Source organism: Vicugna pacos, chromosome 16, assembly GCF_048564905.1.
Source record: "Vicugna pacos chromosome 16, VicPac4, whole genome shotgun sequence".
Classification (NCBI taxonomy): domain Eukaryota; kingdom Metazoa; phylum Chordata; class Mammalia; order Artiodactyla; family Camelidae; genus Vicugna; species Vicugna pacos.
The window spans coordinates 26,289,296-26,392,957 of record NC_133002.1 but is presented as its reverse complement, the minus strand read 5'-3'; the positions used below and the strand labels follow the sequence as shown (position 1 = coordinate 26,392,957).

The 103,662-nt window shown below is 42.4% G+C and overlaps 2 long non-coding RNA genes across 2 annotated transcripts; both read left to right on the top strand.

Moving 5' to 3' along the window:
- Window positions 1–1,577: 1,577 nt before the first annotated feature.
- On the top strand, window positions 1,578–5,146 carry LOC140686246 (uncharacterized). The gene is made up of 3 exons (XR_012059953.1): window positions 1,578–1,795; window positions 1,943–2,150; window positions 4,917–5,146. It is a non-coding gene; the product is annotated as an uncharacterized lncRNA (long non-coding RNA).
- Window positions 5,147–25,666: 20,520 nt separating this feature from the next.
- Window positions 25,667–73,177, top strand: LOC140686245 (uncharacterized). The gene is made up of 3 exons (XR_012059952.1): window positions 25,667–25,880; window positions 66,261–66,358; window positions 72,945–73,177. It is a non-coding gene; the product is annotated as an uncharacterized lncRNA (long non-coding RNA).
- The last annotated feature ends 30,485 nt before the right edge of the window (window positions 73,178–103,662 follow it).

Below are 103,662 nucleotides of genomic sequence, written 5' to 3'. Positions count from 1 at the left end.
CTTCTGGGGCAGGCAGCGGGCTCCGGAAGTGTGCAGCTGCCCGGGACCATGGCGGTGTTTGCTGCTGGGGATGGCGGCTTGCTTGGCCGGGCCACTAGTTCTGGCCGCGTCAGTCGGCGGCCGACATCCTTTCTGGGGCGGCGTCTCACAGACGGTAAACGTACGGCAGCGCCGTTGGCGGGGCCAGTGGACATGGACCGGGGTGGGATCCGGGTTGGTGTGGCGGCCGGGGAGGGCTGTGGTGCCGGGGAGCGGGTTGGGGCGGGGGGGACAGGGCTGGGGCACAGCCTCCGGCTTTCCTCCCCCTCGGGCTCTGGGGCTTGGACCGCGAGTCCGGGTAGCCCTGCGTGGCCGCGGCCTCCCAGAACCCCTGGGAAGGGCAGGTGGAGGACCCGTCTTTTATGAAGCGGGGCCTTACCCGCGTTTTGAAGAGCCCCAGAATCAGATGTTGGAATAGGGTGGTTTATCAGCCTTGTATATCAGCAGGGAAATTTCAGTTCCATCCAGATGTTGGCTCCTTCGCTAAAACTCAGGAATAAGACAAGGGTCAGTGTCAATTAGCAGTTATCTAGGGCTTGACTCAAAATAGACTGTGCGGGGTGTAGAGATGGTAGATGGGCCCTCCCTTTCAAGGTTGGTAGTCTTCTGGGATTAGAGGCCTCAGTTGAGGATTACATCCTCATCTGCAGTAATGGAGGTTGTGGGAAACATTAACACAGAGAAGGGAGTGGTGTTGCTGCGGTAACTCATTAAAGAAGCCAGGACACTTGCCTGGCTCTTGTGTAGGAGAGTCTCGCCTAGGGTAGGGCAGCAGTTATCAAAGTAAGTCCGAGGCCCCTGAGATGCAAGACTATTTTCGTAGGAACGCCGGGAAGTCACCTGCCTTTTGCACACTCTTGCACTCCCGAGTTTCCTGTGGGGTTTTCCAGGGAAAACCTAGTCTGTGATATCACAAAACAGGTAATGTAGAGGCAGATAGAATTAAGCTCTCACCAGTCCAAAAGAGATTCTCAGAAATTAAAATCACTGCTATTACTCTCATTAATGATTTTTGTTTAGAAAAATATACTTATTTTTTGCTTAAGAGTATTAATGGTATCATGTAGTAGGTTGTTATTATTTTTAAGTGAACTCATAAGCATTTTTTAAAGTTCTTATTTAACTTCTAACACAGGAACTATTGATAGATTTAACCCACATAAACAGCAGCCTTTTGAAGTCCTCAGTATTTAAGAGTGTACAGGGGTCTTTAGGCCAAGAAGTTTGAGATCCCCTGGAGAACGGGTGCTCAGGTACTAGTCAGGTGCTTAGCGTTGATAGACAGATGCCAAGATGTCTTCTGCATGTGCTCCCGGACTCGAAATAATTGGCCACACAGAGATCGGTGGGCAGTGCCTCCTCTATACAAACCAGAAGCTGCTGAACGTGTCTTGAGTCTAGGCCATGTGCTGTGCAGAGATTCCCATTGTATCTGTTCTATCTAAGCTGGGATTCCTGTGCAGAGACCTGGCTCTGAAGACCCGCTCTCCTTTGCTCCCTGCCAGGTACCTTCTGTGTTATGTCAACCCTCCGGAGGGCTTCAGCCTCCGTAGGGGCGTCTGTATCCACATCGCCTTCCTCCTGAAGACCCTGCTGAAAATGGAAGAGTCGGTGCTGGTGATACCCCCTTGGGGCCGCCTCTACCATTAGCAGAGCCTGGACATCCACCAGGTCCGGATTCCCTGGTCTGACTTTTTTGATCTCTCAAGTCTCAACAGAAACATCCCTGACAATGAGTATGAACAGTTCATTGCAGGTGAGATGGTGATCGTTTAACTGGGGCCAGACGGTTTTTGTTCTGGTTCCGATGTGAACATCGGGCCGTCTTGCTTCGGGTTTGTCAGTCTGCTTAGGGGCCATGCTCATGTTTCCTGCACTGCAGGTGAATTTGGTCTTTCCACAGTTTTTCTCAGGAAATATATCTGAAGTGTATGAGCTCTGTGTTCCCTCCCCTCTGAAAACCCTGGCCTTCTGGTGAGATGGAGCGGTGACAAGGAGGCCACTGCCACAGAGGCCTTGTCCCAGCAGGACTCGCTCCCTGGGCAGTAAGGGCCATTCTTACCTGAAGGAAAACACGATGTATGTGTACCATGGGCCACGTGCTGGAGAAGGTATGTAACCTCTCATTCAGTATAATTTGGTCCTGCTCAAGCTTCCCATTTTACTTTTTGTAGGAGGTAAGATTTGAAGATTTTCTTTGAATACAGCTATTTAGAGCTTATCTTTTTTTTTAATTGAAATGTGGTTGATTTACAATGTTTAGTTAGTTTCAGATATACAGCTGTTTTGTTAGTTTCAGGTATACAGCATAGTGATTCAGTTGTACATATACATAGTCTATTCTTTTTCAGGTTCTTTTCCATTATAGGTTGCAAGATACTGAACATTTTCCCCTGTGTTCTACAGTGAATCCTTGCTGTTTGTCTGTTTTACATATAGTAGTTTGTAATTGTTAATCCCAAACTCCTAAGTTTGTTTCCTAAGTCTGTGAGTCTGTTTTTGTTTTGTAAATAAGTTTATTTGTATCTTTTTTAAAAATTCCACATATAAGTGGTATCATATGTTACTTGTCTTTCTCTGTCTGAGTTATTTCACTTTAGTGTGATAATCTCCAAGTCCATCCATGTTGCTGTAAATGGCATTATTTCCTTCTTTGTTACAACTGTGTAATATTCTTTTATATCTAAATACTACATCTTTATCCAGTCATTTGTCAGTGGGCGTTTAGGTTGCTTCTATGTCTTGGTCATTGAAAACAATGCTGCTGTGAACATTGGGGTGCAGGTATATTTTGAAATTAAGGTTCCCTCTGGATATATGCCCAGGAGTGGGATTGCTGGATCAAATGATGTCTTTTTTTAGTCTTTTGAGGTATCTCCATATTGTTTTCCACATTGGCTTCACCAAACTACATTCCCAGCAATAATGTAGGAGGGTTCCCTTTTCTCCAAGCCTCTCCAGCATCTATGGTGAGTGGATGTTTGAATGGTGGCCATTCTGAGTAGTGTGAGATGATAACTTATTGTAGTTTTGATTTGCATTTCTAAGATAATTAGCGATATTGTGCCTTTTTTTCATATGCCTATTGGCCATTTGTATATCTTCATTGGAGAATTGCTTGTTCAGTTGTTCTGCCCATTTTTGGATTGGGTTGTTTATTTTTTTTTCTTATTAAGTTGTATGAACTATTTTTATAGTCTACAAGTTAAGCCATGTTCAGTCTCATCTTTTGCAAATATTTTCTCACATTCCATAGGTTGTCTTTTCATTTTGCTTATGGTTTCTATTGCTTTGAAATAGCTGATAGGTGTAACTAGGTCCCATTTGTTTATTTTGGCTTTTATTTTCTGTTGCTTGGGTGGATTGCCCTAGGAAAACACTGCTGAGATATATGTCAAATAATGTTTTGCCTATGTTTTCTTCTGAGAGTTTTTTAGCGTCTTGTCTAATGTTTAAGTCTTTAAGCCATTTAGAGTTTGTTTCTTTTTTGTTTTTTTTTTTCAACTCTATTATATGCTTTCGATTTGTGGTTACCCTATTTTTCAAGTATATCAACCCATTATCATATCTATTTCCTTTAGACTGATAATCACGTAGGCTCCAACACATCCTAAGAATAATGAGAAAAAGGAAAAAGAAAGAGAAAAAAATCTATCTTTTCTTGCTACCGTCTCCCTTTCCCACCTTTTTGTATTTTGATATACATTTTCTTTTTTACATCTTCATGTTTATTGTCTTGTAACTCGTTATTTCATTTCCAATGATGGTTTTCCCATTTCTATAGCATCCTGCTTCCTTTCTGTTTAGAGTAGAACCTTTTAATGTCTCTGTTTGGTTCCATAATGCTGAATTATCTCCCTAACCCCCTCCACCCTGAGCCTCTGAATACTCAGTACAGGGAAGCCAAACCATCCTAGCCTTCATCAGTCTTGGGATGCAATCTTCAGAGTGGGAAAGAAGAATCATTGAAAAATAATATTCTGTTTGTTGCTTTCTACCCTTGCCCAGAGAGTGAGAATCACCTCTGAAGGCGGAGGAAGAAAGATGGGGGCATGGGGCACAAAGCCTTTTCTCCTTTTGCTACTGAAAAAATGATTTCTTTTGTAATTAGTGATGATGCCCTTTAAATTGGTAAGATCGAGATTCCACAGCTTCAGCGCCTGTGAATAACCAGCTGGGAGAAAGCTCTCCAGGGCCCCTGCAGTGGTAAAGGCAGCCCCTCTGAGCACCTGTTGTTCTGTATTCTTCCGGCCTCCACACAGTTTCTCTAGGCACTGTGCAGGACGATGCAGTTCCCCAAGGTGGAGGACTGGGAGACCCCTGCTTGGTGGCAAGCCACAGGAGCCCACACTTGAAGGACAAAATGAAGAGTAGTGGGGCGGGCATAGGAACAGAGGATGGTTGAGACCCAGGATAGTTTCCTTGAGGCCAGCAGGTGAGACTGGCGGGGCAGATGGGGCCCTGGTGCATGGGCAGTCCTTGAGGGATCTGAAGCAAAGATATGAACCAAGATACTGGATTCGTGTGGGGGTAAATCGCCCCCTGGAGGCCACGTGGCAGTGCAGCGAGCCCAGGAGGAGAGGGCATTTCCCCAAAGTTGGGTTGACAGATCACAACCAACTCACTGGGAACCGAGAGGTACAGAGATATTGTTAACTTTTTGTCCCTCTTCCCGGAAAAAAAATTGCTTCCTGTTGAATAGCCTGTGTAGTTAGTGAGAATTAAATACATGAAGTAACATTTCCTCAAAAGTCATCCATTGTGCAGTTGTTAATAATGGTCAAATGCAAACTTGAATAGATTAAATCAAACAGTCATCATCGTATTTTAAAATCTTTTAAAATAAAATATCTTGCTGTCTTTGTTCTTCATTTCAGGGTTCACTTGGTGATAATAGTAACAAAAGCAACAGCAAACCTTTAAAGAATTCTGTCCTGCTGTTCAAGGAACTCTGTGTTCATGACAAACAAATGAGGTGGCACTTTACAGGAAGGACAGTCATTAATCACACAGCTAGTAAATGGCAGGGGTGGGACTTGAACCCAAGCTGTCTGACCCCAGAGCCCCCTCTCAGGCCCTTCAGTGCAGCTCATCACTTGGTATGCCCAACAGAGGCCAGCATTAAAGAGCAGCATGACCTTGGCTGCTTGGCCTCTGTTTCTTCATCTGTAGAATGGGGGTGTGGGCAGTGAACTCTGTGAGCTCAGTGGTCACTTCCTCCAGCTCTGCTATTCTACTGCTTTGAGTTAATTTAAGAAGTATCCGAGCCCCTGAATGGCCCACCCATAGGCTGGCGCTTTGCTAGGCCGTGGGTTACGGAGAAAAATAAGATCAGCCTGCTTCTCCAAGGAGTCTGTGTCCCTCCACGGCAAACGGCTTTGAGGCCCAGGCTCCCTCGCTGGCAGTCGGGGACTGGGCAGGAATGTCTGATAGAAGATGGAGGCAGAGCCCTTCCGGGAACAGTGGTGGCCACAGAGCTATCAGGAGCGGGAGCATCTGTCCAGGCTGCTGAGAGGGGGGCCCTCATGAGGCCAGTAGCCCCCCCAAACTAAGCCCTCAGGACAAAGATCCAGCCATTCCTGCAGTGTCACAACAGAGCCAGTCCATCCTCATCACTGTGCCCCTGTGCTCCTTTGTCCTGGGGCCTCTCTTCCCCCTACACCCAGAGGACTCATCTCTCTCTCTTCTCTGAGTGTCCCCTCACTTCACCCATGGTCCCTGCTTCCTTGGCCACCATCTCTGGAGTTGACGATTTGCCCCCTCACACTCTCCGTTTGATCAGGAGCCTGGGTTGACCTCCTTGTGCTCACTTTCCCCCATGAGGTGATTTCTCCTCCTCTCTTGGGAACACCTGGAAAACCCAGTCCATTCCTAGCAGTGCCTGCCACCCTGGCCTCCCTGCTCATCTGCCTCAGTCAGGAGCAGCTGGACCACCAACTCTGTATTGCCTCACCGCCTACCATCAAGACGTCAATGTTGATTCTCCCTCCACCACCCAGTATGGTCATTGTAGGGTCTTCTTCTCCGTCAGCCTGAGCCAGACACCTCCCATTCACCCTACCCCCGGGCTCATACCCGAGCGTGTCTCCACCCCAGGTCCAGCCTCTCTCCTTTATGTGCCCAACTCTAGCCATCCAGCTGCTTCTCCACCAGCCTCGTTGGCCCTCCTTCACCCTCACTGGGGCATCATGCACTGACTCCTCTGCTTTCCTACCTGTCCACGTTCCTCTTACTTCCACTTCCCCACCTTCCAGCTCTGCATCCACAGTCAGCACTCTCTTTATGACAAACAAAACTCCCTTGACCCTTGATCTTTTCATTTCCTCACCAGGATGACTTCCATCTCGGTTCACCCAGCTCTATTTGTTCTGAGCCTGCAGGCAGCAGGCTCTCCCAGCACAGATTTCTAAGACTACAAATCAATGCCCAGCATATTGCCACTGCCAGGCAATCCTCCAGGATTTCTCTAGTGAGCACATTTCCCCACTTGCCACACAGTGGTGTCAACATTCTATGCTCTCTGCACACCTCTAAGCTTCCCTCTGTCTCTTCCCTGACTCCCAGCAGATGGCCTTGCCTCCTGCTTCAGAGAGAATGACATGTTACTTGAAGGGAACTCGCTCACCTGCAGCAAATCTGCTCACCTCACCTTTTATCTGTCCCTCTCCCACCTGGACTCTAGCTGTAGTTGTTCTTAATTTAGTGAGTTTAGTTGACATATATATACACAGTTAAAAGCTTAGCACACTATAGGCTACCTTCTTGGGCTTACTTTTTCAATTTAACATAGGGTGTATGATGCATCCACTTCGTTGCATGTACCTGCAGTTCATTTGTTTTAACTGATCTTAAATGTTGTGTGTGTGAAAGTAACACAAGGCAAGTGTAAGCCAGGATTCAGGATGCTGGTTACTTCCTGTGAGAAGAGGCCTAGGGCAGGTTAGGACACAGTATGTCACTGTCAATAGTCCTGTTCTGGTGCTGGGTGACAGGTTCACAACTGTTTCTTATAATATTAATTTTAATACATAAATACTTCTGACAGGCACCTAAGGTGAGAATGTGTCATGAGCCAAGATATACAATGGATAATATTACATCATTATTGTTATGTAATCTTGTTATAAAATATAATATTCATAATCCTACATTGTTATGTGTTATATATTATATAGATGCATGAATTATATATTATGTATATAAATAACTACATATGTATTATATACTATCTGATAATAAATAAACAGAACATAACATGCTAGTATATCTACTATTATGTATTATTTAATAAATAATATACTATATCCTGTTATATGACATGGCACCTAATCTTTAATCAAATAAAAATATGTCACTATATGTAATGGTAATTAATAAAATTAAATGAAAATGCCCGCAGCTTTTAACGCCAACACCGCTCCAGCTGTCACTGTCTATCTTCTTCCCTTTCATGGTCGAGGTCCTCACGGTGCTATCTGTTCCCCTTTTCATCTCGTTATCCTGAACCTTCCTCCCCCTCCCATCCCATGCTGCCTTCTTCCCCGTGGTCCCTCTAGTCACCAGCGGCCTCTGGGGCACTGATTTCAGGGCAGTGTCTCAGGCCCAAGCTCACCCGCCTGTCCTCCACCTCTGCCACTGCTGGTGGGGACGGGGCGGGGGGCAGAGTGCACCTGTTTTCCTGGAAGAGAATACAGCACAGACTCCGTGACCAGCAGGAGGTGTGGCCGGAACCTGCAGGACTGGGGGGAGAGCCAGACTGTCTGCATCCAGACCGGGGGCACTTGGAGTGTGAAGAAGCCCAGTCCTCACTGCCCCTGAAGTGAGGAAAACAGCCTCAGGTGAGTTAAAGTGCTTATGACCTAGGTCTGTTGGCTGCAAAGGACAAAGGGGTCCCTAAGGGGAGGTTAGTTGATGTTCCAGGCCCCACAAAGGCCCTAAGGGCTGGCGGGGAAGCAGGCTGGACGCTCCACTGGACCCAGTGTCCCCTCGGGGGTGGGGCCTTCCGGAACAAGCAGAAAGCCCTCAGTCTCTGGGGGAACGCGGCAGTGTGGGAGCATCCCTGCAGTGAGTCAAGTGACGTCAGGGCCTGTGGGATCCGTTTTTATGGCCACATTGAGCCACAGCAGAAGCCACAGCAGGAGTGGATTCCTGTCTCTCCAGCTGACATCCTCGTGTCTGAGTGCCAGGCTTCAGACCCGATCCCCTGGGGTGCTAGGACAGTTATACACAGAGGCGGCTCGGGGAGGCCTCAAGAGGGCTGTACTGGCCTTGCTGTCGACATGATTACACAAAGATCAAACAATCCATCGATGGGAAGAAAATAAGAACCATGGTCACATCTGGACCGCAAGCTTAGATGTGGTATATGGGTGATATTTATCGACAATCTGGCGAGGATCTGGTCAAAGCTAGAGGCCAAGGCAGCAAACCGGTAGTGACACTAAGGAACATCGTGGTGCAGAGGCTGGATTGGGGGTCTGAAGGCTCCTCCCAGGAGGAGCCTCAGTGTTTGGGAGGTGGCTAATGTGCCTGCTTCATGTCACTAGCAGTGATGCCACCTGCGGAAAATCAGCTATAATCCTGAGCCGGGTCAGCCCTGGGTGATGTGATAAAGGCTCCTACAAGAGGAGGCGCCAGACGGATAGTGAACCAACCAACAGGCTGATGAGTTTCTGGCCTGTGTTTATCGTGCTTTCGCAGCCAAGAATGAGGAGAGAGTTGAATGGTTCACCATGAAGATTTTAACAACTTAAGAGAGTTCCGTGTCTCACTGCATTTCAGTGTCACCCGGAGGAATTCAAGAGGTGTTTAGACCCAGAAGGGACTAACAGCCTCTTGGTTCCTCATCAACCTGACAAACCCACCAGCCCTCTATGGCCAGACCTTGGCAAGTGCCTTCCCTTGTTCTAACAAATCCCTTTCCACTCACGCCTGTGGTATGCTTTTATTTTTGTTTAATTAATGGGAATGAAGATACCTTACAGCCTCTTCAGACCTTTCCTTAGGCCTGCTGCTCTTAGACCCCGGCAAGGGGGCCCGCTGCCCTGGGTCCTGCACTGCAGAGGGTCACTCTGGCCCTGACACTTCCTCTGGCCACGCCCTCCATGGGGTGGAGTCAGCAGGGCCAAGGGGGCAGGGTCATTGGCTCCATCCCATGCTCTAGAAGCCCAGGACCCCAGATGCCCTGTCTCAGCAGCCCCTGACCCATTCCTAGTGCCTGCACCGGCTCTCCCGGAAGCTCAGATTCCCAGGACTCACAGAGAGGCCAAAGGGCAGCTGTATGTATGGAGGGTATGAGCAGATCCCGAATGTGAGTTTTGAGTGTCCCCCTGTGAACATCCAAGGCCACTTGTGGCAAGGGATGGACCCAGCATTGGGAAGAAAAGGATCAGGCTAGTGGTCAGAGACTGGGAATCAGCTCTCCCCACACGCTCACTTTCTTTGCCGGACTCCCCTGTGTCTTGGAATTCTAAATTTGAACCTGGTCTTCCCCCTTATAATGAACGTATATTTGTAAAGGCAGGACTTTAGAACCTACTGCACTTAACATGTTTACATGTACAGGATGTGAGCTCCCAGGTATGCTCTGGCCTGCACTTCCAAAGGTCCAGAGCCGTTATGTTGGCTCTACTGAGACTGTAATTGGTAAAGACCATCTCCAGAGAGGAGAGCTCCTGCTTCACGCTCCAAAGTCAGGACCTTCTGAGTGGATAAAACAATGGACACTGTGACCCTCAATTGTAAATTGATTTAGAATAACGCCAAAGTGTGTAAGACGTGTGTGTGTGCACGCGCGCACCTGGGGACGTGTGTTGTACATGACTGTGTGTTTGTGTGTGCTCACGTGCACCTGGGGATGTATGTGGTTCTGTATGTTATGTGTGTGTGTGCGCCTGAGGATGTGTGTGGTTGTGCGTATGTTATGGGTGTGTGGGTGGTACATGACTCCATGTGTGTGTGCCCGTTTGGATGTATGTGGACTAGAGCCAGTGTATCTGCACGTGTGTTTGTGTGTACGTGCATGCATTACTTTTAATAGTAGAAGCTGTCCTTTAGAAATACGATGTAGTAAAAATTGTATGATGTCCTTTGCTGTATAAATCAAAATTAAAATTATCTTCAATCACCAGAAATTTAGTCCCCCTCAGATTCTGTTTTTTTTCCATATTGATTATGTCCTCATTTTACTGATGAGGAAACTGTAGCTTAGAGATGTTGACTGACTCAACCAAGGGCATGGAGCTCGCGCGCCCAGGGCCAGGACCCAGTCCAAGCCGCACTGCTCCAGAGGCCTGGAGCCCTGCTCATGATCATGCGTGGCCTCTTGGCGGGGGAACAGATTCTGATGGGCTGTGGCCAGCGTGCAGGCTGCCCGTGCCAGGGACTCGGGAAGCCGGGTGGAGAGTACCAGACAGCAGACAAGAGTGAAGGGCTGCTCAGAAGTCAGATAGTTTCCTAGGTCTTGGATGAGGAAGGAGGCTCACTGCTCATCCTTGATCCCTTTGCTGGTGGCCAAAAGGGACCAAGGCCCACGAGAGCACTTCTGGGAGCTGCCTGCCAACACCTGGAAAAGGACTGCTCAGGACTGGCTCTGCAGTAGGAGCAGAGGAAGGAAATGTCGCCTCCTGGTGGACATCCTTTGTGATGGCAGTAGGAGGCCTAGGAGCCTTGGTATCGAGGTGGCAAGGCAAGGTCCTAGTGGATGATCGTTTCCACGTGTCTTAAAAATCATTGCTTCATATATTTTATCCATTTTGTGGTTTATTTTAGGGTGGTAAATATGGTCAGTGTTACTCCATATTACCTAGATTAATTAATTTTTTTATTGTTAATTTTCTCTTCAGTGATTTGGAAGCATATTGCCTCTTAAAGAAAATTCTCTCTAAATCTTTATAAATCATCTCTAAGTTCATAAATTTTTATGCAATTGGACCAGTATTCCTATAAGAGTCTCAAAAATGAAATAATCTATTAGATCCTGTTCCTCAATAATGATAAATTTAGCATATTTTACCTCTCTGTTGTTCTAAATTGTGTGTGTGTGTGTTTGTGTGCTCCAGTTACTACTTTTTAGACAGTTGCTTTAAGTTTGTTACATTAACAAAGAAAATATAGGTATATACATCTTGGATTTCATTGCTCACTACCACTATTTAATCCCATGTCTTTCCCACTTTTGAGTTATTTACTTATTGGGATTTCCCAATCAACTGGACACATGATTGACTAATTGTTTTTGAGTGGTGGACTTGGAACACTTACATATCTATATGCAGATTTATGTTCTCCTCGTCAACAATTCTCAGAGTGTTGTTGATGGCCCAAGCCTTGTTTTAAATTAAGGCATTGTTTTTCATCACCAAAAAAAAAAAAATATTAATTTAAGGTGTTGTCTTTTTATGGCTGGCTAGTCTTTTATGGTGAATGGATATTAATAGAGATTTCCTTAACCTTCCTCCTTCTTTTTGCCATAACTCGAATTCATTGAGAAACATGTTTTTACCATTTCTCAGATGGGCTTCAACTTTGACTTCTGCTTTAAACCATCACCCCACTCTTTTTCTCCATGCTTATTCCTGAAAAAGTGAGCTCTCTATTGGTTTATAGGTGGTTCCCGTCAAAGATTTGTGACTCCCTGTCCAAAGTTCCAAAGGAAGAGAAAAGGAAAGATTCCTGTTTCTGGTGGTTACATTTTGTCAGGTTAGAGATCTAGTTATCCATGTGGCTGCAGTGGAATCTGCAATATCTTGGCTCAGAGTTTCGTTTTTCTGGCTTACTAGGGGAACCGCATTAGCTGGGGTCACGTCGCTGTGGCCATTGTCAGGATCCTGGGACTGAGGCAGCCCCTTTGCCTCCTTGTTATTTTGATCTTGCAAACTGGGTCCCAGTTATGTGAACCCTGCACCTGGTGGCCAGGATCGCCCCACACGTGACGTGTACCCAGTTCCTTGGCGTCCCTCACTGCTGTCAGCTAGTTCCAGTAAGAGTACGTGATGGCTTCCACTACTGTCCTTCCTCCATCCTCTCCAGGCAGGCCCTCCTTTCCCACTAGTTGGCCCTAAACCTTCTCTCCTGCTCTACATACGCTGACGGAATTCCTCAGGGTTTCCAGCAGGTAGATGGGTCTCTTCTATGTTTGGACCCCTTCAGTGCTTGCAGTGAAAATATAGGATGTGGGAAGGAGGAGCTTGGGGATTCTCCATATCTAGGGCCTCCCTATCCAGCAGATTCAACTAACGGTGGATTGAAAATATTGTTGCAAAAACAGAAAGTTTCAAAAAGCAACACTTGAATTTGCCATACACTGGCAACTACTTACATAACATTCATGTTGTATAAGATACCATGAGTAATCTAGAGATAACTTAAAGTACACAGGAGGACACAGTGAAAGAGAAAGTGACAACAAATATATGTGTATACTCATGTATAACTGAAAACTTGTGCTGTATGCTGGAATTTGATACAACTTTGCAAAATGACTATAACTCAATAAAAAAAGTTTGTATATATGTATAAAAGTAGATGGGGGGATGTACATGAGTCCCATGCAAGTCCTATGTCATTTTATACAAGAGGCGTCAGCATCCATGGATGTTGACTTCAGGGTGAGTCCTGGAACCAGTGCCCCATGGTTACCAAGGGATTACTGGAAGTCCAGGCTCCTTATCCCAGCCTGCCATGTCCCCACATGGTCTGACCCCTACCTGTACCACACTTCCCTTGTCACTCTCCTCCAGCCCTGGCAGACTGCCCTCTGATTCTTGAACAGGCCACACTCACTGCACTTCATGTCTGGCCCTTAGAAATACCCATTACTTTCTGAGCATGGCTCTGCTTTCACAAGATGGGCTGCATTGTCACTAGAGAAGTCAGTGTGGAGGTTCCTTTAAAAACTGAAAATGGACTTAACTCATGATCCAGCCTTCCCATTCCCGGGCATATGTCAGAAGAAAACTCTAATTCAAAAAGTCACATGCACCTCAATGCTCACAGCAGCAGTATTTATAATAGCCAGGACATGGCAACAACCCAAATGTCCATTGACAGGTGACTGGATAAAGAAGTAGTAGTATATTTATACAATGGAATACTACTCAGCCATGAAAAAACAAATAATGTCATTTGCAGCAACATGGATGGACGTAGAGATAGTCATTCTAAGTGAAGTAAACCAGAAAAAGAGAAAAATGCCATATGATATCACTTATATGTGGAATCAAAAAAAGAAACATATGAACTTAAATACAGAAGATAAACAGACCCACAGACATAGAGAAACAAACTTACGGTTCACAGGGAGAGAAGGGGATGGGAAGGGATAAATATGGGGATTCGAAAAGTGCCCCTCTTGGGGAGTGATGGAAATGTTAGCTATCTTGATCGTGATTATGGTTTTCTGGGTGTAGACATTTATCAAATTCACCAAGTAGTACATGTGAAATATGTGTATTTTATTGTACAGGTATCATACCACAATAAACGTGCCCTTAAAAAAAAAAACAGGAAAACACTGGCAGCATTTTGTCCTACGTTTTTATGTGTCTTAAGTGAGTGGGTCTTCAAGATTCTGGTCTGCCATATTTTCTGAACCAGAAGTGCCCTCCTTCCCTTTTCTTTGGTAAACTGTCAGTGGGTGGCATTTATTCCCGTGGCTTCAACTGCTCTCTGTCCAATGATTAACTGTCAAATCTTTTCCAGCATGGACATCTCAGTTCAGTCCCAGAAATATATTTCTAATTGACAAGTAGACATTCACATTTGGTTAGCACATAAAAATCTCAAGCTCTGTTTGTCTGGATTTACACTCGCCCAGAACTAGTTTTACTTTTTCAAACAATGGCATCACTGTCCCATCTCTTTTCTGTGCCAAACATCTGGGAGTTTTCCTTTACTTTTCCACTCCCTCACCCCCATCAGTACTACAATTCTATTCCTTAATGTCCCCCAACTAAGTCCCTGCTCCTCGCTCCCCACTGCATTAATTCCCACCCCTTTCTAGTCTCCCCAGTGCTGTACTTTAGAGTGAACAATCCACTTTGCTCACTTTTAATGACTAATCTATGTCACTCTCTTCCTTAAAACCGCAAAGAACTCCACGCTGCGTGTGTGAGGAAGTCCACGCTCTCTGATTTAACGTCACACCTTCTCATCACCTCGTTGCTGCTTTTTTTCAGCCTCAGCTTCCGTTAGTTCCTCACAGCCTCTAGCCTCACTGACCTTCCTTCCCTAAGTGCAAAGTGCTCTTAGACATGACCAGGGGTCTGCACAAGACACGCAAGCTGCTGAGAATCCCGTCCCCACCACGCACTCTCCTGGTCTAGAGATTTGCTGGAATCCGTCAGATGTCAGTACAGAAAGCATTTCCTCTCTGACACCTTCCCTACCTTCTAGAACACAGCCCCAGGCAGTGCAAGAGCCCCTCTGAACATATAGTATATATGATGCAAAGTGACTCTTACCAAATTGTTTTGAAAACCTATTTAAATTTTTCCCTTCCACGACACACTGTGATCTCCTTGAGGGATGGGGGGCTGTGTGGTATTTGTCTAGACAGCTAATGTCTGACATAGGCCCCGGGCCATCGGAAACAGTCTGCTGACTCATCAAGAAGACTTGTCGTCTTTGCGATGTACGAAAGACTACATGCTCTCTGATCTTACACCATCCGGCAAGGGTCAAAATAATTTCACATAGAACTACAGAGGCAAAATATGTGTATTCTTTTCCTCTTTGTGAGCCCTAGATCATAGGCATCCTGGAACGGAGGTGTCACTCAAAGCTGTCTGTCCCCTAGGCTGTTACGCCCAGCTTCAACATATTTTTTGAAGTTGTAGGGATACGTGTACATCACCCCGTCTTAGAGCAAATGGTGCTTCAGCCTGACCAAGTTTAATGTCCATATAAAAATCAGAAATCTTCCAAACTGAAGCCTGAAGAAACATTTCCCTTTTCTCCTTCCAGTCTGTGTGTCATCTGCACCCCACATCCCCACTGCTCATCTGCGTCAGGCCACGTTCTATCTAGAAACATTTCCGGTGGGACACTTGGACAAGAACTAATTACAGCAGTAATGAAACTGGTCCCATGAACGTAGGCTCTGCACAACAAGGATGTTTGACGGGAGGCCTCAGCCGCGGCCTGCAGGGTCTGTTCACGTTTTCTGCCTGGCTTCCCTGCAGATGTTGTGCAGAAAATGAAGCCTGCAGTTAAAGTCATAGAAGGCCCAAGAAATCCAGAAAAATGGAGTGAGATTCATCTCCTTGGGAATATTTTTGAAAACCATCCACTAATAAGAAGAAATTTAAGAGGTTCGTTTCAGAGCAGATGATGTCCAACTGCAGGTGGGTCAGTTTTGTCATTGTTGCTCGCTAGTTGGCTTTCTGCTGCTTCTAACACGCCGCTTTTAAGAGAAGTGGCCTGAGTCGGCCCTCAGAGCAGAAAGGTGAGCTGGGCCTGGAGACAGCCAAGCTCCTCTGCTGTGTAGTGACCCGCTGAGAAGGAAGGGTTGGCCCAGGGCTTCCTCTGACTCTCTCCCTCAGTTATAAACTCTATGAAGGGAAAATGGAACAAAAATCTTAATTCAATATGGTATTGTCAAAGTATAAAAATAATTGTCTTTGGAGGGGATGGTATAGTTCAAGGGGTAGAGTACATGCTGGATTCAATTTGCGGAACCTCAATGTAAAAAAATAATAAGAAAAAATCTTTAAAAAAAGAAAAATAATGAAGAAGAAAAGAGATCTCAAACAACCCCAGTTTAAAAAGAAAAAAAGTTCCTTTAAAAATAGTAGTCAGCTAGGTCTTTTGCTAGATTAGGAGTTTGGGATTAACAGGTACACACTACTATGTATAAAATAAATAAACAACTCTCAGGTCCTTAATAAATTATTTCAACCTGAATCCTTTTTCTTTTTTCCCCTAAGCAACCCGTGGAAGCCTCTGAAATTCTCATCTTATAAAAGAATTCATTTAAAGGTGGTTTGAAAGTTACTGGTTAAAACAGTTATTTGTGGTTCCATGAATATAGGTCTAGTAAGAAAGACAGACAGTAAACCAGTAAGCAAATAAATATATGATGTACTACCAGGTACTAATAATTGCCACAAAGAAACATAAAGCATTTTAGGAGGGAAAATGTTTGAATAGGAAATATGTGCATGCTATTCTAAATAATCTGGTCAGATAAGTCCTCTCTGAGGGTAAATAATTTGAACAAAGTCCTGAATAAAGCAAAAGAATAAGCCACGTATGTAACAGACAAGAAAAGCCTCCCAGGCCGGAAGAAGTGTAAGTACTAGACTTGGAGTTAGAAACGCAGCTGTCCTGGTGGGGACCATCGGGGCGGTGAAGATGGGCTGGAGCAGAACGGTGAGAGCTGAGGCTGCAGAGATCGGTGAGGGCCCGGATCACATAGGGCCTTGGTAGGGACTCTGGATATCCTTCTGAATACAATGGAAAATCACGAAAGTATTTTGCAATGCGGAACAACTTGATCTGATTCATACTTTAATAAGACCCTTGTGGGTAACGTATGGGGAATAAGCAATGGAAGCAGGGCAAGGTAAGCTGATGGGAAGCCAGTGGGAAGAGTACTGCTGACCTGGAGAGAGACACCGAGGTTGGACTGGGATGATGGCGGGAGACGGGCAGAAAGGGGGACACGAATTAACAGTAACGGTCACAGGCCTTAATGCTCGAGTTGGACACAGACACAGAGTGGTACAGGGTGATGGGTATGTGATATTTGGGGATGAGCCACAGTTTTTGTGCAGAGACCTGACAGGAGAATAAAGTGGGGATGTTGACGTCGGTAAGAAAGGTTGGTGGGTTTTGAATTCCCCCTAGAGTCGCGTCTGTTTCTCTGTACATGACGTCAGCCGAGCAGGGATGGGTGTTCCTACTTCTGCAGAGAATTGCGTGTCCTCCTCATCGACTAATTCGAGAGGCCGACCTGCCCATCCAATTGCAACATCTTGAATCTGCTTCTTTCTATCCAGGAGGAGATTTCCAACTAAGATGCTAATCAAAAATTCCCGTGTCCAGAGTTAGAGATGTGTGCCTTTGGGAGGATCTCAGAGATGCCTCCACAGAGGCTCGGTGTGCTCTCTCTCCCTCAGAGAACACAGTTCCCTTCAGCCCACTGGGTCTCAGCAGAGAAGATTTCACACATAGCCCCTCTCAGGCCCTGGGGACCAACCTCCCGCTTGGCCGAGCTCTGAAAATGAGCACGAGTTCCGGGCAAAGGGCCTTCTCCAGGGGGCCATCTGGCAGATTACATGAGGACAGTGTACAAAAGGGTGGGAGGGTTGATGGTATAAATGCATTTTAATTTTTGCTCTGAAACTGATTCTGTCCTTCTGTTTTGTTAAGCAAGTGTTCTTAGGCCAGACATGATTCTCCTTTTTTCTTTATATTTGATCATCCAAGAGGTTTAGATAGGGGATTTGTTTTAGGGTAAGAATCTTTAAAAAAAAAAAAACCTTGCAAATAGCGTCTTGTTAGGCATTTTGACAAGTGAATTCTCCAGGCAGTATTGAACCCCCTTGTTCCTCCAGGGGGTCTCCAAAGGTATACATGTTCCAAATCTGACCCAAAACCAATGAGACTTTTCTTTTTTTTAAGAACTTCACCATGGGCAAAAGATGTCACTAAAGAAGGTGAGAAAAGAGCAGGTCCCCATAATCCAGAGTCCCTCCCAAAGAGCCCACAGAAGTAAAGAGGAGATGAACGAGAGAAACGTTTTATTTATACACACGCAGGAGCCAACCAGAAAAGTACCTACCATGTTAAATGGTGAAAGTTAAAGGCTTTTTTATCAACCTAACTTAATAGGGAAAAGGGAAAGGAGAGAATTGGCTTCCATGACAGGTTTTCTTCTGCATCTTTTGAATCTCAGTTATTTTCAGCTTAAAGAGGTTTTGTATTAACCGTGGGTTCCATCTGACTTTCCATTCCTCGAACTTTGTTCTTCTTTTTCAAGATTCACTCATGTATTCTGACCCCCTGGATTTTCCACGTGAATTTTAGATTGATTGTCAATTCCTGCAAAATACCACCTGGGATTTGGGTAGGCATTCTTTGAATCCTTAGATCTATTCATGGACCTTTGTCATCTTAGTAGAATGAAGCCTTCTGCTCCATGAATATGGGATTATTCTCTTTGAATTTAGGTCTTAATTTCTCTCAACAGACTCTCTCATCTATTGTAGTCTTCAGTGTCCAAGTCGGGTACTTCTTGCTCACCTGTATTGGATGCTGATTCAGAAGAGACACAACCTCCTGGAGAACCTCTGCTTCCACTGAGCTGAAATGGAACTGAGTCCTGAGAAGGCTTTAAATTCTTTTAAAAATAGGATTAATGTACTTTAATTACTCCATAGATGAGTAATGAATGGGTCACATTAGCATAGGATTTTAATCCTTTTAGAATTAGTAGAGTAATACAGACACAGTACAAAAAATTGAAATATTGCCTAAAAAAGAAGTGATTTGTAATTCCCACCCACAGCGGTGTCTGTCATGAATGATTTGGTGCTTATGTCTCAGTCTCTGTGTCTCTCAGTATGTCTCTCTCCATCTCTGTCTCTCACACACTCACAATCAGATCAATTTCCATCTATACTGATTTCACACACATGTGGTTGTGCAGATGGGACCCTGGATGCAGAGAGTGGGTCTGCATACTTCCACCCTGAGGCCTCCCTTGACATTGGGTTGAGACCAGGCACCCACTTTTCCAACTGAACAGCATTCATTCATCCACATGAACCAGAACGAATGGACCCCATCCCCTCTCCATCAATATTATTGTTGCTTTAATTCCGACTGTTTCAACCAGTACTGTGATGAACACCCTTGAAAAGGCATCTTTGAATAGGTGTGTAAGGATTTTAGCGGGATGAACTGTAAGTATCAGATCTTCTGAGGAAGAGATGCATCTGTCGCCCTTTGATGCGTCCTGCACCCTGTTCTCCTGAAGAGGAGCGTCCCTTCACTCTTCCCTCCAGGGGATCTGCTGGAGCCTCTGCCTGCTTACATTGTCACCAGGGCTGGTTGTCACCTGACTAAAGAACCGCCAGTGTGATGGTGACCAATGCTGTCTCTGCAGTGTTTCCGTCTGCCTCTGTTCTCACCTGAGAGGTCAAGCATCTCTAACACACACTGGCCACCTGCATTGCCTCTCATTGGAACTGCCCATGCCTGTTCTGTTACTGTTTAGAACACTGGGTTTCGAAAGGATTTTGGACTACAGGGATGGGAAAAATTTCTCCAACCTTGCGTTATGAGGAATGCATTTTCCAGGTTGTGGTTTGTCTTCCAAGCAATTTTTCTGGGCTTTTACTAATTTTTTTGATTCGTTTGGTTTTGTTTTTGCCACAGGAAGAGCTAAGCATCTCCCTTGTGTCTTCTGGCTGTGGTGTCACAGGGGGAACAGCAGTTTCTACCATGAGATTATGCACAGAGTTACTAAAAGGGCTTCATTTTGTGCATCACATCTTTAATCCCCCTGGATAACCCTTGAAAATAATAAAAATGCTGTTTCAAGTGAAAACAAACAAAAGTCCTCAGCCCCAGCTTAAAACATGTGGGCAGGGAGTAAAAAACCCTTTTTTAAAATTTCATTGGCATGGAACAACCAGTAGAGGTAAAGACACGCAAAGAGAAAGAGGACTTGGGTTTGTCAGGGGCTGGGTGAGGAGGAAGGGGAGTGCGTGCTCTGGATCCAAGGTTTCACTTTGAGGAAAGAAATAGTGTGAAACTAGATGGTAGTGATGGTCGCACAACATTGTGAGTGCCCCTAATGCTCCTGAATTGCACAATTTAAAAGGGGAAAAGTCTATATTTTATTACATGAAACTCTGAAAAGAAAAATAAAGGATGTCATAAATCATGTGAAAGAAGCAAAGGAAACTAAAGAAAATGAAACAAAAACATCTCCAGCGGAAGTGACGTGAAGTTTGAGAGGGGGAGGGGACTGATGATGGGATTTTGGAGATCATTTTGGAGAAGAAGTTGTGGGTGGGTGCAGAGGTGGCTCTGCCCCAAGTGGTGGTGTTTCCTGAACTGGTTCTCCGTTACCCAGCAGTTCAGCTGCAGATTAAGGTTCAGGAGGAGCTGCAGGAGAGGCAGGAGGGAGCTCGGTGTCTCCTGCTGGATCCAGATCGTCTTTTTCTGGCCTCTGACATCTTCCCTTGCCCCTGCCTCCTCTGTAACTATTGGATTTGGAGACAGTATTAAGTCTTGTGGAAGAGCTCATGCTGTGAAAGAGGAAAAATTTACGCACCTACCTCCCTTTCCATGTGCCTCTTCAAGGACAGAAAACTTCCCAGAGCTTTCCAGACAACTCCCACCCAGAAAGTGCCCACAGGATGTGTTCTGTGACTGAATTTTTCCAGACAGGTGGTCTGAGGCCATTCTTTTTTCTGGTCCCAACAGTAGCCTCTAGGGACACTTCCCTGTGTGGCCCAGCCCTCGCCCCTCCCTCACCTACACTCATACACCAGTCCTGCCTTTCTGACCTTTGGTCTCTGCTTCAGGGGCTCCTGGTCCTCCACCTGACTTGCAGCGAGGTGGGCACGGTGTTCCAGGTCAGACCCGGGTGTGCTGAGCTACCCGTCAGCCCCGGGTAGGTCCCTGGGAGAGCCCTGGGTGATGTCTTGGTCGGAGGCCTGCCCCACTGATTTGTGGGCCATGTTGGTGAGGACCGCTCCATATCCAGACCCACCAGGAGTCTGCGCTGGCCCTCAGAAGAGTGGCACACCAGCCCTTCACTTGGGGAGGGGGCGTTGGTGTTCTTATTCATCAGCTTCTGTTCAATATGTGGTATCTGGCTCTGCAATGATAGTGACCAGCAGCTGACCCAGCATGGAAGTCTCAGAGTCCTTCCCGACCAGGAACACTCCTGATTCTGTCGACTCTACCCTCTGCTGCTAGATCAGACCGGAACCTTGTTCAGCTCAGACATCCGGGAGGGAAAATACATACCCAGAGAGCATGGGCTCCACCTCGGGCGGCAGGACCCTTCCCCGGCTCTCCACATCCCAGCCAGCCAGCTTTGTCCTGGGCTGTCTATGTGACCGGGCCCCCCAGGCCTCTGTCCTGCTCTTTCTGGAGGCAGAAACCCATCCCCAACATGACTGCTCCACCTCCACCAGCCAGGACGGGGCCGTGTGACTACCTGGGTGGGATCTGAGTGGTGGCCCAGCCTGGGCGGGCCTGCCCTGGGCCTCCCTGTGTTACCTTTGGGTCTCTCTTGCCAAAAGGCCAGAGGTGCCTTGGGTGAGACCTGACCCAGTGCCGGCAGCATTGGTAGAGACCCTTGCTGCGGGCTTTCCGGGGGCTGCGGCCTCGGGATATTGGGTTGCAGCAGAACATGCCTCTGTCTCCAACCAGGTGAGCTGAGTAGGGACTTCTCTACTGAGTGGGTGCCTGGTGACTTCGGTTCCAAGTTTTGTTGGGCTCTATTGCCAGGGAAGTGAGGTCACTTCCTGGGATCCACTTATCCAAGCTTCCTCCTGACACAAAGCTCCTCAAGGGCCTTTCTGGGCTGCCAATCTCTCATTTCTCTCTCCATGTCATGTCCACACACAGTGACACCAACTCAGCCCCTCCATAGCCCTGGGGAGGCCTGGATGCAACCAGTGCCGCAGCTCTGAAGACACAGCTGGGTTCAGACATGGCTCCCCCTACTCAGCAGTGTTATCATCCTAGACAAGCCACGTGACTCTCAGGGTCTCCCCAATCCCCCATCGGCACAGTGGGGATCATTCTGGCCCCTGCTTCCTAGAGAAGCCATCCTGTCTCTAGACCTAGAAACACTTACTGCATCTGCCACCCCCACGGGCTGGCATCAAAGGGAGCTCGTGCACAGACTCAGCAAAGGAAGGACCCCACAGAGGGCTGGCGGAGCGCAGAGCACATGCCACACAGGCCGGGGTCTCCCCTGGTGTCTGGAGAAAGTCACTTTCCTTGCTGCTTGCTTCCCCACTCCCAGTCGTGAGACTGAAATTAAATGCAACTCTGACATAGTCGGCTCTGGAATACAACCTCCTAGGTCATTCTGTCATGTTGACATACAGGCCCAGTGTCCCATCTCGGCCTCTGTGCTGCCCTCGGCTGCCCGTCAATGGCTTCCTATTTTTTGCCTTCTGTTCCCACACCCTTGTGTGATCCCCACACCCTCACCTGGAGGGTGGATGGACTTTGGGACCAGGTTCTGACACGTAGACTTACTTGTGAAAATGTATGTGAGTTCCACTCATTACCAGCTCCAGTGTTCCTTCTCTCTGTCTCTGTCCCTCAGTGCCTCTCTCTCTGACTTGTCTCTCTGTCTGTTTCTCTGTCTCCCCCTGCTTCTCTGTGTTTCAGTCTGTCTGTCTCTTTTCCTGTATGTATGTGTGTATATATTTATGTGTATATGTGTGTATTTATGTGTGTGTATTGTTCGGGTCCTGGGCAGGTCACTTCTGAAAATCCCTTGATGACATATTGATTATTTTGAATTCATGTTACTGAAGAAACATTATCTTTGAAAATTGTGCAAGCACTTTGGAGGGATCTTCTCTAAGGCTCAGCACTGCTAGGGAAGGAATGCACCTGTGGAATTTTGATGTATCCTGCACCTTGTTCTGCTGGAGAGGAGCGTCCATTTGCTCTTCCTTCCAGAGTACCTCCTGGGGCCTCTGCCTGCTCACGTTGTCACCAGGGCTGGTTGTCAACGGGCTAAAGACCTGCCAGGGTGATGGTGGCCAATGCTGTCTCTGCAGTCTGTCTTTCTACCTGTGTCCTCACCTGAGAGTTCGAGCATCTCTAGCAGACACTGGCCACATGTACCGCCTCTCGTTGGAACTGACTCTGTGTGTTTTGTTTCTTTTCAGAACACTGGGCTTTAAGAGGGTTTTGGACCACAGGGATGTGAAGCTTTTCTCCGACCTTGGGTCATGAGGAAAGGTTTTTCCAGGCTGTGGTTTGTCTTTCCAGCTGTCTTTCCTGGCCTTTGTTTTCTGCTTTTGTTTGGTTTTATTTTGCCACAAGAAGAGCTAAGCATCTCCCTTCTGGCTCTGATTTCACACTTAGAACAGCAGTGCCTACCCCGAGATTATACACAGAGTTACTAAAAGGGCTTCATATGGTACGTCTCATCTTTAATCCATCTGGACTTTCCTCTCAAAATACAAAAATGCTAATTCACGTGAAAACAAACAAGCTAAAATTTCACCCATCCCTACTTAAGATATGTGGGCAGACAAACAAAAAAAAAGCCAACTTTTATATGATTTCATTGATAGGGAACCTCCAGGATAGGTAAAGACATAGAGAGAGAAAGGGGATTAGGGCTTGTCATGGGCTGGGGGACGTAGGACGTGGGGTGCACTTTGTATACAGGATTTTACTTTGACGAAGGAAATAGTCTGAAACCAGTGGTGTTGGTCTCACAGCACTGTGAATGCAATTAATGCTCCTTAAAGTTGCACAATTTAAAATGGGAAAAGGCTAAACTTTATTCTTATATACTTAAAACAAAAATAGAATATAGTATAATAGAAAAGAAAAAAATCTGACTCCATAGAAGATCTGTCCTTTTGGCTTTAACCCTTTGCCCTCTTTTCTAGGCTTAGTTTTACTAGCTCTGCACCTTTTGTAAAACAATGTTGCCTTTAGCCTTAAATATACAGGAGAGCCTACTTTCAAGGCTCTGATCTTTAAGGATATTAACACTTTTGCACTTGTATAAAGACAACAGGTTGTAGAATAGAAAACTACTTTTGTTTTGTTAGAGGATTTACAGAGGCACTATGACCTGGTCTACGTAAACAGCTGCAAAACAAGATAATGGCGGACTAATATCTTGGAGAACCATCTTCCCCATGTCAACTTCAGGCTCCTTTTCTACTAAAAAGGGGAGGGGCTGTGGTTGGTTGTTGCAAACTTGTTGGTGTAGAAATTCTTTGTTCTTGGAATCCTTTGCAGCTGTCCACGTGGGTCAGATCATGGTGTTTCTGCAAAACCTGCAACAAAACAAACTTTTTCTATTCTGCCACTTGTTATCTTTATAGGAGTGCAAAGTATTTATATCCTTAAAGCTCAGAGTTTTGGGAATAGGCTCTCCTGTTTATTTCAGGCTAAAGGCAACATTGTTTTACAAAAGGTGCATAACTAGCAAGTCTAAGCCTAGAAAGCACGGCAGAGTGTTAAAGGAAAAGGAACAGATCCAATATGGAGTCAGATTTGTTCTTCTCTATTACAGTGACTTTTGGTGAGAGCTAAGTGGATGATTCCTGGGTGGGTCCTCCACTGTCCAAGGCTGGAGTTCAGGCAGGATCCCTGCCAGATTCACCATGACTTTGGACCAAATCTACTGCAGAGAAAGTGACAATTATTGGATTAAAATTACCTCTCAAAATCCCTTCAATTGCCTGTAAACTATACCACAGCAGGGGATGTCTCATTGGCCAGTCAACTGCCAGTCTCCCCTGATGCAAGGGACCAGCGTCTCGGTGAGATCCATGGTGGCCTGGCCAGTGCACCTTCCTACTTTGCTCTAAAACTTTGGCTTCCTCACTTTGATGCCTTGACAGCTTCCTTCCCTCTTCCCTCTGGCCTGGTGTGAATGAACAAGGTCCCTGCACCCACCTGGGCTGAGACCAGGCCATGCACACAGCCCCATGCACACAGCCCACCATCTGCTGTCTACCCCTGGGCTCAAGTGCAAACTCTGAACTCCCCCACCCCAAAGGTCCGCGTGCCCAATGCCTCCGCCTTAGGGGTCCAGATCACCATCAGTACCATCAACCACCCAAATCCCAAGGCCAGTGCCTGGCAGCCTGGGATCAACCTGACCCATCAGGTCAGTTGAGGCACAGGCTGTGGGAATCAGGGTGCCAAGGCGGGAATTGGAACCACCTTCAGCCCAGCCTGCCTCACCCTGTAGCCTCAGACATTAACTATGAATGTGCACACTAGGCTGGATCCCCCACTGGTGGCAGTAGTAATCATTACTGGAGCACGGATTTCCCCACCTCAACCACAGGGTGAGGGGTGGGGGAGTGAGCTCAGGGTAGGGGTGCACTCAGAATGAAGGGGATCCCATGGTGAGGGGGTACAGGTTGAGAGGTGTGGGGCCCGATCAGATTGGAACTGACCTGGTTGAGAGGTGAGGGGGACAATTTCAGGATGTTGGGTGTCCTGTGCTGAGATATGAGGGGTAAGCTTGTGGGTGTAGGGGCCATAGGTTAGGACCTAGCAGGATGGAGTGTCAGGGCAGGGACCTTGGTGTGAGGAGAAGGAGCAGTGTCTTCAAGGTCTGGTGGGAGACTGGGCCTGGCCAGGGGTGGGAAGGTAGTAACAGGGAGGAAAAGGTGTGCAGGGGAAGTGGGGCTGGCGGGGTGTGGCCTGGCCCAGGGCAGTCGTGGTTCTAGTTCAGTGCCAGGACCCAGTCAGTGGCTGGGTGAAGGCTCTGGGGATGGAGACCCGGCGGGACAAGCAGGAGGGGCCCCACCTGGCTCCTCCCGGCCCCAGCGGCCAGGGCCGGTAAAGCAGGAGACCCACCCGAGCAGTTTGCGCTGCGGGCGGGAGGAGGAGGGGCGCGCACGCGCAGACGGACAGACGCGCGGACGCCGGAACCCACCCAGAGCGCGTGGAAGCTGGCGGCAGCCGGTTGCTCCTGGACCAGCTCCTGGAAGAGGAACACAGCCTGGGGCCTGGGCCGCCACTTGCCCGCGGCTCGGCTGCCGCTGCCGGACAGTTAAGAGGGCGCTGGTGGGGGCGCGCTGCTCGGGGAGCCGGCGGGTGATGCCTGGGCTGTGCGGCTGAAGAGACGCCCAGGGAGGGGTGCGGAGGTGAGGTCCCGGCTGCGCGTCCCGTTAGGACCCTGAGGCGGGTCCCAGCCGCCGCTGTGGTTCGTGGTAACCCCGCTATTAGTAGTTCCTGGACCTCGCGTTTGTGCCGCAGCTTAAACCCGGGTTTAGGAGATCAGGTACAGCCCCGGGAGGTGGGAGGGCGCCGGACGGCTCCGGAGCATCTCCTATTGGCCCTCAGATCATGGCCTGCTCCTGGGAGGCGGGTGCGGTGCGGTCGCGGGTCCTCGGATGGAATGGGGGCTGCCCCATGAGAGCCCCTGGATTTGCTCCCATCTTAACCCGCGGCCTGACCTTGGGGGCGGCCTCTAAAGACCCAGGTTCGTGGGACTCAGGTTACAGGTCAGTCTGCTCCTGGGAGATGGGCTCGGTGTGATCAGTGTGCTGGGATGGCTGCAGCGGCAGCGGGAAATGGTCGCAAACCCCGCGCTCTCATAGGGCAGCCCCAATCCCGCCATAGCAGCCGCCACCTTTCCCTGACAGCACAGCACCCGCCTTCCAGGAGCAGGCTGACCTGTAACCTGAGTTCCACGAACCTGAGGCAGCAGAGGCCAAGCTCAGGCCATGCGCTGGGGAGTTTGAAGCAAATCCACGGGCCCCCATGGTCAGACTCCATAACCCGCCACTCCCTTCGACCACACCGCGCCCTCTTCCCGGGAGCAGGCTGACCTGGGGACCGTGCCTGGAGCAGCAGAGGCCGAGCCCTTGACAGGCCGTGGGGAAGATGGGGGCAGCTTGCCAGGTCGCTGCCCATCTCCCTGCCGCTGCCCCAGGTTCGTGGATCACTTGTTTTCAAGCCAGTGGTTTCCTGAGAGGCAGGCGCGGTGCAGTCAGGTGGCGGAGGCTGCGGGGAGGGATGCTGCCCCAAGGGAAGCAGGTGGACTTGCTCCCATCTCCCCCAGGGCCAGACCTGTGGACGGCCTCTGCTGCCCCAGGTTTGCAGGACACATGTCATGTCAGCCTGTCCCTGGGAGGAAGGCTCAGTGTACTCGGGGCAGCATCAGTGGCTGAAAAGAATTTTAGAAGTGGGCTCTAGCCCAGCGTAACTAACTCTCCTTTCTTCTCTTGCTTCCTCAGTTGGTGGCTGTATCGGCTTTTTCATTATAGGTTATTGCTGGATAATGAACATAGGTTTCTGTGCTATATAGAAGAAACTTTATTTAAAATCTCTTTTTATATGTAGTGGCTAACATTTGTAAATCTCGAACTCCCCTTTCCCTAGTAACCTTAAGATTGTTTACTAAGTCTGCAAGTCTGTTTCTGTTCTGCAGATGAGTTTACATTGTCTTTTTCTCTCTTTTTTTAGATTGCACATATGAGTTGTATCATTTGGTATTTTTCTGTTTCTGGCTGATTTCACTTAGAATGACCATCTCTAGCTCCATCCATGTTGCTGCAAATGGTTTTATTTTGTCCTATTCATGGTAGAGTAGTATTCCAGTGTATAAATATGCAGCAACTTCTTTACCCAGTCATCTGTTACTACATTTAACTTGCCTCCATGTCTCGGCTATTGTATACAGTGGTGCTGTGAATACTGGTGAGCAGGTATCTTTTCACATTGGAGTTATTTCCAGTTATGTACACAGATGTGGAATTGCTGGGTCATAGGGTAAGTCTACTTTTAGTTTTATCAGGGATTTCCATGCTTTCCATAATGACTACACCAAACTAGATTTCTACCAGCAGTGTAAGAGGGTACCCTTCCCTCTACAGCCTCTCTAGCATTTATCATTCATGAACTTCTGAGCGATGGCCATTCTGACTAGTGTGAGCTGATTCTTCATTGTAGTTTTGATTTGAATTCCTCGGTTTATTAGTGATATCGAGCATTTTTTCCTGTGCCTATTGGTCAATTGTGTCTTCATTGGAGAAATGCTTGTTTAGGTCTTCTGCCTATTTTAGGATTGAGCTGTTTGTTTTTTTTGTTATTAAGTTGTATGAGCTGTTTATATATTCTGAAAATTAAGCCTTTGTTAGTCGTATAATTTGCAAATATTTTCTCCCATTCGTAGGTTGTTGTTTACTTTTGTTTTACTTATGGTTGTCTTTGTTGTGAAGAAATTTATGAGTTTAATTACGTCCCTTTTGTTTATTTTTTTCTCTTATTTCCATTGCCTTGGTAGATTACCCTAGGAGAATGTTGCTAAGATTTATGTCAGATAATGTTTTGCCTATGTTTCCTTTTAGGAGATTTATCATGTCTTGTCCATCTGCATCTTTAAGCCTGTACTCTACATCTGTGCTTCAGTTTTGAATTTTGAGCTTCTTAGAGAAAACCTACTCTTAGCTCATACGTTAGATTCAACATGTCTAAAGCTGATTTCATAATCTTTCTTCTTGCAGCGTCTCCACTTATTCAGTGGGATAATCATTCTTCCGGTCTTAAATACCCAAAGGCTTGGAGTGGTCTTTGATTTATCTTTTTCTCACCACCCTCCATATTTTGTCAGCTTCTTGAACTGTATGTTTTTGGTTTCAAGTGTCTATTCTGATTGCTGATACTCTGATGAAGAGCTTTCATCCCTGATACGTTATTGTTTCCTTCTGCTGAATTCTTGGATATTCTCTCCCCCCCTTTCAGTCAACCTACAGTTTTGGCTCTCCAACATCTAGAGTCAAGTCAAAGAGTTAACACAACCAGATCTCAGTCAGGTAGTCTCGACCCATCATCATTTTGTACTTAGCTTATGTGTTCCAATTATTATGTAACTTAGCCTCCTATGGTAACATGTGCCTTATTAAAAACCAGGAGTCACCAGCCTTTTCCTATCCAGTCCTCAGTTAAAACAGATTACAATTGCCCTGAGAACTAGTTGGAGCCCCATCCCCTTCATAGAGTCTTCCCTATTTACTCCAAATACTTCTAGCTCCTCTTTGTATTCCTGCACTGTTTATGATCAGTAGCCTGTAATCTTGGCTTTGAGTACTGACTTGGTACCATCCCTGGGTGGTTTCCAATGTTTTTCCTCACTTAGCTGGTAACTGGAGAAGACTACCTTGTTCAGCCTCCTTTATACCCCTCACCCTGCTTAGCATCGGACAAAACATGCATCCAGGCAGTGCTTACCTACTTTATTTATTTGCAGGGTGGTGGTGTGGATTATAGCTAATAACTATTAATTCAGTGTTGCAATTAAAAAAGAAAGGCAAGAAAATCCATAAAACTTTATCTCCATGTTCAGTTTAGCGCTTTACCTCAATAGTTTTCTTAAGTCTGTATTTACATTCACATAGTGTTCAGTGCTTGTACAGTTTCCTGAGGCAAGCAGGTGAATTGTCATTATGTTTGACTTTCACGTTACATTTCATATTGGATATATTTGTGCAATGACAAAACCTTCTTTTATAAGTAAACAGCCGGAAGCCCAGAGAGACTAAGAGCCTAACCCAGGGTCACCTGGTTAGTGTTTGGCACAGGCCAGGACCACAGTTCACATCATCCAGCTGATCGTCTTCCAGTGCCTTTTCATTCCAGTGCTGGGAAATGTAGCCCCATCAGCCAAACGGCCAAGTCACATTGCTGCCCCTTTACCTGCCAGTGATGGAAGTGCTACAAATAGTGGCAAAGGAAAGGTCAGAAATAGGAGTGATAAAACACATTTAAGTGCTGGAAATGGATCCTCAACCTCCTCCTCCCTACTTGAGCGCCTCACAAGTGTCCCACTCTGACAGTTCTGATCATTGTTTATAACATAGCCTTAAAATCAGACATCTTTTATAAGACATGCTTTTATCTTGGTCCCTTTCCTGCTAGTAGTCACCATCATGGGCAGAAAGTGCTTGGTTATGTTCTGTTTGTCACATAGGTGGGAGGGAAAGTGGGAAAGGGAGTGGGTTGTACTGAAGCCGAGCATTTTACAGCTCTGTTGTTCTAGGCCCAGAGCAGTTCCACTCTTGCTTTCATCACCTCTCCACCTCCGAGTCCCAGCCACCCATTCATGCCTGCTTCCCCACATGCCACGTCCTGGGGAAGGACAGAGTGGTGGGCAATACCCCCTCCGCCCTCTGCTCTGGGAGGTGTAGGAGTCTGCATTAACTTTTGAGCTGTTTTAGTAATTGGGCTTTTCCAGCTTTTCTAGACATCTCCTTTCCATCTCTGAGAAATTGGATTTGTAACTTAACCATACATGGACTATACTAATGTATTCAGTGACATTAGTGTGATGTTGCCTCTAAGGTGTTCTGTGACTGGATAGGAGGTTTTTATTTCACAGGATGCTTCACATCCAATTCCAAAGGCCTACAGGCTGCAGGTGTAATCCAAGTTCTTACATGTCTGTAAGGTAGACATGAACATTATTTGATAATATGACCATATGTTCATAGATTACGGTTAGTCCTCCGGCTCTGTATCTAATGAAAGTTTAAATTCCAAACACTTGAAGAAATTTTGTGGACCATGTCTTTTTGCCTGTAACCAGTTGCAAAAACTGAAATCACAACTCTACCACAAGCCACAGTGTTTCCCAGTAGAGAAAGCCCTCTAATTTTACAACCTCTAAGTAGTGCAATGGTTGTTTGGGTGAGATGAGGGATGCCAGAGTATTTTTTGGGACACTAGAGTGGCATGACAAGTATTCTGGGACTGGTTACAGTTGAATCTCTACTTCCTATATCCTGGATTGATTACAGAGGCAATGTTAGTGCAGTAACCATCTTGTGTATGCAAGTGTAGGTAGGAAGACAAGAGAGAAAATAGAAGGGATATAAAGTAATGGAGGGACTTCATAGCAGTACAAATAGTGACTTTGACACCACCAGCTGATGACATGAACTTGGCAAGAATTTGTGAGAATTGGTGGGTGTCATTGCAAGCAGGAGAGTCCTGCAGCTCTTGGGGTGAACAGGCAAAGGGGAGAGCAGATATGGTGGCTATCCGGGGGCTATTTTTGTCCTGAATGTGAAAATGTCCAGTCCCCTGTTCAATTTGGCAGCCACAACTTCACATGACTCAGGGCATTATTTCCACCAGAAATCCATAAAAATATAAACAACCTCTGTTTCCCAAAGTGTTTGTTCTCGATCTGAGATGATTGTCCTGTGGTGGGAGGTAAGTGGGCGATGGGCCCTGTTACATCACCCCCTTTCACTAGAAGTCTACCTCGATGCTTTTCATCCTACTCCTAGAGGTGCTCTCATTCTGTTACACCTAGGCCTGTAAGACGGGCTTGCCTGAATCCTCACGTGAAGAGGGATAGTTATGTGCAGTTTTAAAAAATTGCTTGGGTCATGTGGTCCTTTGTTCCTTCCATTGGAAATCACTATTCCAGAGCAAATAGTATGCCTCCATAGAAAGTATATTGTTTGTAAGATGTCTTCAGAGGTTTTGCAGTTGGTTTAAATATTTGCTTGGTGATGGCATCTTGATTGATTGAAGGAGGCAACCCTCACTAGGGGCATTGTGTGCTTTCGGTCTGAGAGTTCCTTTCCTGGCAGTAGAGTGTTCGTAGGCAGAGTTAGAAAGTTACCTGGTCTGAGAAGCCGAATTTGCCCGCAGCTGGGAATTGGCAGAAGAGTCTGTTATGGAAGGAAAGCTTTAGGATTATCTGGTAGCAGAGTTCTGGGATCCAAACCCTGGGAAACCTCAGCTTTTGTAGAGTATGTTCTGTAACAATAGGCTATAGGATAATTTTTACACTTGTTATGGGATGTAGAGTTGGGGAAAGACTTAAAAATGAAAGAACTTTAAAAGAGAATCTTCGAATATTTTAAAGAAGACAGTTCTCAGAATGAGAGCTTTTCTAGAAAAGACTAGTTCTTCACTTCACAGGGGAAGCAGGGAGCAGGTGTAACTGCACTTACGGTAACTTAAAAGGTAAACCTTACCCTCCCACTTAGCTGTTTCCTGGTGTAAGTTCATCTCGCACATCTGTAGTTATAGACCTGATGTGTCATTTTCTGGTACTCCATTCTGCTTCTTAGTGAGAGACTGACACAAAGCCACATAGCAATTGAAAAATTGTGCAAACGACTTTATTGTTAAAAATGTAGACCTGTGGCTGGGTGCTTCATTTGCAAGTGTCTTTCAGTACATAGAACACTGAAAAGAATGCAGTGTTATTTCTTTTTTTATTCCTTTAAGCCTTTGAAAAGAAGGTTTTCTTTGCAGAGTGTCTGGAGTACATCAGAACAAGCAGAAACTAAAAATAGCTTTAAGAAAGCTCCAGTATAGACGTTGCTTATAGTATGGTATCTGTCTTAAAGTTAATTCTTTAAAGCAGGAAGCTGTAACTCTCAATTTCTTAAGCAAATATAAACATTCTTGACACTTAATGACATTCTTTGTGGGGTGAAGCTGATTTTGCTTCCATTCTGAGCGTTGAAAGTCCTTCTATGATACTCCTACCAGTCCTCAATATTTTATTTTCCCTCTGTTGTGAACTTGTTATTAAACTTGAAGCAGATATAAATATCATTAACTTGCTACATATGTAGATGTTCAGTGTTACATAGTCAGAAAGTTTGTGTACATCACACGTATCTACATAATTCCCCCCTTTCCAACTGTGTTCCTGATAGGATGGTGGGAAATGGCAGTATGGGGATATGTCTTTCAGTACACAGTGTTTCCCCTCTTCCCTGTACCAGATCTGGATTTTCTTTCATCTTTCGGCTTCTAGACTTACTAGCTCTTTTTCTTAAGCTAGGTATGTCTCATCCCCCTGTGCACACAAACATGCGTACACACACACACACACACACACACATATATTCTGCCATAAGGAGTAGCGTGCAGCATCCCATTCTCCCACTCCTTCTCTGGATCCACCCACTGGAGGCAGTGTCTTGCACGAATTCATTTGTAAGTTCCTTTATAAAATTCGAGTGGTTGGGAAATAGGACTGATATCCACACCTAGTAGGCAGGCCCTCAAGGACAACTTCTATGGTTAATGCCAGGTTATCTTAATGTTTGAGTATCTGGGTTTCATGTCTTCCTCTACCACCTGTGTGACCCATGATTCCCACATTTCTGCCTCCCTCTAGAATTTTTCTCTCCAACTCTGAACTCTTACAATGTTCTGCTGATTTGACATCTTCACTTGGAACTCTGATATCTTAAAATCAACATGTGTAAAAACTGAGCTCTTTGTCGTCCAACCCCCCAAACTGGTCCTTTCTGCAACATCCCCCATTCAGTTAGTGGAAACTTAATCCTTCCAGCTGCTTGGGTCAAAAAACTTGGAGTTATTCTGATTTTCACTGACATACCACATGAATTCTGTCAATAGATCTGGTTTAACACTGCCTTTAAAACAGATCCAGAACCCAGCCACTTCTCACCATGGCTCCTGCCTCCACTGCTGCTTCCCTGCCCTGAGCCACTGTCCTCTCCTCCTGCACAGCCCTTCTCAGAGGCTTCCCTCCTTTCATCTCTGACCCGTTTTGACTATTCTCACCCGGCAGTCAAGTGAGCCTTGAAAACCTAAGTTAGATTGTGTCGTCATTCTGCAGTGCCTCCCAATTTCACTCCGGGTAAAAGCCACAGTCCTTGCAACGTCCTCCAAGGCCATACAGGATCTGCACTGACCCTTCTCCGCAGCTCCAGCAGTGCCCCCATTCTGGAACATGCGAGGTGCACGCTGGCCTCGGTGATGGTTATTCCGTCTACCTGGGACTTCTCACCTCCTAGTCTTATTTCTAACCTCAGTCCTCAGTGTGGCCTGCTCTGGTATTTAATACAACATCACCATAATCCCATACCCCAAACTCTCTTTACCTTGCCCTTTTTTTATTTTTTCCATGGTTCCTCTTTCTTAACATGCCACTTCCTCTGCCTCTCTGTCGTGTGAATTGTCATCTCCACCCCCCACCCCAGCTAGACTCCAACCCAGCTCCGTGAGGACAGGAATTTTGTTTTGTTTATTGATCTATTCCAAGTGCCTAGATTAGTCCTGGGTACATAGTAGCCTGTCAAAAATTATTTGCTAAATAATTTAAAATATTATAAAATGAGTCATCCTTTTAGGAACGGGTGAGGAAAGGAAGATGCATGAAAGAATGGTGCAGTAAATAATGATATTTGCCTGTTGTTCTTTGTGTGATATATATATATGTGTTTTAGTCTTAATTTGGTATCCAGTTTCTTAATTTAATATCTGTATTAAGGTGTAATTTACAGGCCATAAAATTCACAAATTATAATTGCACAAATCAGCCATTTTAGATATTTCTAGAGTTGTGCAACTGTGTCCTCACAAAGTCCCCTTTTTTCCATCCATATGCAGTTCACCCTCCACTCAGTGGCACCCTGATTTTATTTGTTTTTGTTTTTTTGGCAATCACATCTCAAAAGAATAATTTACACAGCAGTACTAATAGAGCTTTGGCTTTTAGAAATGACACACTTAAATATGAATTCAGCTGTCATTGCTGAATGTAGGTAGCAGTATCAGACATCGGTGAGAAGAATGGACTTGAGTGTCAGACTGGCTGCAGTCTTACCCAGCTCCACCAGTTACCAAGTTACCCAAATTATTTTCTGCCTCAAGCTCTTTATCTGTTATATGGGGGTAATAATAGCAGCTTACAGAGTTGTTGTGAGGATTAAGCAAATAGTGAAACAAAATTTAGTATAGTGGCCAGCTTATGTAATTACGTAAGAAATAGCCTTGCAGGTAGAGAGCAAAATTCAAATCAGTTTCTAAAGTATGTGTAAAATATGATCCAGTTCCTGCCTGGTTTGTAAACACGTATGCCTACTGCAGAATGTAAAAGCAGGCTAATTTCCAACAGAAAAGATCATTTCTTAGCATTTCTTTCAAAGATATATGCAAAATCATTTTTACTAAATTTCGGGTGCCCACCTCTGAAAGAGCTTTGACACCAGGGAGGTAATTATCTACTTTTTTGTTAAAATCATGCTGACCATCACAAAGTGTTCTGAATTATATTTTAGCCTTTATGTTGGGAAATACTGTGAGACTTCTTCTAAATTAATGGGGGGGCATTCACTGTAGCTCTTGTAGCTGTTTTGTTGTTTTCTTTTATGTACAGATGCACAAAGCAGGTTCATCAGAAGCCTCTCAATTCCAAAGATAATAACAGTGAAAAATATTGTACAGTGACAGTGAATCCTTGGCATATGAAGAAAGATTGTAAAGCCCTGAATGAATTAAGAAGGTATTGTTACATTAACATACATGTAACCATGGCTCTCTTACCTTTATTTTTCACTTTATAATGAAGATACTCCCCACCCGTCAAGGTTGCTTTGTTTGATATAGGGAATATCTAAAGCCTTTTCTGCAAGTTTTTAAAATAAGTAACAGAAGGTAATTTATCAGAAGTGTGAATGGTGTAATCTGCTCTGTCTAGTATAGTAGCCACTAGCCACATGTGGCTATTTTGAATTGAGATGTTCTATAAGTGGAAAATACATAATAGATTTTTAAGACTTCATACAACAAAACTAATGTAAAATATTTATTAATAAGTTTTAAAAGTGTCAATCACACTTTTGAAATGATAGTATATTGGATATTTTGGGATAAATATAATTATTACTGAAATTAATTTTACTTGTTCCTTTTTATTTTCTAAATGGTATTACTGGAAAGTTGTGACTTACACTATGTTTCTATTGACAATTCTGGCTTCTAACTTATTGCAAATAATATGAAAAGAAAACTTTGATGAAAAATTTTGTAATTGAATAGTTGATTTACATCATAATATTTTCAGGTGTGCAATACAGAGGCTCAAAATTTTTATAGATTATATTCCATTTAAAGTCACCATAAAATAATGGCTATATTTCCCTGTGCTGTATGATACAGCCCTGTAAGCTATCCAATTTATACATAGTAATTTTTACCTCTCAATACCCTACACCTTCCCTGCCTCCCCTCTCCTCCTTCTCCCCATTGGTAACCACCAGTCTGTTCTATGTACCTGTGAGTCTATTTCTGTTTTATTATAGTAATTAATTTGTTCAATTTTTTATATATACATATAAGTTAATACATAGAATATTTGTTTTTCTTCCTCTGACTTATTTCACTATGCATAATAACCTGTAGGTCCATCCATGATATTGCAAATGGCATTATTTTATTTTTTATGGCTGATCAGTATTCCATTGTGTGTGTGTGTTCATGTGTGTATATCTGTGTGTATATACATGCATATATGTATATATATATATGTGTATATATATATATATATATATATATAAAATATACCACAACTTCTTTATCCAGTCATCTGTCAGTGAACACTTGGGTTGTTTCAGTGTTTTGGCTATTGTAAATAGTGCTGCTGTGAACATTGGGGTGCATGTGTCTTTTTGAATTATATTTTTCTCCAGAAATATACGCATGAATGGGATTGCTGGATCACACGGAAGTCTATTTTCAGTTTTTTATGGAAACTCTATACTGTCCTCCAAAGTGGCTGTGCAATTTACATTCCCACCAACCGAGTAGGAGGGTTCCTTTCTCTCTTAAAAGGTCAAAAATTCTCTAAATTTATATACTTTCCTTACAGTTTAGGACACAATTTGGCAAAAGCCAGAAAGAATTTGATAGGAGTAAATACAGTATTTTTTTTAAATGTCCATGCATTACGGATAGATATGTTATTGATGAGTTGGTTCCCTACATTTGTAGATGCAGAAGTTTTTATACCTTCATAGACATTTCAGTCTAGCAGAGAGAAAAATTTCTTTGCATTTTGCTGAACTTGTCCGGGTGGCTTTATCAAATATGGTCCAGGCCTCCAGAGGTGAATACACATCCAAACCTGAAACATTTGAATGTCTGCAAGATTTTAAGAGTCCAGAATGTCAGATCTGGACTATAAATCTGGTAAATGACATCAGTGAGTGGACTCAAGAAAACTCCATTTGAGTGCAAAACCTTTCATAAGCCAAAAAAGGCATTGAAATTGTGGCAAAGCCAGAGACTTGTGTGTGACACATATGGCCACAAACCCATGGGGACAACCACAGGCGTCCTGGAGTGCCAAGGGAATTCCATGTGAGGAGTCCAGCACTCACAGGAATCCAATAAGTCCCTGCCAGCCAGAGCAACTTCATTGCTACCGTGCTGTTTTGAGCAAATGTCTTTTCAACAGGTTCAAATTGGTTTGTATTTTTTTTTACATTTTTTATTAATTCATACTCATTTTACAGTGTTGTGTCAAATTCCAGTGTTCAGCACAATTTTTCAGTCATTCATGGACATATACACACTCATTGTCACATTTTTTTCTCTGTGATTTATCATAACATTTTGTGTATATTTCCCTGTGCTATACAGTGTAATCTTGTTTATCTATTCTACAATTTTGAAATCCCAGTCTATCCCTTCCCACCCTCTACCCCCCTGGTAACCACAAGTCTCTATTCTCTGTCCATGAGTCTATTTCTGTCCTGTATTTATGCTTTGTTTTTGTTTGTTTTTTTTTTTAGATTCCACATATGAGTGATCTCATATGGTATTTTTCTTTCTCTTTCTGGCTTACTTCACTTAGAATGACATTCTCTAGGATCATCCATGTTGCTGCAAATGGCATTATGTTGTCGGTTTTTATGGCTGAGTAGTATTCCATTGTATAAATATACCACATCTTCTTTATCCAGTCACCTGTTGATGGACATTTAGGTTGTTTCCATGTTTTTGCTATTGTAAATAGTGCTGCTATGAACATTGGGGTGCAGGTGGCACCCTGAAGTAGATTTCCTTCTGGGTACAAGCCCAGGAGTGGGATTCCTGGGTCATATGGTAAGTCTATTCCTAGTCTTTTGAGGAATCTCCACACTGTTTTCCATAGTGGCTGCACCAAACTGCATTCCCACCAGCAGTGTAGGAGGGTTCCCCTTTCTCCACAGCCTGTCCAGCATTTGTCATTTGTGGATTTTTGAATGACGGCCATTCTGACTGGTGTGAGGTGATACCTCATTGTAGTTTTGATTTGCATTTCTCTGATAATTAGTGATATTGAACATTTTTTCATGTGCTTTTTGATCATTTGTATGTCTTCCTTGGAGAGTTTCTTATTTAGGTCCTCTGCCCATTTTTGGATTGGGTTGTTTATTTTTTTCTCATTGAGTCATATGAGCTGCTTATATATTTTGGAGATCAAGCCTTTGTCGGTTTCACTTGCAAAAATTTTCTCCCATTCTATAGGTTTTCTTCTTGTTTTATTTCCAGTTTCCTTTGCTCTGCAGAAGCTTGTAAGTTTCATTAGGTCCCATTTGTTTATTCTTGCTTTTATTTCTTCTAGGAGAAAATTTTTGAAACGCATGTCAGATAATGTTTTGCCTATGTTTTCCTCTAGGAGGTTTATTGTATCTTGTCTTATGTTTAAGTATTTAATCCATTTTGAGTTGATTTTTGTATATGGTGTAAGGGTGTGTTCTAGCTTCATTGATTTACATGCTGCTGTCCAGTTTTCCCAACACCATTTGCTGAAGAGACTGTCTTTATTCCATTGTATATTCTTGCCTCCTTTGTCGAAGATGAGTTGACCAAAAGTTTGTGGGTTCATTTCTGGGTTCTCTATTCTGTTCCATTGGTCTATAGGTCTGTTTTGGTACCAATACCATGCTGTCTTGATGACTGTAGCTCTATAGTATTGTCTGAAGTCTGGGAGAGTTATTCCTCCAGCCTCTTTCTTTCTCTTCAGTAATGCTTTAGCAATTCTAGGTCTTTGATGGTTCCATATAAATTTTATTATGATTTGTTCTAGTTCTGTGAAATATGTCCTTGGTAATTAGATAGGGATTGCATTAAATCTGTAGATTGCCTTGGGCAGTGTGACCATTTTAACAATATTGAATCTTCCAATCCAAGAGCATGAAATATCTTTCCATTTTTTAAAAGTCTTCTTTAATTTCCTTCATCAATGGTTTATATTTTTCTGTGTATAATTCTTTCACCTCCTTGGTTAGATTTATTCCCAGATATTTTATTACTTTGGGTGCTATTTTAAAGGGGATTGTTTCTTTACTTTTTTTTTCTGTTGATTTATCGTTAGTGTAAAAAAATGCAACTGATTTTTGAACATTAATTTTGTAACCTGCTACCTTGCTGAATTCTTCGATCAGCTCTAGTAGCTTTTTTGTGGCCCTTTAAGGGTTTTCTATATATAGTAACATGTCATCAGCATATAATGACACTTTTACCTCTTCTTTTCCAATTTGGATCCCTTTTATTTTTTTCTCTTGCCTGATTGCTGTGGCTAGGAATTCCAGGACTATATTGAATAGGAGTGGTGATAGTGGGCATCCTTGTCTTGTCCCAGATTTTAGTGGGAAGCTTTTGGGTTTTTCACCGTTGAGAACTATGCTGGCTATAGGTTTGTCATATATAGCTTTTATGATGTTGAGATATGCTCCCTCAATACCCACTTTTGTGAGAATTTTTATCATAAATGGGTGTTGAATTTTATCAAAAACTTTTCTGCATCAATTGAGATGATCATGTGGTTTTTCTCCTTTCTCTTGTTGATGTGAAGTATTACAGTGATTGATTTGCATATGTTGAACCACCCTTGTGTCCCTGAGATGAACCCCATTTGAGCATGATGTATAATCTTTTTTTTATGTTCTGTTGGATTCTATTTGCTAGTATTTTGGTAAGGAACTTTTGCATCTGTGTTCATCAGTGATATTGGTCTGTAATTCTCTTTTTTGGTGGTGTCTTTGCCTGGTTTTTCTATCAGGATGATGGTGGCTTCATAGAAAGTGTCTGGGAATATTCCTTCTTTTCAATCTTCTGGAAGAGTTTGAGAAGGACTAGTATGAGTTCTTTTTTGTGTGTGTGTTAGAATTACCCGGTGAAGCTGTCCAGTACTGGACTTTTATTTGTAGGGATTTTTTTTTTATTGTTTATTCGATTTCATTCCTAGTGATCAAGTCGTTCAAGTGGTCAGTTTCTTCTTGATTCTGACTTGGTGGTATGTATGTTTCCAGAAACTTGTCCATCTCCTCTAGGTTATCCATTTTTTCCATGTAGTTTTTCATGATATTCTCATATGATATTCAGTATTTCTATGTTATTTGATGTAATTTCTCCATTTTCCTTTCTTATTTTGCAAATTTGTGTTCTCTCTTTTTTCTTCTTTGTGAGTTTGGCCAGAGGTTTGTCGATTTAATTTGCTCTTTCAAAAAACTAGCTTCTGGTTTGATTATTTTCTTTATCTATTTTAATCTCTATTTTATTTATTTCCTCCCTGATCTTTATTGTTTCCTTCCTTCTGCTGACTTTTGGGTGTTTTTGCTCTTCTGTTTCTAGTTCTTTTAACTGGTGGGTTAGATTGTTTATTTGATATTGTTCTTATTTGAGGAAGGCCTGTATCACCTTAAACTTTCCTCTTAGCACTGCTTTTGCTGCGTCCCAAAAGTTTTGTGTGGTTGTGTTTTCATTTTCATTTGTCTCAAGGTATTCTTTAATTTCAACTTTGATTTCATCATTGACCCATTGGTTTTTTAATAGCATGTTGTTTAATCTCTATGCTTTCCCTTTTTTCTCCTTTGTTTCTCCTTAGTTGATTTCTAGTTTCAACAGCATTGTTGTCAGTAAAGTTGCTTGAGATAATTTCTATGTTCTTAAAATTGTTGAGACTTCTTTTGTGACCAAGTACATGATCAATCCTAGAAAATGTTCCACGTGCACTTAAAAAGAATATATATCCTATTCTAGGGGGTTGTAATGCTCTGAAAATATCCACTAAATCTAATTTTTCTATTGAATCATTTAATTTCTCTGTTGTATTCTTTATTTTCTTTCTGGAAGATCTGTCTAGTGATGTTAATGTGGTGTTAAAATTTCTGACAATGATTGTATTCCCATCAATTTCCCCCTTTATCTCTGTTAGTAGTTGTTTTATGTACTTAGGTGCTCATGTTGGGTGCATATATACTAATGATTGTAATATCCTCATCTTGTGTTGCTCCCTTAATCATTATAAAATGTTTTTGTTTATCTTTCTTTATGACCCTTGTTTTAAAGTCTATTTTGTCTCAAATCAGTACTGTTACATCTGCTTTTTTGGCATTTCCAGTTGCATGGAATATCCTTTTCTGTCCATTCACTCTCAATATATATGTGCCCTTCTCCCTAAAGTGTATCTCTTGTATGCAGAATATTGAAGGTTCTTGCTTTATTATCCAGTCTGCCACTCTGTCTTTTGACTGGAGGATTTATTCCATTAACATTTACAATAATTAATGATAGATGAGTGTTTATTGCTATTTTGAACTTATTTTTGCAGTTGATTTGGTATTTCTTTTTCGTTCCTTTCTTCTTCCTTTTGTGGTATGGTAACTTTGTTTTGTATCATCTTGGATTGTATTTAGTTTTTGTGACTCACTTGTAAGTTTTTGGCTTGTGGTTACACTTTTTTGTAAGTTTGTTAACCAATTACTCTAACTGTGTGTACTAAACAGATAGAAATGTAATCTCAAACCCATTCTACCAAGAATAAAATATTTAAAAAAAAAGAAGAAAGAAAAAATACTCTATATTTTCTTGCTTCCCTCTCCCACTCAATGATTTAGATATCTTCTTTTACAGTTTCATGTTTATTCTATTTGTAATTCATGGTAGTTATCACCTTTCCATTTATGAGTTCTCATTTCTGTAGCATCCTGCTTCTTTTCTATTTAGAGTAGACCTTTCAATATTTTTTTTGCATGGGTTTAGTGTTGCTAAAGTCTTTTAGTTTTTTGCTTCTCTGTGAAATTCTTTATCTCTCCTTCTATTCTAAAGGATAGCCTTGCTGGAGAAAGTATCCTAGGCTGCATCCTTTGTTTCATTAAGAACTTTGAATATATCTTGCCACTTCCTTCTGGCCTGTAGTGCTTCTGTAGTGAAATCAGCTGAGAGCCTTCTCTTCTAACTCACTCTTTGTTTTTCTCTTGCTGCCTTTAGAATCATTTCTTTATCCTTCAGTCTGGCCATCTTGATTATGATATGTCTTTGTGTGGGTCTTTTTAGGCTCTTCCTGTTTGGGAACCTCTGAGCCTCCTGTGCTTGGGTGTCTGAATCCTTCTTTAGGTTTGGGAAGTTTTCAGTCATGATTTCTTTAAATACCTTTTCCATCCCCTTTGTTCTTTCTTCCCCTTCTGGAATCCCTATTATGCATAGATTGGCATGCTTTATATTATCCCATAGGTTCCTTACATTGCTTTCATTGTTTTATATTTGTTTTTCTCTCAGCTGTTCTGATTGGGTACTTTCTGTTGTCCTCTCTTCTAGGTCACTTATTCGTTCCTCTGCTTTATCTAGCCTGATTTTTACAGCCTTTAGGTCAGATCTCATTTCAGCCAATGAATTTAACAATTCTAATTGGCTTTTCTTTATAGCTACATATTTTGTTTTTGACATATTTTATGTCTCTAAACACTATCTCTTTTAGTTCCTTCAGTAATTTAATCACTTCTTTTTTGAAATCTTGATCTAGTAGGCCATCAATGTCTATTTCATTGATCGTTCTTTCAGGGGATTTCTCTTGCTCTTTTAATTGGGAATACTTCCTCTGCTTTTTCATACTGCTCGTATCTCTCTGGCACTGTGGCTTAAGGTATATCAGTTATCTATTGTGGTCTTTAAGGAGTTTATTCATTTATCTATCTAAAGCCTATGTGGAAATAAAACTTAAAAACGAGAGAGAGAGAGAATTTTAAAAGAATGGAGGAAAAGAAGGTTTGAAAGCAGTGTATAATCAGTAATAGAAGAGCAAGTTGAAGCAGAATAGCAGTCGAGTTGAGATGTCTTTTAAAAGCCTTAATAAAATGAAGAAAAATATCAAAACACAATATTTAAAACCTGTGAATAATCAATAACAGATCAAAACCAAGAGAATTAAAAATGAAATGAGAAGTGTAAACGTAGAGAACTGTTTAAACACTAAGGATTAATAAGGTAATAGAACATAAAACAGGTATAAAAAGATTTAAAAAACAAAGATGCATTCTCCTAGAGACTGTGCACTCTTAATGGTTTTATTGAGAGGTGTTTGTGTCTTCACCCTGTTTCACAAACTCAGCTTGCTCTGTTGGCCCCCTTGTCTGTGCTACTCACAGTGTCCGTCAGCAAGAATATCGTGCCCCTCCAACACTGGGTCAGGTGCTGCTCTCCTTCGTGGTGAGCAGGTGGGTCACTCCCCCTCCAGATGTCACAGTCAGTGATATGCCATTTGCTCCATAGGTGGGCTCAGCTTCAAGAATAACAGCTTTATGGAGATATAATTCACATACCATAAAATGCAGCATTTGAAAGTGTGCATTAGGGTTTTAAGTACATTGCAGGGCTTTGTAGCCATCACCCCCAAAAGGAACGGGTACCCTATAATAAGTCAGTCCCTAACCTTCCTTTCCCTTAGCCCCCAGCAGCCACCACTCTACTTTCTGCCTCTATGGATTTGCCTATTCTGGGCATTTCATATAAGTAGAAACATACAGTATGCCGCCTTATTTGTTTGTCATCTTTCATTTAGTGTGACGTTGTCTAGGCTCATCCATGGTGTAGCATATATCAGTACCCAAATTCCTTTTTGTGTTCAAATAATATGCCATTGTTATAAATACTCCACATTGCTTGTCCATCCATCAGTTGATGATGAATAATTCTGCTGTAAATGCTCATGGACAAGTTTTTGTGTGAACACATATTTTCAGTTCTCTTGACGATATATCAGAAAATGGAATTGCTGGGATTTATTCTACTTTTAACATTTTGAGGAATTGCTAAAGTAGTTTTTAAAGTGACTGCACCATTTTATATTTCCAGTAGTAATGTATGAGGAGTCCAGTTTCTCCACATCATCATCAACACTATTTATTACTGGGTTTATAAATACATATTTATATATCCTATATCATATATATTTGTCATCCTAGTTGGTATGAAGTGGCATGTCATTGTACTTTTGATTTCTGTTTCCCTGATGCCTACTGATGTTGAACATCTTTTTACGTGCTTATTTCCCATTCGTAGGTTTTTTGGAGAAATATGTATTCAAATTCTTTGCCCAATTTTATTGTATTTGTCTTTGTATTGTCACATTTTAAGTCTTCTTTGTCTATTCTGGATAAAAGTCCCTTATCAGGGAAAATATTGGAAATAATTTCATCCATCCTGTGGATTGTCTTCTTACTTTCTTTATGAAGTCCTTTGAAGCACAAAAGATTTTAATTTTACTGAAGTCCAGTTTACTTGATTTTTTCCTTTTGTTGTTTGTGCTTTTGGTGTCATATATTACAAGTATTTGTAATCCAAAGTCCTGAAGATTTTCTCATTGTTCATTTTCTAAAAGTTTTATAGTTTCAGGTCTGTGATTTATTTTCAGTTAACTTTCATAAATGGTGTTAAGATAAAAGTTCAGTTTTCTTTCTTTCCAGGTGTATGTGCAGGAGTCCCAGCATCATTTTTGTAAAGATTATTTTTTCCCCATTGGATTGTCATGGCACCTTTTTCAAAAATTAAATGGTTACGTGTAAGAGATTGTTTATGGACTCTCAGTTCTTTTCTCTCAATCTATTTTTCTGTCCTTTATGCAAGTACCACACTGTGTGGATGAGTTTTGTTAGTGAGTTTTGAATTTGGAAACTTCAAAACTTTGTTCTTTTTCAAGATTGTTTTGACTATTCTGGGTATCTTGCATTTCCATATTAGTTTTAGGATCAGCTTGTTCATTTCTGCCAAAAAGCCAGAGTTGCATTGCATCTATAGGTCATTTTGAGGACAATGGCCATCCTAACAATAATAAGGCTTCTGATCCATGAACACAGAAGAGCTTTCCATTTATTTAAGGTCATTTTTAACTTCTATCACTAGTATTTTATTTTTCTATATACAAGTTTCAGTATTCCACATGTTTTTCTTAATATTCCTAAGTATTTTATTCTTTTTGATGCTATTGTAAATGAAAATGTTTCCTCCATTTTATTTTTTGGTTATTCACTGCTGTTGTATAGAAATATAATTAGTTTTTTATATATTGATTTGTATCTTACAATTTTGGTCAGACTGGGTTATTAATTTTAATAGGATTTTTTTCTTTTCTCTCTTTTTTTTTCCTTTGTGGATTCCTTGTGATTTCAATATATAATATCATGTCATCTGGAATCGAAACACTTTTATTTGTTTCTTTCTAATCTAGAGGCTTTATTTTCTTTGTCTGTTTGCTTTGACTAGAACCTCTAGTACAATGTTGATTGTGGGAGGAAATAATTCAGTCTTTCAACAATATGTATGATCTTTACTCCAGGTTTTTCATAGATGTTCTCTGTCAAATTGAGGAAGTTCTCTTCTATTTCTAGTTTTTATCCATTTTTCTATTAATATGGCGTATTACATGAATTGACTATTGTTTGTTGAACTGCCTTTGCATACCTGGATGCATCCCACTTAATTGTGGTCTATTTTATATGTTACTGGATTGGATTTGCTTGTATTCTGTTGAGGATTTTTGCATTTATATTCATAAGAGATAGTCTTTAGATTTCTTGTGATGCTTTTGTCTGGTTTTGGTATCAGTGTGATACTAGTCTCATTGAATGAATTGGGAAGTGTACCCTCCTCTTTATTTTTAGACGAGTTTGTGAAGCATTGTTTTCTTTTTTTGTTTGTTTTTATTTTTGTTTTTTCTTTAAGTAGTTAATGGAATTCACCAGCAAAGCCATACAGGCCTAGCATTTCTTTGTGTGAATGTTTTGGATTGCTATTTCAGTCACTACTTACTGTAGGATTATTTGAGTTTTCTATTTCTCCTTGAATTAGCTTCAGCCATTTATGTCCTTCTAGGAATTTATCCATTTCATCTAGATTATCTCATTCATTGGCTATATAATTATCCATAATATTCCCTTATATTCCTTGTTATCTTTGTAAGGGCAGTAGTGACATCCTTCCTTTCATTTCTCATTTTAGTAATTTGAATCTTCTCTCTCTTTTTTTTAATATTAGCTAAAAATTTGTCAATTTTGTTGATCTTTTCAAAGAACCAACTTTTCTTTTTGTTGATTATTCTCTGTTGTTCATCTATTCTCTATTCCTTTTATTTCTGACTTTAGTATTTTGATTAGAATGTTTAATTCATTTACATTAATGTAATTTCTTATCAGGTTGAAGTTACATCTGCTATCTACTTTCTATATGTCTTTTTTCCCCATTCCTCTATTACTACACTTTTTTGTACAAAGTAGGCATTTTCAAGTGTGCCATTTTAATTTGTTGTTTATTTTATATTTTTCCTCCTCCTCCTCTTCCTCCTCCTTACTTCTCCTCCATTGCTCTGGAGATTATAATTAACATCTTGTTTTAAAGCAATCTAGTTCACATGAATGCCAACTTAATTTCAATAGTACACCAAAACTTTGCTTTGGTATCAATCTTTTCCCTCCCCCCCTCATGATGTCACTGTCTTACAAATTACACCTTTATGCATTTGTAAGTGCATCTACACAGTTTCATAAGTATTGTTTTATGCAGTTGTCCTTTACATCAAATAGAACAAAACATTTACATGTAATACTCAATTTATACTGTTTTATTTTTTTTACTCATGTAGTAGTGCTCTTTATTTTTCAGGTGAGTGTCCTTTCATTTACACCTGCTGGACTATCCTTAGTATTTCTTGTCGGGTAGGTCTGCTAGCAATGGATTGTTTCAGATTTTGTTTTTGTAGGAGTGTCTTAATTTCTCCTTTAATTTTTTTAAAGAATCATTTTGCTGGCTATAAAATACTTGGTGACAGTCTTTTCCTTTTATCACTTTGATGATACCATCCCACTGCCTTCTAGTCTCCATGATTTTTGATGAGAAATCAACTGTCTTACTGAGGAGCCTTTCTATATGTTGAGCCACTTTTGTCTTTCTGCTGTCAAGATCCTTTGTTCTTGTGTTTTGACACACTGAGTCTGATATGCCTATTTTAGATGTCTCTACGTTTATACCACATGGAATTTGTTGAGCTGCGGGGATGTACAAATTAAAGTTTTCATCAAATTTGGGAAGTTTTCAGCCATTATTTCTTTATATATTCTTTCTGCCCCTTTTTTTCTCTCCTTCCTTCTTGCGCTCCCATTATGTGTATATTGGTATTGTTGATGGTGTCCCATCTATCTCTGACACAGTGTTCATTTTTTTCATTCATTTTTCTTTCTGTTCCACAGAGTGGATAATCTCAGTAATTTTAAGTTTACTGACATTTTCTTCAACAAGTTCATATCTACAGAGAAACCACTCATTGAAGTTTTCATTTTAGTCATTATATTTGTATTTCTAGAATTTCTAGTTGGTTTTTAATATAAATTTTTTATTGATATTCTCTGTAAAATGAGATGTTCACATAATTTATTTCTTTAGGCATGGTTTCTGTTAGTTTTTTGAACATATGTGTAATTGCTTATTTATGTCTTTGTCTAGTAAGTCCAGTGTCTGGGCTTCCTCAGTGAGTTTCTATTGACTCCTTTTTCCCCTCTTTTATGGCCAAACGTTTCTGTTTCTTTGTACATCATGTAAATTTTCTGTTGAAACTGGACATTTAAAGTATTACAATGTGGCAGATCTGAAAGCCACATTTTCCTCATCTCAAGGGTTTATTGCTGCTTCCAATGTCATTGCTGCTGCAGCTATTTATTTAGTTACAGTCCTGAACAAATTCTGTAAAGTCTGTATTCTTTATCATGCATGGCCATGAGATAGTGTGTGTGAAGAAAGCGTAGTTGTCATCACTGTAATAATGATTTGACAGTAATTTCTTTCAATGTGTGGAGCCTATCATTTGAGCTGATGCCAGGTGGCTGTGTGTCTGCGTGCTGAGGTATGCCCTCAGCACCGGCAGGCAGTCTGTAGCTCTTCCGTGGCCTTTAGTTCTTGCTTGTGCAGAACCTAAAGTTCAGCCAGAGTTGAAGGCTTAAGGTTGTCTCAGATCTTTCCTTGCCCTGTGCCACACATGTGTACGGCCTTCTACAATTCTCAAAATTTTTTGGAGCTTTTTAACCCTACCTTCACCCCCAGAACGTCTCATTACTCAATTTTGCCATCTAAGTTTCCTAGTCAGTATCTAGTTAGCCTCTACTGGTCCCGCTGCCTCAGGCGGTTGTAATGTTAAATACTCACTGCTGATTGTTTCCCACACACACTCTGGGGACAGGCTGTTTGCACAGCATGAGTTTGTGATAGGTCAAATAGTGACAGCTTTCTGGGGGCGGATTTCTTGGGTAACTTTAAATCACTTCTGCCCCTACCTTGACTGTGAGACTATTGCTTTTAAAGGCCACCATTTAGGTTAGGATACAGGGATGGGGTAGATCAAGTTACAATGCCACAAAACTCACTATATTTATGGAGATTTAGCTTTTTTTTTCTCAAATAAACAGTCCCCAGATTGCTGGAAGTCTTGGTTTAATTTCCAGAGTTCTACAGAGGTTAATTTTGACAAATTTTGCCATTGTCATTGCTTCATAGAGAAGTAAGTTTTCCAAGATGTTTACTCAGATATTCTAGAAGTGTATCCCATTTGCATTTGTTTTTAACTGAGTTACTTGCAAGACTAACTAATTCTACAGATCCAGCCCCATTCACATAAGAGTCCACCTGCATGGCTTCTCCTACAGGGAGCAGTGTGCAACCTGTTGTCAGATTGTTGTTTTTTTTTATTAAAGTGAAGGGATTTTTAAAAATATGCTCATGAGTAGCCTTTTGTCATTTTTACAAGTTATGAACTTCCACTAGTCTGTGGCTATTTTTTCCCCTCACTTTTCGTTGCTTTAATGAAGTTCTCACTTTTAAGGATTTTCAGTATACCAGTTTGTGGATGCTGATCACACGGGTGAGGCATTTAACTACTGTCTAATCCTCAGTCTTTGCTCTGATTCACTGTCTGGAACATCTGAACACATCTACTGAACCCCGTATACCAATGGATGCTAACAGCCCTAATTAAAAGTATGCTTTTTAAGTAAAGCAAAAAATAATAACTTTGACACTGGAAAAGACAACTCTCAAATTTCCTTGCTGATCTTGCTTTCTGTGATCATGAGCTACATCATGTTTTTAGAGCCGACAGGCATATTAAGCTACTGATTTTATTTCATCGGATTTTAGAATGCAGAACACATTTCAGGCCCACTTATAGTACCATATGTGTATCTTTAAGGATATGTACATATGATGATGTCTTTATAATAAGTACCTTATTTTAAGTACCTACTGCTGTTAACCACATTAAGGAAAGCTTGAAACTGCAGTACTGAAATTTCTCATACCACCATCATCCCGTAGCTTCTCTTTTGCATTAGATGTTGTGTGACAGAGTATTTTTCTGCTCCCTAGAAATGATCAATGTTGAACGAGGAAAAAAAAACCCTCCTCAAATAAATATACTCCAAATCACACACTTATCTGAACAATGGCCACCATTTTAGTCCACACCAATCCATCTACTCATACTGACTCAGAGTCCTCAACATAGACAATCCACCCCTGAAGTCAGGATCCTCAGCACACGTTCTATCCCCTCCCCATTCCTTGTTGATTCTGACTTACTTTTGTCCAACGCGTCCTGCCGGTCTCTTCGCTGCCTGACTGCAGTTTTTAATTTTTACCTTTGAGTTCCAGGCTGCGCCTAGTGATTTCCAGAAAAACTCCAGACACCTGGCTCATCAGGAGGGGTGGGGAGGATTTCAGGAAGCTGTTAACCTAACTCACTTGCAGATAAGTGAGTGGCTATTGTGAGCATTCTTCTAGATATCTGTCATGCCGGCTGCATCCACCCCAGCAAAATAACGTAGCTCCTCCCACCACCTCTGCCTCCATTCATCTGGGTTTCTGCTTTAAGTGACACTCACATGCTGCTGATGGGCATTATATATATATACATATATATATATATTAATTGAAGTATAGTCAGTTACAATGTGTCAATTTCTGATGTACAGCACAATGTTCCAGTCCTTCATATTCACATATATATGTATGAATTCCTTTTCATATTTTTTTACTAAAGTTTATTACAAGATATTAAATATTGTTCCCTGTGCTATACAGAAGAAATTTATTTTTTAAGCTATTTTTATATATAGTAGTTAATATTTGCAAATCTCAATCTCTAATGGGCATTTTTAAAGCCACATTTGGAACCCTTGTTGCAGAAGAGTCTGAGAAATATATTTTCAACCTCATAGCCTTTTGGTTAGGAAGTTGGAATAAAGGCTGAGCTGGCTCGCCTTCCTTGTCTGCCTTTGTGAGTAAAGGGGTCTGGAGTTTCAAGGCCCAATGAAATGTCCCAGCCCTTCAGTAGCAAACTCTTAAAGCAACCAAAATGCTTCCATCTACCAGAGCATGACTTGTCCTTAGACACTGCTGGACATAACCACCGACGCTATCTAAAGCATCGTCTTCATCTGGTGCACACTTTCTTTAGATGTGTAATATCCTGATTAACAGGACAAGCTGGTTTGGATTCCCAAGGTCACAGGCAGCCTTCTGCCTGACTTTGGTGTATATATGTTCATTGAAGAGTCCTCTCTCAGATCAGCTAGAGCTGTCTGGTGTGTGGTTTGCCAGAGAATGTGGGTACAGTGCTCCCCACCAGAGTGCTGCCGGTTGTTTTATTGCAGGAAGAGAGAGAGTAAAAGAGACAGAACAGGAAGTTCTTGTCCAGCCTCAAACACAGTCACCCCCGCCCAGGGCTCTTGCTCTGGGCCACACAGCAGTGCAGGTCAGCAGTGATGTGGCCCCGGTGTACTCCAAAACATGGTGTAGTTGTACTGGGCTATCTGTGTCTTTCACGTGCCCTGCAAAGTTCTCGGCTTTGTGAAATGGGGAACTAAGGAACTCCCACCCATGGCTGTAGCTCCCAGGGTTTGCACCCTTACGGGTTTTGAGGATTTGCTGGCAACTCATTCTTTTTCACCGGGTCATTTCTCGGTTAAACGGCAGTCCTGTGACTTCCTTATCAGAACTGCTCCTTAAGTTCGGGATTTAGTGAAAGATGCCATTTTAGCCTGTAAGTTCATGTTCAGGGAGGAGGAGGAAGACAGCACAGATTAGAATTGCTGTCTTGCTTTTTTTTAATTATTGTTTTCATAAGCCGTCTCCTGTTGTCGAATAGACACTGAGTAAATGAATGACTGTTACACTTCCATTTGAAGGATGAGGAAAATGACACTCAAGGAGAGGAGGCAAACTTCCTGAGGTTCCAAAGACAAAAAGGGATGAGCACAGAATAAGATCCCTGCAAATTTCTTGGCTGTCATCAGCCTTTAGGTCAATGACAGAGTGCCGTGTGTAGTAGTAAACTTGTAGCGTGCATTTAAAAGGGTGCAGATGTTCTTGTTTTGTTGATGCAATCACACTGTTTTGTCTGGGACTCTGAAAAAGAGAAATGGGTTAGAAAATGGTGGTTTCTCATCCTTGGTCCATCCTCTCTCTCACAGATATGGACCCTTCAATCTGTAGCAGGAATAAGACAGCCCCAGCCTTCCCGTCTCATGAGATCAGTACTCATTCATTTCATTCCTGCCCACCTGTAGGAGATAAAGCACAGCGTGATTTTCATGTCCTGCTTCACTGATTCTTGTGAAATTAGGTGTTTGAAGATAGAAACTCATGAAAGGCAGCTGCTTTTCTTAATATAAAGTGCAGTAAATTTCTTAGCAGAGAAGTAAATTGAGGATTTTCTTCATTGAAAATCAAAAGAGATTTCAAGAGCATCTGTATTTCTGATGCATAGATTAAAATGACAAAATCTAGAGGGATTACAGAAATACAAGGAAGATACCAAAAGTGTCTTTAAAGAGCTTTTCTAAGACTGGGCTTGTAAAGAGAGTGTTAGTTGACAGAGACCCTCTTCTCACCCATAGTCCCTCTCCTTAGGTTGGAAAGGGCCAGCGTTTCCCCTGTGTGCAGTCCTGGTGCTTCAAGTGAGTTGTAGGTTAGGGCGGTGCACATGGTGCTGCCTTCAGTTTGTCCATCGAAAATAACCCCTGGCAGTCAGAGGGCGAGTGTGTTGCAACGACATGAACCATTCACCATGCTCTCCGGGGTGTGTGCTCATCTCAGCTCATCCCGGCTCAGGTGATGGCAGAGGAGAGAATGGTGGCAAGAGGTCAGCCATGAGTAGGAGGGAGCAACTGGAGTCAGCTTGGAGCCAAGTGGCTAGGAGTTCCAAGTTGAATTCCCAGGACTTCCCACAGTTCATTCATTCAGCTAATACTTCTCAAGCACCTGTGATGTTCTGGTGTTTCCTTTGTAAACAGAACCATATCCCTGTCCTCATGAAGGTGACGTTCTAGTGGACATAAGAAATGATAAACGCAGAAGCAGATCCAGGTCAGGACACATGAGTGCTGTCTACTTTGGAGTGCACAAGGTGAGATCCTTTGGGAAGGAATGTATGATACAGGAAAATGTGGGGGAGAGAATGGACGTATCCCAGGACTTATTTGGGTCCCTGAGATGCACCTCGTGAAATGTGGGTCCTTGGTTTGCACAGGAATGAATCCAAGAGAGAGCCACAGTTCAGTAAATGTAGATTTATTCAGAGAGATATATACTCCACAGACAGAGTGGGCTGTTTCAGAAGGCAACAGAAAGGCCATGAGGCGTGGGGGTTGGGTGCTCCAGTTTAAAGTAAAAATAGTTACACACTCCTCTGACATAGTGTGGGCTGTCTCCCTCAGCAGAGAGAGCAGCCATGAGGTGTGGTTGTTAGTTTTTAGGCACTCAGGATTTTCATATGCTAATAAGTGTGAGGATTATTCCAACCGCTTTGGGGAAGGTGTTGGGATTCCCAGGAATTGGGCCACCACTCACCCTTTGAACTTTCATGGTCAGCCTTGAACCTGTCCTGGCACCTGTGGGAGTGCCTTTTAGCATCCTGCTGTATTTCAGTGAGTGTATTGAAGCTCAAGATCTACTGGGAGTTGACTTTTCCACCGTCTAAGGTGCTAATGGCTGTGCCATCCTTTTAATGGCTGTGCCCGGCCCCCTTCCCTCCTGTCTCATGAAGGAGCTCAGGAGTGATTGCACAATTGCAGAGCAGGGGACAGAGTGGAAAGAACTTTATAAGTGGAAGGTGGAAGGCAGTGTTGGCAGTAGAATTCTCAAGTCAATTATAAAATAAGTGTCTTCTGTTTGCTGGGGGTACCTGGTCTCACATTAGGGAGCTGTGAGCCTTGGGGACTTCAGTGAGTGGGTGGCTCACTGTGTATACTGTGTTGCTTCTTAGGCGGCCCGAGGACAGTTGGCTTATAGGTGACCCATTCACTCAAGCAGGGGTCTCTTTGGGGATTTTCTGCACTTGAGGCTAACATGGGTCACATGGGGGGCAGGACCGGCCAGTCACAGCTTGGTCCACAGTCACCTAGTGCCCTCGCGGCTTTCATCCCATGGATGCGTCACCTCCCCCTCGAAGGGGACAAGGGCACAAGTGGTGGGGCAGCTTCTCAGTGGTGGAGGCATTGCTCTCCAGACCCAACACTCAACAGCATGGACCCCTGGTGTTGGCCACAGTCTTGGCTAGATGAGGCTGTTGGGGAGCTGAGCTCATGAGACGTGGGTGCCATGCTTCCACTCTCACCAAGAGCTCTATTTTGAAGATTCCGGTCAGAGAGCCACAAATACTCCCTAGCCCATAAACAAAGAACAGTCCCTTTCCCTCGGGGAAGGGCACACAGAAGGAGAACGGATCATCCCGAGAGCAGGAGAGGCCAAATCAGTCCTGCCATCAGGGGTCTGACAGATGAGCCAGCTCAGTTCCTCTTACTAGTTGTTTACTTGGAGGATCTGGGGTATTTCGGTGACCTGCAAGTGTCAGGAAATAGTACACTAGGGCTTTGTAGATTTTCTGGTCTGGTGTTAACTCACCCCATTGTAGCTGTTGTGCAAGGAAACAAAATTTGGTGGACAACAGGCCATGGCCTCTGCTCCCTGGTGGAGCCAGGAGATTACAATGTTAAGAACGACTGCGGGGGCATAATTTCTATGTTGAGAGGCCAGATGGCCTTACATATCTCTCATACTGGATGTCTAAGTTGCAAAGGGAAACTGGATTTCATCCAGCTCTCCAGCCAAGGAGGAGACCACAAGAGGCCTCCCCCACCAACTGTGAGCTCTTTGCCTCCACTGACAGCAGCATCTATAGCAAAAAGCTGGGCTGCCACCTGCGTTTCCGTGTAAACATCCGAGTAGCCTCAGCAATGGCCTCATGAGCGATGGTGTGCCCAAGGAAGCGCTGTGTGGGACAGAGGGAGGAGTGCCGGGGTCAGACACCAGGAGGGCAGGCAGGCAGTGAGGACATCTGTGCAGCGCAGGCACCGTGGAACTGAGCCAAAGGGAGAAGTGTTTTGGAGCAGGAAGCCTGGGCAGTGCCGTGTTGTTCGTAAGAAGATCCTGGGCTCTGGATCCAAGAAGTCATTGGCTTGATTCCAGATCACAACCCTCATCTTGGGCAAATGTTTGAAGCTTTCTGTGCCTCTGTTTCTTGGTGTCCCAATTGGGGACAATAGTAGCAATTACCTCTGAGAGTCAGGAGCGCCTTTATAGATGTCATTTCATTACGCTCACAGCAGCCCACGAGCAAGGTGCTAGGTCCCCCATTTTACACGTGGCAGACGAGTAACTTTTAATCAGTAATCATGCAGCTAAGTATGATCATAATCAGCATTTGAATTTGATCCCTGTGTCTAGATTATTTCTATTCTCACTCAGTATTACTGGAAAACTAGTAACGTCAGAACAAACACTGCTGGGAAGTGGGTGCTTGAAACATGTTTGTCGTCTTCACCATTGGGGAGTGTTGAGTTCACGTTCCTCGCAGCCCGTCCGAGGTCCCCTGCGTCTCCGGCTGCCCCTGGTGGGGTCTTCAGGACTCTAGGCAGGTTCTCCTTGTTCTCTACCCCCAAGACTCTCTGCTCTCTGGAGGTTGATTCTCAACCCTGACTGCTCGGTAGAGCTAATGTCTAAAAACAAAAAAAGGTGGGGAGGGTTCGGCTCAGTGTTAGAGCATGTGCTTAGCATGAAAGAGGTCCTGGGTTCAATTCCCAGTACCTCAATTAAAATAAATAAATCTAACTATCCCGCCCAAAAAGGAAAACAGTGTTTAAAAAACAATAAACAGTACAAAGGCCCCACTCCAGGCTGTGGTGCACTATTTTTTAAAGGCTCCCAGATGCTTCCCATATGCAGGAGGGTGAGAGCTATCCCTTTACACCTCTTGTGAGCTTGTCCACTCATACCCGTTAGCCTCTTGAAACAGGAAAACTACTTGGCTCGGCCTAGAAATTTCTCCCGATTTCTAGACTTTTATTTGCCTACTGCACATCTCTCCTGGAGCCCACAGGCACCCAGCCAGAACTGAATCAGTTGTCTGCTCTCATGACTTGCCCCTCTTCCTGCCCTTCTTTTTTTGTTTAACATTTTTTATTGATTTATAATCATTTTACAATGTTGTGTCAAATTCCAGTGTTCAGCACATTTTTTCAGTCATTCATGGACATATACACACTCATTGTCACATTTTTTTCTCTGTGATTTATCATAACATTTTGTGTATATTTCCCTGTGCTATACAGTGTAATCTTGTTTATCTATTCTACAATTTTGAAATCCCAGTCTATCCCTTCCCACCCTCTACCCCCCTGGTAACCACAAGTCTCTATTCTCTGTCCATGAGTCTATTTCTGTCCTGTATTTATGCTTTGTTTTTGTTTGTTTTTTTTTTTAGATTCCACATATGAGTGATCTCATATGGTATTTTTCTTTCTCTTTCTGGCTTACTTCACTTAGAATGACATTCTCTAGGATCATCCATGTTGCTGCAAATGGCATTATGTTGTCGGTTTTTATGGCTGAGTAGTATTCCATTGTATAAATATACCACATCTTCTTTATCCAGTCACCTGTTGATGGACATTTAGGTTGTTTCCATGTTTTGGCTATTGTAAATAGTGCTGCTATGAACATTGGGGTGCAGGTGGCACCCTGAAGTAGATTTCCTTCTGGGTACAAGCCCAGGAGTGGGATTCCTGGGTCATATGGTAAGTCTATTCCTAGTCTTTTGAGGAATCTCCACACTGTTTTCCATAGTGGCTGCACCAAACTGCATTCCCACCAGCAGTGTAGGAGGGTTCCCCTTTCTCCACAGCCTGTCCAGCATTTGTCATTTGTGGATTTTTGAATGACGGCCATTCTGACTGGTGTGAGGTGATACCTCATTGTAGTTTTGATTTGCATTTCTCTGATAATTAGTGATATTGAACATTTTTTCATGTGCTTTTTGATCATTTGTATGTCTTCCTTGGAGAGTTGCTTGTTTAAGTCTTCTGCCCATTTTTGGATTGGGTTGTTTATTTTTTACTTATTGAGTCATATGAGCTGCTTATATATTTTGGAGATCAAGCCTTTGTCGGTTTCACTTGCAAAAATTTTCTCCCATTCCATAGGTTTTCTTCTTGATTTATTTCTGGTTTCCTTTGCTCTGCAGAAGCTTGTAAGTTTCATTAGGTCCCATTTGTTTATTCTTGCTTTTATTTCTTCTAGGAGAAAATTTTTGAAATGTATGTCAGATAATGTTTTGCCTATGTTTTCCGCTAGGAGGTTCTTGCCCTTCTTATTTCAGGGAATGGCACTATAATTTAGACACTGCCAAAGCCATAAAGCTGGCCTGCATCTTTGACTTCTTCCTGCCCTTCCATCACACCTGTGGCCAATCCGTCCACCTGCTGAAATGTTTTCTTCTCTCTCCTCCTGAGAGGGCCTCAGCAGGCCTCCACATGAACCTGCCAATAGTCCTCCCTGCCTCTATCTTGTCTCTTTCTAGATCACTTTGCATGTCTCCTCTACCTTGGAGGCACACAGAGTCCTTTGAGATGTGCACCTGTGATCTCTCCACCTGGTTGCTCATCTGCCTCCCGCACCCTGTGCTCGCTTGTAGACTATTTGCAGTTCCTGGAAGGGACCTGGCTCTCTTTGGCCTCCCTCCTTTGCATGCGCAGCTCCCCAGGGAGAAATGGCCTTAACATTATACGTTCACCTGATCACTTCTAGGGCATCTCAGAACTCAGCACAGTGTTTCCCTCCTCTGGGAGAGCCTTGGCTACAGTTCCGGCTCTCTGCCCTGAGCACCCTCTGCTGACTGTTATCCAAGCCCTCTTAACACGCCTCCTCAGCCATCACTTCACTGAGTCCTGTGCACCTAGGAGCTCCCGGAAGCAGGGACTGTGTCTTTTTCCTCTTTATTCTCAGAGCATTGTACAGACTCAGGTACAATGGTGGAGGGCACAGTGGTTATTCTGCAATTTCTCTAGAGTTGGGGCCTAGGGGTAACAGTCTGGTGGGAAGAAGGGCTTAGGGGATTTCCCCTGAAGCTACATTTTCAATTACCATTTCATGTTGTTTTTGTCTGCTATTTAAAGTTACGATTCTTAAAACAGAATGACGATTTCTAAAAATTACTTTACCGATGATTGAGGAAAATGGCAGTTTTCCATATTTAAGAATATTATTTTAAGTTTGTGTGACTGTGGTGGTGGAAAATAGAAATGCAGGGGCTACTAAAGCATTCTCATCCCCTTCCCCACTCTCAGGTCCTTTGGACAGAAGAGACAGAGGGATGTGAGGAGAAGGCTTGGAGGGTGCACCGTGCAGTGCTTTTAAATTGTGACAGTTACTTGTGCTTTTTTTTACTTTTTTTTTAATGGAGGTAATGGGGCTTGAACCCAGGACCTTGTACATGCTTAGCACGTGCTCTACCACTGAGCTATACCCACCCTTCCCCCCGATATTTGTGTTTTTAGTGGGCATAATGTGCTGGTAGCAGGTACTTTAGCATCAGACACAGTCACCTGCCTCTGACCATCACGTTAATACCTTTCCCCTGAGCTAGAGAGCTAGTCTGTTTCCAAAAGTTCAATAAATTATCTACATTTTCTTTTTTCTTAAACAAAAGGTATTAACTCATTTTTTTAGTATCGCCTATAAATATAATGTGATTTTATTAACCATTTACCAAAGTGTTAAGTGTAATAAATATTAAGTACAGATTTCTGAAGCATCAGTCATCACTGAAGATCCACATTCTGCTGTTCTCTCGATGTTAGTCACCTTACTATTGGAGTTCTGAAAGCAGCGCCAGGCAGAACTTGAGTACAAATGGGACACGGTTGAGCAGGAAGAACAAGTCCGACCAGAATAGGAGGCGCGGTGTCCCCACGTGGAGATAGATGAGATTACCCAGGAAGAGCGGGTGCTGTTTAGATGCACTTTAGTCTGTTTACTTCTGGACTTGTCAGCCTTGGCTGCATGTTGGAATCACCAGGGGACCTTAAAAAATGTTGGTGCCTGGATTCCATCACTGCAAACTCTGATGGTACTTAGTGGCCTGGGGTGCATTCTGGCATAGGGAAGTTTTTAAAGCTCCTCTGGTTATTCTAATGTGCAGCCAAGTTGAAGGAGCACTGCCTGGAATGGTGGACACAGAAGAGAAGTGAGGCCCTTCCTTCATAATAACAGTAAAAAGGGGGAAAAGAAAAAGACTGGTATAAGTGTATAAGAGGCATTGATTTGTATCCTTTCATAACACCAAAAAAAATGCAAAATATAAATTAGCTACAATGACATAGTTGTAGAAGGAAAGACAAATTGGTTTTTATAGTTGACTCCCATTTTTTCACATGCGGCCTCGTTTTCATAGTAGACTAAGTGCCCCTTTGTCTTGAACTAAGTCCCAGTCACTGCTACCCCTTCCTGTTGGGATGTGCACAAAGAAGCATGGCTCTCATCCTAAAGTCAGAAAGGGTAGAAGAAGCAGGGAAACATTTGTTGAGGTGCCATCAGTGTTTGAGCAGTGTTTGAGCTAGTCATGTTACATAATTGGAAATGTAAATTTATTGCTGCCACTCCTGCTGCAAAATTAAAAAAAATAAAACTATATATCTTTGTATCAACATTCCAGAGCTATGAAAAGATGATTTTTGAGTCATTTGTATTATTGCTTCTTTCCATCAGCTGAGATAATTTAGAGCTGTTTGTTCTTGCAGTCAGCAGCAGCAGGACAGAAGGTTATGAGCATGAATAACACTTGGAAAAAATGCTTTTATTAGGAGCATCTGAAAATGTCTCCAAATATAGATTTAATAAATGAATCACAGATCTACATAATGTTGGCATTGAAAAGATATGGAGAAAGCAGGTCGAAATCCTCTTTTATAAATGGAAAAAAATGAGGTTCAGCTACCAATAGAAAGTGACATTTGTCTTTTACAATGTAATAAGCTTCTAATAATCCCCATTATGAATAGCTCCCATTGTTTACAACTGAAGATGGGGGTAAAAGCATATGTTGGTGAATGACTGTACATTCAGAGATGAAAGCTGAATCTTAGACAAAATTAGATGTTCATAATGCTTTTGAGTCCTGAAAAACAAAAAACTTATCATATTGGCAGCATACAAAAAATACTGAAGAAAAGTTTTTTGGTCATTTAAACTACCAAGTTTAAATTTAAAATTGCCAGCTAATTAGTTTAAATTTTCATTGGAACATGCTTGTTGAAAAATTGAAGATGAAGACTCATTTAACTTTATAGTTCTTCCTTATTTAAAAAATTGCCTTTTTTTTTTTTTAGTTTTGTATTTGAAGTATTTTACTTTACTTGTGAAAGCATGCTCCATTGTTTAGAGAGGTCAGCGTTGTGGTAGTGAGATCTTGGGAATGAAGTTGCCTAAATTCATATTTGAACACAGTAGCTTGCTTCCTGAGTGATCTTGGACAACTTAACTTCTCTGTGCCATAGTTTCCTATAAAATAAGAATAAGAGAGTTGCTTCTTCATGACAGTGGTAAGGACGGGTCGAAGTAATGTACAGAATCTACTTGGAAAGCTTCCTGGCATAGAGGAAGGGCCATGTACTTAGTTACAGCTATTATTATACTATATCTGGTTTTATAATCCAGTTAAATCTTGAGTCTAACTGATTTCATCTGTTAAAAAATTCTAAATATAAACTCTAAAATGGAAACTCTTAAACTTCATAGTTGTAGCTAATTAACACATAAAGCTCAACCAAGAAACACACAGTGGAGACCAGTTAGCTGCAGACACCTATGATACTTTCTGTCCTGCACAGACTCTAAGCTGTCACTACCTTCACTTCTGAAATCAAAGGCAAGCTAAGGAATAGAGCTTTACAGCTTGGCCTCGTCAGGTGCTCAGACCATGGCAGGGACAGTTTACTGTTCACATGTGCATTTTCAAAAAATAGTATTAAAACGAACACTGTACATATTTTGTTGTGTGTTTGACATTGTTAACAGAAAAGAAAAGGAAAAAAAAAAACAGGAAAAAAACCCATGCATTTACAAACAAGGAGGCAATGTCTGAAAATTATTATTATTCTTTTTATGTTTAGGATTTAGTGACCAGTAAGGAGAAATAGCATTTCATTGGTGTAATCCCTTGATTGACTAAATTTGTTTTTTTAATAAGGAAGAAGAGCGTGTTCCATTTACCACCTGGGGAAAGTGTATACATATAACCCTTTGTGCAAGTGCTCTTTTTCTTGGTAAGAACCTGCCACAGACTTTTAAAATCTAATGTGAAATGCTGAGAAAACTGAAAGTCAAGTTGGGAACTATGTAGTCTCATAGAGAAAACTTTTTCCAGAGAAAATCTGAGCCAACGCAGGGCGCCACTCTGGAGGTTCCACAGTCTCTTCTGCACACAGTGCTTCCCCCAATTCTTTTCACCTCATTTGTTCAAATCAGATCAGTGGTTTAGGATTCTCCAGGGTTTGATTAAGAGACCAGATGGAGGCATTAAGATTTCTAAAATTTTCCAAGTGTAACAACCTAGGTAAAATATCTAAGAGTAGCCTAACAAAAGGATAGTAGGAACTATCAAAAAATAAAAGTAAACTACTGAAAGATATAAAAGATGCTTTAATCACATGATTCTAGATTAAAAGATCATATCTCCAAAATATCAGAAGTTATAAAATTCATTTGGGTTTATTGTGAATAAAATCATATTAGCAATATAATAATTAATAAGATAATGAGAGTTTTACTAGTTCAAGAATAGCCAGATTAGAAAGTAGGGCAGGAAGTCCAGATATGGGCTCTGATATCAATAATAATTTACTATAAGAGATGGAAGGCATTACAAATCAGGGAGATAAATAAAGGTTATTCAGTGAATGGAACACTTGTTAGCTACTTGGGGGGAAAAGAAAAGATTGAAATCATACAGTGAACCATGTATTATGATAAATTCCAGAAACATTTAAAAAGTAACACAATTAGAAAAAAAACTAGAAATAAATATGGATGAGTATACAACCTCTAGATGAACAGTAAGTTTCAGAGGAAATTATACAAAGATTTTCATGCATCATAAGCATCCTAATTTTAAACAAAACACCAGAGGATGTTATTTGTTTACAAATCCGACAAGGGGCTAATTCCTTCAATACATAGAGAGTTCAGATCACTTCAAATGTAACATCAAAATATCTCAGGAGCGTAGAAGGCAGAGAAGATGAACACACATTCACAAAGGAAAAAATAGATGTCACACTTCAATGGTAATTCACTCAGTGCACATCAAAATGAAATAGTTTTCCACTTCTCAAGTGACACAGCTCTGTTTATGAGGATGAAATGTCAGTGATCACCAATCCCATGCCTAGGTTACTGGATAATTTTTGTGAAGTATGGTTGATTTACAATGCTGTGTTAATTTCTGGTGTACTCCTCAAGCCTTCTTAGAAAGCAGTCTGACAGTTGATATCAAGAGTCAAAAATATTCATATGTTTTAATCCACTAATTCAGCTTTGAAAAACTTTTAATCAGGAATTATTTCAAAATGACAGGGAAAAGTCATTATGGATGCAAGTCACAGACATATATAAAATCTCAGCCAAAATATTCTTCCAACTATTCACAAAGTAGAATAGTATGCAGCCATGAAAAAGTGTGTCCATGAAAATATTTTATGACATGTCAAAGTGTTATGCTTATGATAGATTTGAGAATAAAATTAATATATAAAATGATTTGTAATATACAAACAATGCACCGTTCTGAAGAAATTATGTCTATAGGTCAAAGCATTATTCTTATTTTTTTTTTATTCATTTTCAGATTTGGAGTCTTTTGATTGTAGGTGACAAAATCAATCTCCAATGTGTTTAAACAACAACCAAAAAATGGGGATGCATGGGATTTATTGGTTCCTGTAAATGAAAACCTCAGGTCTGAGGTCTGGCTTCAGTCAAGGAGAGATACTCTAGCCTAGATGATGTCAAGGGCTGCTTTTGTCCTGTCTTCATTCTGTGTCCAAAGATGTCTCAGCATGTTGCTTCTAGGCACGCAGCATCCCAGATCATCCATCCAAACCAAGACAGGTCTCTTTTGGCAGCTTCCTCTCTTAATAGAGGAAGCTTATGGTTCACATGGGCACCAGTAAGTATCTCCTCACATAATAGTGGCTCTTCCTGGGTTATTTGCCAATTCTCCAATCATGTGCGAGGCCAATACTATGAGGGGTATTATTTGTCTTAAACCAACTGAGATCTACTTCTGGTGCTTCAGAAAGAGTGGGTCAATCGAGGTTAAATCACAGGACTATAAACAAAATAGAGGTTACTTATCCTATAGCAAGTTCTGGGTCCTCTTCTAAGACTGGGGACAGATCCAGGACAGCAATTCTGTCCACTACTGAGTACTTTCAAATTTTCTTTAATGAGCAAATGTTAAATTTATGATCAGAAAATGTGATAAATAAGAAGAAACTTGAGGAAGGAGAATGGAAAGCTTTCCTGTTTCTTAAGAAATAGTGAACCCATTAAGTGCTTGGAAGAAAAATGGAAATGTGTCAAGTTTGTAAAAGTTCTGAAATGAATTAGAATTGATTTTACAGACCATGTAGGAGACAGTGCTATACAGTTAGTGTGTCTTTGGGCTCTTTGAGTATTTCAGTACTTTCACTGAATAGTTGCTTGATTTGGGGCAAATTGCATCATCTCCACGTGGCTCTATTTCCTCATCTGTAAAAGATATAATATTACCTTCCCCACAGGGTGATTGTGAGGATTTTGAAAAATAGATGTGTGCTGAAGCAATAGTAAGCATTTAAGGATTCTTAACTATTATGTTTACTTCATATATAATTAAAAAATTATTATGCAGACTTTTAAAAATACATACTATTTAAATGGCCTTTATGTGCTGTACAAGAGAGGAAGGCTTAATATACCTTCTATAATACATTTTTCTCAGCCTTAACTAATTTTCACATTTAATCACACACACACCAAAAAGTTATTCCTTTCACAAGCATGAAGATTTAACTGTGAAGAAAAGGATGATGAAAGAGAGTAGAGGAGAAAATAAAATGCTTTCTCTACAAACTGATGGCTTAAAAACTAATAAAAACACCTTTTTAAGACTTTGGTCACCATATTCGTAGCTAATACTTACGCAGAGTTTTTCACATGCCTGCGGTTAATGTTCCAAATTTTTTCACAATTAGTAAATAATTGATTCATCACAATAGTCCTATGAATTGCTATTGTTATTCCCCCATTATATGGGTGAGGAGATTGAAGCCACAAGAGGTTAAGAAATTTGCACAAGGCCCCACAGCTAGCATCAGAGCTGGGATCCAGATGCAGGAGTGTGGCTCCAGGAGGGGCTTGTAAACACTCCCTCTGCTCTCCCCTGCAGGTGCAAACCAGCCGCCCGCTGCTGTAAATAACATGATGTGGTTCACTTAGTCCTGAAATTCACATTCTTTGTAGCTTTCTCTCTGGGGCAGCCATCAGGAGCAGCCAGGGACACTGAGTACATGCTTCTGGACTATGACCAAGAAGGTAGATGGAAGGAAAACAGTTTAAAAATGGGATCTTTAATGCGCATTCTTCAGTGGCCAGAAAAAAACCTGCCTAGTGAGGAACTGAAACCCTATTAGCCACGTGCAAATTATGCTTCAGACACCCCCGCTGCCCTTGGGTCCACACAGTCAGAACTACAGTGGATCAGGGACATGAATCTTGTGCAAATGCAGGGAGTAGGAATACCTGCCATTTTAAGATCTCAAGGAGTATGAAAAGCATGTGAAGCTTTCATCAGCAGAGACATGCTGTCACTTCTATTGTTTCCCTCAGGGCATGTCCACAGCTTCACTGGTTCTATTCAGAATGAAGATGACAGCTAGCACCTGCTGAACCCTGAATCAGTGATAGGTTCCCCCTTGAAAGGAAGCATATCCCCTTCATGGGTTACAACTAGTTCATAACATAAGTAATTCTACAGATGTAGAAGGGATACTTTCATTTGTTCTGCTATCACAGACTTCCCTCCAAAAGAACATGCCACCAGTTGCCCCATTTTGACCCATTAAAATATACTTAATAGGCTTTCTTCTTTAGTGCAGTTTTAGGTTTACAGAAAAATTCACAGAAAGTGGAGTTCCCATATATTCCCTATGCCCTGCACACAGCTGCTCCTGCTGCCAGCGTGTTACATTAGTGGATGCACTCATTCTTTTTGACATCTTTCATTCCTCCTCCCCTAAAATTTAACATGCCTGATATTCACGTCTCTTATGGCATTTACGTGCGATTTATATCACTTCTCACGTTTATGTGAAGTTTACAACACATGCATGTTTTCTGTTTAAGCTGGGTTGGGGGCAAGTTTTCTGTGTAAAAATACGATCATTAGTGAGTCTCATGCTGCTGGGTTTTTGGGTTGTCAGGTCCTGTTGACCATTGCTTCAGTTATTGGGATCATTGTCTACGGACTTTCAGTGTTCATTGTATTTTCTGCAAAACTTCCCAAGAACCTGAGTGGAACAGACCCAATCCAAAAGTACCTGACTGTGCAGGTGGGCCACGCCCATCACTGCTTCCCTCATCAGTTTTATCATCTTCATGACCCTGAACGCCATATATGAGAACGTGTCAGTCATGATGACTGACTCTGGTAAGCTCCTCCTGCAGCTGAGATAATTTCTACACTAGTTTTAGAACCAGGTCAAAACAGAGACTATCTTTTAGGAACTTGAATTGCAGTACATTACAGTCTTTAGTTAACTTCAACTGCAAACCTATTTTCTCTAGCCTATATGAGAAGTGAATTAGCTCCATTTTTGCATTAGTAAAAGGGACAAAGGACGCTTTAGAATGTCCAAGCTCTGTGTAAATATGTCAGTGTTTAATAATAATTTCAATTACATTAGATAATGTACCCTATTGTTGAAAGTAAATAGTCTCTGTATTGCAAATAAGTGGAAGAGGGTCATGGTTCCAGTGGCAGATTTGCTTGCGCGTTACGGAGAGGACAATTAATCACACTGTTATGTGTCTCCCCCCATGCTGTTCCTGTTAGTGTAGCTCCATTCTCATCAGCTGCGGCTTCTATAATAAATGTTTCTTCTCTCTGGCTTGTATCCCACCCAGCGGCTTAGCGGCCTAAGTTAAGTGTTTCCCACACGTTGCATGTGGCTGGGTGGTTCTCCCAGTGGTCTGCTCAGTGGTCATCTTCTGAAAATACTAAGACCAATTCAAATTCTGAACTAGGAGGATGATCGTTTTATGTTCCCCAAATGTTTCTAGCAAGTTGCCCCGTGTTTTGTTTGTCTTCTTCAATAGTCCTACCTTACTGCCGTTCAGGGAGACAAGAGAATTTTATTTAGCAGGATGTTGAGAAGTAGCTTTCTTTCAAATTACACCTGACAGAGGACAGTTCTTGACCATTGGATACTGTTGTGCTTATAAATTTTAAGGAACGGGTGACTTTTTTTTTTTTTTTGCCTTGTGGGATATTGCGTTCTTAGTGGGAGAAACTCTTACAACATTGTGTACAGTTGGAAATAACATAGTGGATAAGTTAAGAAATTCAAAACAGCTGATATAAAACAGTGTGAATTGCGTATATATATATATATATATACACATACATATTTAGCGTGTTAACTCATGTGTCCGTGGCTTTGATTAGGGTCTCAAAGCCGTTCACAATTTTGCAGACTTACCTTTTCTTTATTCTAGCTGCAGAGCTCCCAAGGACCAGACTGACTATGAGAACAACCCAGCCATGAAGGTGTTCTTGTTCCACTTTGTCAACTACTACTCCTCGTGTTTCTACAACACATTCTTTAAGGGCAGATTTGTGACTTATCTGTGAGATCTGGTGTATTGGCTGTAAAAATACAGAAATGAAGAGGTGTGAATACAGCTTTGTGTTCTGACAGTCTAACCTGTTTCAGGTTTTCTCTTAGTTGCCCAATGAAGAGTGTCTTTACTCTCTGTTCCTTAGATATTTTAGGCATAAAATAATGACTTTATTTCATGTTAGAGCTATCCAAAATTTAAATGAGATTTTCTTTCTAATATTCCAGTGTGACTCAAGTGGCTGTCTCCTTGAACTGATGACACAGCTGACAATAATCATGGGAGGACAGTCCATCTGGAATAACATACAAGAGGTGTTACTTCCGTGAGTACTCAGTCATGTGATCTTGGGGTGAGAACGGCCCACCCACCCACGTCATTTTCCTGCGTGGCCATCTCTAGAACAGGGGAGACTCTCTGCTTATTAAAGCTCTCCAGATAAGATGATCCAGCCAACATTATAAATGTACCTGCTGTTTAATAATTATGTTTAAATACCTTCCTTTTTATGTTTAACATAAATCCTCAAGTGCTATAGTCTCTGCTTATTAGCACAGCACTGGGGACTGACTGATCAGAGCCCTTTTTGGGGCCATGAACTAAGTTTTCCTACAACTTCCTGCAAATTTCTCCTCCTTTTATATATGCATTTAAAAATCCATAACAGGAATTTGTTGAGTGCCTAGTATGTGCTAGTCACTGTATTAAATGTTGTACATATATGTATGTGTGCATGTGTGTGTGTGTACAATTTAATCACCCAAACAATCCTTATTCTTATCTTCCTTTTGCAAATGAAGATCCTGTGGCTTAAAGAGGGTAACTGATTTGCCCAAGCTCTCATTGCCAATAAGAGACCACTGTGGGACTCAGATGTAAGACCCTATCTCTCTGAATCCAGGTTCTTCTAAGAACAGAGACTCTCTTAGGGTCCTAAGGCACAGGGTTACATAATGTTTTAAGAGACACTGTCTAAAATAATAACAACAGAGGTTTTGACTTACTGTTCTCTTCCTAAAAATGAGAAAAGCAGATGTTAGCAAAGGTCACACTGTCCTTTTGATTTTCACATAAGCCCAATCCCACATCAAAGTGGACAGTCCAGTGTTATCTGCAATTTCTGAACATTTCAAGGAGCTTACTGTATTCGCTTTCTGTTGCTGTTGTAACTAGTATCCCCAAACATCATGGTAGTAGGAAGAAAAAAGAAAAAGTCTCCACTAAACAACACAAATTTAACCTTGTAGGGTTCTTGAACGCAGAAGCCTGCTGAAGTCAAAGTGTTGACACGGCTGTTTCTGAAGGCCTCAGGGGAAACTGTATCTTTGACTTTTCTGTCTTCCAGAGGCCACCTGCGTCTCTTGGCCTGTGACCTCTTTTCTCTGTCTCAAGGTCAGCATGGTTGTGTGCCTCTGACTCTGAACCTGTGGTCAGATCTCCTCTCCTCTCTCCCCTCTTCTGCCTCCTTCTTCCTCCTTTAACGACCCTGGTGATTACACTGAGCCCAAATCTATAATCCAGCTGGTCTCTCTTAGAGTCGACTGGTTAGCAACCTTAACCACATCTGCAACCATAGGCCCCTTTGCCAGGGAATCTGACCTCTTCCTATGTTCTGTGGATGAGGACATAGACATATTGGCGGGGAACATTTTTCTGCCTACCACACTAACCTTTTTAAGATAATTTCTGGCTTTGAGTATCTGTTTTCATGAAACTGTTGATCTCTCTTCTGTCTTGCCTTCCACACCAGCATTATGCTCCTGGCCAACCTAACTGCAGAGCTCGTCCCTCTCTGTGGTGTCCCCCAAAACCACTTACACAAGCAGGTGTTATTGTTGTTTGTAGCATGGGGGAGAAACTCAAACAACTTGAATTTTGAAATAAAAAACCTCCATCATTTTAAAATCTTCCATGCCACTATAAAATTTTATTTTTTTAACTTTGTTTTTTAATTTTTAAACTATTTTAAACTTTGTAACTTTTTTTAAACTGTACTTTTTTTCTTATCATCCTTCATTGTAGGCTCCAGAAACCTGGTATTCTGCCCACCGCATCCAAGTTTCCTTTCATTGTTTCTCCTCCCTTTCTTAACCTTCCTTCTCTCTCCCTTATTACCAAGTTTCTGTCCATTCTCTTTATAGGGCAGTTAAATTATTTTTTCTTTCTTTCTTTCTGTTTTTGCAGAGTGAACACATTTTCGTGTCAGTGTGTCCTTCCACATTTCTTCACAAGGGCTTCATCTTTCAGCTTCAGTGTGGATTCCTGGGGTCTGTCTCGAAACAAAGGCATTTCCCTTGTCCCCCAGCTCACCACGCCCCTCAAAAAAATGATTCTGATCTCCGCTGTGAAATGAAACTTTTTTTTCCCTACTGTGCAGTAGACAACCCTTAACCTGAGCTCACAGTCAGATATTTCCAGAGGAGTAAAAGTAGGTCATGTGCAAATAATACTACTTTTCTCTGTGAAAAGTAATAGATCAGATAGAGGAAACACTTAACTCAGATTACTCAAAATAATTTCCTGAAGGAAATAAGTAAATTATTTAATACTAAATTTTGTTGAATCTGGTAATCCGTGAGCTATTTTTACCAATCAAGAAGGATATATTTCCAAAACTGTTACTTAGCAATTTATGTGAAATGAAACTTGCTCACATGAACTAGTTTAAAATAAAGGATGCATTATAGTATCTGTGGTCTGTTTATACCTTCGCTTAAGTAAGCACATTGTTCTAGGTTCCAGTGAGCTGAACTTTGCCTCCATGTATTTCTACTATGGGCTAAAATATTTAGGGAATTTATTTTGAATTATGTTTCCCTTTTTTGAAAACCAGGAATTCTGAATTGAAGCCAAGTTCGAGGGTGGCTTGTTTTTTCCTCACTGCCTCTTCTCTTTGTATAAGTGCAGTTTCCTTCTTAATTTTTCATATAAAATCCTAACAAACCAAAGATCTATCAATTACTCTTGCTGCACCAAAACTATACCCATCCTCAAAAATACATAGGAAAGGAAAAGAAAACTTACCAAAATTAGCGACTATTTTCATGCTTTTTAAATATGTCTAAAGGAACATAATGAAATGAATTTCACCATATCTCACCTGCCTCCGCCCCCCCTATCCCATGTAGGGTTCTTGAGTAGGATTCTGGGAGCAAATTAAGGACAGTGATGCCGTGATCCAGGCTCCCTCTGGGGTCTCCCCAGCACTTGGATCGGCACCTGGTATAAAGTAGGTCTCAGTCCGAGCCAGCTGAGTGAGTGAATGACTCACAGGCATCGAATGCGTAACATCAGTGAATTAACAGCATTCTTTGTAGGACTCAGACAATAAGCTGAGTGCCCTGTGGCCTTCCCAGCCTCACATACTATTTTGATGTTGGGGTCATTTCTGGGAATGTTATTCTGTACTGGACAAAAGGCTAGTACAATTCCAGGGTTAAGCAACTTTCCTAGGGAAATTTTATGATAAAATATAAAGAAAAATAGTTAAATGCCCAAAATGACATAGCATAGTCCTTTGGTGTTTAGATAATGTATTGCTGTAATTTTCTTACTTTATATGTTTCTACATTTTCCACTGTGTGTATGCACTACTATATAATAAGAAAAAGCAAATGTTTAAAAGAGAAAATTTCTCTTCTCCAGATATGATTTGGTTAGAGGATGAGTCAGATACATATAATAAGAGAATCTTAAATACATGCGTCCATAATTCACTCTTTAAATTCAGGAACAGGAAACTCAGGAATGAAATAGTTTAAGAGAATCAAAGATACTTGTATTCAAGATTAGCAAGTAGGAGTGTCCTCAACAGAAATGGTGATAATCTATAATGCAGGGATTAAATGTGATAATGAAGGTACAAAGACAACATGAAGTAGAAAATGCCACATGGCAAGCACAGAGTAAAGGGCAATATACTATGATTATGCCAATATGTGTGGTCAATTCCCAAGCAAATGATTGTGTAACCCCTGCTAGAGGGAGAAAGCTTCCAGCCTTGGCAGGAGAGGGGGGAGGATCCAGTGTCTGTATTTTTTAAAATGTGTACAGTTGCTTCTCATGTGCAAATTGATATCCCTGCACAAGAACCTTAAACCAACAGAAAGCCCAAAAGACCGTGGACAATGATGGGTAGAAGACAGCCCAAGCTTTTCTGCCACAGATGAGTGATTCCACTCAGGAACAATGAGCAAGAGGCTCAGAGTCTTAGCTAAGGACAAGCAAGTCGGGACTTCTAATATGACCTAATGCCATCGACGGGGGAGGGCAGTTCAGCACAAGAAGGGAGCGCCAGGTGAGTTAACATGGAAGTTTCATTCTGGATCCAAACCGTGATGGATTTGGGTCCCAGAGGGTAAAAGCCCTTCTTCCCTGGGGCATGGACCGGATTCCACAAGTGGCTGAGACAGGAAGTATGAGGCAGAGAAAAATTCCCCCAGGAGAATCCCGAGTCTGGGTGCCAGGGAGGGTAATGGACGAGTGCGGTCCCAGCGCCACCCGCACTGCAGGGCTCCGAGGGGCTGTGGAGCTGTGCGCCCCCGGCCGGACCACAGACCTGCCTGCAGCGCTCTGGGCTGCAGCCTGGGGAGTGGCTTCAGCAGCAGGCTGGCCCCGTCATTTTCGTAGGTGCTACAGTGACCCCCACCCCTGTGGCCACGGTGATCCCAAGCCAAGGGTCTAAGTGACTTCAACCTTATTTACAGGTGACCACAGCCGGTTAGCCTGTGCTGCTCAAAAGGAAGACCCCACATGGGGTTTTGCTGTGTCAGGGGGGTTGCTAATACCTGGCCTGCTTTGAATTTTTTCATCCTCATAGCAGCCTGGGCAGTGGAAGTTTCATCTCTCAATTTTATTTCAACTTTTTTTGTTGAAACTATAGTTGGTTTACAATATTGTGTTAATTCTTGTTTAATTCTTGGACTATATATATATATATATTCCTTGTCATATACTTTTCCACTAAAGGCTATTAAAAGTTATTGAGTGTAGATCCCTGTGCTATACAGAAGGATCTTGTTGTTTGAAACAAAAATTACTAAACAAAGTAACAAAGTAAGCAGACTAAACCTAGCCATGTATATGACACAGTTGAGTTTATCTCAGGATTTAAATGTGGTTTTGATCTCCAGGATCTCTTTATCAAATTATCATATGTAAAGTGCCTGTGGAACACTTCTCAGAAAAATGTTTTAAAACCATAAGATTTAGAGAATAAAGAAGGAAGATAATTATACTGAAAAGCAGATATCAAAATATAGAAATGGGCATTTGTGATACAGTAATATCTGAAATATTGGAAGAACGTGTTGAATAAGAGGATCCAGTGGTGAGTCTACTAACCGCAACATTCTGCCATAGCAGTGAGTGTAAATCATCTTCTGAGATCTGCAACAATTGCATTTTGAATGTAAATAAAGTTAAATAACAAATAAGCCATGAAGTGTGGATTCAGATTCAGCGGTATCTCGAGTCCATATCCCCAGCATTTCCCAGGGCTCCCTGCTCTTCCCCTAATGTCATTGAAAGAAGTGGGGAAAGATTGTGAAGCGAAGGGCATGTTCCATTGCAAAGAAATCTCGTAGCAGACCTGGGAGCATGGCCAATGAAAGGTTAATGCTGAAATTAGAGGCCATGGGAAACCAAGCAGAGGCAGCTCTTTACAAGTCACATCATATGCTCTGTGTGTGTCTACGTGTGTATGCATACAGACGTGTGGGCATGTATGATGTATACACCTGCCTTTCGTGTGAAGCCGCCTCACTGTCCAAATTTGAAATCCATCCAAACGTGCAGTGCTGTCAGCCGAAGCTCAGCCAGATGCTAAGTTGTCTGTTGTTGCTCTGTCTCTTCTGCTGAACTCCACGAGTAAACCACGTGCCACCTGTTGCTTTCAGAGACAACAGCTCTGTAGGCTACAGGTCCATGCCTTGTTTCACTGCCAACTCTGATTTCCTTTCAGGACAAATTGCCATTTGAAAAAGGGGGAAGCATTCAGTTGGCCCACAAGCCTCTGAGTGAGGAAAAAACATAACGTTAGAGACAGCTCTGTGGGACAGCATCCAGAAGGGGGCAGAGCATTGGGCTGCGAGTCGAGGCTGTGTTTCTTTCAAGCTCTGCACTGAATTTGAGGTGGCATGTCACTTCTTTGGCCCTTGATTTGTTCAGCTTATATTAGGGTCTTGGACCTGTTCTATCCAAATTAGAGTATCACTTTTTTGCTCGGTGACCCTCCAGGGCTCCGCAATTCCTTCAAAGGGAAAAATGCCCACATCCTCACGGCAGCCTCTAAGGCTCCACCCCCAAAACCACCACTTATTTCCTATTCACTGTGGCCCACACCAGTCTCCATGCTGTCTGTCCAGCGTGAGGGACCTCCAGGCCTGTGATCACTGTTTCCTCTGCCCATTCTCTGCAAACCCCTTTGCTCCCGTCTTTGCCTTATTCAAAGGTCACTGCCCCATCCCCACTCCTCCCTAGCACACATTCTTCACTCTCCTTTATTTTCCTCCACAGCACTTATCACCAGCTCACAGAACCTGTATTTCTTTCTTTTACTTATTTTCTCTGACGATTTTCAGACTGGAAAGGCCATGGTGGATAATAGCAGAAAAGTGGGGGTAAAAAAGACAAATGAGGGAAGGCATCTTCTAAAAGCTAAAATGCCCACCTGAAAAGGAGGTAGGAGATAAAGTAGTAGTAGTCGTTACAATTTTGGTAAACCCAAGGCACGTAGTCAGGACTAGTTTTCACAATATTTGAGGGTAGGGAGGCAGCAATAAAAAGAAATTTATCCTGAAAACAAGAAATTAAATTCTTGGGAAGATGATGTGTTCAGCTTGAGATATCAGTAATACTTTTATGACCTTGGTCTGATAATATCCTGCCTTATAATTTGATCTGTTTGACAGCTGGATCATGAATCTAATGATGCCACAATTTCGGGAGCAGAACAGACCAACCCACGATGGGAACGGGAAAACCATCTGTATCCCATGAGCAAACTGGGGTTATTTTATGAATACCCTGAAATGAGTAAGTCATCAGTGGAGATTTCTGTGCTGTCGGTTATACTAGAGTATGCTTTGGGTCTCAGAAGCATCGGTTACCAAGCCAAACAATGTCCTAGCATACCGAAACGGAGCCCGCTTTTTTCCATTAGATGCAGTTATGCAGTCAGGCTTTCAAATAGGGTGCCTGTGTATATCTTTGTCAATATTTATGTTGTACAAAGCTGAAGATTTACTGCCAAGGAATGAAATGGAATACTTATTCAGATATGTCTCCACCATTGATTCTCAGATCCTTCTGGTCATGTCGTCTAAGGATGAACTCAGAACCGTTACTAGATGTGACTCAGCTCAGGCTGTAGCCCGTGTGGCACAGCTGTTGGCTGATATCCTTCTAAACAGAGTCATGTGAGCCAGTCAGCCTGTACAGAAAGCCCGCAAGCGCATCCTGCCTCATTGCAGCAAGGTGCACCGGGTCACCCCTTCCACATCTCACACCTGCCTTTGATATTGTTCCTATTTCTTCTGGCTGATGGTTTCTGCCTGGTTCCTTGAGTGACCTCATGACACATCACTGGCTTGAATTCAGGATGAATTTGCTGATCTGGAGTATCGGTAGAACACAGATCCCCTCCTTCTCCAATGTCTTTGTCCATTTCCGTACATTTGCTTGGGCTCTGTTCCTCTTGGTTGAACTTGGTTTTGAGCTCTCAGTTGCCTTTAAATTGTTGCATCTCAAAATAGATTTCCATAGGAAACGTTATCTTTTCTATTATGCATGGTGCACTTTTATCTACTAGAAGGCTGTTGATGTGCACGTTTTGTATCTGAAACCTTTCAGCTCACCACTGCCTTGAAGTAGTTTTTTTTTTTTAAACTTAGGAGACAGGAAAGGATTTTTGTCAATAGGCTTTGCATTTATGCATGCAGGTTCTTGTCTGCAAAGGCACCCTTTGTGCTTCCTGTTTATAAGTCTACAGATGGAGTTTTCTTTTTCCTAAATTACATTCTATATATAAAATAATTGCTTTTAAAAATATACATTATACATAGAAATGCATCTGGTTCCCTCGGTGAATGAAAGGTCATATTGTGGCATCTTCAGTCAGCTATGCTTTGTGGCCTGGTGTCTGATTTGAGTTTCATCTTTGATTTTGCTGTGTTTAGTGACCAGGTTCCATGAAGGGTGCAGCTGCTGTCCCTGGTGTAGAAATTATGTTCGTTTATTCTTCTTATTTTCAAAAGGACTTTAAGCCAATGACCTGTTATTCCAAAATGAGTCATAATGGTAAATATGTCTTATTGGGGGTATTATCAGCATTAATAATAACAACAACATTCTGGGGGCAGCATATCATTAGGTATTTTAACACACACAAAAAAAGCCTTGGAAAAAAGTTATTGTTCTAATTAAGTCAAATAAATGTCATGAAAGGAAAAATTGTACGCTTTTGGGAGAAATTGATAGGGCTTTTAGAACTTTATAGTCTCATTAAAATACCAATTAAATAATTCAGCCTAACTCTACCTTACATAACAGGATGGAGTAACAGCTATTCTAGAGAGATTTTTCAGATTTATTCGTTTTCCTATTATCTAAATAATCCCTGACGAATTAGAAAATTCAATCCATTTCTGAGAGTAGGAAGTCTGTTATTCTGTATTCAATGCTGGAGTGAAACTTATTTTGTGTTCTTTTCATTCATGGGAGATAGAATTTCCAAGTGCTTTTTGAATTATTTTTGTTCCTCTAAAATAAATTGCCTTTGGTGGTGATCTCCTGACCTCAGTTTCCTCCTCCCAGTTTTCCCCATGATCATTAATGACACCCCACCTGCCTTTTAGTTATGCCTCTTAGCTGCTGAAGGGGAACAGCTACTGATAGATGACCCTGGAGCCCTCCACCCGTGCTTCGTTAGGCCTTGCACGCAGCCACCAACCCTAGTCTCCTTCGCCTGAATTACCTTTCTCTGCTTTTCTGCCTGGAAGGACTCTTGCCAAGCCTTGACAGGGACCCCTCCACTTTTTAGAGATTATCTGCTCTCCTGTCTAGGCATGAATTGTACTTGATTCTTGTCTTGATGGTGCATGATCGTGTCCATGTCCATTGTGCTCCCCGACTGTAGTGATCCTGTCGGAGGCAGTAGTCAGACTTTTCATCTTCCCGTCCATGTCTGGAGCACCACAGCCTGGACCCTGGTTCTCCTACGTGTTTAAGTGACTTGAGCTTGGAGTTTCAACACACTCACATACAACTATTAGATGAGGTGGCGGTAACATTGCCCCCAATGCCCCCACAAGGTTCTATATGGCAAATGGTTTTTTCTGAGTGAAATTTATCTTCTATTTGTTTTCATGAATTCCCCACTGTCCTTTGAAGATTATTAGAGTAACCCTGAGTTGTTAACCACAATATCTCTCCCCCCACCAGTGAATGATCCTGCTGCCTGAGAACTCAGACATGGGACATAAGAGAAATAATCTATCAGTCTTAAAATCTGGAAGCCATAAGATACCGTTTTGTACTTAGAGCACCCACAGCACAAACACCAGTCTCTCAAGAATTTGACGCTGCCTTCCCAGAGGGCGGGTGCCATAAGTGGAATGCTGTGAGGGATGAAGTGAGAGCTCTGCATCTCTGGTACTGCCTTTTCCACCCTTGCTGTGTTAACTTGATCTTCCCTTCATATATTATGTTCTCCATTTAATTTACTGCATTTAATATCAGTTGTTCTTCAACATCTCCTTGCACCCGCCCCCTCCTTTCCCTATCTCTCCAGTGCTCTCCCACCCACTCCTCTCCTGCGCTCTCCAGGAACAGGCCTGTCTCCCCCACGCCCTCACCTCTGTTCTGACTGCCCACCACCTGCACTGACATTTCCTTAACTCCGCAGAATAAACTTTCCAAAATGGCAGCTGAGTAACTGGGGGCGATTTTAGACCTCTCATCTCTTTACTGATTCATTCATTTATCCAACCAACAAACATTGAGTACTGCTATGCCAAACACTGCATCAACTGCTGGGGAGACCAAGACAGGTAAGACTTGGTGTCTGCACTTCCCAGGCCAGGCGAGGCATGGCAAGTAGTTAATGGATTGCTAAGCAGGTGAACACAAATTGGACTTCCTAGAGCTGGAAATATTTGAACTGAATCTTGAAAGGTGAAAGGAAGTTAGCTCTCAATTTTGTGGTAGAGGGAGTGGACACTTCATGCAGAGAGGTAGAGACATATATGTGTACACAGCATGAAGTGGCTTGGCCAGACTGAAGAACAACAAGTAGAGCTAGAACAAAGGATCCATAGGTGGGAATATCAGGTGCACAAGGCCTCTGTCACGATGGGCCTTGTGTGCTTAGACTTCAATATATCCTTAAGGAAGCAGGGATATATTGGAATATTTGTAAGAGAATTGCATAATGTTTATGTTGCAGAATATCTGGTTATTCTGGCAGCAGAATGGAAGATACTATTTTTGGGGGGAGGCCCATATTTTGGGGGAAAGGATATTTCGGGGACCAACCCAGGTAACCCAGACAACAATTGGCACATGCCTGCAGAGAGGCCGTGGGCAGAAGGAGAGAGACATGGGCGGCATAAGTGGTGACTGCTGCAGTGGGGACTGCAGGACCGGGGCGGCGGGCCGCAGAGCTGCTGAGTTGACTTTCAGTGACCCATCCAGAGAGCAGATCTGCAGGGGGAGTGTAAGGGGAGGAGCTGGTTTCGAGGAGATGGTTCTGTGTGTGACATTTGGAGTGTGAAGTGTCTATGGGACATCTAAGGGGTGATGTCCATTGTTAAGCTGGTTTCACCAGTCAGGAGCTCAGAGGAGCTGTGGGTGAGGCTGTGGGGGCGATTCAGTCCTGCCAGGTGGAGGACTGAAGACGAGGCCTTGGGGAAAAGGGCCATGTACATGGCAAATGGGAGAAGAGAGGACCACCAAGAGAAAGAAGAATAGCAGTGCAGTTGAGAGAAAACGAGTTGAGGCAACACAGAGAAGGCTGTAACCTGGCTTAAGAGGGATTTGAACACTGAATAAAAGGAGCGTAGTGAGAAAGGGGGTTGTGTGGGGCATAAAAGCAAGGGCTAAAGCCCACCTCTAATTGTCTAAACTGAGGAAAAGGCGGAGGAGGACTACACTTAGGTAGCTTTTAAAAAACAGATCTGTGTGTATCTGTGTGTGTGCATATGTGCACACACACTTTTCTGCCTGGGCTTTTAATATTTATTTAATTAAAACAAAAATTAAGGGGGGAAAACATTCCACTGAGAGGAAAATATTTGTCCATGGCAAAAGCTACCTGGTAATCAAATAAACAGGAGCTGAAAATGCCCACTGGTTTGAAACACGCAGCCACAGGCAGTGCAACTCCTTTCTCAGTGCCGCGGTGAAGGCCGTGGGGGATGCAGGGCTCTGAGCCCTGGAGGAGTCATCAGCGCAGGCACTTCTCCAAGATACTGGACTTTAAAGGGAAGAAGAAAGTATAGAAAGTATCAGAGAGCAATACAGGGCAGTGAGAGAGGGTTGGGCAAGGGTCAGTTTTGTTTTACAGGGGGCGTTTCTGGCCTTGCTGTGTTGCTAGGCCTTTGCTCTTGTTGGTATTTGTTCCAAAAGCTTTTTAGAAAGTTCTTCTCGCTTGACTATCTGAACAGATTAAATCATGTTGGGTTATTTCTAGTGTTTTATTTTTAATTAAAAAATTTTCTGGAATTTATTTTAATGTCAAAAGTGCGGACAATGTACCAGGCCTTCTAATGATTTAGTTAATTACACCAGTACCTGAATCCACTGATTTTAATTGTCAGTTTTATAATATTACTAAAATCTCTTAAATATCCACATCTATTCTTGAAATGTATTCTATTTCATTCATACTCTCAGTGCACTATTTCTATACTGTTTCCATGACCATAGATTAATATCTCCTACAGTTGGTCCTATTTTATCCTTTTCCAGAGTGTGCCTAATATTACAAATTCAAACATCTCTCCTCATTATTTTATTTGTATATTTGTGTATATTTCTGGAAGTAATTTAGGATCACCTTTCAGAAATTTTTCTTAAATCCATTCGGGTTTATTAAGTAAATTTGCATTCAGATACTAAATTTATTTTGGAGAAAAAATGTTCTATGTCCCCCAAATTTGAGTCTGCCAACTGAAGAGGATGGTGCATTCTATTGTTCATTCAATCATCATTTTTTTTCTTTTTTAAGTCATTTATCAGAATCATTTTAACATTTTTCATTAATTTATTTCTGAATAGTCTGTGCCTTGGTTGTCATTATAAATGATATCTTTTCTGGGTTTGAACAGGGATGATTGCTAATGAAGTCTTAATTTCTAGTTTCTCTTGAATTAGAAAGGGATCTGACAGTGTGGGGCCCTCTTTCCAATATGGTGACTGTGAGCAGTGCATTTCATTAAGATGTCCACTTGCCAATTTGCCAGTGGCTGCACCTACTCCACATTTTTCTGATACTTACCCGCCCCCTGTAGGCAGACTTGTTCATGTAGGGTTAGGTGGGTTATGGAAACAGATACTGACATCACTGCTGCCACGCTGCTGACCCTGTGGCATCACTAACTCTGGTTCTTTCTCTGTGACTTCCCTGAATATGACATCTCCTTTTAGGCTGGGGACATGAGGCTTCTTTCCAGCACTGTCGGTTTTTCGGCAACACACCCCTGCCTCTCAGGTCAGAAGCAAATGTCAGCTCCTCCTACTCATCCACCCAATCCACGGTCTTGCCGTTCCTGGCCAGAGTGGTCCCTATCCCTTGACTGAGCAGTAACACTAAAGGGACTACAAACTTGCCTTTCATTCACTGTCTTAGTTACATACCTGTGGTAGTTTACTTAAAAGTCTGCCAGTTAGGGTCTAAAAGTCTTTTAGATCTCTGGCCTTATCATTTCTAACTGCTCCCCCACCCCATGGAACAGCTTACCGCAGATCTCTGCTGCCCCATCTGTAGCAATGCCCTGTAAATTACAGACAGAGAGAAAAGAACTTCTAAGCCACCACCATAACTTTGACTTCCTGTGACCACACAGACCATAGAAATATCAAGATAAAAATTCCTGAAGAAGGATATTTTGCTTAGGAAGACACTTTAATTGCATACCTTTCTGTGACTTGTAATAACTTCATAGACTCTCTGAATGTGCTGCACTCACCTTCCCAGACTCAAGGGAGCTTGCTCACTTGCCTATTTTCAGTGCATTTCCTCCAACATTCTCTATGCAGAGCTTTCCCAAAAGTACATTCCTTATTCCTTTTTAAATTCTTATATACAACCACAATATTCTTTTTCTTAATCCTCAATGACAAATCATCTTCCAAGATTGTATTATTTCAACACTGAGAGTGAATAATATGCTTCAAGATTCCCAAGTTTGTTACCAGAAAATAACTATGATTGGTTGAAGATTTTTAAGTATGTTATTCCTACTAAGGGTATATACGTGAAAGAAACAGGTTGTAATGTGTCTTCTTCCGAGAGATTTTATATTTGCCTTTTGTTTGGATTCTTTCACTGTTGAACATTATTATTACCATGAATGTCTTTTCTCTTTGGGATTTAGTTCACCATTTGCCCCTCTCTCTTTACAGGAGTAAAGGAATTGATGCTGTCCTTCCGTCCACCACTCCATGTTGTGTGTCCATTCCTTCAACAGGTATTCAGTTTGGGTTCACCACCTTATCTGTGGCCTCTTTCCAGTGGCCAATCTGTTGGCTCTGGAGAACAATATATTGCAAATCAGAGTGGGTATGTGGAAACTTGACTACCCTGTATAGACGCATGGTACCAGAAAAAGCCCAGGACATCGCAGCATGGCAGCCCACCATGCAAGGAACAGCAATTCTGGCTGTGGTGGACCAATGTGAGTAAAAAGTCTTCATGGGCTGAAGACTTTGAAAAGTCCAAACATGCATTGGCATTACTTCCTAAGGAATCCAGTGTTGGGCATTGTTTAATATGAGAGGCAGATGCTAACACTGACATCGCTATAAACAACATATTTGTTGTAACTGTAATTGTTATTATTTTAATATATTTTCTTTATAAATATTATTTATGACTTACAAGAGCTCTTACAGAGGCAGTTGTTAAGAAGCGTGGCCATTATACTGTTGCAGAAGTGTTAATTCAGTAGAAGCATGGTAATAGTATTAATAAGTACTCACTCGTTTGATCCTCACATGGCTCTAAAGGTTACCCAGCAGTGCTTGTATAATGGAGATAGAAATCCATCTGTTTAAGTTTTTGCAGAACCTAAAATAAGAGCAGTCATTCCACCGTATTTTACCATATATTCCAGACTCTCAGTTTAAAGTAGGAACTACCTGATGAGGTCATATAAACCCTTTGTGAATCCCCAATCATTCATTACATTCCTGGACCCCTGGGGCAGAGGTTCTTCTAGAAGGTGGTCCCATCTCTCCTCCCCACCCCACTCTTGGCCTTTGCTACCCACTGTTGGTCATTAGCTAAGCAGCCTCATGTCCTGCATGTGTCTGAGCTGTGAGGGAACAGAACTCAGCTGTTTACAAACTGTAGTGACTATGACCAGTTTGAACAGTCTCTCTCCTTCCCTGCCCACACCCCCACAGGGCAACAGGGAGCTCACAACCACAGCGATTCCCATGCCAGCCCATCAGGGAGCCTTCTTCCCTAGAAATGTTCTTACAACCAGGGCTGTTTCCTCCCTTACTTCACTGCCAGTTTCACTCCCAGGTTGCAGTCCCAAACAAAAGGCTATCCCAGTTTGAATTTCTTAATCAAGTCATATTTACGCTAAGTCCCTGGCACTTTCCCATGAGCACTCATAGAAACAGAACAGGACCTGGCAGTGGCTGTGTGCCAGGTTCCTGGGTGAGGGGACTTGCTGGGCCCTTCAGGTTCTGTAGTCTGGCTCGAGCTTAGCTCCCAGCACCGCGTCTTCCCAACTGCATGATTTCGGGCAAGGCTTCAACACTTCAGAGCTTCATTTTATCCCTGCTTCATATTTTAAGACTGTTATGTACCAAAAAGTGTGCTTAGGGAATTCAGTGAGACAATGAATGGATTTCACATAAGATGGTCCTCAGGGAAGGTTAGTTATTTTCATTATGCACCATCGATAAAATTGGCTGCACAGACTTGGCCAGGTATCACAGCTACAGGCACAAGAATTTGACAATGTGTCACTGTGGCTCATAGTCACTATTTTACACAGTAAAACAGCTACATGAGACCACCCAGCTGTCAGCCCACCCGACTCCCCACCCCAAGATCCCTGAATTAATCTGATTTGCTTGCTACCCCTTCTTTTTGGAGAAAGTTGGCAGATCACACACAGTCAATGACTGCTAGGTTATGTCCATTCCCATTCACTCAAATTGCCCCATTTTCAGTATCCACTGTGCTGCAAAACATAGACTAATATTCAGAATAGGACAGCAAGGCCTTTCCCATTCCACAGTCAGAGAAGCATGAATCTGTCATGTTTAATATGGCATATGACACTAAGCAAGGCAGGAAAACAGGCTCCTGTGCTTTAACAAAATTTTTAATAATGACGTTTGAAACTAAAAGTGTTTTTGTTTGACCTACAGCTAACCAGAAAATTTAATTGACTCCTATGACCCATTCCTCAGGTGTCCTGGTTTGATTGTATTAGGCACTTTTTCCTCATCTCCCCAGCATGACTTTGCTCCATCAGCACAGATGGAGTGTCTCCAAGGCTGCTCTGTGTGCATGGGCGTGTGTGTGCACACATGTGCCCCCACTGATTGGTGCCACTGTTTCATATCCAGGGGTTGTTCTGTCTTATAACTCAGGCATTGCTTTATTATATCCTAGAAAACTGCTTTTAGATCATTGATTGAACTATAGACCATCCTCTTGCCCATATTAGGAAGTGACGTCTTCCAAGACACAGGTCCTGTGTGTTTGTATTTATGTATAAGTAAGAATTAAATATGCATGTCATCCCCTCCTATATTTAATTTGTGTCTTCTCAATTGAATGTGCACAGTAAAGGCTAACTTCCCATAACAGGAGAACTTTTAGGAAGACAGAAGAAGGAATTAGCCACCAGGGAGAAGACAGGACATCAAGCAGGATTTGGTATAAAATTATTTACTCTAAAGCTGCTCTGGCTCAATATGTGGAATTGACATTGTTGTATCATGCCAGAGCATCTGCTATTGAAGACTGATTTTAATTTACTTTGATATAACTGGAAAATTGTGTTGGAACAACATGGGAAATGAAGCACACTGCATCTATCTGTACTCCTGAATTGTGTCTCACAGCTACTCAGTTTTGAGGAAAAGTATCTTGTCTGGAGACAATACAATTATTTTCATTGTTGGAATTTTTCTAGCTTCCAGAAGCACATCTGCAGGTGATTCTGTAAAAGTCTAGAGTTGACTTAAATAGCAGGAAATTTTAGCCTATTGAAATCAGGAGAAGTGAAATATTTTTGCCTACTACCACCACCACCACCAGGCAAGCACGTGTACACCCAGAGAGATTTCACATCAGACGAAATGACAAAGCTGGTTCTGTTACCGAGGCCAAACTTGTTCTGCTCGCTACACAACAGCGATAAAAAAATAAATCAGGAGACAAGGTTTTGGAGCAAGGTATAGTAACTTTATTCAGAAAGCTGGCAGACCAAGAAGATGGGGGACTAATGTCCTGGAGAATCATCTTGCCCAAGTCAGAATTCAGGCCCCTTTTAAGCTAAAAAGGGGAGGGAGTGTGGTTGACTGTGCAAACTTCTTGCTGCAGGCATTCTTTGTTCTTGCAGTCATCCATGTGTGTCAGGCTGTGGTGTCCCTGTAAATCTCCAACAAAACAAAGGTTATTCTCTATTTTGCAACTTGCCATCCCTGCATAAGTGCAGAAGTGCTAACATCATTAAAGGTCAGAGCCCCAAGAATAGGCTTTCCTGTAGGTATTAGGCTAAAGGCAACGTTGTTTTACAAAAGGTGCAGAGCCAGCAAGATTAAGCCTGGAAAACAGGGCACAGTGCTTCAAACTAAAGGAACAGATCCAATGTGGCGTCAGATTTGTTCTCTATTACAGTTCGAGTTAGGGGAAATTTTGCAGTAGAAAATCCCCTCAGTTGTTTTTCTTGCTTTACCTGACATCTTGTTTGTTGGCTTGTGGTCTCATGGTGTCTATACCGTATGTTCAGATGAATAATATTAAAATCATATGGTGCAGAAAACATATCTGTTCTGCTTCAAATAATGACTGAAACATTTAGCTTTGTTTATTCCCATAGAATTTGGATTGAATCATTTCTCAACTTTCTTCTTCCTTCAAACCAGTATTTTACTGGAGGGTTTAAAGCCCAAATTAAAGAATTTTTCAGGGAAATATACACAAAATGTTATGATAACTCACAGAGAAAAAATGTGATAATGAGTGTGTTATTGTCCATGAATGACTGAAAAATTGTGCTGAACACTGGAATTAGACACAACATTGTAAAATGATTATAAATCAATAAAAAATGTTTAAAAAAAGAATTTTGGAGAAGACTCATGTAATTCATAACAGTTTTACATCCGAATTTAAGGCTGACCCATATTTATACTTTTAATCAAGGAACACAATAAACTTTCTTAGTAGATCATTAATGGCGTTTTTAACTTTGTCCATGTAATCTTTTGGAAGTTGAGAGACCTAGACACCTGATCTAACAAAACAGGAATCATTGCTTGACTCTGTGAATGAAAGAATCCCAGTATAGTTTCCTGCAAGTATATTTTATTAAAAATAATAAGGAATTCTTGCTCTCTAATAAAGCAACATACATAAGAACATTCTGAGTGTTTAAAATAAATCAGACTATGGGTTAACTTATCTAAACAAGTCAAGATAGTTTTGGGAAAAATGTATGAACTTGAAGGAAAATACATATTGTGTAATTAATATCCTATTTTTAATAAGCAAATGATAAAAAAACCCAAAATTTAATCATTTATTTAAAAAGTAGTTATATAAAGCCAACTTATTTTTCATAAGTTACATAAATAAAAGGGCTATCAAAATTTACGTTATTAAAGATTAAATTATACCAAATAGATCACCAAGGTTGATTGATTTTCATGATATTAATAATTTTTGAAAATATAACTTACATACAACATATCCAAGCAGCCCTTCAGTTATCCACAGTACCCTAGTATACAGTTATTCTTACTGTACTTAAAACAAGTAATAGGCAAGTTTCAGGCCCTTGCTTTGAACTGCCACTGGAATTCTGGATATTCCCTTAGGTTAAAGACCAGAAGCAAAGTAATAATTCTAGTTTAAAGCAGTTGCTCAAAGACTTTAAAACATTCACTATCTATATCCAGTTACAGGAAAGAATTAAGTTTTCTGAACGTTAAAAAAAGAAATTTATGCTGAAAATGAAATTCTGTCATGTATGCTGATCATAACTATACAGGCTCTAAATTAATCCTCCCTTTACTGTTTTAATACCAACATAGGTCATTATAATCGCTTTCAAATTCCATTTATGCTAGATGAACGAACGCCTCTCCACATGCTCAATTCTGACAGCTGAGTGTGTGTGAAAGCCGTCAATCACCTAGCTAGTTGAGAACACACAGTTTCTTTTCAGTGGGAAAATACACGACATAAATATATATGGGGAGGTACTAGCTCCAACTCGGTTTAACAGAGAAAAGTGCATGAACTTGAAACTCACACTAAGAAGCATACTGAGAAATCACATTAAGTGTTTCTATGGCTCCTCAATCCCTTTATGCGACATTAACGAACGCGTCTCCACATGCTCAATTCTGAGAGTTGAATGTGCGTGTAATCGGTCAATGACCTATCTTGTTGTGAACACACAGTTTCTTTAGAGTGTGGAACTAAACTAAATATATATATATATATATATATATATATATATATATATATATATATATATATATATGGATAGCTAGTAGCTCCAACACGATTTTACACTGAAAACTGCATGAACTTCAAACCAGCACTAGAAAACATACGTACAAATCACAGTGTTTCTAAAGTTACAAAATCCATTTATGCTACATGAACGAATGCCTCTACACATGTTCAATTCTGAGAGTTGAATATGTGTGAAAGCCATCAAACAACTAGCTTGTTGGGAAAACACAGTTTCTTTTCTATTGGAAACTACACAATATCTATATGGTGAGATACTAGCACCAACTTGGTTTTACAGTGGAAATTGCATGAAATTCAAACCGGACCTAGGAAAAATAATGAGAAACCAGACTAAGTGATTCTACTGCAACCCATTGCCCTCATCCTAGATGAATGAACGCCTCTCTCCATGCTCAGTTCTGAGAGATGAATGTGTTCAAAAGCCATCTATCGGTTAGCTTGTAGGGAACACACAGATCCTTTTGAGTGGAGAAAAACAATATACACATATATATGGGAGGTAATATTTCCAAGTCAACTTTACAGTGAAAACTGCATGAAATTCAAACCAGCACTAGGAACGAAACTGAGAAACCAGAGTAAGTCTTTCTAATGCAACCCATTCCCTTTATGGTAGATGAATGAACGTATCTTAAAATGCTCTATTCTGAGACTTAAGTGTGCGTGAATGCCGTCAATCACCTAACTTTTTGGGAACACACAGTTTCTTTTGAGTTGGGAATGACACTATATAAATATATATGGGGAGGTACTAGCTCCAACTCTGTTTTACAGTTAAAAATGCATGAAATTCAAACCGGCACGAGGAAACATACTGAGAAACCACAGTAAGTGCTTCTACAGCAAATCATTCCCTTCATCATAGATGAACGAACGTCTCTCCACAGGCTCAGTTCTGAGGGTTGAATGTGTGCAAAATCATCTATCACTAGTCTTGTAGGGAACACACAGTTTCTTTTGACTGGGGAACTACACTACATATATATATGGGGAGGTACTAGCTCCAAGTCGATTTTACAGTGAAAACTGCATGAACTTCAAACCGGCAATAGGAAACATACTGAGAAATCAGAGTAAGTGTTTCTTATGCTACCCATTCCCTTTATGCTAGATGAACGAACCAGACTCCACATGCTCAATTCTGAGAGTTAAGTGTGTGTGAAAGCCGACAGTCACCTAGCTTGTTGGAAACAAACATATTCTTTTGAGTGGAAAACTACAATATATTCATATATATGGAGAGGTACTAGGTCCAAGTGTTTCACCGTGAAACCTGCAGCAAATTTACCGACACTAGGAAACATACTAAGAAACAAGAGTAATTATTTCTAGTGCAACCCATTCCCTTTATACTAGATGAACGATAGCCTGTCCACATGCTCTGTTTTGAGTTTAATGCTAGCGAATACCATCTATCACTTAGCTTGTAGGGAACACAGTGTCTTTTGAGTGCCGAACTAACTACATACATATATACGGGGAGGTACTAGCCCGAAGTCGATTTTACAATGAAAACTGAATGAACTTCAAATTGGCACTAGGAAACAACTGAGAATCCAGATAAGTGGTTCAACTGCAACCCATTCCCTTCATCCTAGATGAACTAACGCTTCACCCCATGCTCAGTTCTGAGAGCAGACTCTGTGCGAAAGCCATCTATCACTTAGCTTGTAGGGAACACACAGTTACTTTTGATTGGGGAAATACACTACATACATATAAATGAGGAGGTACTAGTTCCAAGTCGGTTCAAAAGTGCAAAATGCATGAAGTTCAGACCAGCACTAGTTAATATACTAAGAAACCAGAGTAAGTGTTTCTATTACTAACTATCCCCTTTATGCTATATGAATGAACGTCTCTACACATGCTCAATTCTGAGAGTTAAATGAGTGTGAGACCCGTTAGGAAGCTAACTTTTGGGAACACACAAATTCTTTTCAGTGGGAAACAACACTAAATACCTATATATGGGGAGGTACTAGTTCCAAATTGGTTTTACAGTTAAAACTGCATGAACTGCAAACTCGAATTAGGAAACATACTGAGAAAACAAAGTAAGTGTTTCTACTGCAAATAATTCCCTTTAAGCTAGTTGAAAGAATACCTCTCCACTAGTTGAAAGAATACCTCTCCACATGCTCAGTTCTGAGTGTTGAATAAGGGTGAATGTAAACTATAACTTAGCTTGTAGGGAAAACATAGTTTCCTTTGAGTGGGGAAATACACTACATATATCTATATTGGAAGGTAATAGCTCCAAGTCGTTTTTACACTGAAAACTGCATGAATTTCAAACCGCCACTAGGAAACATACTGAGAAAACAGAGTAAATATTTCAAGTGCTACCTCTTCTCTTTATGCAAGATGAAAGAACGTATCTTAACATGCTCAATTCTGAGAGTAAGTGAGTGTGAAAGCCGTCAAACACCTAGCTTGTTGGGGAAACACAATCTTTTTCATGGGGAAAATACATGACATGATTTTATATGGGGAGGTACTAGCCCCAACACGGTTTTACAGTGAAAACTGCATGAACTTCAAACCGGCATGAGGAAACAGACTGAGAAACCCGTGTAAGTGTTTCAATTGCAAAGAATTCCCTTTATCGTAATTGAACGAAAGCGTCTACACATGCTCAGTTATGAGGGATGAATGTGTGCAAATGTAAAACATCACTTAGCTTGAAGGGAAAACATAGTTTCTAAAGAGTGAAGAACGACACTGCATATATACATATATATTGGCGTACTACCTCCAACTCGGGTTTACACTGAAAAATATATGAACTTTAAAAGGACACTAGGAAACATCCTGAGAAACCAGGGTAATTCTTTCTACTGCAAACCATTATCTTTTTGCTAAAAGAATGAACGTCTCTCTACATGCTCAATTCTGAGAATTAATTGTGTGTGAAAGCCGTCAATCATCAAGCAACTTGGGAACACTCAGATTCTATCCAGTGGGAAACTAATCTCTCTCTCTATATATATAGGGAGATACAAGCTCCAACTCGTGTCTAAAGTGAAAAGTGTATGAACTTCAAAACGGCAATAGGAAACATACTGAGAAACCAGAGTAAATGTTTCAACTGCAACACATTCCCTTCATGTTAGATGAAAAAATTCACACCTCATGCTCAATTCTGAGAGTTAAGTGTGTGTGAAAGCCGTCAACCAACTAGCTTGTTTGGAACACACACTTTCTTTACACTGGAAAGCTACACTATATAAATACATATGGGAAGGCAATATTTCCAACTCGGTTTTACAGTGAAAACTGCATGAAATTAAAACCGGCACTAGGAAACATACTGAGAAACCAAGTTAGCGTTTCTACTGCAAGACATTCCCTTAAAGTTAGATGAACGAATATCTCTCCACATGTTAATTCTGAGATTTAGGTCAGTGTAAAAGTCATCAATTAGCTAGTTTTTTGGGAAAACAAAGTTTTATTCAGCAGGAAACTACACTGTATATATATATATACGGGATGGTACTAGCTCCAAATTGGTTTTAAAGTGAAAAATGCATCAATTTCAAACCGGAATTAGGAAACATATTCAGACCCCACAGTAAGTGTATTTACAGGAATCCATTCTGTTTAGTTTAGATGAACGAATCCCACCTCATATACTCAGTTTCAAAAATTGAATGTGTGTGAAAGCCGAAAATCACAAATCTTCTCGGGATCAAATTCTTTGTTTACAGTGAGGAACACACTACATAAATATACATTGGCAGGTACAGTTTTCAACTAGGTTATACAGTGAAAACATCATGAAATTCAAACCAAAGATATTAAATATACTGCGACAACAGAGTATGAGTTTCTAGTGGTACCTATTCTTTTTATCCTATATGAACAAACGTAACTCCATTTGCTCAGTACTGAGAGTTCAGACTGTGTGGAAGCCATCAATAAACTAGCTTGAAGGGAACACAGAGTTGAATTCACTGGGAAAACAATCTACATACATATATATGGGGGAAATAGTTCAACCCTGTTTTACAGTGAAAATTGCATGAACTTCAAATTGACACAAAAAACATACTGAGAAACCAGAGTAAGTGAATCAACTGCAACCCAGTCACTTTAGGATAGATGAAAGGACGTCTGCTCAAATGCTGAACTCTGAGAATAAAGTTTGTGTGAAATCCGTGAATCATAAAGCATGTTGTGAACACATAGTTTTTTCTACTGGAAAAAAACTATATAGATATGTATTGGGAGGTAATAACTCGAAATCGATTTAACAGTGAAAACTGCATGAACGTCTAAGCAGTTTTGGAAACATAATCAGAACAAGAGTAAGTGTTAAAATTGACAAAAATTCACTTAATGATAGATAGACGAATGACAATAAACATGCTCAATTATTACACAGAAGTGTGTGTGAAAAAAAAAACACCAAGCTTTGTGGGAAAAAAGATGCTTTTCATTTGGAAACTAGACTAAAAATATATATAAGGGGAGGTAAAAGCTCCAAATCTGTTTAATATTGAAAATCGCAGGAATTTAAAATCGGCACTAAGAAAAAGTCTGAGAAAGCAGGGTGAGGGTTCCACCAGAAACAAGTTTCAACTGTGCTAGATGTACGAAAGTCACACCAAATGTGTAGCTTTAAACTGAAAAGAAAGTTTGTGTTCCCAAAAAGCAAGCTGAAGGAAGGGTTTCATAAATACTTAAATTTCAGAACTGAGCATGTGGAGAGACGTTCGTTCATCCAGCACAAAGGGAACGGGTTGCAGGAGAAACCCTTACTCTGGTTTCTCAGTCTGTTTCCTAGTGCCGGTTGGAAGTGCCTGCCGTTTTCACTGTAAAACCGGGTTGGAGCTTGTTCCTCCCCATATATACGAATGGAGAGGAGTTTGTAACTGACAAGAAAACTTGTGTTCCCTTCAAGCTAGGTGAAGGACGGCTTTCACACACACTAATTTCTCAGAGCTGAGCATGTGGAGAGACGTTCGTTCATCCAGCACAAAGGGAACGGGTTGAAGGAGAAACACTTACTCTGGTTTTTCAGTCTGTTTCCTAGTGACGGTTTGAAGTTCCTGCGGTTTGCACTGTAAATCCGAGTTGGAGCTTGAATTCCCAATATATATGTATGCAGTGGAGTTTGCAAATGACAAGTAACTTTGTGTTCCCTTCATGCTAGGTGAAGGACGGCTTTCACACACACTTATCTCTCAGAACTGAGCATGTGGAGAGACGTTCGTTCATCCAGCACAAAGGGAACGGGTTGCAGGAGAAACACTGACTCTGGTTTCTCAGTGTGTAACCTACTGCCGGTTTCAAGTGCCTGCAGTTTTCACTGTAAAACCGAGTTGGAGCTTGTACCACCCCATATATATGTACGGAGTGGAGTTTGCAACTGAAAAGAAACTTTGTGTTCCCTTCAAGCTAGGTGAAGGACGGCTTTCACACACACATATCTCTCAGAACTGAGCATGTGGAGAGACGTTCGTTCATCCAGCACAAAGGGAACGGGTTGCAGGAGAAACGCTGACTCTGGATTCTCAGTCTGTTTCCTAGTGCCGGTTTGAAGTGCCTGCCGTTTTCACTGTAAAAGCGAGTTGGAGCTTGTACTTCCCCATATATATGTATGGAGTGGTGTTTGCAACTGAAAAGAAACTTTGTGTTCCCTTCAAGCTAGTTGAAGGACGGCTTTCACACACACTTATCTCTCAGAACTGAGCATGTGGAGAGACGTTCGTTCATCCAGCACAAAGGGAACGGGTTGCAGGAGAAACCCTTACTCTGGTTTCTCAGTCTGTTTCCTAGTGCCGGTTTGAAGTGCCTGCCGTTTTCACTGTAAAACCGAGTTGGAGCTTGTACCACCCCATATATATGTATGGAGTGGAGTTTTCAACTGAAAAGAAACTTTGTGTTCCCTTCAAGCTAGGTGAAGGACGGCTTTCACACACACATATCTCTCAGAACTGAGCATGTGGAGAGACGTTCGTTCATCCAGCACAAAGGGAACGGGATGCAGGAGAAACACTTACTCTGGTTTCTCAGTCTGTTTCCTAGTCCCGGTTTGAAGTGACTGCCGTTTTCACTGTAAAACCGAGTTGGAGCTTGTACCTCCCCATATATATGTATGGAGTGGAGTTTGCAACTGAAAAGAAACTTTGTGTTCCCTTCAAGCTAGGTGAAGGATGGCTTTCACACACACTTATCTCTCAGAACTGAGCATGTGGAGAGACGTTCGTTCATCCAGCACAAAGGGAATGGGTTGCAGGAGAAACTCTTTCTCTGGTTTCTCAGTCTGTTTCCTAGTGCCGGTTTGAAGTGCCTGCCGTTTTCACTGTAAAACCGAGTTGGAGCTTGTACCTCCCCATATATATGTATGGAGTGGAGTTGGAAACTGAAAAGAAACTTTGTGTTCCCTTCAAGCTAGGTGAAGGACGGCTTTCACACACACTTATCTCTCAGAACTGACCATGTGGAGAGACGTTCGTTCATCCAGCACAAAGGGAACGGGTTGCAGGAGAAACCATTACTCTGGTTTCTCAGTCTGTTTCCTAGTGACGGTTTGAAGTGCCTGCCGTTTTCACTGTAAAACCGAGTTGGAGCTTGTACCTCCCCATATATATGTATGGAGTAGAATTTGCAACTGAAAAGAAACTTTGTGTTCCCTTCAAGCTAGGTGAAGGACGGCTTTCACACACACATATCTCTCAGAACTGAGCATGTGGAGAGACGTTCGTTCATCCAGCACAAAGGGAACGGGATGCAGGAGAAACACTGTCTCTGGATTATCAGACTGTTTCCTAGTGCCGGTTTGAAGTGCCTGCCGTTTTCACTGTAAAACCGAGTTGGAGCTTGTACCTCCCCATATATATTTATGGAGTGGAGTTGGCAAATGAAAAGAAACTTTGTGTTCCCTTCAAGCTAGGTGAAGGACGGCTTTCACACACACTTATCTCTCAGAACTGAGCATGTGGAGAGACGTTCGTTCATCCAGCAAAAAGGGAACGGGTGGCAGGAGAAACACTTACTCTGGTTTCTCAGTCTGTTTCCTAGTGCCGGTTTGAAGTGCCTGCCGTTTACACTGTAAAACCGAGTTGGAGATTGTACCTCCACATATATATGTATGGAGTGGAGTTTGCAACTGAAAAGAAACTTTGTGTTCCCTTCAAGCTAGGTGAAGGACGGCTTTCACACACACTTATCTCTCAGAACTGAGCATGTGGAGAGACGTTCGTTCATCCAGCACAAAGGGAACGGGTTGCAGGAGAAACCCTTACTCTGGTTTCTCAATCTTATTCCTAGTGCCGGTTTGAAGTGCCTGCCGTTTTCACTGTAAAACCGAGTTGGAGCTTGTACCTCCCCATATATATGAATGGAGTGGAGTTTGCAACTGAAAAGAAACTTTGTGTTCCCTTCAAGCTAGGTGAAGGACGGCATTCACACACACTTATCTCTCAGAACTGAGCATGTGGAGAGACGTTCGTTCATCCAACACAAAGGGAACGGGTTGCAGGAGAAACCCTTACGCTGGTTTCTCAGTCTGTTTCCTAGTGCAGGTTTGAAGTGCCTGCCGTTTTCACTGAAAAACCGAGTTGGAGCTTGTACCTCCCCATATATATGTATGGAGTGGACTTGGCAACTGAAAAGAAACTTTGTGTTCCCTTCAAGCTAGGTGAAAGACGGCTTTCACACACACATATCTCTCAGAACTGAGCATGTGGAGAGACGTTCGTTCATCCAGCACAAAGGGAACGGGTTGCAGGAGAAACCCTTACTCTGGTTTCTCAGTCTGTTTCCTAGTGCCGGTTTGAAGTGCCTGCCATTTTCACTGTAAAACCGAGGTGGAGCTTGTACCTCCCCATATATATGTATGGAGTGGAGTTTGCAACTAAAAAGAAACTTTGTGTTCCCTTCAAGCTAGGTGAAGGACGGCTTTCACACACACTTATCTCTCAGAACTGAGCATGTGGAGAGACGTTCGTTCATCCAGCACAAAGGAACGGGTTGCAGGAGAAACGCTGACTCTGGTTTCTCAGTCTGTTTCCTAGTGCCGGTTTGAAGTGCCTGCCGTTTTCACTGTAAAACCGAGTTGGAGATTGTACCTCCCCATATATATGTATGGAGTGGGGTTTGCAACTGAAAAGAGATTTTGTGTTCCCTTCAAGCTAGGTGAAGGACGGCTTTCACACACACTTATCTCTCAGAACTGAGCATGTGGAGAGACGTTCGTTCATCCAGCACAAAGGGAACGGGTTGCAGGAGAAACGCTGACTCTGGATTCTCAGTCTGTTTCCTAGTGCCGGTTTGAAGTGCCTGCCGTTTTCACTGTAAAAGCGAGTTGGAGCTTGTACTTCCCCATATAAATGTATGGAGTGGTGTTTGCAACTGAAAAGAAACTTTGTGTTCCCTTCAAGCTAGTTGAAGGACGGCTTTCACACACACTTATCTCTCAGAACTGAGCATGTGGAGAGACGTTCGTTCATCCAGCACAAAGGGAACGGGTTGCAGGAGAAACCCTTACTCTGGTTTCTCAGTTTGTTTCCTAGTGCCGGTTTGAAGTGCCTGCCGTTTTCACTGTAAAACCGAGTTGGAGCTTGTACCACCCCATATATATGTATGGAGTGGAGTTTTCAACTGAAAAGAAACTTTGTGTTCCCTTCAAGCTAGGTGAAGGACGGCTTTCACACACACATATCTCTCAGAACTGAGCATGTGGAGAGACGTTCGTTCATCCAGCACAAAGGGAACGGGATGCAGGAGAAACACTTACTCTGGTTTCTCAGTCTGTTTCCTAGTCCCGGTTTGAAGTGACTGCCGTTTTCACTGTAAAACCGAGTTGGAGCTTGTACCTCCCCATATATATGTATGGAGTGGAGTTTGCAACTGAAAAGAAACTTTGTGTTCCCTTCAAGCTAGGTGAAGGACGGCTTTCACACACACTTATCTCTCAGAACTGAGCATGTGGAGAGACGTTCGTTCATCCAGCACAAAGGGAATGGGTTGCAGGAGAAACTCTTTCTCTGGTTTCTCAGTCTGTTTCCTAGTGCCGGTTTGAAGTGCCTGCCGTTTTCACTGTAAAACCGAGTTGGAGCTTGTACCTCCCCATATATATGTATGGAGTGGAGTTGGAAACTGAAAAGAAACTTTGTGTTCCCTTCAAGCTAGGTGAAGGACGGCTTTCACACACACTTATCTCTCAGAACTGACCATGTGGAGAGACGTTCGTTCATCCAGCACAAAGGGAACGGGTTGCAGGAGAAACCATTACTCTGGTTTCTCAGTCTGTTTCCTAGTGACGGTTTGAAGTGCCTGCCGTTTTCACTGTAAAACCGAGTTGGAGCTTGTACCTCCCCATATATATGTATGGAGTAGAATTTGCAACTGAAAAGAAACTTTGTGTTCCCTTCAAGCTAGGTGAAGGACGGCTTTCACACACACATATCTCTCAGAACTGAGCATGTGGAGAGACGTTCGTTCATCCAGCACAAAGGGAACGGGTTGCAGGAGAAACACTGTCTCTGGATTATCAGACTATTTCCTAGTGCCGGTTTGAAGTGCCTGCCGTTTTCACTGTAAAACCGAGTTGGAGCTTGTACCTCCCCATATATATTTATGGAGTGGAGTTGGCAAATGAAAAGAAACTTTGTGTTCCCTTCAAGCTAGGTGAAGGACGGCTTTCACACACACTTATCTCTCAGAACTGAGCATGTGGAGAGACGTTCGTTCATCCAGCAAAAAGGGAACGGGTTGCAGGAGAAACACATACTCTGGTTTCTCAGTCTGTTTCCTAGTGCCGGTTTGAAGTGCCTGCCGTTTACACTGTAAAACCGAGTTGGAGATTGTACCTCCACATATATATGTATGGAGTGGAGTTTGCAACTGAAAAGAAACTTTGTGTTCCCTTCAAGCTAGGTGAAGGACGGCTTTCACACACACTTATCTCTCAGAACTGAGCATGTGGAGAGACGTTCGTTCATCCAGCACAAAGGGAACGGGTTGCAGGAGAAACCCTTACTCTGGTTTCTCAATCTTATTCCTAGTGCCGGTTTGAAGTGCCTGCCGGTTTCACTGTAAAACCGAGTTGGAGCTTGTACCTCCCCATATATATGAATGGAGTGGAGTTTGCAACTGAAAAGAAACTTTGTGTTCCCTTCAAGCTAGGTGAAGGACGGCATTCACACACACTTATCTCTCAGAACTGAGCATGTGGAGAGACGTTCGTTCATCCAACACAAAGGGAACGGGTTGCAGGAGAAACCCTTACGCTGGTTTCTCAGTCTGTTTCCTAGTGCAGGTTTGAAGTGCCTGCCGTTTTCACTGAAAAACCGAGTTGGAGCTTGTACCTCCCCATATATATGTATGGAGTGGACTTGGCAACTGAAAAGAAACTTTGTGTTCCCTTCAAGCTAGGTGAAAGACGGCTTTCACACACACATATCTCTCAGAACTGAGCATGTGGAGAGACGTTCGTTCATCCAGCACAAAGGGAACGGGTTGCAGGAGAAACCCTTACTCTGGTTTCTCAGTCTGTTTCCTAGTGCCGGTTTGAAGTGCCTGCCATTTTCACTGTAAAACCGAGGTGGAGCTTGTACCTCCCCATATATATGTATGGAGTGGAGTTTGGAACTAAAAAGAAACTTTGTGTTCCCTTCAAGCTAGGTGAAGGACGGCTTTCACACACACTTATCTCTCAGAACTGAGCATGTGGAGAGACGTTCGTTCATCCAGCACAAAGGAACGGGTTGCAGGAGAAACGCTGACTCTGGTTTCTCAGTCTGTTTCCTAGTGCCGGTTTGAAGTGCCTGCCGTTTTCACTGTAAAACCGAGTTGGAGCTTGTACCTCCCCATATATATGTATGGAGTGGGGTTTGCAACTGAAAAGAGATTTTGTGTTCCCTTCAAGCTAGGTGAAGGACGGCTTTCACACACACTTATCTCTCAGAACTGAGCATGTGGAGAGACGTTCGTTCATCCAGCACAAAGGGAACGGTTTGCAGGAGAAACCCTTACTCTGGTTTCTCAGTCTGTTTCCTAGTGCCGGTTTGAAGTGCCTGCCGTTTTCACTGTAAAACCGAGTTGCAGCTTGTTCTTCCCCATATATATTTATGGAGTGGAGTTTGCAACTGAAAAGAAACTTTGTGTTCCCTTCAAGCTAGGTGAAGTACGGCTTTCACACACAGTTATCTCTCAGAACTGAGCATGTGGAGGGACGATCGTTCATCCAGCACAAAGGGAACGGGTTGCAGGAGAAACCCTTACTCTGGTTTCTCAGTCTGTTTCCTAGTGCTGGTTTGAATTGCCTGCCGTTTTCACTGTAAAACCGAGTTGGAGCTTGTACCTCCCCATATATATTTATGGAGTGGGGTTTGCAACTGAAAAGAAACTTTGTGTTCCCTTCAAGCTAGGTGAAGGACGGCTTTCACACACACTTATCTCTCAGAACTGAGCATGTGGAGAGACGTTCGTTCATCCAGCACAAAGGGAACGGGTTGCAGGAGAAACCATTACTCTGGTTTCTCAGTCTGTTTCCTAATGCAGGTTTGAAGTGCCTGCCGTTTTCACTGTAAAACCGAGTTGGAGCTTGTACCTCCCCATATATACGTATGGAGTGGGGTTTGCAACTGAAAAGAAACTTTCTGTTCACTTCAAGCTAGGTGAAGGACGGCTTTCACACACACTTATCTCTCAGAACTGAGCATGTGGAGAGAAGTTCGTTCATCCAGCACAAAGGGAACGGGTTGCAGGAGAAACCCTTACTCTGGTTTCTCAGTCTGTTTCCTAGTGCCGGTTTGAAGTGCCTGACCTTTTTCACTGTAAAACCGAGTTGGAGATTGTACCTCCCCATATATATGTATGGAGTGGAGTTTGCAACTGAAAAGAAACTTTGTGTTCCCTTCAAGCTAGGTGAAGGACGGTTTTCACACACAATTATCTCTCAGAACTGAGCATGTGGAGAGACGTTCGTTCATCCAGCACAAAGGGAACGGGTTGCAGGAGAAACGCTGACTCTGGTTTCTCAGTCTGTTTCCTAGTGCCGGTTTGAAGTGCCTGCCGTTTTCACTGTAAAACCGAGTTGGAACTTGTACCTCCCCATATATATGTATGGAGTGGAGTTTGCAACTGAAAAGAAATTTTGTGTTCCCTTCAAGCTAGGTGAAGGACGGCTTTCACACACACTTATCTCTCAGAACTGAGCATGTGGAGAGACGTTCGTTCATCCAGCACAAAGGGAACGGTTTGCAGGAGAAACCCTTACTCTGGTTTCTCAGTCTGTTTCCTAGTGCCGGTTTGAAGTGCCTGCCCTTTTCACTGTAAAACCGAGTTGCAGCTTGTTCTTCCCCATATATATTTATGGAGTGGAGTTTGCAACTGAAAAGAAACTTTGTGTTCCCTTCAAGCTAGGTGAAGTACGGCTTTCACACACACTTATCTCTCAGAACTGAGCATGTGGAGGGACGTTCGTTCATCCAGCACAAAGGGAACGGGTTGCAGGAGAAACCCTTACTCTGGTTTCTCAGTCTGTTTCCTAGTGCTCGTTTGAATTGCCTGCCGTTTTCACTGTAAAACCGAGTTGGAGCTTGTACCTCCCCATATATATGTATGGAGTGGGGTTTGCAACTGAAAAGAAACTTTGTGTTCCCTTCAAGCTAGGTGAAGGACGGCTTTCACACACACTTATCTCTCAGAACTGAGCATGTGGAGAGACGTTCGTTCATCCAGCACAAAGGGAACGGGTTTCAGGAGAAACCCTTACTCTGGTTTTCAGTCTGTTTCCTAGTGCCGGTTTGAAGTGCCTGCCGTTTTCACTGTAAAAGCGAGTTGGAGCTTGTACCTCCCCATATATATGTATGGAGTGGAGTTTGCAACTGAAAAGAAACTTTGTGTTCCCTTCAAGCTAGGTGAAGGACGGCTTTCACACACACTTATCTCTCAGAACTGAGCATGTGGAGAGACGATCGTTCATCCAGCACAAAGGGAACTGTTTGCAGGAGAAACCCTTACTCTGGGTCTCAGTCTGTTTCCTAGTGCCGGTTTGAAGTGCCTGCCGTTTTCACTGTAAAACCGAGTTGGAGCTTGTACCTCCCCATATATATGTATGGAGTGGTGTTTGCAACTTAAAAGAAATTTGTGTTCCCTTCAAGCTAGGTGAAGGACGGCTTTCACACACACACTTATCTCTCAGAACTGAGCATTTGGAGAGAAGTTCGTTCATCCAGCACAAAGGGAACGGGTTGCAGGAGAAACCCTTACTCTGGTTTCTCAGTCTGTTTCTTAGTGCCGGTTTGAAGTGCCTGCCGTTTTCACTGTAAAACCGAGTTGGAGATTGTACCTCCCCATATATATGTATAGAGTGGAGTTGGCAACTGAAAACAAACTTTGTGTTCCCTTCAAGCTAGGTGAAGGACGGCTTTCACACACACTTATCTCTCAGAACTGAGCATGTGGAGAGACGTTCGTTCATCCAGCACAAAGGGAACGGTTTGCAGGGGAATCACTGACTCTGGTTTCTCAGACTGTTTCCTAGTGCCGGTTTGAAGTGCCTGCCGTTTTCACTGTAAAACCGAGTTGGAGCTTGTACCTCCTAATATATATGTATGGAGTGGAGTTGGCCATTGAAAAGAAACTTTGTGTTACCTTCAAGCTAGGTGAAGGACGGCTTTCACACACACTTATCTCTCAGAACAGAGCATGTGGAGAGACGTTCTTTCATCCAGCACAAAGGGAACGGTTTGCAGGAGAAACCCTTACTATGGTGTCTCAGTCTGTTTCCTAGTGCCGGTTTGAAGTGTCTGCCGTTTTCACTGTAAAGCCGAGTTGGAGATTGTAATTCCCCATATATATGTATGGAATGGGGTTTGCAACTGAAAAGAAACTTTGTGTTCCCTTCAAGCTAGGTGAAGGACGGCTTTCACACACACTTATCTCTCAGAATTGAGCATGTGGAGAGACGTTCGTTCATCCAGCACAAAGGGAACGGGTTGCAGGAGAAACACTGACTCTGGTTTCTCAGTGTATTTCCTAGTGCCGGTTTGAAGTGCCTGCCGTTTTCACTGTAAAACCGAGTTGGAGCTTGTAACCCCCCATATATATGTATGGAGTGGAGTTTTCAACTGAAAAGAAACTTTGTGTTCCCTTCAAGCTAGGTTAAGTGCGGCTTTCACACACACTTATCTCTCAGAACTGAGCATGTGCAGAGACGTTCGTTCATCCAGCACAAAGGGAACGGGTTGCAGGAGAAACGCTGACTCTGGTTTCTCAGTTTGTTTCCTAGTGCCGTTTTGAAGTGCCTGCCCTATTCACTGTAAAACCGAGTTGGAGCTTGTACCTCCCCATATATATGTATGGAGTGGAGTTTGCAACTGAAAAGAAACTTTGTGTACCCTTCAAGCTAGGTGAAGGACGGCTTTCACACACACTTATCTCTCAGAACTGAGCATGTGGAGAGACGTTCGTTCATCCAGCACAAAGGGAACGGGTTGCAGGATAAACACTGACTCTGGTTTCTCAGTCTGTTTCCTAGTGCCGGTTTGAAGTGCCTGCCTTTTTCACGGTAAAACTGAGTTGAGCTTGAACCTTCCCATACATATGTATGGAGTGGAGTTGGCAACTGAAAAGAAACTTTGTGTTCCCTTCAAGCTAGGTGAAGGACGGCTTTCACACACACTTATCTCTCAGAACTGAGCATGTGGAGAGACCTTCGTTCATCCATCACAAAGTGAGCGGTTTGCAGAAAAAACACAGACTCTGGTTTCTCAGTCTGTTTCCGAGTGCCGGTTTGATGTGCCTGCCGTTTTCACTATAAAACCGAATTGGAGCTTGTACCTCCCCATATATATGTATGGAGTGGAGTTTGCAACTGAAAAGAAACTTTGTGTTCCCTTCAAGCTAGGTGAAGGACGGCTTTCACACACACTTATCTCTCAGAACTGAGCATGTGGAGAGACGTTCGTTCATCCAGCACATAGGGAACGGGATGCAGGAGAAACACTGACTCTGGTTTCTCAGTCTGTTTCCTAGTGCCGGTTTGAAGTGCCTGCCGTTTTCACTGTAAAACCGAGTTGGAGCTTGTACCTCCCCATATATATTTATGGAGTGGAGTTGGCAACTGAAAAGAAACTTTGTGTTCCTTTCAAGAAAGTTGAAGGACGGTTTTCACACACACTTATCTCTCAGAACTGAGCATGTGGAGAGACGTTCGTTCATCCAGCACAAAGGGAACGGGTTGCAGGAGAAACACTGACTCTGGTTTCTCAGTCTGTTTCCTTGTGCCGGTTTGAAGTGCCTGCCGTTTTCACTGTAAAACCGAGTTGGAGCTTGAACCTCCCCATATATATGTATGGAGTGGAGTTGGCAATTGAAAAGAAACTTTGTGTTCCCTTCAAGCTAGGTGAAGGACGGCTTTCACACACACTTATCTCTCAGAACTTAACATGTGGAGAGACGTTCGTTCAACCAGCACAAAAGGAACGGTTGTAGGAGAAACACTGACTCTGGTTTCTCAGTCTGTTTCCTAGTGCCGGTTTGAAATGCCTGCAGTTTTCACTGTAAATCCGAGTTGGAGCTTGTACCTCCCTATATATATTTATGCAGTGAAGTTGGTAACTGAAAAGAAATTTTGTGTTCCGTTCAAGCTAGGTGAAGGACGGCATTCACACACAATTATCTCTCAGAACTGAGCATGTGGAGAGACGTTCGTTCATCCAGCCCAAAGGGAACGGGTTGTAGGAGAAACACTGACTCTGGTTTCTCAGTCTGTTTCCTAGTGCCGGTTTCAAGTGCCTGCCGATTTAACTGTAAAACCGAGTTGGAGCTTGTACCTCCCCATATATATGAATGGACTGGAGTTTGCAACTGAAAAGAAAGTTTGTGTTCCCTTCAAGCTAGGTGAAGGACGGCTTTCACACACACTTATCTCTCAGAACTGAGCATGTGGAGAGACTTTCGTTCATCCAGCACAAAGGGAACGGGTTGCAGGAGAAACCCTTACTCTGGTTTCTCAGTCTGATTCCTAGTGCCGGTTTGAAGTGCCTGCCGTTTTCACTGTAAAACCGAGTTGGAGCTTGTACCTCCTCATATATATGTATGGAGTCGAGTTTGCAACTTAAAAGATACTTTGTGTTCCCTTCAAGCTAGGTGAAGGACGGCATTCACACACACTAATCTCTCAGAACTGAGCATGTGGAGAGAAGTTCGTTTATCCAGCACAAAGGGAACGGGTTGCAGGAGAATCCCTTACTCTGGTTTCTCAGTCTGTTTCCTAGTGCCGGTTTGAAGTGCCTGCCGTTTTCACTGTAAAACCGAGTTTGAGCTTGTACCTCCCATATATATGTATGGAGTGGAGTTTGCAACTGAAAAGAAACTTTGTGTTCCCTTCAAGCTAGGTGAAGGACGGCTTTCACACACACTTATCTCTCAGAACTGAGCATGTGGAGAGACGTTCGTTCATCCAGCACAAAGGGAACGGATTGCACGAGAATCAATGACTCTGGTTTCTCAGTCTGTTTCCTAGTGCCGGTTTGAAGTGCCTGCCGTTTTCACTGTAAAACCGAGTTGGAGCTTGTACCTCCCCATATATATGTATGGAGTGGGGTTAGCAATTGAAAAGAAACTTTGTGTTCCCTTCAAGCTAGGTGAAGGACGGCTTTCACACACACTTATCTCTCAGAACTGAGCATGTGGAGAGACGTTCGTTCATCCAGCACAAAGGGAACGGGTTGCAGGAGAAACCCTTACTCTGGTTTTCAGTCTGTTTCCTTGTGCCGGTTTGAAGTGCCTGCCGTTTTCACTGTAAAAGCGAGTTGGAGCTTGTACCTCCCCATATATATGTATGGAGTGGAGTTTGCAACTGAAAAGAAACTTTGTGTTCCCTTCAAGCTAGGTGAAGGACGGCTTTCACACACACTTATCTCTCAGAACTGAGCATGTGGAGAGACGATCATTCATCCAGCACAAAGGGAACTGTTTGCAGGAGAAACCCTTACTCTGGGTCTCAGTCTGTTTCCTAGTGCCGGTTTGAAGTGCCTGCCGTTTTCACTGTAAAACCGAGTTGGAGCTTGTACCTCCCCATATATATGTATGGAGTGGTGTTTGCAACTTAAAAGAAATTTGTGTTCCCTTCAAGCTAGGTGAAGGACGGCTTTCACACACACACTTATCTCTCAGAACTGAGCATTTGGAGAGAAGTTCGTTCATCCAGCACAAAGGGAACGGGTTGCAGGAGAAACCCTTACTCTGGTTTCTCAGTCTGTTTCTTAGTGCCGGTTTGAAGTGCCTGCCGTTTTCACTGTAAAACCGAGTTGGAGATTGTACCTCCCCATATATATGTATAGAGTGGAGTTGGCAACTGAAAACAAACTTTGTGTTCCCTTCAAGCTAGGTGAAGGACGGCTTTCACACACACTTATCTCTCAGAACTGAGCATGTGGAGAGACGTTCGTTCATCCAGCACAAAGGGAACGGTTTGCAGGGGAATCACTGACTCTGGTTTCTCAGACTGTTTCCTAGTGCCGGTTTGAAGTGCCTGCCGTTTTCACTGTAAAACCGAGTTGGAGCTTGTACCTCCTAATATATATGTATGGAGTGGAGTTGGCCATTGAAAAGAAACTTTGTGTTACCTTCAAGCTAGGTGAAGGACGGCTTTCACACACACTTATCTCTCAGAACAGAGCATGTGGAGAGACGTTCTTTCATCCAGCACAAAGGGAACGGTTTGCAGGAGAAACCCTTACTATGGTGTCTCAGTCTGTTTCCTAGTGCCGGTTTGAAGTGTCTGCCGTTTTCACTGTAAAGCCGAGTTGGAGATTGTAATTCCCCATATATATGTATGGAATGGGGTTTGCAACTGAAAAGAAACTTTGTGTTCCCTTCAAGCTAGGTGAAGGACGGCTTTCACACACACTTATCTCTCAGAATTGAGCATGTGGAGAGACGTTCGTTCATCCAGCACAAAGGGAACGGGTTGCAGGAGAAACACTGACTCTGGTTTCTCAGTGTATTTCCTAGTGCCGGTTTGAAGTGCCTGCCGTTTTCACTGTAAAACCGAGTTGGAGCTTGTAACCCCCCATATATATGTATGGAGTGGAGTTTTCAACTGAAAAGAAACTTTGTGTTCCCTTCAAGCTAGGTTAAGTGCGGCTTTCACACACACTTATCTCTCAGAACTGAGCATGTGCAGAGACGTTCGTTCATCCAGCACAAAGGGAACGGGTTGCAGGAGAAACGCTGACTCTGGTTTCTCAGTTTGTTTCCTAGTGCCGTTTTGAAGTGCCTGCCCTATTCACTGTAAAACCGAGTTGGAGCTTGTACCTCCCCATATATATGTATGGAGTGGAGTTTGCAACTGAAAAGAAACTTTGTGTACCCTTCAAGCTAGGTGAAGGACGGCTTTCACACACACTTATCTCTCAGAACTGAGCATGTGGAGAGACGTTCGTTCATCCAGCACAAAGGGAACGGGTTGCAGGATAAACACTGACTCTGGTTTCTCAGTCTGTTTCCTAGTGCCGGTTTGAAGTGCCTGCCTTTTTCACGGTAAAACTGAGTTGAGCTTGAACCTTCCCATACATATGTATGGAGTGGAGTTGGCAACTGAAAAGAAACTTTGTGTTCCCTTCAAGCTAGGTGAAGGACGGCTTTCACACACACTTATCTCTCAGAACTGAGCATGTGGAGAGACCTTCGTTCATCCATCACAA